Source organism: Microcebus murinus, chromosome 11 (assembly GCF_040939455.1).
Source record: "Microcebus murinus isolate Inina chromosome 11, M.murinus_Inina_mat1.0, whole genome shotgun sequence".
In the NCBI taxonomy this organism is placed as follows: Eukaryota; Metazoa; Chordata; class Mammalia; order Primates; family Cheirogaleidae; genus Microcebus; species Microcebus murinus.
The window spans coordinates 22125087-22269265 of NC_134114.1; the positions used below are offsets into that span (position 1 = coordinate 22125087).

At 33.6% G+C, this 144179-nt stretch overlaps 1 pseudogene; it reads left to right on the forward strand.

The window, feature by feature from the left end:
- The first annotated feature begins 73909 nt into the window (after positions 1-73909).
- LOC105882636 (derlin-1 pseudogene) lies at positions 73910-74360 on the forward strand (annotated as a pseudogene).
- The last annotated feature ends 69819 nt before the right edge of the window (positions 74361-144179 follow it).

Sequence of the window (144179 nt, forward strand, 5' to 3'; positions counted from 1 at the left end):
AAGTCGAAGAAATTAAAATTCAATATTTAGCTTGAATGCCCAGGGGAATTGAGAAAAACTCATAGAGAATAGTGTTACAGAAACTAAGAAAGGTCATTTTGAAGAATGAATTAATAGACCGCAGATTAAATAGTGCAGCAAGGTCAAGTGAGACAGGAACTGAAGAAGATTCATTATATTTTGAAACTAAAAGGTAATTTCCCTCAGTTTGTGAACTGGGGAAAATAGTTTTATTAGAAATGTAAAGGATAGAAGTCTTACCATAGTAGATTGAGGAGCTAATGAGAGGTCAGAAAATGACAATATTTGCAGACTATAGAAGCTTGGCTTTAAAACAAACCATATTAGGTTGTTATAGGAGAATAGAGACATGGGCTGTTTTGTGTTGTTTGTGAATGGTAATGTAGCAACATTTTAGAAAAGGGAAAAATAATTCAGTGGTTCGTAAAACATTAAAGGAGCAGGAAATGATGCAACATCTAGAACATAAGATCACAAGGACATGGACTTTCTATTTGTTTGGTTTGCTTCTGTATCACATGCATAGTAGTTAATCAAAAATATTTGCAGAATGAATGAATAAGTTAGACAAATCAATAAAAATTAAGAGATAACAAACTTCTATGCCCAAAACTGGCTGATGAGAGAAAATGTTCATGATAATTATACAATAAGACCAATTCATCCATGTAAGAGAATGGACAGAAAATTATGTTTGTAGTATTTACCCATTTGCTATATTCTGGTATATTTTCTAATTTAATTTGGTCCTATAAAAATTCCTTTATTTAAATACAATTTTCCCATAATCACAAAATGTAAAACTGAGGTTCAGAGAATTTAACAGATAGGAGAATCCACAAATTTGAATCAAAATCATTCTAATTTCATAATCGTCATACTAGATGATAAATCATAAACTATATGATAGGTTCTATATTGTTTTTCCTTTATTCTTTTGGTTGAAAAAATAGAAAACCTATTGCTCTTGTTAATGAAGTAAGATCAAATACTACTTGTGTCTATATATATTCTGATTTTAAGGATGTAATATGTAATTATTCAGGTATATATTAATATATTCAATAATATTAAGCATCCTGTTACAGATATTGGTCCATCCAGCACTTCCTCAGAGGTGGCTTCTCCAACCTTCACTCTAGGGTAGGTAATTCTCTTACATGGTCCATATCACAAATGTCTTAAAAAATTGTCTTAGATGAAGAAATTAGGCTTCTCTTCCCTTGTGTCTTAGATGCAGTTTCCTTGAATGATGAGCCAAGACAAGGCATAAGTGCAATTGATTTCTTGGGCAGAATGTTTGCCAAACAGAAAGAGTGAGAGATAAAAATGGTGGTGAAGAAAAATGAGAAGCAAATGAACTTGCAAGGACTTCACAACCTGTGGATAGGTTTAGCTAGCAGCTACACAAGAGTTCTCTCTCTCTGTCGGGGGGATATCTTTCCAGAGGCTGTACAAAAATCTGTGTTTCCAAATTGTCCACCATAGAGATTAAAGGGGAAAAATGTGTCTGCTATTTCCTCCCAATCTCCTGTTGGTGAGAGTTTTTCCATGTGGAGTTCACCTCCATCACACACCAGAAAGCATTGCCTGTTCACTTTTCCAGCTTCTGAGGAAGTCAGATTCCATGTATTAAGTGGTATTTTAACCACATTCCAGATCCAAAAGTTTATGCCCTCAAATGGTAGAATCATGTGCATTAGCATAGTGACCTCTGCTTCTTATTCAGGACAGAGAAAGAGAGAGAGAGAGAGTGAGGGATGAGGGAGAAAGAGAGAGAGAAGCAACATGATGCAGGAGATAAATAATGCCCATTGAAAACAAGGAAAGGAAGAACATATGCACAATATAATTTGTCTCACTTGTTTCAGAAAAAGTTCTACTTTTCTTTGTATTTCTCTATGCAGAAGAGAAATACAAGGAAGAGGCACAGGTGAATAGGCTTCTATTCTCCTTGCTGCAAAAGAAAGTATACTTCCAGAGAACAAAAGCACTAAGTAGATGTGATTACTTTATGAGATTTTTATTTATAAATTTGGTGATAACTTCTTTCAAGCTTGCCCATTAAAAAAGAAGAAATGGATCTGTGGGGACATAGGATTACTTACAAATTTTATTCTAAAATAATTTTACTTCACAAAAACAAAATGTGTTACAAATTTTTTTGAATACCATAAAGAGACAGAGGCCCAATCAAGAATTTCTCTTGATGATGATCTTAGATCTAGCCTATCTTTTTTAATGTTCTCTGGACAAAAAGACCTTAGAAGAAAACCAATGCTGCCAGGTCACAATTCATGAGTGAATATTAGATATGCATTCACCCTCAACCACATTTATCTTGAAGGTGAGAATCCTGAGACCATCAGAATATTTTGCCTTGTTAAAAGGATAAAACAATAGGGATAATGAAAAATGAATATCACATCCTTATTTTTAATGGCACCTGATAAATAAGAGTTTTATAAATTTCTTGCTCTTGTGAAATTTAAATGAACCTTAAGGCTGAGTAAGAGATGGTTAAAATAGTATTTTTTAATAACTCTTGCTTATCCAAAGAGTTTCTTGCACAAGATGGCTTTCCACACTTTTCTAATATAGTAGACTCTGTGCTTTCTGATTTGAGGAAAGAGTTATGGGAAACAGAGACTTGACAGCTGTCAAGTTCTTTGTCCAAATTTAATCAGGAATCAGCCAGAGAGGAATGTCCTAATCCATCAACACCTGCTTGGGATAAGTAGTAAACCCACCAGAGACAGAGCCAAGTATAGTGATTTAATTAATTGAAAGGCTTTTGGCAACTTATCAACATGTGGTGCTTCAGAGTAATTTCCAGTATCAACTAATGTGGAACAGAATCTATGTATAAGTATCTCAAAACTCTATGTTTAATTTATTAGAAAGTTATTTTTAAGAATACTAGTTAATTTGAAAGGATTTCAGAGTACCAGGAAAAGATACACAAGAACGTCTTAATTTTTCGTTTTAAATTGGTATTTACTGTTTCCTACAACTCTTAGATGGCAAAATTTCATAAATATTCATAGTCTGATGCAGAACTATACTTCTGTATGAGTGACATTTTATACAGCTAACATGGTGCTGTTTAAATTGATGTGTGGGTGTTCCAAGATGAAGCTATATTTATAGCTATTGTTCCAAAATGCATATGTAATAGCCCAAAGACAGTTATTTCACAATTAGATGGCAAATCAAAGTCATGATTTAGTCTTATTTTTTCCTCACATGGCAACTTGGCCTGTCATGTTAGACAAATCCATGGCTCTCATTTAGTCACTTATTTTACTTACACAATTATTCAAATACTTATTTCATAATTTATTTCCCATACAAACCAGTGTATTAATCTCCCCTCTTCATCCCTGACCTTTGGTCACTGCACTCTTAGTCTAGCCAACATAGATATTGTTAATATGTAACCTTTTTCCAACTCTGTCTCCCCTAGATTCAGTGGATTGCAAATATATATCTTAATATCATATCTTTTGATAGACTATCTGTATGTAAAGATTAATTTAAAACACTTTATTGTCCAAAAAGACTTTGTTAATCTCATCAAACAGAATCTAATGCCTTCTTTTTTTGAAATCCACATAAGAATATGGTCTTCTATCAGACAACTGACTTGTTTGGAAAAAAAAAAAAAAAAAAAAAAGAATATGGTCTTCTCTTTTGGTTTGTGGTTTCCATTTTTGCTTGTTTGTTTCATTTATTTGCTTTTTGTTTTTTATTGGGGGTAGCTGGGTGGACATCTTAAACATATGCGCTTAATGATATTATTTTCCACTATGACATTGTAGTCTTTGAAGAACAAGAATATTTTAGCCTTTTAGGGGGTAGGGGTGGAGGGTTGTTTGTTTGTTTGTTTGTTTTGCTATTCAGCTTTAATTCCCCATAATCTAGTACTGTGTATTGAACTAACCATTTTATTAAGTTATAAAAACCCTTTAAGGCATATGCTTGCAAATTCATTGTTACTTAAAGTGACACAAACTTCAAAACTCTTAAATATTTATCTCTACCTTTAAAAACTGCCTTTCTCTAAATAATATATACATGAGTATTTTGGACATCCAATTTATAGCCACGATGGTTTCCAATACCCCCACCAAACCAACTCAAATTTTTGTTCTTCCAAATTCACCTGTTAATTAAAAAATTTTTACAATCATGCACCTAAAAATCATCCTTCCTGTCCCCTCCTCTGTATAATCAACTTACTCAACATTATTATTTTTTTCTTTTACTATTTCTGTATTTTATATTGCAGGAATGACTATGAACATGTGGAACCCACTCATAAATAAAAATTTAAAGCATATTATCAATCTAATTTCTCCTGCATAATGTCCTTGTTTCCTTTTTCTGCATAGATTTTCACTTATTTAAAAATTCTAATTCTTTCCCCTACCCAGTCAGAAGTCTTCATTCACATCAATAAAAAGAAATGAAACTACACTAAACATTTTACATGTATCTGCTCCACTTGTAGACTTCTTTCTCTTTAAGCCCATTATTACTCCTTATATTGCTTTGAAGAATAATTAGACTTTTAATCCTTTCCAAATTCAGTCATTATTTACCTCTTTTGCTCATCCCCATTTTTCTTACTGTCTCTTCCAGTGTCTTGTTCTCTTGAATGCTTTTCCTTTTACATTGTCAAACATTCCGCAGTCACAGTCATTAGGTCCTTCCTATAAATATAAAAATGCACTCAATTTTTCTAATAAACTTTGCTTTCATTTCTCTTACCAATATGCTATAATCATCTATTTTCTTACTGGTCTTAGAAATCATAGATCATCTCCTCTACTACAGTCTGTTAGAGCCAAGTAACTACTTCAATCTCATATTCAAAGGGAGGTAAATTAGATTCTAACTCTTAAAAATGAGAAGTGTCTGAGAATTTGTATATTAATTTTAAATCCTCCATTATACTTTTTATACCATTTTTGTACATATATTCATTCCATTATATCTAAGTTAATCTAACAGTGTTCTCCAACATCTTCTATTTACCTTCTATTAATTGCACAATTCTGTCAATCAATGTTTCCCAAATCCTGTTATGTTCCCTCATACTCTTTTGTAATGTAGAATGGATCACTGATTATTCGTGTACTTACTATGAATACTTCACTTTGCCATTTATATTTGTCTGTAGGTTTTCCCTCTCAGTTAATGATACTTTTTGTTTGTGCTTAAATTTAATTTCTAACCTGAATTTCTAGTAATTCTATTCCCAAAGAGTTGCTAACTTTATGTAATTTTATTTTGATACACACTTCACTCTTTCTTGGCTGCTTAACCTTTTCCTCTATTCCAATTTTCAATTCTCTCTTTATCATGGTATTTTCTGAAAGACAATTATAAATTAAGATTACAATTTGGGGTTTGGGAATTGTTTAAGTAGGATTTGTATTAGTTATTCTTTGAATACTTGGTACAATTCAGCAGTGAAATCATCAGGTCCTAGGCTTTTCTTTGATGAGAGACTTTATTACTTCTTCTATGTCATTACTTGTTATTGCTTTATTCAGGTTTTGGATTTCTTCTTGATTCAATCTTGGTAGGTTGTACATGTCTGGGAATTCATCAATTTCTTCTAGGTTTTCCAATTTATTGGCATACAGTTACTCATAGTAGTCTCTAATGATTCTTTGGATTTTCTCAGTAGCAGTTGTAATGTCTCCTTTTCCATCTCTGATTTCATTTATCTGAGTCTTCTCCATTTTTTTTAGTCTGTTTAAAAGTGTATGAATTTTATTTATCTTTGCAGAAAAACAACTTTTTGTTTTGTTGATCTTTTGTGAGTTATTTTATGTTTCAGTTTTGCTTATTTCTGCTCTAATCTTCATTAATTCTTTTCTTCAACTAATTTTGCTTTAAGTTTGCTCTTATTTTTCTTGTTCTTTAAGATAAATTTTTAAGTTGTTTAAAGTTTTTCTACTTTTTTGATGTAGGAACTTACTGTTCTAAAATTTACTCATATTATTGTTTTTTTTCTATACCATACGTTTTCATATGTTGTGTTTTCATTTTCACTTGTTTCAATACATTTTTTAATTTCATTCTTAATTTCTCCATTGACACACTGGTCATTCAGAGTCATATTGTTTATTTTCTGTGTGTTTGTATAGTTTACCAGTGTTCCTCTTGTTATTGATTTCTAATTTTTTTCCAGCATATTATGGGGATACAAATACTTAGGTTATATATATTGCCTTTGCCCCATTGTGATCAGAGAAAATATTTGATATAATTTTAATTTTTTTAAATTTTAATACATGTTTTGTAGCTTAACATATGGTCTATCCTTGAGAATGATACATGAGCTGAGGAGAAGAACATGCATTCCATAGCTGTTGGATGAAATGTTCTATAAATATCTATTAGGTCTTTTTGGCCTATAGTGCAGAGTAAGTCCAATGTTTCCTTGTTAATTTTCTGTCTGGATGACCTCTACAATACAGATAGATGAGGGTTGAAGTCTCCAGTGATTATTGTATTGGGGTCTATTTCTGTGTTTAGCTCTGAAAATATTTGTTGTGTATATCCAGGCATTCCAGTGGTGGATGCATATATATTCAGGCACAAATTTTTCTACATTCTGATCAAATTAAATTTGGGCCCCTTTTCATGGGTATTCTTTCAGGCTCGTCTTTGAAGTTTGTTCTGGTCCAAAGAGGGACTATTATCAGCAATCTCTTTCTTTGGTTCTCTCTGGTAAACTTGTAACTTATGTAAAGTTTAGCTCATTAGTTTGAAGTTACCAGCCTATTCTTACATTTTTAGCACCATTGTGTCCTAAAATGGAATTAGGCCTAATCTTTCCCAAACTCTGTTCCAAATAAATATAGTTCTTTGGGGGATAGATTCAGAGGCTCCACCTGGGCAAAAGCATTGTGTTACTTTTTCATACCTGAGCAGAGATAAGTGGCCCAATTCTCTTGGAATGACACCTCTTCTGTACGAGTATGGTACATAGCAAGGGCAGTAGTCCATGGTCTTTTGGACTTTTCTCCAAGAATGGAACCTCAACCCTATGGCAATCTGCACTGAGAGCTATTTGGGTTCCCATACTTTCATCCTGCCATGCCTGAACTGGAACTTCTACCCTACAAGTGGGACTAGGTAGAGGAAGATGGTCCCAGTCTTCTCAGCTGTTCTTGCTTAGTTGAGAAATGTTGCAATATGAAGCAATTGTGTATAATAAATGCTGATGGTCTATTTCTGCTGGAGAGATACCCTAGTCCTTGACTGGTTTCTGGAGGAGTGGGAAGCCCTGTGTTTTTGTTTGCACCTGGAAAAGTAGAAATTTCTTCATACTGAGCTTGTAGGTAGAGAAGTGGGTCACATCTACATGTCAGAACTCACTATTCTTAACAGGATCTGTTTGACTTGCTTTAATAAATGCATTTTTATTTGCTGCACTCTCAGGATAATTTCTAGAGATTTATAAATGGTAGTTATAAATTTATAATTTTCACTAGTTATATAGTTTCACTAGACAGTATGTCTACAGAGATCTATATGTCACCATTCCAGAAATTAGAAATCTCTCATAAGATTTAAAAATGTGTGGAAACATTTTACTTGTGAAGGGCATTTGTTGATTTTCAAAATGTTGTAAAACTAGATTTTCACTTTTCTTTATTGCTGCATCCATACATGAACACCTGGTATTCTCAATTCTGAATAGCACTGGTACCAGATGGAATGTGAGCTATTATATGACTCATCTGGAAAATGGTACCTATCTTCCTGTGTTAACTTTTCCAGCTTTTCTCTTCAGTACTTTGTGAAAAGACAAGTGTAATATTATAGAACCTTTCATACTCCTAGGATGAAGGATGTGAATGGTCTCCAATTAATATAAATAATATTTATGTGATGGGATTTTCATTTCTGACAAATGAAGTAAACAATACTATTTTACTTACTGAGTCTTCTTCTCAACGTATCTAATAATTGACTTTATGGTACTGTTTTCAATCTTTTCAGTATCCCCCAAATCAACATGAAATAATGCGTATTTAGTTTACTAAAATCCTATTTATAAAATGTCATGGCTAACTCTTTGTATCTCCAGTAGAGCAGGGTCATAAGGTGTAAAATTGTGCTATATAAACCTAGAGGACACAAATCTAACCACTTCATCATACAGATTGGTAAACTGAGGTTCACAAAGACTACCTACTTTGTCCGAGGTAATATAAATAGTAAATAACTGAATATATGAGCTCATGAATCTAGGTTATATTTTCTTCCTACTACACGTTTTCTTCCTACTACATTTCTTCCTACCACTTATCTTTCCAAAGAACAAAAATAATTCTATCATTTTTGTCTTTTAAAAAATATATACATGGCATTTGATCTAATTTATGAGCTCCAAAGAATAATCCATCAGTAAAAGAAAAGAACTATGTAGCTTTATGTGACTATACATATAGTGATCAATAGCTACTGGCAACTTTATTTTTTTCACTTTTATTGCCCTGAGTATTACTGAAGAAGTCAAAATATTGTAATTTATTGGAAGCAGAGAAGGGACATTTCATTCTCCATCTCTTGGTAGTTTCTGATGTTACACTATATAACTATGATTGGTGAGCTTGGGGAAAGTTTTAGGAACAATTAAATGTCAGTATGACACTAATTTTCTTTTTAGGGAATCCAGAGGTAAGAATGTGGCTATAGCTATTTTTTTTTTTTGTCATAGATTTATCTATAAAGGGAGGGAGACATAGCCGGAACTCTAGTAAGTGAATGATATTATTAATTATTAAATTAAATCATTTGTTGAAATATTTATATAATTCAGTAAAACACTACCTTCTGTTTCCTTCTTTCTTAATTCTAAGAGTGTAAATCCTAATTTTTAATCAATATTGAATTGAATTTTGGAAAACTAATAATAAAGATTCAATTCCAAATCAGTCTTGCATACTTCAGTCTTTCTCATAGATGTGTTTAGGCTTTTATCTTTCCAATAGCTCACCATTCAACATTTCATCTATTAGATCAATAAAGTATGTGCTCATGGTATACATTGTGTTTAGAATAAATTTCAACATTAAAAATAATTTTTATCACTCTACAATGCATTCATTTAGTAAAATCGTTTTTTGTAACAAGAAGGTCCATACAGAAGATCAAAATATTTCTTGAAATCAGAAGTGAATGTGAACCACATAAACATGTAACACTAAAGCCAAACTGAAAATGTCCTTTAGCCAAAGTCCCCTTATAAATTATAAATTATAAATAAAGTCCCCTTATAAGCCAAAGTCCCCACATAAACTCTTGTGACCATTCTAACAGTATCCAACACGAGGGAAATGTGATTGTGGAAAAAACATGGAGAGAAAGACATAGCAATGTTAGCTAATTGCAGTTAAAATAGGTTATTTTGGAAAATTTATTAAAAAATACATGCTTGGCTCTTCCACAGGACCAGCTTCGCAAGCCTGCTGACATCCACCAGGAAACGGAGGGATACGAGAGTCTACAGCCTAAAGCAAAGGTGAAGCGGTTATTCTTCCACAAAACCCGGGGAATCAGAGATATACATCAGGGAGGAAGCAAGGTGCGGTTTAAGCCGCTGCTGGCTGGCAGTGGCATCAGCCCTACCTGGTGCTGAGAGACACCCCCTCCTACACTGAGCTCCACATCCACATAGGCCAAGAAGGGCCTGAAGTTGGTGGGAAGTGGTAGCACCGGGAAAAGCTGTGTGGAGAGAAGAATAGAGCAGGGAACATTTTGAGTTCTTCAGAGCACACAGCTGAGGCAGTTTCAGGTGGGGGAGGGTCCAAACCCAGCAGCCATTCTCCATGCTGCAGGAACCAGAGCCCACTCTGGCATCTCCCTGCAGAATACTCCCAGGTCCAGGTTAAGAGGAGTATACACAAAAAGAGGCTTTGATATTGGATATAGTTGAGGTTTTGGATAGTGCTGAGTGGACAGAGTGCACAAAGCTAGACTCCTTGATCCATCAGACACCCCTCCCTCTGCTCCTCCAACACCACTCCTTTCTCCCCATTCTGGCAGACTGACTTGGACTCAGTGTCTAGAGGGGAGGTGCAGAGAGAGTGCTGGTACATGCCTCTGCTCCACCAATCTGATATTGGACCATCTCTTCCTGCACAAGTGGCATGCACTCTGTGCTCAAAGAATGGAGCCCACCTGGGAAGGACTGAGCCCTGAAGGAGGCTGCCTTTTGTGGATATAAGGTAGAGAGACTTTGTGACCCACACCCTCCTATGACATGGGGCCAGGCCCTTGGCTCCAAAGCTGAGATGGAGACCGTTCCCCTTTCTGCCACTTATCTCCATTTGTGTAATTAAAGAGGCAGAAGAAGAAGATTGGAGGGTCCAGCTGCCCCACCTGTCAATTTCTGGACAGTCTCTCCCTGCACAAGTCTCCCGCACTGTGTGTCCAGACTGCAGAGCCCACCTGGGCAGGATGAGCTGTGAAGAAGGCCACTTTTTGTACTTATAAGGTGGAGAGACTTTATCACCCACACCCTCCTGTGACTTGGGGCCAGGCCCTTGGCTCCAAAAGTTCTGCACCTGCCTGGGAGCAGAACTGAGATAGAGACTGTTCCCGTTCCTGCCACTTATCTCCATCTGTGTCATTAAAGAGGCAGAAGATGGTGATTGCGGGGTCTGGCTGCCCCGCCTGTCAGTTTCTGGATAGTCTTTCCCTTCACAAGTCTCTCGCGCTCTGTGTCCAGAGAGCAGAGCCCACCTAGGCAAGACCGAGCCACAAAGGAGGATACAAAGGTGGAGAGACTTTACCACCCACACCCTCCTGATGGGGCTGGGCCCTTGACACCAAAGGTTCTGTCCCCACCTTGGGACGGAGTTGAGATAGAGGCTGTTCCCCTTCCTGCCGCTTATCTCCATTTGTGTAATTAAAGAGGCAGAAGACAGAGATTGGTGGGTCCAGCTACCCTGCCTGTCTGTTTATGGACAGAGTAATATCAGACACTATCATAGTGCCTCCCTCTTCAATCTAGGGGTTGAGAGTGAACTCACACTCACAAGAGCTATCTAACCCCTGAGTCTCTGAGCAAGGGGCCTAAACCTATTAATGTCAATAGACATATGGTGAAGATATTAGACCAAAAATTACCCAACAGAATCAAAATCCTCTAAGTCACTATAGGACTGGACCATATACCCCCAGCCCTGCCATAGATTAATCCTTAGGAACACCAGAAGTTAGCCAATAACCCAGCCCCAGCATCTCTGGTCCTTGACAAAACACCCAGATGAGAAAGAACCAGTGGAAGAACACAGGAAACATGAAAAAGCAGAGAGAAAAGTCACCTCCAAAAGATAATACTCGACCTCCAACAAATGACATCAACTTACATGATTGGATTAAACTGATGAAAGAAAATTTCAAATATGGATTGTCAGAAAGCTCAAGGGAATTGAAGAGAAAATAGAATCACAACACAGAGAAACCTCAAGAACAAGAAGGAAATGAATGACAAATTCTCCAAAGAAATTGAAATTATTCGGAAGAACCAAGCAGAAATCTTGGCAATGAAGGAAGCAATCAAGGATTTCCATAATACAGTATAAAGCATCAAGAACAGGATGGACCATGCAGAGGAAAGAATCTCAGAGCTTGAAGATTATGTCTATGTGCTAAACAAATCAGAGGAAGAAAGGGAACACAGAAACAAGAAACAAGACCAAAGCTTACAAGAAGTATGGGATTATGTAAAAAAGCCGAACCTCAGGGTGATCAGGATACCAGAAAAAGACGAGGAACAATCACAAGGGCTGGAAAACTTATGTCATGGAATACTCAAGGAAAACATGCCAGGCCTGGCCGGAAGTCTTGATATCCAAATACAAGAAGCACACAGAACACCTAGGAGACTCAACATGAAAAGGTAATCACCTCATCTCTTGGTCATTAGGTTGACCAAAGTAAATGTGAAAGAAGCAATACTCCATTCAGCAAAACGAAAACAACAATTAACCTATAAAGGAAAACCTATCAGACTAACAGCAGACTTCTCATCTGAAATTACAAGCCAGGAGAGATTGGGTGCCTATTTTTAACCTTCTAAAACAGAACAAAGCCCAACCTAGAATTCTTTATCCGACAAAATTAAGTTTCATCTATGAAGGAGAAATAAAGTCCTTCTAAGACAAGCAATCACTGAAGGAATATGCAAAGTCCAGACCAGCCCTACAGGGAGTTCTCATACCTGAATTTCTAACCAAACAAGGCAATAGACACTCCTCAAAGTAAAAACTTCAAAGAATTAAAGTTTAAATCTCAATCTACGTGATGGCACAAGGAATAAGAAAAAGCAACAAGCCTTCACTCAACAGTATGAATGGTAATCTTCCTCCAATTTCAATCCTTTTTTTTTTTTTTTTTTGAGACAGAGTCTCACTTTGTTGCCCAGGCTAGAGTGAGTGCTGTGGCGTCAGCCTGGCTCACAGCAACCTCAATCTCTGGGGCTCAGTGATCCTACTGCCTCAGCCTCCTGAGTAGCTGGGACTACAGGCATGCGCCACCATGCCCAGCTAATTTTTTTTTTGTATATATATTTTTAGTTGGTCAATTAATTTATTTCTATTTTTGGTAGAGACGGGGTCTCGCTCAGGCTGGTTTTGAACTCCTGACCTTGAGCAATCCGCCCGCCTCGGCCTCCCAGAGTGCTAGGATTACAGGCGTGAGCCACCACGCCCGGCCTTCAATCCTTTTAATAAATGGTTTAAACTATCCTCTGAAGAGGCATAGACTGGCAGAGTGGATAAAACTCCACAAGCCTAGCATCTGCTGTCTATAGGAAACACATCTAACCCACAGAGATGACTTACAGCTGAAGTTCAAGGGATAGAAAGCTATCATCCAGTCAAACGGAAGTCAAAAGAATGCCGGGGTACCTGTACTATTTGCAGATAACATAAGCTTTAAAATAACAAAAGTAAAAAAGGATAAAGAAGGACATTTTATACTGGTGAAAGAGAAGATCCAACAAGAAGATTTAACAATTCTTAATATCTATGCACCCAATGCAGGAGCACTCAATTACATAAAGCAAACCTTGTCTAATCTAAACACCACATTACACAACACTGCTATAGTAGCAGGGGACTTCAACACTCCACTGAATGATCTGGATAGATTCTCCAAACAGAAAATAAGCAAGAAATAATGGACCTCAACAGAGCCCTTGATCAAAAAGGTCTGACAGATCTCTATAAAACATTCCACCCAAATAAATTTGAATTTACATTCTTCTCAGCAGCCCATGGATCCTTCTCCAAAATTGATCACATCCTAGGCCACAAATCAGATCTGAAAAAATTCAAGAAAATATAAATTATACATTGTATCTTTTCTGACCATAATGGTAAGAAATTACAGTTCAATTCCAACAGAAACTCTCAACGCCTCACAAAATCATGAAAACTAAACAATCTATTATTGAAAAACTATTGGGTCAAAGAAGAAATCCAGAGGGAAATCAAGAATTTCATTGACCAAAATGATACTCGTGATACTTGTTACCAAAACCTGTGGGATATAGCAAAAGCTTACCTGAGAGGAAAACTAATAGCAATTAACACTCATATCCAAAAAATGCAAAGCTTAAATACTGACAACCTAATGAATAAGCTCAAGTAACTGGAAAAAGAAGAGCAAACAACTTCCAATTCTAGTACGAGAAAAGAAATAATGAAGATCAAAGCAGAACTGAATAAAATGTAGAACAAGAGAACTATACTAAAGATCAACAAAACCAGAAGCTGGTTTTTTGAAAAGATAAACAAAATTGATAGCCCTCTAGATTGACAAGGAGACGAACGGAAAGGACTCTAATGAACTCAATAAGAAATGAAAAAGGAGAGATCACAACAGACACCATAGGAATACAAAACATTATATTTGATTACCATAAAAAACTACATGCCCAAAAACTACAGAATTAAAATGAAATGGAAAAATTCCTAGATTCATACAACCTCTCTAAGTTCACCCAAGAGGTAACAGATCTCCTGAATAGACCAATCTCAAGTTCAGAATTTGAAGCAGTAATTAAAAACCTCCCCAGCAGAAAAGTCCCTTACTGGATGGTTACACTTCAGAGTTCTACCAAACATACAAAGATGAATTCATACCTATACTACAGAAACTATTCAACACCATTGAGAAAGATGATATCCTTTCTAACTCATTCTATGAAGCCAGTAACACCTTGATACAAAGCCAGGAAAGGATGTAACAAGAAAAGAAAATTATAGACCAATATCCCTCATGAATACAGATGCAAAAATCCTAAATAAAATTTTAGCAAATAGAATTCAGCAGCACTTCAAAAAATAATTCACCATGACCAGGTGGGCTTTATTCCAGGGATGCAAGGCTGGTTTAGCATACACAAGTCTATAAATGAAATTCACTTCATAAATAAAATCAAGAACAAAGACCATATGATTCTGGCAATAGATGCAGAAAAAGCATTTGACAAAGTCCATCACACCTTTATGATAAAAACTCTTAACAGAATAGGCATAGACGGTTCATACCTTAAACTTATCAAATCCATATATGACAAATCCGCTGCTGATATCATTCTAAATGGGGAAAAATTGAAATCATTCCCTCTTCAATCCAGAACTAGACAAGGATTCCCACTGTCTCCTCTTCTATTCAACATAGTGCTCGAAATCCTAGCTATAGCAATCAGACAAGAGAGGGGTTTGAAGGGCATCCAAGTGGGAGCAGATGAGATCAAAATTCGCTCTTTGCAAATAATATGATATTATACCTAGAAAACCCAATGGATTCATCCAAGAGACTCCTAGATTCAATAAATAAATTTGGTAAATTTTCAGGTTATCAAATCAATATACACAAATCAGAAGCATTCATATATGCCAAGAACCATCAAGCAGTAACTCAAATATAAAATGCAATACCCTTTACTATAGCCCCAAGGAAAATTAAATATCTAGGAATATTCTTAATGAAAGATACGAAAGATTTATACAAGGAAAACTACAAAACACTAAAATAAGAAATTGCAGATGATTTGAACAGATGGAAAAATCTACCTTGTTCATGGATTGGCAGAATCAATATTGTTAAAATGTCAATATTACCTAAAGTTATCTACAGAATTAATGCAATCCCCATGAAAATATCACCAACATTCTTTACAGATCTAGAAAAAATAACTCTGCACTTTGTATGGAACCAGAAGAAACCTCGTATAGCCAAAGCAATCTTAAGTAAAAAGAATAAACTGGGAGGCATCAGTCTTCCTGACTTCAAGCTATACTATAAAGCAATAATAGTTAATTCAGCCTGGTACTTGCACAAGAACAGAAGCATTGATATCTGGAATAGATCTGGGATACCAGAGATGAAACCATCAGTATACGGCAACATAATCTTTGATAAAGCAGACAAAAATATACAATGGGGAAAAGAATCTCTCTTCAATAAATGGTGCTGGGAAAACTGGTTACCTACACGCAGAAGATGGAAACAGGATCCCTACCTCTCACATCTCACAAAAATTCACTAAAGATGGATAACTGACTTAAACATAAGGCATGAAAACTTAAGAATCCTAGAAGAAGAAGTTAGGAAAACCCTATCAGACATTGGTCTAGACAAAGAATTTTTGAGGAAAACCCCCAAGGCAATCACAGCTACAGCTGTGTCAAAAATAAACAAATGGAATCTAATCAAATTAAAAAGTTTCTGCACAGCTAAGGAAACCATCATTAGAGCAAATAGACAACCCACAGAGTGGGAGAAAATACTTGTTCTCTACACCTCTGATAAAGGTCTAATAACAAGAATCTATCTGGAACTTAAAAGAATAAACAAGAAAAAATCAAACAACCCCATCAAGAAATGGGCAATGGAAATGAACAGAAACTTTTCCAAAGAAGACATAATAATGTCCTGCAAACATATAAAAAACTTCTCAACATCTGTAATCATCAGAGAAATGCTATTCAAAACCACAATGAGATACCATCTAACACCAGTGAGAATGGCTTGTATCAAGAAATCCCTTCACCATTATATAATAACCCTCTTTGTCTTTCACTACTTTTGTTGCTTTAAAAACTAAATCGTCTGAAATTAGAACTGCCACACCAGCCTTCTTTTGGTTTCCACTTGCTTGGAATACTGATCTCCACCCTTTGATGTTTAGTTTATATGCATCCTTGCAGGTTAGATGTGTTTCCTGAAGACAGTATATACTTGGCCTATATTTTCTTATCCATTAAGCCAGCCTATTTCTCTTGAGTGGAGAGTTTATTGAGAGAATTGATAGGTAAGGTGGATTACTGTTCATTCTGTTGGGTTAGATGTTGTTGCTTTGATTTCTCTCTTGAGCCATTGTAATATCTGGCCTTTAATCTTTGGGTTTTGGTTGTGTTTGTATTCATGGGTTTTTATTTTGGTCTTTCATGTGAAACACTGCTTTGAGTACTTCTTGTAGGGCTGGCCTTGTCTTGGTGAATTCTCTGAGACTTTGCTTGTCTGAGAATGTCTTTATTTCTCCTGCATGGACGAAGCTTAGTTTTGCAGGGAATAAGATTCTGGACTGGCATTGTTTTGTTTCAGAAGAGTGAGAATGGGTCCCAGTCTCTCTTTGCTTATAAAGTCTCAGTAGAGAAGTCTGATGTTATTCAAATTGGCTTTCCCTTATATGTTACTTGCTTCTTTCAACTTACAGCTCTTAGAAGGGCCTCTTTAGTTGATATTTTGGTCAGTCTGATGACTGCATGTTGTGATGTCTTCCTGTTTGCATTGAGTCTCCCAGGGGGTCCTCTGAGCTTCTTGAACATGTATATCGAGCTTTTGACCAAGGCCTAGGAAATTTTCCTCTATTATATCTTCAAATAGCTTGTCCAAAGCTTGAGTGTTGTCTTCTTCCACTTCTGGTAACCCTATGACCCTCAAATTAGATTTCTTCACATAATCTCACATCTCTTGTAGGCTTTGCTCCTTTCTCTTGTGTCTCTGCTCTATCTCTGTGACTGATTTATTTTATTGGAGAGTGTTATATTCAATCTCTGAGATTCTTTCTTCTGTTTGATCTACCCTGTTCTTGAGACTTTCCACTGTATTTTGTAGTTCCCTGAATTGATTCCTCATTTCCAGGAGTTTGGTTAAATTTTTCTTCATTGTGTGTATTTCTTTAGTGAACTTTTGTTCCAGGTCCTGGAGCCTTTTTGTGGTTTCTTTGTGTTGGTTATTGAGTTGTTCTTGCAGGTCGTTGAATTTTCTGATGATCCACATTCAAAATTCTTCTGTCATTTTTGTTGCCTGATTTTGGTTGGTGTCTGTTTCTAGGGGGCTGGTGCTCCTCTTTGGGGGTGTGTTTTCCGTTTGGTTCTTCATATTTCCAGAGTTCCTTCGCTGATTTCTTCCCATGTCGATCAGTTGTTGTTTCTTTCCTTTAGGTTTTCATTTGGGTATTTGCACACCTTGTTTAGTTTCTGAGCTGGTAGGTGGTGTCTGTGGGTCAGATTCTACCACTCCCTGTATAATGACTCAGTAGGTGCATGAAAAGGTTGTGCAAATGCCCTCCCTGTCAGTAGGTGGCGCTTGCTTGGAGGAACAGGCTACACTGTTGTTTTTGTGTCCTGTTATCAGCTCTTGTTCCTGTAGAGAGGCACTCTAGTGCCTCAGTTGGTCCGTGGAGCCCTGGGACTTCCAGGTGTGTCCTTTTCTCCCCCTCAGTGAGAGCTGGTCTAGGAGAGAGTCTGGGCAGAGCTGGGTTGGATAAGCCTGCCCTCAGGCACCACCAATGTAGTTAGCAGGGGTTAAAGTTCCGTTCTCTGTTTCTAGGAGAAGCTGTCAGGAATGGGCCCACTCAGTCAGAAAGTCTGTGTGTGGGGCTGGAGCTGTCTGAGACCTGCAGTCTTAAGCTGGCCTAGCTTCTTTCCACCCTCCCCAACTCTGTGGCTACTCCTGGGTCTCTACCAACAAACCAGACCACACACCACCAGGACTCCCCTGACTGTGATGTCGGGGGGGAGGTTCCCTGCGTAGGAAGGTCACCTGGGCTGGGCACATAGCCTTCCTTTGGGAGAAGGGTAATCTTTCAATAGATCCAGAAAAAGATTTTAACAAAATTCAACACCCTTTCATGATACAAACAATTAATAAAATAGGCATAGAAGGAACATACCTAAAAATGATACAAGCCATATATGACAGACCCATAGCCAATATCATACTGAATGGGGAAAAATTGAAAGCATTCCCACTTACAACTAGAACCAGAAAATGCCACCCACTATCTCCACTTCTAATCAACATAGTGCTGGAAGTCCTGGCTACAGCATTCACACAGGAAAGTGGAATTAAAGGTATCCAAATAAGGGCAGAAGAGATTAAACTTTCACTGTTTGCTGATCATATGATGTTATATTTAGAAAACCCCAAATATTCAACCAAGAAACTCCTGGAACTGATCAATGAATTTAGTAAAGTCTCAGGATACAAAAATCAATACACAAATATCAGAGGCATTCATACACGCCAACAACAATCAAATTGAGAGCCAAATCAAAGGCTCAATTCTCTTCACAATAGCAACAAAGAAATTAAAGTACCTAGGAACATACTTAACCAAGGAGGTAAAAGACATCTACAGGGAGAACTATGAAACACTGAGGAAGGAAATAGCAGAGGATGTCAACAGATGGAAATCCATACCATGCTCATGGATCGGCAGACTCAACATCATTAAAATGTCTATACTACCCAAACTGATCTACAGATTCAATGCAATATCTATTAAGATCCCATCATCATTCGTCACAGATATAGAAAAAATAATTTTATGCTTTGTTTGGAACCAAAGAAGAACCCAAATATCAAAAGCAATTCTAGGCAACAAAAACAAAATGGGAGGTATTAATATGCCAGATATCAAACTATACTACAAAGCTTTAGTATTTAAATCAATATGGTATTGGCACAAAAATAGGAATATTAACCAGTGGAACAGATCTGAGAACCCTGATATAAAGCCATCCTCATATAGCCGCCTAATCTTTGACAAAGCAGACAAAAACATATGCTGGGGAAAAGAATCCGTTTTCAATAAATGGTGCTGGGAAAACTAGATAGCTTGTAGAAGGCTAAAGCAGGACCCACACCTTTCACCTCTCACAAAAATCAACTCACGGTGGATAACAGACTTAAACTCAGGTATGAAACTATTAGAATTCTAGAGGAAAAAGTTGGAAACACTCTCCTAGACATCGGCCTTGGCAAAGAGTTTATGAAGATGTCCCCAAAGGCAATCACAGCAGTAACAAAAATAAATAAATGGAACATGATCAAACTACAAAGCTTCTGCACAGCCAAAGAAACAGTCATGAAAGTAAACAGACAACCTACAGAATGGGAGAAATTTTTTGCATCCTACACATCTGATAAGGGGCTGATAACTAGAATATCATTAGAACTCATAAAAATCAGCAAGAAAAAAATCAAATAACCCTTATTAAAAACTGGGCAAAGGACTTGAAGAGAAACTTTTCTAAAGAAGACAGAAGAATGTCCAAAAACATATGAAAAAATGCTCAACATCTCTAATCATCAGGGAAATGCAAATCAAAACCACAATGAGATATCACTTAACTCCAGTGAGTATGGCCCTTATCAAAAAGTCTCCAAAGAATAAATGCTGGAGTGGATGCAGAGAGAGAGGAACACTCCTAAACTGCTGGTGGGACTGTAAACTAGTTCAACCTCTGTGGAAAGCAATATGGAGATACCTTAAAGCAATACAAGTGAATCTACCATTTGATCCAGCAATCCCATTACTGGGCATCTACCCAAAAGATCCAATGACACTCTACAAAAAAGACACCTGCACTCAACGAATGTTTATAGCAGCACAATTCATAATTGCAAGGCTGTGGAAACAGCCCAAGTGCCCATCAATCCAAGAATGGATTAATAAAATGTGGTATATGTATACCATGGAGTACTATTCAGCTCTAAGAAACAACGGTGATATAGCACATCTTATATTTTCCTGGTTAGAGCTGGAACCCATACTACTAAGTGAAGTATCTCAAGAATGGAAAAACAAACATCACATATGCTCACCAGCAATCTGCTATTAACTGAGTAGCACCTAAGCGGACACATAGGTACTATAGTAATAGGGTATTTGGCAGGTGGGTTGGGAGAGGGGGCAGGTATATATATATACATAATGAATGAGATGTGCACCATCTGGAGGATGGTCATGCTGGAAACTCAGACTTGTGGGGGGAGGGGAGAAAGGGCATTTATTAAAACCTTAAAATCTGTACCCCCATAATATGTCGAAATAAAAAAAAAAAAAAACAACCTTAGAAAAAAATGCTGAGGAAAAAAAAAAAAAAAAGAAATCCCAAAACAACAAATGCCGGCAAGGATGTGAAGAGACAGGAACACTCTTACACTGCTGGTGGGACTGCAAATTAGGGCAACCTTTGTCGAAAAGAATTTGGAGATATCTCAAACAGCTAGATATAGAAATACCATTCAACCTAATGATAGCATTGTTTGGCAACTTCCCCAAAGAGCATAAGACATTATATTATAAAGACATATGCACATGAATGTTTATGGAAGCACAATTCACTATTGCAAGATCATGGAAACAACCCAATTGTCCATCAATTCATGAGTGGATAATTAAAATTTAGTGTATGCTCACAATGGAATACCACTCAATTCTAAGAAATGAAATGACGGTGAGCTAGCACCGTTTATGCTATCCTAGATTAAGCTTAAGCCCGTTATACAAAGTGAGGCGACACAAGATCAAGAAAATGGGCTCCACATCTACTCGCCATCAAATTGGTACTGACTGATTAAAACTATGGTGCTCAAATGGTGGTAGTGTTCACCAGGGTTTGGGGGAGGGGGAGATACACATCTTAGGGTTGTGGCAAGCATTGGGGGGGGGGAGAGAATACTGCAAACCCTTCATAGGGAAAGGCAAAGATATGCAATGTAACCAAAAGGTCAAAAAACAAAACAAAACAAAACAAAACAAAACAAAACAAAAACACTTTTATCAGGTGGTGGGCAGATGAGAGGCGGAAGGAGGGGAAGGATATATCCTTACATAGTAAGTGCCATGAGTACCATCTGGGGGTTGGACACGCTTAATGTTTTGGAAATGCGGAGGGAGGTGGGGAGGGTGGGAGGAATGGCAGGGGCAATATATGTAACCCTAACAATATTTGTACCCCAATAATATGATAGAATGAAAGAAAAAAAAACTTTAAAAACTTATACCAAATGTTGGTGAGGATGTGAATGAATTGGAACTCTCTTATGCTCTATTGTAATGGTACACTTTGGAAAATAGCTTGGCAGTTTCTTCAAAAGTTAAACATATACTTGCTAAATGATCCAGTCATTCTACTTGCAGGTGTCTATCAAAGAGAGAAGGAAATGCATGTCCACATGCAGACATGTATCTGAATGTTCATAGCAGCTTTATTTGTACTAATCCTATGCTGGAAACAACACAGAACTCCAAAAACAGATAAGCAGATGAGCAACTTGTGGTACATTCATGCAATGTCACACTACTCAGCAATAAAAAAGAATCGACTACTGGTTATCCCTACAACATGGGAAAATCTCAAAATGGTTATGCTGAGTGAAAGAATCCAGTTCCCCTGCAGAAGAGTGCATATTGTATGAGTCCCCATACATAAAATTCTAGAAAATGCAAACTAATCTACAGTGACAGCAGAGCAGTGGTTGCTTGAGGGATGAGGGGGTGCCAAGGGGCTGAAGGGATTTCAAAGGGTCAAAGGAAACTGGGGGTGGTGGACATATTCACTATTTTGATTATGGTGATGGTTTCATGGGTGAATCAAAACTTATCAAATTGTTCACTTAAAATGTATGGAGTTTATTGCATGTCAAGTATACCTCGATAAAGCTGTTTTATGAAAAGCAAAAAAAAAAAAAAATACATACTCATGTAAATATATTAAAGTGCCCTCATGGGCTTATGTAAAGAGAGTGGACTGGAAGCTTAATCTTTATTAGCTTCCTGGTAAACTTTCTACTGCTTCTATTCCCTCTGAAAACATCGAAAGAAATGTACTGTGGAAGATGAGTTTACAAAACTCTAGGACTTTATCTTTTTCAATTCTCTACAATATTACCATACTCTTTATTTGTAGGAATCAATCCTATTTTCAAATAACTGTTTTTATATTGTCCATCTTATAATACATATATAATATCTTATTTTATAATTTATTTGCATATACTTTCCAATGCCTTTTATTGATATTGAAATAAATCTAAAGTCCTTATCCTAGTTTACAAAGCCTTCACCTATCAATACATCCAAATTTCCTATCAGTCACATCCCTTATTAAACATTTCAATCACACTAGTCTTATTTAGAGCTCTTGAAAACCTTAGACATGCTCCAATCTCCTTGGGGTTTTTAAATATTTTTTCATCCACCTCCCTTAGAAGCTTTATGCCAGTATTCATGAAAGAGGCTTCTATTTACAGTTGATATTTATGTCTAATGGTCCTCCAAACAGTTTCATATAAACACTTCACTGTCATTACTGTTTATTCATTTATACTAATTAGTATTTATTACAATTTGAGATTATCTACAATTTATTCATTTACTTTTTACATTTTCGTATTTGTGAAGACAAGACATTCTCTCTTGTTGACCACTAAACATTTCCCCAGTACCTGTAACAGTGCCTGGGACTCTGGTGATTTTTAGATGAATAAATTAATAATCAGCTATGGATATTTAGAGGATGGAAGAAGGTGTATCACCTAGATAAATGGTGAAAGAAGAAATTAGCATAGTGGGGAAGACATTAGATTTTATAAGGCAAAGAGAAAGGTAAAAAAAGAGTACAAATAGTAGAGATTGTTAAACAGGTGTGTCAAATTTACTACTTGTTAAAAATAATACAAGAATATCTCAGAGATATTGTGGATTTAGCTCATACAACAGCAATAAAGTAAATATCATAATAAAGTGAGTCAAACAAATATTTTCCCCAGTGCATATAAAATTTATGTTTGTATTTCACTCTAGTATATTAAGTATGGAATAGAATTATGTCTTAAAATATGTACATATCTTAATTAAAAATACTTTATTGCCTAAAAAATACTATGACCTTAACCTTTAATGAGCAATAATTATTTTGCTGATGGAGAGCCTTGCTTTTATGTTGTTGGCTGCTTATTGATCAATTGATTGAAGATTGTGATAGCTTATGAAAATTTCTTAAAATGAGACAAAAAAATGAAGTTTTCTACATCAATTGATTCTTTTTTTCCTGAAATATTTTCCTGCAGCTTGCCGTGCTATTTGATAGCATTTTATACACAGTAGAACTTGCTTCAAAATTGCAGTAAATCCTCTCAAATCTTGCTGTTGCTTTGTCAACCAATTTTATGTAATATCCTAAATCCTTTGTTGTCATTTCAAAAATGTTCACAGCATCTTCACAAGAAGTAGATTCCATCTCAAGAAACCACTTTCTTTTCTCAACCATAATAAGCAACTCCTCATACATTGAAGATTTAACATCAGATTGCACAATTCAGTCACATCTTCAAGCTCCACTTTCTAAATCGAAGTCTCTTGCTGTTTCCACCACATCTACAGTTACTTCCCCCACTGAAATCTTGAACTTCTCATCCATGAGGATTGGAATCAATATCTTCCAAACTCTTGTTCATATTCTTATTGTGATCTCCTCCCATGAATCAGGAATGTTTTAATGGCATCTAGAATAGTGAACCCTTTCCAGAAGATTTCCAATTTTACTTTGTTCAGATCTATTTGAGGAATTCCTATCTATGGCAGCTCTAGCCATAGGAAATGTATTTTTTTTTTCAATAGTAAGACTTGAAAGTCAAAATTCCTCCTCAATCCATGGGCTGCATAATGGATGTTGTTTTAGAAGGCACAAAAACAACATTAATCTCCTTGTGCATCTCCATAGGAGCTCGTGGGTGTCAGGTGCATTGTCAATGAGCAATAATATTTTGAAAGGAATCTTTTTATTCTGAGTAGTAGGCTTCACCAGTAGTCTTAAAATACTCAGTAAACCATGCTGTAAGCAGATGCGTTGTCATCCAGCCTTTGTTGTTCCATTTTTAGAGCATGAGAAAAGTAGATTTAGCATAATTCTTAAAGCCCTAGGATTTTCAGAATTGCAAATGGCATTGGCTTCAACTTAAAGTCACCAGCTGCATTAGCCCCTAACAGGAAAGTCAGCCTATTTCTGGAAGCTTTATTTTCCCCTCAGAATCCAAAAATCTGACTTTTTTTCATGCAGTAATCTTGGCAGCTAAACATAACCTGTTACAAACAAGAATATTTTTTGGTCTAGTTCTTGTGGTTTTGGAGACAGATACATGAGATGAAGCCATCAAGATCATAAATGACAACTTATATGGAAATGGAATTGACATCTTTACCAGCAATGGGGTCACTGCTTGCAAATATTCTTACCCAATGATGACAGTCAAGTTTGTAGCCAGAAATTTTAAGAGATTTTTATAGCCATTTACTATTTCTTAAGAAGAGAGAGTAAATAGTGATCAGTCACTGAAACTTGTTTAAACATTGTCCCTCAGTAAGACAGTATAATCATAGCATCCTCTGTGATATCTGAGATTTAATATTTATTCAGACAACAGAGTATAAAAATTGAATATTAATATTATTTAAAAGGTAGTTTAATTTTATTGGGAATATTAAAAAAATGGAAGAAAATATATGTATGTAGGTAATAGCAAATTTAAAATATCATAAATTTAGGCCATGCATGGTGGTTCGCTCCTGTAATCCTAGCACTCTGGGAGGCCAAGGCAGGAGGATCGTTTGAGCCCAGAAGTTTGAGACCAGCCTGAGCAAGAGTGAGACCCCATCTCTACTAAAAATAGAAAAAAAAATTAGCTAAATGTGGTGGCACATGCCTGTAGTCCCAGCTACTTGGGAGGCTGAGGCAGGAGGATTGCTTAAACTCAGGAGTTTGAGGTTGCTGTGAGCTAGGCTGATGTCACGCCACGCTAGCCTGGGTGACAGAGTGAGAATCTGTCTCTAAATAAATAAATAAACAAATAAATATTGTCCGTCTAATCTGTTGCAATGCTCTATTTCTTCCTAGGAATTAAAAGTTCATGGGATGAGGGGTAAGGTGAAACATGGATATTTAAAATTAATCTCTGACGTCTTTCTACTTCTAAATGGAGAGTTCCTTAGAGTCCTTTACTTACTGTTTGACATGGATTTGTTCTCCTGTAGGTGGGCTGGAATGTTCTCATTTCAGTGTCTTTGTGAATATTCTCATTTATCAGCTTCTGATTTTTCTTTAGGGGAGACACCCATTTCTGTGGCAAACAGGTAATTTTGAGTTAAATTTTTTTTTTCCTTTAAGATACTTTCTGACTATATTCTGAAGCAAGAATTCTGCAAGGAAGGGACTACCAGAAGCATCTGTGGGGGCATGTTTTTCATTAGTGCTTCTCAGAAGATCCTTATGTCAGACTCTGTGATCCTTTTAAAATATTGAGTAACACCAGTTCATGGAAAGAATATGATATTGAAACTTTCTGGATTATGAAGGCTTGATCTTGAACTTATTTTCATGACCAAATTCCTTTGTTTATCCATAGTCAGAAACAGCATAGTCTAGAACCAGAGGCCTAGAATTCTGGCTGTATTTCCTAGGAACAAAATCCTCTATTTTTGCAAAGAGCAATCTTATGACTTTCTTGTTCTGCTCCCAAGTTAATCTCCAATATTCACATTTCTTTGAATACTTGTCAATTTCTAAGTTTCTGTAAAATCCTGTTTCACACTATTTATGCTGTGCTCTCTGCCTTCAATTTTCCTGTTTTGGGATATTCTGTTATCCCTGCACATACTGCTGTCATTTTAAAATTGAAAGCATAATAGATTGTGCTATCTATTTTTAATGTTTTCTATTAAATAGTATCTGTTATTTCACCTCGCACAGAGCAACTAAAAACAAACTTTCCACTTCTTTTCTTTCATCTGTATGTTCTTGGCCATCTTCTTCAATCAATGTATCCACCTGTTTATCCATAACTGCTTGTCAATTTCTATCTGACTCACTTGGTTCTCTATCATTGTTTGTTGTTCAGTTTTAAAACTTTAGTCCCAAACTCTGGTTACATAAGTAAGAGCAGTCTTCCAGCTTACCACCTCTACCTTCTTCTGAAAACTGGATTTGTGATCTCTGCTGGATAATTTGCATAATCCTTTCTTTAACCAAGAGCTCAATGATCTCATTTTGATATAAAAGGAAAGTTTGATTCTCTTCCAACCTACCATAATCTGGGTGTTTGCCCTCTGTAAATCTCATGTTGATATTTGATCCTCAATATTGGAAGTAGTGCCTAATGGCAGGTGTTTGGGTCATGAGGGTAGGTCCCTCAGGAATAGATTAATGCCCTCTGTCAAGGTTCAGGCATGAGTTGTCACTCTATTAGTTCCCACGAGAGTTGGTTATGAAAAACACAATGGCAACCCCACCTGTTGTGCACTCTCTCAACATGTGATCTCTGCACATGCTGGCTCCACTTCACCTTGCCATGAGTAGAGGCAGCCTAAGGACCTTACCAGAAGCCAAACAAATGCCAGAGCCATGCTTCTTGTACACCCTGCAGAAGATTGAGCCAAATGACGAGTTTCTGCAGAGGCCTTGCTGGATGGTTCCATAACTTTAGAGTCTAAATGCTGTTCATTACAGAAACTAATAGTTCAGTTGAAATAAGTACTGATGACTTTTCAAAACAAATGAACCATTGTAGTTTACACAAAACCATATTGTAGAGGTTTGTATTTAGCACTTATTTTTGCATGTTGATGTTGATTAGCTAATAAACTGTAAATGTAAAACATGTTAAAAAAAACTTGTTCTCTTTATAAATAACCCATTCTCAGATGGGTTATAGATAGATACAAAAAAGTGGATTAAGACACAACCTTTGGGAATTTTTTTTTTTTTTTTTTTGGTAGAGTATCAGCTTCCTTGATGTGTTATGCTACAGCTTTCTAGAGATAAACATTCACTTTAAAAACATTTCTTCCAGCATTGCTCAATTGCACAACAGCTTCATGGTGGGCTCTCTCTGCAAGCATTGTTATTATTTTTAAGCTGTTAGTCTAGTTGGTGCTTTTCTTCAAAAATTACCTGCCTTCTGATCTTCCAAGAGTCTCCTGACATTTCTACTCTGTGTTCCTTAAATTCTCCTTCACATCATCTAATTTTTTCTCCAATTTGATTTTTCTCTTCTGTAATTGTTTATTGTTATCACCTCTGTCTGAATCATGCCAATTTATTTGGATTTTTGATGGAACTATCCCTCCAGTTCATTTATTTGCATAGTTTACTTTTGTTCCAATATTTTCTTCTCTTCTTTGGCTTTTTCTTTTGTTTCAATCAGTTATTTCAGTTTGTCAGTTTCCTATAGTTGTTAGCTTTGCACTTGCCTTTCCTTTTGTCCTTTCCCTTCTACAACATCTTGGCTTCTGCAGAGGTCCTGGTCCTGCTGTTCCTTGCCCAGCCACCACTGCCTCTGCAGAGGTCCTGGTCCTGCTGTTCCTTGCCCAGCCACCACTTTCTTAGAGAGAAAGCCAGCATGCCCAGTAGGTAACGTTCTGCTTGTGCCATTCCTGCACACAGAGATCTCCTTTGCCCTTGATGTGGCCCAGGTGTGGGGGTAGGGCAGAAATTACGCTAAATGCAGCATACACACAGTGAGTATGTGAATAGCAGAGGGGCCTGAGTCCTCTCAAGACAGGCCAAGTGGGAAGCCTTGTTTATCCCTTTGAAGCTTTGAAAGTAGGCTTTGACTTCTCCTCTCTAGCTATGAAAGTCCTAGATGGCATATTCTCCCAGTAGAAGGCTCTTTTGTCTACATTGAAAATATGTTGTTTCATGTAGATATTTTCATCGATTATCTTGACTACATCTTCTGGATAACTAGCTGCAGCTTCTACATCAGCACTTGCTGTTTTACCTCGCACTTTCATGTTATGGGGATGGCTGCTTTCCTTAAACCTCATAAACCAACTTCTGCTAGTTTCAAACTTTTCTTCTATAGATTACTCCCCTCACCTGTCTCAGCTTTCATAGAATTGAAGAGAATTAGGGCCTTGTTCTGGATAAGGTTTTGTCTTAGAATGTTGTGGCTGGTTTGAATACTCAAACTTTCTCCATATCAACCATAAGGCTGTTTCATTTTCTTACCATTCATGTGCTCACTGGAATACCACTTTTAATTTTCTTCAAGAACTTTTCATTTACATTCACAACTTGGCATTAAACATGCCTTTCCCAAAATATTTAATCACTTCTAGGTTTTGATTTCAAGTAAGAGACATGTGACTCTTTCTTTCACTTGAACAGTTAAAGGTCATTGTAGAGTTATTAATTGGCTTGATTTCAATATTGCTATATCTCAGGTAATAGAGAGGCCCAATGAAAGGAGAAATATGAGGAAACAGCCAGTCTGTAGAGCAGTCAGAATACACACATTTATCAACTAAGTTTGTCATCTTATACTAGCTACCCCCTTTTCATGTTTTTCTTTCTCCCTGTCAGCCAGAGCAGCTGACTTCAGGACCAGCACTAGATGCCAAAGGATCAAACTTATACAGTTTGATTATACCAGTCTTAAAATTGTGTGAGATCATATCACCATAATAAATTCTTCTTATCACTCATAGTCATTGTATATCTACTTTGACCAAATCATGAATACAATATTTTCCTAAAAGAGAATGACAATGTCATTTTTTAATACAAAAGATGTAATAATTGTTTACTTAATAATAATAAATTCTATTGCAATTCCCAGAATAAACAATTAGAAATCATAGAAAGGGAGAGAGTACAGTAGAAAGATCTAAATCAGGTTGATTTTCTGCATTTGTATGAGGGAAAATGATAGTATAGAAATAAGGACATTAAAAATAATGGTCTAAACCATCAACTACATAAGGTTTCTGAGGAAGTATAATCTATTCTACAAAAAAGAACACGGAGAAGTCTTTGTGGAGTTTGAGCTACACCTTATGTGAGTAGAGAGAACATTTCAATAAGGTGATTTGCATGAGGAAAAAGATGGTTCACTTTGGTTTAGAATGTTACTGTATGATTTTTTCATAGACAGAAATAGGATCCATTGGTTTACGTTGATGGTGTATCCGCAGGAGAGATTTGTTGTGATATGGTAATGCTTTTCATTCGTAACAACTCACCCACTTCTGGTTGACAAAGAAACCTCTGAGCTTCCAGTGCATATATGAAGAAATACTTCCACACATCAAGGGTACATTGGAAATTGAAACATGATTTGCTGTGAAATTTTATAAACTACCTTCCTCCAGTAGAAATGCAATATGCTCAGTAGAGGGAGAAGGAGAATTTTTTGCTATTTGTAGCAGCTTTGAATTTTTCAAATTCATTTAAAAAAAATTAACATATACAATTGTATGTATTTATTATGTACAACATGGTGTTCTGAAGTATATACATTGTGGGATGATTACATGTAGCTAATTATCAAACACATTACCCCCACATAGTTATCATTTTTGTGATGAGAACACTTAATATCCATTCTCTTAGCATTTTTGAAGAATACATCATATCATCATTAACTATCATCATCATGCTGTACAATAGCTCTCTTGAACTTATCCCTCCTATCTCACTCAAATTATGGGTGCTTTGATCAACATCTCCACAGCCATCCTTCCCTTCTAACTACCCCAGCCTCTTATAACTACCATTTTACTCTCTATTTGTATGAGATAAACATCTTCAGATTACACATAAGAATGAGGACATGCAATATTTGTCCTTCTGTGCCTGGCTTATTTTACCTAACATCCTCCAGGTTCATTTATATTGTCTCAAATGTGTTGCTTTGACTTGAAAAGCAATGAGTAATTCATAATGCAAATGACATCATTTCCTGACACTGATTCCTCAATCCAAGTAAAATTTGCATATATATTCCCCAATATGTTTATACTTTTTCAAAAGAGTAAGCCTTAGGAAATATATTTTGCTTACTGTACTGTGTAAATGACATGAAATATTTAAATTTTAAATTTTCATTTATTTCTGTCTTTGAGTTAAATGTGTGTGCATAGTTTCAATTAGAAATGTGATGAGGAATATTTTGGCTGCTGACAGATAAGAGAAGCTCATGCTTAAGTCCTTCTTATAAACTAAGTTGAATTATAAGAATAGAAAGAGGACACACTTGACTACAGATTTCTGTGGGCAAACTAACATAGGACAGAGGAGATTGGAAGAAAATTATTCCAATTAGAGAGTATAAAGAACCAAGCCAGAGAGTTGGGATAAAATGAGTTAAGGGTTTATACACTTAAAAAAGAAATAAAGACACATGAATCCGTGAACAAATCTGCCTCTTAAAATGATTACTGAGCTGCGGTAAGGCTATAGCTATAGTGTTTTGAGATCAAAGTGAAGAGTTTTAGAAAATTCAACATTAATTTGCACTATGTTTGTCAGCTGTAAAATCATATGGGAATCAAAGCTTATGTTAAAAATTTCCCTTTTTTTTTTGGTTAATCACAGAAAGTTAAACATTTTAAAAGTTGCATTAGGCTTTTCGATTGAACAACTTCAATTATGACCACCAAATACATCAAATACATAAAATTTGTATTTTATTAGTACAAATAATAAAACATAGAAAATATCTGGAAGAGTGAATTACATTTTAAACTGTCAAACTATAATTTTTACAAACTTAATAGCATGACTCTTGTACAAGGATGACATGAAAATGTGTCATAGATTTCTTAACTCATTAATGAGGAAACTACTGCATTGATATAGCAGATTCAAAGAGCATTTATAATAACTGGACATCAGCAATCATTTTTACAAAGATAATAATAAAGGATGTTAAAGTAATATGTCTAGGTTAGCTACAAAACAAGTAGGGCAATAAAAACATGAACTCTGTAATTGTGTTCTCTATAGGACAGAAATTTTCATGCTATAATATACTTCACATAGTTTGAGCTCAAATCAAATAATAGTAATACAAATATATTCCCCTAGATAATTAAATAACATTAATTTAGGCTCGTTTAACAATACCTAGTATGGCACTGAAATCATATTGTACACAGTTTTGCTTTATTTTCATATTTCAGATACTTTTTCTTAATAGTTCTTTGACAATAGAAGAAGCTGGGCACACCATGTTAAGTATTGTATTAAATATTTAAAAATTGAGATTAAGACTGAAGTCATATAAGTTATATAGAAGTAATAATGATGCTGTATATGCAAAATTGGATTATAAAATATTAAATACCTAACAATTCAATTTTTATATAAACAAAAAAGTAATACATAGTTGATCTTGATGTGTAACAATGGCCATTCCACCCTTTATGCCATATTCTTTATTTATAGAAATATGGTTGTCAGTATTTTAAAAAAGTAAGTGAATATACATTTTGTAAATGGTCACAGCTTTAATCACTTATTATTAGGATAATAAAGAATGCTTTATATTATTACCTTAATTCTCATTTAAATATTCATTTGCTATTTAAATTTTTTTGTTTTGTTTTAGTTAACTAGTTTTTTAAAATTAATCCATCCTTCATATTATCAAGAAATAAATTAAAAAGTGACAGAGGCAGAAGATAGGTAATGGTCCTACATAAGATAAACTTTTAAGTTTGTAATAATTGGTATGGAAAGATGTCAAATGTTTACTAACCTGCAGTGGAACTCACAGCTACAGTGGTCAATTATTTTACAAACAGATTTTAGACATTCAGTATAGCTTCACTAAAGACAATTTTGTAAGTTAAAGCTTAATATAAAGTTAAATTTTATAGGATTTATTTGGGCAGCTGAGCAGATTCAGCTATAGCATTTGACATCTGCTGCTTAGCAAATAATAACGTTCATAAAGGAATGAGAATTTCATAATGAAGGGAGTGGATGGTCTAGTAAATCACTGGACAACTTTAGTCATAATTGTTTGTTCCCTCAAGGCTAAAGCATTTCTGAAAACAAGAAAAAACAAGAAAATAGGTAAGAAGAGCCTTTCAGGGGAGTAAAACATCCAAATGAAGCAAACTTTACTATCTGGTTTAGAAGACAAATTTTCCAAGTCAGGGAATATTATTCTTGCTTAAACAATAAATTTCAGTTTCTTGTCATTTTAGAGTGGAGTATGATTGTGTCTCTGCAAGTTGATATCCAAAGCTAAAGAGTAATGTCTCCATTTTTTAACTTTAAGTTTTATCTCTCCTGGTTCTAGGGAATGGATACCATAGCAACACCCATGCCTGGGCAAGGAAAAAGTGATAATTACTTTAAGTAATATTGATTGACCAGGATGGAGACACAGAACAGTTTTGAGAATATAGAGGAAAACACACTGAAAGACAACAAAAGAACAAATGTGAGTGAAAAATATCTCCCCATACTCAAACTTCCCGTTCAGAAATCTTAGGAATTTAAATATGAAAACATATTGTTGGAAATTTTTTAACAACCTTTGTATACACAGCCTCCATGCAATGAAAGATTGAGCTAAGAGACCACATTACTGCTATTTGTACTACTTAATTCCTTGTGTATGTTAAATTCATACAAAATGGTTTGAAGATGAGATAGATGCCTCAGCCATTCCAGGGTGCTATAACACAATACCATACACGGGGTAGTTTAAACAATGAACGTTTATTTCTCACAGTTCTGGAGGCTGAGAAGTCCCAAATCAAAATGCTGGTAGATTCAATTTCTGGTGAGGGCTCTCTTCCTGGTTTTCAGTGGCTGTCTTCTTCCTGTGTAATCACGTGGTAGAGAGAGAAAATAATCTCTCTCATGTCTCTTCTTGTAAAGGCACTAATCCTATTCATGAGGGCCCCATTCTCCTGACCTAATTGCCTCCCAAAGGTCCCACCTCCAGATACCATCAGTTTGAGGGTGATGATTTCAACATATGAATTTTGTGAGGGCACAAACATTCGGTCCACCACAATAGATTAACAAGCATTAAAATTTATAGTAATACTCAAAATCACCAAAGGGATATTATAAGATAATAATGATGACATAAAAAAATATGTTTGTAGAGCTGCGTTGGTGTCAGTAAATAAAACCAGGCTTTCGGATTCATGGCCTTCAATTACAATGTTATTCAAAGAAACCAATGTGTCTAGTTCAATAGAAACATGGAAATACAAATCATCATGGCATATAAAATATTTTCTTACACTTGAGAAAAATCTCTAAAGAATCTTAACAATATGTTGCTTATATGAATGGAATTGTATATCCTTACAGAATAAAATGTTAATGGATTTGTTTTTGTTGAACCATGTATAGAATAACAACCACTTTGTTATGTATATATATTTCATGATTCTTCTGTCAATATCAGTAATGTTTTAAAATGCATTATACGAAGCAATAATTAAGATAATTATCTGGAATTAAAAAATTATCTCTACATTAAGAATGCAAATAATTTGTGATAGTGGGAAGCAAATAAGCATGTTTGCTATTTTAATTATTTTCCCCCCACTTTTGTATAAAGTGCTCTCATCTGACCTAAGAAAATCATAATTTTCCTTCAAATAAAACCCATGGGCAGCCATTTAATGTATTTTTTAAATAATAAGAAACATGTTAATTACGTGTTTCTTTCTCTGTCCCTTCTCCTTATCCATTTGTGATGATGGAATGGTTAAGTAGTATGCAGGTAGTCACAGGGAACTCACTTCTATTGCACTTGAATCTACATTTCTCCACAAAATTCACACTACTTATCCATTCTAAATTACCCCTCAGCCCTAGTCAGTTTGAATCAGCTTCTTTAACTGAACAGTGCTTTACATCTGGGCCTGCTATAGAATATTCTTATAGTTAAATATACAGATAAGGATCAAATTGAAAGAAAAGCAGTATTGAAGTCTTTAAAATGATGTATGATTATGTCAGGAAACATGGAAATTGCCAAAGTTCATGAGACTATAAAGTGTCTAAAGATAATTAAAGTTCAGAGTCTCATCCTCTATTTACATGCTGCTCTAAAACTGATCTTTATAAGAATTCATCTGCCAAACCTTTCTCACCTACCCTTTCACAATTGTTCTCTGTCATATATCTCTCACATATTTAGAATCTTACTTGGGAGTAAAAATTCTAGTATAACAAACAAAACAGATATTTCTAGATGTAGTACTTAGCTGATGAAATATCTTTTATCAAATTAAGAGATATATGCAATAAAATTTTATTTGTAATAAGCATTTATCAAAATATAAAATATATACATATAGACATCATTTTGATTATTATATACTAATAATAATTTTATTAAAAATGTCAGTCAAGGAAAAATTATTTAAAACTCAATCACTCAAAAATCAGAAAATTATTAGCAACCTTGAAGCCCTCTTTGTGCCTCTTTGCTGTCACTAACTCCACCTACCACAATATAATCCCTATCTTGACTTTTAGCACCAAAGACGAGATTTTCCTGTCTTGAACTATTAATAGATTCACATAGAACACTTGGGTCTTGCACTTTTATCAACATTTTGCTCATAAGACTTTTCCATATCATTTTATGTAGTTAAAATTTGTTCATTCTAATTGCTAAATAATATTCTAACAGAACCTCATTCTGAAGTGAAACAGTTGGCTAATTTCCAGGGTATTTTTTTTTTTCAGAATATCTTGGGAGTACAAGTGTTTGGATACATGAATTGCTTTTACACAGTTTGAGTCAAAGTTGTAAGTGTGTCTCTCACCCACATAGTGTGCATTGTACGTGTTAGGTGTGAATTTGCCATTCCGCCTTGCCACCTGTTTGATTTCTAATGCATCTTATTTCCAAATGTGCACATAAGGGTTGCTCAATTAGTTCCAATCTAATGGTGAGTATATGTGGTGTTTGTTTTCCACTGTTATGATACTTCACTTAGAAGAATGGTCTCCATTTCCATCCAAGTTAAGAGAAGAGATATTAGTTCACCATTTTTTTTTATAGTTGAGTAGTACTACATGGTACACATATACCACATTTTATTAAGCCACTCATGTATTGATGAGCGCTTAGGTTGTTTCCACATCTTTGCAGTTGTGAATGGTGCTGCTATAAATATTTGGGTGAAGGTGTCTTTTTCATAAAATGTTTTTTTTTCCCCTTTGGGTAAATACCCAGTAGTGAGATTGCTGGATCAAATGGTAGGTCTAACATACATGACTTATTATAAGCATATATTGCAAATCTGTTATGGGAAATGATTTAGTCATAAGATTCCCATATGTTTACTTTTTCAAATTTATTCTACCAATTTCACTGACAGAAGTAGACTATGGTATTTTAAGTAGTTGGAGAGCACCTTAACATTTTGTTCTGTGTCTTTTTGATATGTTAGCCTTTCTGGTAGTTACATAGTAACATTTGTATCCCTTCCTTTCTAAATCATATGCCTTTTATTTTTAAAATGTTCTTATAGTGTTGCATTGTAATGTCTTGCATTGTACTAGTGCTTTGGTGAGGTTTTTCTTGGCCTTTGTTCAGGAGTAGCCCAGTCCAGTGTAGAATGTTTTATAGTACTCACAATATCAGGCATCCTTGTCTCATTCAGAAGTCAGAATTAACTTTTTCAAATTTCACTATCTGTCATCTTTGTATTTTTGTTGTAGGTTTCTGAAATATATATATATATATATATATATATATATATATATATATATGCATATATATATGTTTAGTTTTTACTTCTTTATTGATACATAATAGTTGTACATATTTTGGGGGCACACATATTGCTGGTGATAATCTGGGTGCTGGCTATTTATTTTTGGTTTTAAGTGGTGGAGAGTGAAGCCAGATTGTTTCTACTCTGCCATTTTGGTTATTCTGTTATGTAGATAGGATCTCTGGCTCTTCTCCTCAAAAGGGTTCCCTGCTTTAGTGCTGTCTTGAGCAATTGCTACACCTGGGAAGAAGAATAAGGGTGGGCATTTCACTGTGGTGTTGCCCCATCCTTAAGCCTACCCCTAGCAACTGCTACACCTGGGGGAAGAAATGCTTTACTGATCTGGGAATTACCCAACCCAGGCATGATAGGATTTAGAAAATGACCTAGAGTAACTTAAGCGTAATTATTATGCCACTAGCTTGAATCTGCATTGTGGTTCACACATCTAAAGCCCAGGTGGGCTTTAGGAGAGGGAGCTTGTATACACAGATGGAATTGTGAGGACACCTGTTGATCATTTGATACCATCCCACACTGCCCGAGAGCCTTGCCCCAGACTGGGCTAATAAAATGAAAGAATCTGAGAATCAGTGAGAGAGTGGGTCTGTCAGTTAGTCAGCCTCTATCCACTTGTGGAGACAGGCCTGTTTTGTTCTATAATAAAGAGCTGTTCATGTGAAACTGCTTCCTGCCTGAGGTTATTCCATCACATTGGGCCTGCTGGTGATTTTTCCAAGCAAGGAGTCAGAGGACCAGGATAATGGTCTGGACTTGACACTTGGTGTGTCTGGTCTTCTTCAGCCAAAAGCACACCAAGAACCAAAGACAGCTGCCACCCTGACAACTCCACTGAAGTATTACTCTTTGTTTGAAGGAAAAGATCAACCCCTATTTCTTGCTTACTAAGTGATAATATTATGAATGGAATAATTATTTATTAAGTGATAATATTATGAGGGGAGTAATTATTTATCAAGTGAATTTTCTGTATCTATTGAAATGATATGAGCTCTGATTTCTGTTAATGTTATGAATTATATTGAATGTTTGTAGATGCTAAATTACTTTTATATTTTATGAATTCACCTACTTTTTTGGATGAATTTATCCCTTTCCTTAGTGCCTAATTGCTTTTGTTAATATTTTATTAATGATCATTCAATCTGCCTTCAAAAGATTGATGTGATATCTCTGTATTTTTCTTTCCTTCTAATATATTTATTTGCTGTTGGTATCAGTATTACTGTGTCCTCAAAATAATTGTTATGTGTTCCCTCTTTTTTTATTATCTGGAAAGCTTTGTGTAAAATTGGTATCATTCATTTTTTAAACATTTGGAAGACTGTGAGGAAGCTATATGGGCCTAAGTTTAGGGGTATATTTTGTAGGTTTTTTTAAAAATAGATTTTATTTCTTTAATAGACATCAGACTTTCAGAAAATCTATTGCTTTCTTTATTTGTTTTGGTATGTTGTGTTTTGTAAAATTAGCATTTTCACAAAAATTGTCAAGTTAATTGGCATAAAGTTGTTTCTGATATCTATCTTTCAAAAGTCTCTGCAGAATTCTTCTAGAATTATAAAAATGCCAAAATCATAATGTTAAATAAAAATCTTTTGATAACAAAAACAAATAAAAACAATAAAAATTTTATAAAATATTTTAAGTGAATAGTGTTTTCAAATCCTTACTAATTAGATAATTTGTACATGGAGAAAAGAAGAAAATAGAGTGAGGCACACACATGAAAAGTGCACACACTGAAGTCATAGTAAAGTTATAACACAAAAGTGTCTATAATTTTTTATAGGGTTTTTTCCCTAAAATTTACATGGTTACCATAAATATAAAATGTTTTCACAATGAGAACAAAGTTTCAAATTGAAACAAGAGGCAGTTTTGTCAGAATCAGCTTGAAAAGAAATTTAATTTTCTAAATCAAATTTATAATTATTGCATAAATTAAAGAATTTTATGTATTCAAATGGCCTACAAAATGTACAAATATACAGACTTTTACTTCAAGATTTGTTTTCAGAAGACAACAACAGTATTTCTCTAAATCCTTATCTACTGATTAATTTTTACTTTTATTAGAAAACATTTAACACCATTTATTTATAGTGGTATGGCAAATGGCTATGGTTATGTCTCACAATTATAATGTATTGTCATAAACTATATAGAGTTAGAAAAGATTGTATAAAAAACACTCTTTGTTCTTTATTATGAAATTCTCTACAGATGAAGAAGACATGATAACACAATTGGTTGCAAAATTGGGCTTTAGGGAAGTACCAGGAGATGAAAGTGGTGTAAAAGAGGAGAGCTGTATATACACTTCTGAGTCTATTTCAATCCACCGCGATAATATTAATGTATTATACGAAAGTCCCTAAGACCAGAGCAGGTTCCACGATTCACTAGAAATAATCACAGAACTCAAAAGTTGTTGTACTCAAGGTTATGCCTTACTATAACAACATTAAACAAATCAAAATCAGCAGAGGGAAAGTGAATGGGGCAAAGCCTTAAGGAAACCAGATGTAAGCTTCCAAGAGTCTTCCCACAGAGAAGGCACATAGAACACATTTAATTTTCTTAGCAAAAAGTTGTGACAACATATGTAAAGTGTTGTCTATAGGGAAAGCTCAACTGAGAATCAGTATCCATGGTTTTTTATGGGGGCTGGGATTGTAGGCATTCTATCTGTGAACAACCTACAGACCAGGATAGACTAGCACCCTAAATTTGGTTTGGCTGTCAAGGCTGTTAGTGACACACACACATAAACACACACACACACACACACACACACACACACACACACACCAAAAGAGTATGAAGAGGTTTACACTTACATAATGAGACTCTCTGGAGAAGACAGCAAGGTGGATCCCAAGCAGCTCCTAGAAAGGAGACTGGCTTGGGTTTTTATGACGATTAGGGTTGGGACTGGGGTGAGGGTTTTTATGGTGGGATAAGGGTTGGAGTGAGGATGAGAGTTACCATAGTCAAAGAAGAGGGAGAACCTATGTTTTTTAATTATCTTGCCAGAGGTGGTGCAGAAGGATAAGAAGGAAGGATAAGACTTAAAAACTGTCTGCAGTCAAACATTAAAATATGGAATCAAACTATTGCACCCTGCTGAGCACATATAAAAATTCCAGCCTCCTAGAAAGAAAGCAAATAATTTACATAAACCACAGTGAGCCAGTGTTATCATTGAGGAATATTTTATGTTAGTATGAGGATCTTTTTACCTACCAAGTTCCTAGTCACCAGCCAAAGGCCAACTTTACAAGCAGAACTTTGTTAGGCTAAGTGTCACAAGCTTGAAATATTAACTCTTTTCTTTACATGTGTACACTGAAGTTTACATCTATTACCTGACATCTTGAAAATCACAAGATTTTGTAGCAATGCTTTCACAGGATTTGCTTTCTGGCTTTGTAGTCCTTATGTAAAATGCAGATAATAGGACAAAAAAAAGTAGAGAAAGAAACAAAAATAATACTCAAATAGTATGTCATACACAATATTTTTTCTGTCTTAAATTCTTAGTTTTTATCTGTGTCATCAACTTATTGAACATTTTTTCTAACCTTCTGAGTTGTGTAGTGTGAATGCTGCATCAATTGACAAAGAGTTATTATGGGAAACAGACCTACTTTATTGCCAAGGCATGATGTCTTGACAACTGAACAATGAATGTGCAAAATAGATTTTTCTCTGTTTTCCTCTCTGCCTCGAGTGGTTTGTACCTATAGAGTCTTCATCTATAATCTAATTCTTTTTCATGTCCTCTGCCCAAAGCATTACGATTTATATCTTATTTATTTATTTATATAATATTATTTCCCATATGCTTTATATTTTTGATGAAATATTAACTAATGAAAATTTTAGAGTAAGCCACATCCAATATGAAAATAGAGTTTAGTTAACTTACATCTGTGTTTTTGGTAAGTATGTCAGTATTCTTTTAAGGTTAACACCTTTCCATTTGAATGCTATAGCTTTAAAATTTAATTATGTTTTCATATGGAAAAATCAAGGTTTTTTGTTGGAACATAGTTACAATTCTTTTAATGAATAGGAACTTGAAAATATATGCAAGGTATGGCACATTTATTAAAGTAATTATACTTTGAATACTTAGCTACAAATTTCATACCTCCTAACTGAGGAGTAAAATTGAAATAGCAAACACGCTCTAATGCAATTTACAATATAATTAGCTGTCAGTAGCATTATGTATTTCAAGTAACTCCATTATTAAAACATTTACAATTTACATAATCAGACAAATAATTTAATGAGTTTGAGATAGAAGAGTTTCTTTCCCCCTATGTACGATAAAAGACTATTTACAAGTAGAAGTAATAGCCAGTTTTAAATACAGGGATAGGTTAAGCACCATAAACCAGGTGGAAATGTTCAACCAAAATAAAGTAGAATATTGTATTTTTAACATTAAAATATGCTCTTCTTTTATTCTTACTAGTATGAAAGATTATCAACAAAATGGCAAAATGAAATGTTTTTATGGTTTTACCTTGTGAACTTTAATGCATTTTATATTTATCATGAAATAATATTTAACTTAATAATTAGAGATATCTTACTTAAGTTCTCTTGCTTTTATTCTGTGAGTTTCAAGAATTCAGAATACATTTTATAAATAACTTTTATTACATTTTTACTATATATGTTGCAGGGCTATAACCTAAATCTGGGCTATTATCAATGCTAGGGGCCAGACATTTAGGCACATTGGAAATTAAACTATATAGGCTCAAAAGAAGTCTTTTTATAGATAAATAGAGGACCTCTTAGAAGAAAACTCATTGAAAGGGAAGACTAGACTAGGCTCTAAAATCTAGATTCAGTAAAAGATTCTTCAGCTTTGGATGAGAAAAATTCTGATTATAGCCAGGTGTGTGCCACTAATATACATATGTGTGTATGTGTGTGCATATATATATAATATATATATACATATATATTATAAATATGTATACATATAAATTTTCTGAAACATATTGCGGTCAAATTTGGGCTGAAATTGCTGCATCACTGTAAAACTTATGCAAAACATAAGTTATGTTAAGACATTCTATTCCATTGCCTGGGGAACATTATAATTTAGTAAAACTTCAAGAAGAGTTCACTTAAAATGGCTATTTTAGGGTTTCAAGTCCATGATTATAGAATGAAGCACAATTTGCATGCACACAGGTGGTAAATGGGGGAATTGTAATGGTGTGTTTCTTGTTAAAAGTCCAACTGAAATATTGCAGGTTTCTCAGACAGACAATTATTGAATACTTAATAGAGGTCTGAGCTCTTTCTATGGAGGGGCCAGGAATAAAATGGACTATTGTTGCTTCAGTTTGCTTGATATAACCACTACTGTGTCCTGCAATTGTTATAGTGTACCTACAGTTACAGATATTACAGTTTTATCAATTTAGAGTGATATTCTGTTTCCCTTCTTAGTGTAGCTTTGTTTGATTGCAGGGCTGCCTTAACACTGGGTCAAACTCAGGGTATACTTTATACCATCTCTGTTTTTTCTCAGAATCATTTTTATGGAAAGAAATAAGGTTAAAATCAATAAATGCCTTAAATAAGAGTAAAATCTAGAAGTTGTATGTGTTTTTCTTTTAGGTCCTTTTGAGCCAACACACAGTACTTTGCACACCTCTTCTTGTCGGTATCCTTATTCAAGTATCTCTTTTCTTCCAAATTATTACCTAATGTGCTCATCTACAAACTACATCCTGTAGACCAAATCGGGCCCATGGCCTGTTTTTGTACCCAGGAGCTAAGAATTGCTTTACATTTTTAAAGCATTATTAAAGGAGGAGGAGGAGGAGAAAGCATAAGAGGAAGAGGAGGAGGAGGAGGAGAGGAGGGGGAGGAGGAGAAGAAGAAAGTGAGACTGTACATAGACTACTGAGCCTAAAATATTTACTTCTTAATTCTTTACCAAAAGAAAACTTTGTTCTTTAATCTAGAGCAGTGCTTTCAAAGAACTTCAGCAATGATGAAAATATTTCATGCCAGAGATATCTAATAGAGTATCTACTCTCCACATGAGTATAATTAGCATTTTTAATGTCACAGAAAAACTGAAACTTCAATGTTATTTTATTTTAAACAATGTACACTCAAATGTACAGTAAGTGCTACACGTGACTAGTGGCTACCAAATTGCACAGCACTGAGAAACATAAGCATAGAGTCCTTTGGATACTTTAAAGCAGTGCTTATTAAACTTTAATGTGCATATGAATTACCTGAGATCTTGCTAAAATAATAATTTAAATTTAATAGATTCAGGATGAAACTTGAGATTCTGTGTTTCTTTAGAATTTCCCAGGTAATGTTGCTAATGTTGGTGCTCAGATCATACTTTGAGGAGAAAGGCAGAATATCTCAAGCCTACTGAATAACAAATTGTTGAATAAGTGATTTTAGAAATGTCACTTTCAAGAATTCTTATAAAAGGAATCAGAAAGTGATGACTGTAGGGCATTTATAGTCATATATATCCACTCAGGTCTGTCTTAGCACTGGCTGCCAACTCTTCTGTCACCCTACCATTTGCTTCCTAAAGTTAAGATATCTGAGAGTGTACTGGACTCCAGAGATATTTTCTAGGAATGTAGGAATGATTGTGTGTGGGTGTGTGTGTGTTTATATGTATGTGATTGACAATGGTATAACTGTTCTATTATAATCAACAATCATGATAGCCTATTTCATATGCTATGAGCTCTAAAACTAATTTAAATTAGCACATTCTGTATTTGTAAATACAAGGGATATTTAAACTAATGAAACCTTTCATGAGAAATAGTGATTAAGAGCATGAACTCTAGAACCAGACTGACTGGATGCCAGCCCTGGCACTGCCATTAACATCTTTGTAACATTGATTATATCACTTAACATCTTTGCTGATGCAACATCATCTCTAAAGCAAGGGAATAGTAGTATATATTCACACAAGCTTGTTATGGAAATTACATTAGTTAACACATGAGTACAAAGATTTGAGCCAGTCGGTATTTGCTAGTTATTTTTGGGCAAAAAACATGTATATATTACCGAAGTATATAATTTATCCAATGATTAAAGTAAGATCTGCTTAGATATGAGAATCAATGGTTAGTAATACAGGCAATATGATTATATCTGTGATCCAAATATGTTAGTCTAATACAACATAGAATTGAGAAGATAGCATTTGGTATAAGAGTATTAGATCAAATTAGAATTCTATTTCAGCTTATAGAGAAAAGTGACTTAAAAACATTGTATATTAGTCTTTAATGATTATAGAGGTTAAAATATCTTTTTTGCTATTTGATACTTAGTTTCATGGATGGCAATTTTAGGAATATAGATTTTTAAAAATTTTACACTCTTCTTAATAGTATAATATAGATGGTAGTAAGACTCTTAGAACCAAGGAGTCATAAGTGCATCAAAATGTTTTATTACAGATTTGGAAACTTTTAAGTTTTCAAATTATGCCTAGGTAGATAATTACAGATGCTAATGAAGGAGACTTTTTTTCACAGATTAGGACACAAAGAGAGGTTGCACCTGAATATTCCTTCTTCCTTTCTTTCATAGAATGATTAAAGAAAAATAATTTAGAAAAAAAGTAAAGAAAAATAGAGCTAGGCTAATGGATATGAATCAGAATACTAAGGAAGAGTTGAAATTATCACTTTATGAACAAATGGCAATTTTTCTTGAAGAAGTCATGTAAAAGCTATGATAGTGAATTTTAATATTAGAAACTGTGCCCTGATATTTTTCCCAGGCAATACTGGCATGAAAATATCTACCTTAAAAAATTATGAAAATTGTATGGTAAAATTTGTATAAAATGCATAAGAGAGTACAGATGAATTTTTGCTGTCAGTAAAGTGTTGCCCCTCAACTTGTATTCTTTCACTTTCTCTAATAAAGAAAAACAGCAAAAGGCTTATTTTTAGTGGTTCCACAATTAAGAATAAACTTGCTTAAGTGGAAATTTTAAGAAGAAAATTCCAGGCTTACTATAAAAAACATTTCCTGAAGATATATACGGTCAAAAGTTGGGAAGTAGCTACTCCTGTTTAGATGTTATTAGAGACCAGCTAGCAATTCATCAGTGGTGAAGTTTGGTCTCATGGATTGATTACATGCAAAGATCTCTTCTAGTTCTACTGTGCAGTAAGTAATGTGGAATTGACTGGATCTTAAGATTTAAAATGGATTCATAAAAATAAATATTGACTCAAAGAAAAGTCTCTCAGTTTCTTTAAAATACATTGAGTAAATTTCCAGAAAAAAATACAAAATGACTGTCATAGAAATTACCAGAAAGATCTGGAGTTTCCTTAGACAAGAAGAATGCATTGCTTATCAAATAATGACAAATATTGTATTTTTCCCCATTTATGGCATAATACAGATAAAATTATGTACCCACCACCCAGAAAATGACAGAGATAAAGAGTAGTAAAGTGGTGATCAGTGATAACTTGTTTATAGTTTCTCTAGTATAATTGAATATGTTCAAAAAGGTGGTCTTTCCAGGGTATTCATTTTTCAAAGACAAAATTCTTTCAAGCACATTAGGAGTTTAAAACAATCAAACAATAAAATAACAATAACAGCAGAAAGAAGTCTTATTTAAATAAACAATGGCATCTAATGAAAACACTCTAGAGTACTCAGGACCATTAACTGTAATATATTTCACACACAAAAGCAAAATTCTATTACTCCATGGATTCTTTTTCCTTCAAATTTTATTTTAATTATGTGGGCACAGTAGAAGGATAAAATATTCATTCCTCAATAACTTTAAAACTGGACATCTTTGTGCAACACTAAAAGCATCAAAATAGGGGAAGAAGAAATTGTCTTTGGTGATCAAGGTTTTCAAATGACAAAACACAGCAGAGAGGGAGATTGACCTTTAACTTTGCAGAGAGTTTCAGTAACAAGCAATACTTTTTAAAATATTTCTCTGTATAAAATATTATGAATGGTGCTCAGGTGGATATAAACGGTACAGCACAATGATTTCTGCTGATATATTTACAAAAAACTCAGAATATATCTACTTACTTTATAATTTCCAATTTTATTGTAAACAGATCAGCAGAAATCACTGTACTATATTTATATTAAAGTTAATCCCCTCCAAAATCTCATAAGGCATATATTATTATTCCATTATGAATAGAAAAAAAAAAACCCTGAGATTTAGAGAGGATATTTATCAAATTTCTCAATTAGTAACTACTAGGTTTAGTTCTCAAAATTAAATACATCCTACTCAGTTTTTAAACTCTGAACAGTTTAAAAGTTCTATATGAAGAAAATGATGAGTGCTCTATAAGTGTTGAAAACATTATTGGGATATAGAAAACAGATGACTCTAAATTTGGATGAGCTAGAAAGTTTTCATGTAGAATGAAAGGTATTACTACCTCCTTGAAGCATGAGAATTTAAGTAAGCTGAGAAGAAAAGAAGGGTGGATTTAAAAAAATTTATAAAATTTACTAAAATACAAATATACATTAAAACAATTATCTGTCAGTTCAGTGACAACATTGACATAAGCATGACAACTGATTGGGAAAATCTATTTGGGAAATAGTGTTCCCCTCGCAGACAACACAACTTAAGTGCCCCCATCTCTATGTCCAACAAAACCACCTGAATTCTCATACAGAGATAGAAAATATCTTTAAAGTTTTACCTTTCTCCCTTAGGTATTTATTCTACCTAGAAAAAAAATTTTGTTTATGTTATAAGATAGGATTACAGATTTATTTGTTTTCACATATCATAATGCTGACTATAATTGCTAAGAATGAAGGTAATTATGACTATTCCTACACTAATATAATTTAGCCTTAATTACTATAACTGTATGACAAATCCTGCAGTTAAGTATAGCCCATCAATTCTGTTATTCCTCTTTAATAGTATCATGGCCAGTCTTGGTTCTTTGTATTTCCAAAAGTGTTTTAGAAAACATTCTCAAGTAATGTCAAAAAATGACATTTTTGAAAATGGGATTTTCATTGATATATTCTTAAATCTATAGCCCAATTTGGAGATAACTGACATTTTTACACTTTTAGTTCTTACTTGATATGATTGCAAGATATCTTTTCATTTATTCGAATTTTCATTTTTGACTATGAACTTCACATTTTCCCACAACAATTATTTCTGAAATTATTTGAGAAAAATGACTCCAGCGATGATGGGTATTTGCTTCTCTTGGGCATTTAATTGTTTGTGTATACTCTGTTAAATCTTCATAAAACCTAAAAGGATAGGGTTCGTGGAGTTTCTAGAAGATGACACATCCAGAGAGGACATGAAAGCTCCTTGCCCCTTCCACATGCCTTACCCTATGCATCTCTTCTATCTGGATATTCGTCTGTATTTTTTTAGTAATCTTTATAATAAATGGGTACATGTAAATACATGTAAAGAGTTCTAGGTGCTGCTCTAATAAATTAATCAAATTATAGAAGGATATCTTGAGAACCCCAATTTATAGCTGGCCAGTCAAATGTATAGGCAATAACCTACTACTTGAAATTAGTGTCTGAAGTTGGGGGCAATCTTGTGAGACTGAGCCCTCATTCTGCGGGATCTGACACTATTTCGAGGTTGGTAGTATCAGAATTGAACAAAATTACAGAATATTAAGTTGGTGTCCATTGGAGAATCTAGTATCAGAAGTGTTTTTTAAGTGACTGTGTAAGACAGTAGGAAGGGGAAAGGTATATATTTTTTGCTTTATAATATCATAACTTTTTCTAACTTTTACAAACTATGTGTTTATGAGATTCTTCGTGTTTATATAAAACAAATCTATTATTCCACTATTTATACTTTCTGGAAACAACAATAATTCCTTATAAATTTCTGATATTACTGTTTAATATAAAAGGTTGTGAAAAAATCAGAGAGATATAAGTGACTATGGAGATAAACTGATTTTTAATAATAGAAAAAATATATGCTATATATCTACAAAGGAAGTCTAAAACCAGAAACATAGCAATTATTCATTCACAGTCTAAAGTCTTCATTGTACAAACAAACATACAGAAAAGGAGTCTATTATGCTTTTATTATTTTTAAGGATAAAACTCAGTTGAATCCTCCACATATAAAATTTAAATGTGAGAAAGTAATATAGTGGTTGATAATTAAAGATAAAGTCGCCTCATTTCTTAGAATTTAGAAAGAAATTATGGAGGTTACAAAGTTGGAAAATGAAGAAAATATTCTGGGTTTTAGGAATGTAAGAACAGTTACAGATCTTTCAAATCTTACACTAAGAAACTTAATAAAAGTATATTTTTTGCCAGCTGTTTGCAGCTTTTCTAAATTACAAGTGAGTTTTAAAAGCCATGTGCCAGATGGAGAAAGGCTCATACTTCCTAAAGTGTTAATGAAATTTAGTCATAGCAAGTTAGACACAGGAAAAAAAATATTGGTAAAAGACTGATAATGATTTTGTCAAGCCAGCAGCTGTCACAATGAACTACTCATCTGCCCATATTTGGGCATGTTTCCCATATTAGTTATGATATTTTTTATATAATAAAATACTGAAAAATGTTAGCTTTTGATGCAAGTCAGGTTTAATGGGTGACATTTATTTTATAGATAACAATTCTAATATAATGTGAAATTGTATAACTGCTATAATTCTAAGAATATAGGAATAGTTTCATGGGCAAATTTTTATTTAAATTGATTAAAGAGAATTAGCATTTGAAAAAATGGAAGTATTGAAATGGAAGAGCATACACAAAGAATTTTATTCATTTTTCTAATTTCAATATATTTTTAAAAATATTTATGATAATATACAAACATTTGAGCAATGAAAGAAGTTGTTATTACACAAAAGTAGAAAATCAGCCAATAACAATATTGATAAATCCTGGAGCTCAAATAACTACTCATTTTAATGTCACAAAATGTTGCCTTCACAAACATGGTATCTCCTCGTCTTAAAAATCAGTAGGCAAAAATGTCCTCCTGAAACATAAAATTATTTCCAGTGAAATATGGCAACCTCTTGACTTCCATATATTGTATCAATCAAATACATGAGAGTATTTTCCAAGAGTAAGAGTAAGATGAGCAACAATGTTGTCAAAGCCTGGCACACTTACCAGAATATTGTTAAAATGTGTGTGATATTTAAGTGGGATGCTCTTCTCTTTCTCAAATGTTAAGGGAAAGGATAGTATCCAAATTGGCTCCATATCCTCTTTTAGTTAGACATGTTAAATAGAAATTTTAGAATTATTTAACTCACTGCTATGCTTAATTTAAAATAATATTGGTTCCTTGTGGAATATCCAGAAATTTCAGCTTTAAATCATGATATATTAGATTCAGGTGTAAGAGTACATATGCATTTATTGTATAATAGTCCAGTAGTATTTGTGAGAAAAGTTAGTGGATCCTGCAGCTCACCTATAGGCCATAAAGTACTGAATAATGTGGTACCTACAACAGTCTCCGCTGTGCCTGATATGGTGTTAACAATTGATATTGTAAAGGAACATTATTATTTTGTGAAGTATTTAATTAATACTTCCTTTTTAATTTCTATTTCAAAAAAGAGCCAATTTCCATTGATGTGAGAGGAAAAGAAATAGGCATTTATTGTTCTTCCACAGGGACATTTAAATTCATGTGGTTATTGATACCCCTGGTGAGAAGAAACAAGATTGATTTAACTGAAAATAATATTTTTATTTATTATGTTGATAATATAATGCTGAAATATATCTTAACCTGAAGATTAATTTAATAGTGAAATAAACGTTGCACTTATTTATATAACTACCAGAGGGAGTAGTTATATTACTGATTATGTTGATTAACCTGAATGAAGTACAGGACCCAGGACAAACAGTGATATTCCTATTCATTACTTGGACCAGAGCAACAAAATATATTCTTCAATCAAACTAAATTGAATTATTGTTTTTTTACAGTTTCAAAATCAAAAGAAGATGCAGAAAGATTGATCCAGTTGTCTGGTTTCTGGGGAAATTATGCACCCTATCTGGGTATTGTCTTAGTTCCTATTCACAAAGTTGTGAAATATCTGGGTTTGAGTGGCAACCTAAACAACGCTAGGCTCTCTTGAACTTCAGAGAGCCATTAACTCATTGAACATTAGGTAACTGTAGCAGGTATATTTTAATCTGTTCCCCAATGGACTCTATCTCCTGGTATTCTCTAGTGACTTGCTTCTTATCAATACATACTTATGTTGATGGGGACCATTGACAAAGACCTATGTAAACCACTTAGTGATTGCTGGGATTTTAAGCTAGAAAATAATCTGAGGCTGCCTCCACGTGAATTCCCTTTGAAAGGAAAATTATGGCCCAATAGGACTTTAATAGAGACTGAAAAACTCAGGATTTACGTCATAACAGCATTCCAATAGGGAGAAAATGGCACAGAGGAATCCCCTCTAGTGCAAATGGTATTTTTAAAAATACATGTCAGAAGTGACCACTAGTGTTATTGATAGCATCTGTGGACAGGGAGCTCATAAGTCTTTGGGCCCTACACTAAATTCCTTTTAGATGCTACCTAACCCTATAATTAAAAGAAGTTTAAAATTCTTTTTGTGCAATCAGTTATTAGAGGACTCCCAACAGGCAGCATTGCTCAGGATGGAGTTCTCACATTCAGTCTGGAAGGCAGCTACATTTTGACCTGTGATAGCTGCATTTGACTAAAAAAGAGAAATATATATCCTCAAATGAGTGGAATTATGAGTGATATTTCCATTGCATTAGAGGAAATACATAATAACAATAATAGTAAAATATAGGTTTATACAAATTTATAGGCAGTAGCTAACAGATATTGGCAATATGGTCAGAGAAATGAGCCTTAGATGACTGGAGGATAAAAGAAATTCTGTAGTGATGGTTAATTTTAAGTGTCAACTTGACTGGATTTGGGGATACACAGATAGTCAGCAAAACATTGTTTCTGAGTATAATTATATGAGAGTTTCTGGAAGAGATTTGCATTTGAGACAGTGGACTGAGTAAGGAAGATTTGTCCCCCAATGAAGATGGGCACCATCTATCTAATCAGCTGAGGACCAAGTCAAATAAAAAGACAGTGGAAATGGGAATTCACTCTCACCTGAAGCTGAGATACCCTTCTTATGCCCTTGCCCATCAGAATTCCAGGTTCTCTGGCCTTTGGACTCCAGGACTTGCACCAGCAGTACCCTGGGATCTCAGGCCTTTGGCCTTGCACTGAACATTATACATTGGCTTCCCTGGTTCCGGGGTTTTGGGACTTGGACTGAGCAAAGCTACCAATATCCCTGGGCCTCCAGCTGCAGACAGCCTATCATGGTACTTCTGAACCTCCATAGTCATGGCAGCCAATTTCCCTAAAATATCCCCTCATCCATATCTATCTATCTATCTATCTATCTATCTATCTATCTATCTATCTATCTAATCTATCATCTATCTATCTATCTATCTAATCTATCATCTATCTATCTATCTATCTATCTATCTATCTATCTATCTATCTATCTATCTAATTAACTATCTTATTGTCTTTTCCTCTGCAGAAACTTGACTAATACAACTATTTTGGATACTGTGTTATGGAGGGAGAATTTCAAAGTAGGACATACTAGTTTTCATCAAAACAAAACCCTTACAAATTCAGTGGCAGCCAGGAACAAACAAGTGGATGCCGTTATTCACTAATTGGAAGTGGCCTCTTAGCTAAATCAAATAAGCAGTTATGGAGGCATTCAAGCAATGCAAAGAGGGGGAAAAGAAGCGGCCCTTTGTCAACCTCACTATCAAGCATGCACTCTGTGGAACAATTGCTGAACTATGAATAACTGCACACCAGTGGTAATAGCTAGAGATTTATTATTCCTAAACATATATATATATATATATTCTTTTTTAGTGTCTTTTAATTAAAACCAGTGTTTCTCTGTCTTAAAAGGCAAATTTTTAGATTTTTAATTTGGAGTAAAAATTATCTTACATAGTTTAAATGGGAAAAGCAGGCTAAAAGTTCTACCAATATCACTGTTACTACAACTATCACTAACAGCTTACATTACTTAAATATTTGCTGAGTCAGATATTGTTTAATCACTTTCTTGAATTCTTTTAAGAATTTTCTGAGAGAGTATCATTAATATCAACGTGCTACGTTAATTGGCTTTCCCGAGGCACACAGTTGGTAAGTGAGAAAGTATTTAAACCCAGGCAGGCTGCCTTCAGAAAAGGCACTCTAAAGCACTTTGTTATATTGTATTTTACAATATCTGGACATAATTTCTCTGCAGGTGGGTCAGAGATAATGAAACATACATTAATGTAAGCTGTTCAAGTATATAAACTGTGATTTTGCTTCTAATTTGCTTTGTAGGCAAATGTAGAAATCATTCTTTTTAGAATTCAATGGCCCCTGTGGTCAATCCTGAATACATCTCTCGCCCTAAACATACACAGTCCTAACTCATGATTAAAAATACATTTTGAAGTATCACTATTTTCAATACCTGCTGTGGTATGAAATCCTGGGAGCAAATATTCTATTTTTTTCTTTTTCTATAAGAATATATACAAAAATATTTCCAGGAACAATTCTATCTTTACCAGCAGGTAGTGTTGAGCCAATTTTTCTGTGGTGCTTGGGGTGGATAACTATCTCAGTGAGAACATTGATTTTGTTTCTCAATTTTTATAGTAAAATGTCATTTGTATTATATAAAATGTCTTTAACTCATTTTGGTTATGATTAAGCAGTTGTGTGATAAAGAATTTGGTTGACCTTTCCAGTTCCTTAGAGATATCCTCTAAATATTTGGAATTTCTTTAGTGACAGAAGCGTCTTTTTTTATTCACAGTACACACTTTTGCCCACATCTGATGGTTTCTACTGAGATGACCTCAGAGGGGGCGCCTAGATATATGCTAAGGAGATGACTCAGGATTGGGACTGGCCATGCCAGAAAGACCAACCATGTAAGGTTTAGGGCTTTGAGCCCACTGTCAGCACCTGGACTTCTAGGGAGTGACAGGGAGCTGAGCATGAGTTCCATACTGTGGCCAGTGATTTAGTCTATCATCCTTACCTAATAAAACTCCAAAAAAAAACTCTAGACATTAAAGCTGGGTGAGCTTTCCTGGTTGTCAACTCTGCATATTGTCACACATTCAGGTGCTGAGAGTCTGATGTACCCTGACTTCATGGGGAGGAAACAACAGAAGCTTTGTATTTGGAATTCTACCAGAAAGTGACCTATGTGTCCCTCCCTTTAGCTGGTTCTTATTTGCGTCTTTGCTATAATAAAATTGTAATCATAGCTCTTTCTAGATTCTGTGTATTGTTCTAGCAAATTATCAAACCTTAGGAGGTAGTGAAAACTCAGAATTCAGAGCCAGCTGGTCAGAAATGAGGATGGCGTTGGGACACGCTAACTTGCAGTGGTTTCTGAGATGAGAGCAGTTTTTTGGAGAACTACTTCTTCCTTAGGTGTAGACATGTGAAGTTATCCAGATGTCTATTTTCTTCAAATCCTTATATCATTTAGTTTGACTGTCATTTTGAATAGAGTCTGTGTATCCAAAGGAAGAGAAGTTGGGGTTGGCAAAATATCTCTTTATTAACTCTTGCATGTGTACCCTGACATTTCAAAATAGCACTTAATTCTGTGTGAAATGCTAGTTAGTTGCTGCAAAAATATTTGTAGTAGTGCTTCAGTTTCAAAGTCTTTGAAAGACATCTCTGTAGCATGGGTGCTGAGTAATTTGCATAAAGTTTATGTTGTGAGTGCCCTCTTTTCTGGGCACTGGCATAAGTCCAAGTTTATCACTATAGTGAGCTGACTTTGCAGCTATGCAAGGGTAGAAAGATGTCTTTGAGCCTGGGTGAGGTTTTTTATACACAGATTTCAATTTGGGGGATCTCCTGAACTACAATCCCTAGAATCATCTTTTTACCTGGTGCCTGAGACAACTTACTGTCCCTTTACCAGTGGGTACCTCAGCATCATTAATACTCATTCTTATGTATCCCGTGTCCTGCTTCATGCCATCCCTTCCTCAATTAGCATTAAGAGATTCATGGCTTGGGAAAGTCAATCTGTTCATTAAGCAAACGTGGATTAGGTCCTCATCACCAATATTGGGACTTATAGTCTATTGGTCATGTAGTGAATGTACAGAAAATAGAATAAGTAGAACCGTGTATGCTGCATTGAAAATAAAAAGGTTTATAAGGGAAAAAAATAAAATATTCTCATCAGTTTTTCTCAAGCAACAGTGTATATATAATTGAAAAATAAGGTACTACTTTTGCTAACTTATATTAGTGAAGGAAATATAATGCCACCTTAAAACAATAGGTATAGGTCATAGTGTGAGATTTAGTTATTGAAAATATGTTTTCTTTTGAGCTTCAACAGTATGTAACCTCAGGGTCTACTCTTATTGTCTACAGTCTTATATTTTACTTATTCTTACAATTTATAGGGTAAGTTATATGTGGTTTAATACCATTAAGTGATCACTTTTACTTTCAACAGAATTTCATAAATATATTTATTGGCAAAGAAAGTAAAACCTAGAACTATGCTAATTTTTTTTTGTTTCACCAAAAGAGATGGAGGGAGACCATTTATAATACAAAGAGGTTTTGTTCTTAACTTCTGTTGGGTAAACTATGAGAAGAAGTTAAGCTTTTACACATAAAACAGAAATAACTTCAGAGATTTCAAAGTTAGAATTCATTCTAGAGTTCAAAAAAAATGAGAAGGTAGTTATCCTTTTTCTATTCCCAATAGAGAGGAATAACAGCCATTGATGCTTTTAAATTTTGCTGGTGCAGTTTTCCTGTAAGTCAAAAAGCATAAATGATTCAAGAAGTTACCAGAATAAGAAATTCATTTCTTCTTTCAAGATTATTTATATATTTCTATTAGCTAGAACTTTTTTTGGGATTTCAAGTAACAGAAAATAAATGAAGTGAAATTAAGCAAAATGGATAAAGGGTCCCCTCTCAAGCTGGGGACAGGAGAACTATATGCTTATAGACATCTCTAAGCATCTCTGGGAAGCTGAGCATCAGTGTTTCTCTTTCTCGTTTCTTGTGGGTCACCTGCTCCATTATTCTTGCTCTGGATGGGTAACTGAATTCATATGGAAAATGAGCTTATTCAGATCTCACGAATTTACAAATTAAACATCCAAAGGAAATGAGAAAACTGCTTCTAAGATCATTAATTAAAAATTCCTTGGGAAAAAGTTCTTATTGTTGTAGCTTGGGATGTTCATCTACTCTTTATCCAGTTAGGTGTAACTGACAGGTGAGTAGAATCTCTGGAACTAAAGTATTCTGATCCTACCACCACAGGAGTGTTAAAGGCTGCACTCATACCCACACTTTGAGTGACTTTCTGGCTGTTACATATTAGAATTTTATTAATACATTTATATAATTGGTAAATAAATAAATATTATTTCATTATAAATAGAGTCAAGTGATTAATTGTATTTTCTGCTTTTCATATTTTTAGCTATGCTGCTTCCAACCACCAATGAGTGATAACAAACTAAGTGGATTTAAAGTTAATTTCATATAATCATAGATTTCTATGGGGAAGCTAGTGTTCTGCATGTTCTTCTTGTAATATGATTTCATTGAACTCTTTCTTACTTATTTATAGCTTATTCTCTTCACATAGTTCCCATCTGCATTACCAGCTTGTTTTCTTTCCCTTAGGATTAAGGATTGTTTTAATAATAGGCTCCCAGATTCCCACAGCAACACACATGATAAAATAAAGAGAAAAGAGGAGGTGAAGTAATCCCTAATGAAATAAAACATGTTTTCCTGCTTACCTTTTCATTCCACAATGTGTTAATAGGCTGGGTGAATAAAAATGAGTATGTTGGGTGTGGAGGTGCCTGTTTTTAAGGCAGTTTTCTATATATTAATAGTCAACATTTAATTTTATTCCATTTTTTAAAAATGTATAAAAATCTATAATTGATGTGCATGTTAATATGTTAGATTTCACTTTATAGGTCTTTTTTAGGACACTAATTTGTAAAAGTAGTCAATAGCATTCATATGATCCCTGGGATACTGAACAATTTAAAAAGTATTCATGTATCAATACATAAAGGAATTCTGAATTTCTTTTCTGTAGTGAGGGTATATATCCATAAGGTAAAGAGTGTAACTAAATAAACCTCCAAATTTCAGTGGCTTAATAGAACAGAAATTTATTTCTCACTCATTTAACTGGCTTCCGTGGGTATTACTGTCTAATGTGACATTGTTTTCTCTAAATGGATCTAGGGACCAAGTTTTTTCTAGACTATGGCTCTGTGGTCCCCCAGACATTGAGAACTCTCTGCCTTAGGTCCTCAAAAGGGAAAAGAGAGAATAAGGAGACAACTTTTCAGTCAACCTTACTGGAAATAATCCATATCACTTCTGCTTACTTTGTTGGAAAGAAATCATGTCACCATCAAATAGAAGGAGTCAAAGGAATATCGTCCCTAGCTGAAAATCCACTTCCTAATAACAACAGTATAACGTAAAAGAGAAACATATTTTCATTGGAGAATGAATCATCTATATCACATTTTCTATAAAAAATACTCAGGAAAGTTAAACATTACACCTTGGACAGAGTTACTCTATTTCAGTTATATATAAAACTTAGCATTTACTAAGTCTGAAATCTGGCTTTACATTCTCTTAGGTAAAGTTGCAGTACAGTGAAAGCCCAATAATACACAGTAGTGTTAAAGTAAAGGTTTGCTTACTTGTGTGTTCTGGTCTATAAACCTTTTACATACACATATGCACATTATTGATACATATATCTTCATTTTGCTATTTTTTGTGCCAAACTAATGTAAGATTTACTGTAGAAGTACAGTAATATACTAGCAATATACTAACCCATCAATATAGTTAATATAATACTATATTGATTGTAAAAAAAAAAGTACTACTTATAAATTACTGTGTATTCACCAAAGCCATAGAATTTGCAAATGAAGTAATGTATCACATAATAGGCAGCTTGTGAAACTAAGATAGTTTTTAACTGCACGTTTATTAAAACTTTGTTTAAACAGATACCAATTCATGTACAGTAACAATTATTATACAGATGTTCTTTGCTCAATTCTACATGAACACATTTCTACTTTGGCTTTACCATTTTAATGTTCAGATATTTTTTATATTTATATCTTTATATATTTGTTCTTATATCTCATCTTGTGATTACCATTTCTGCTATTGATTGAATTCATCAAATATTTTGGCTGGCCTGATTTCAGTAGAAATACATTGAGTTAATTGCAATCCACTAGGATTTTGGCTTCTAAACTACAGTATGGAAAATGGTAAATAGATTGTGAAGGAGTGACATAGCAAAAACTCATTAAAAACGCTAATTAGCAAGCTGAATCATTTAGACATATCCACTTCACTAATCTGCTAGCTAAATACATCATAAAATTGGGACTGTACTGCAAGTGAGCAAATATCCAGAAGGCCTTTTTGAATTTCCAGATTACTTTCAATTAACTGGATTCAAAATAGTCTAGAATATGAAAGACTGTGTTTTTAAATTTTATTATAAATCCCTAAAATCCTTAGAGTCTAGTCATACTGTTGCCTTAACTTATGTAGGGCATTCTTGACTGTTCCTATGCTCATTCTCCCTCTTTCCCTTCCCCCTTCTTACCACTGAACCATTTTTATAAATTCTGATAGTTTCATTGCATAATTTTCCACATTCTGTCTTTGTTACATCTACATTTATACAAATATTATCTCTTCTACTGTACAGAAAGTTCTATGAAGTCAGGGATTAAATGTTTTCTTCTTTCTTACCCATTAATGACCTGTTTTAGAAAGTGTTGAGTTTGTATAGATGCTTTGCTAGGACTTTGAAAACCTGTCCAGGAGGTCAAAGATAGTATCTGGCTGATAATAGTATCTGGCTGGTAACAGTCTAGTTGAACATGTGTTTCCTTTTATTTTTACTACTAGTGTATGTATGTGTGTGTGCATGTGTGTATGCAAGTATATTCTTCTAAAATACAATGCATAGACTTTTTATATTCCATTTCTTTAAAAATTGATACAAAGTGGAGATTATGTATTCCTTAAAAGCTAATTTTTTGTTGTTGTTGTTTTTTGAAACAGAGTCTCATTCTGTTGCCTGGGCTCAGGCAATCCTCCTGCCTCAGCCTCCTGAGTAGCTGGGAATATAAGCATGCACCACCATGCCCAGCTATTTTTTCTATATATTTTTAGCTGTCCAGCTACTTTCTTTCCATTTTTTTAGTAGAAATGGGGTCTCGCTCTTGTTCAGGCTGGTTTTAAACCCCTGAGCTCAAACGATCCGCCCACATCAGCCTCCCCGAGTGCTAGGATTACAGGCGTGAGCCACCGTGCCTGGTGAAGGCTAGTCTTAATAAATCTGAAGGACTCATTGGTCCTAGTTTCTTTTTATGTGTTAACACTTTAAATTATCAATACATTGTTATAAAAACAAATTCTTGATGTTTTCTATTTCTTCCTGAAATGGAAATCTCAATTTCTATTTTTTTCATAGACATATGAAACTCTCTTAGGTTTTCACAATTTTGGCATAAATTTTTCCTAGTGTTCTCTAATGACCGTTTTGATCTTTATTCTCTGCACTTTAATTCCCCTTTGTATCCACATGCACTTACATAATTTTCTTATTTCGAACTTTGTTGATTTATAACTTCTGCCTTTCTTTTATTCTCTTAGAACTTTTAAGAAGTTTTTCTATTTTGTTGGTTTTTCCTCCTAAAACTTCAATTTCAGCTTGCATGTTTATTCTAGCTTCCTCTCTCCCCTGCTTTATATTCCTATTTATATATTTATTACCTTCTTCTTTACAATATATTTTGGTTTATGTTGCCATTTTGACTATTTTTATATATTTATTTCTAAATAAATGCTTTAAAACCTAAAACATTATACCAAATATTTATTGGTTTGCTGCTTTTCACAGGTTATTATTTGTATTATAGTACTTTAGGTCTAAATATCTTATAATTTTAATTTGTTGGATGGGTAACATTTCTCCTGTGTTTAAGATTTCACAGGGAACATCTTACATGATAGTAAAAATTCACAAAACTTCCCCCTGCCACTTGCCCTTATTCGTTCCTCCCTTCTAGGCTGAATGTGTTAATTGATTGCTGTCTGACATCTATTGGTCCATTTTTTCTGATTGTGAGTATTAATCTAGAAAAAGCCTGAAAGTACTAGAGATTTTCCTTTTCTGTGTTTATTTTCTCCTAAATAGGTATGAAGTAATAATCTTAGTTAGGCAAGAGTGTTCTACTCTCTTCAATTAGAAATGTATTTACTCATAATTGACTTAAAATATCTATCTAAATATTTTTGTTTCATAATTTCTGTCTATACATTTTAGGATAAATAATTTTATCTCTATGAATATCTTCAGTATTCTTACTTAGCATCTTTTTCAGGGTAAGTAACATATTTTCCTGTTGTGAATTTATATTTTAATTATGGAATTCATTAGCTATTTTTGTTAGATTTATCTCTTATTTTTACACTTTTGGGAGATTATTTTAGATTGCTTTCTTCTTTGCATGTACATGTGTGCTTGCACTCTCTTTCTTCCTCTCTTTCTCTCTCTCTCTCTCTCACCTTCCTTCCTACCTTTCATCCCTCTCTCCTACCCTTTGATTCTATTCTCATTCTTAAATTTGACCAGAAAAGCTGGATCCAGTTTCACATCTATATGTAGTGGGTTTAATTCGTGTTATGCTGGCGAGCCAAAGTTATGCCCATGATTGCCTATGGAACCGAAGTACCTTTAGATGATAGCATGTTTGTTCACTATTCTTTAATTGTTACTTTCTTTTTGTTTTATTTATTTTGATTAGTGGTGGTTTTATTCTTTTAGTTGTAGATTTTAATCTTTCTTATGAGCCTGGTTTTGTAACTTTTGTTTCACATGCTGTCAATCACTGTATTTGCAGCAAATATGATTACCAATGTGTAAATTCACTACACCACCTTGGCTGTATAAAACATCCCTCTATTGTTTAACTATAGTCTTCCAAGAAGCTCAACACAGATTTTGTGTTAGGAAATAGTGTAAAGATATGTGTGTGTGTGTGTTTGTATGTGTGTGTGTATGTATACGTATAGGTGTGTGTGTGTATATATAACATATATAGTTGTCATAATATATGTGTATGTGACAATCATAGAGCCTAAACATAATGCTATAATGTTATAGAAAGGTCAAGGATCATGGAAAAGCAGACTAAATAAATGCTGATTACACAATATGTTTGCTCTTCTTCCTAACTTTCTCTTCTCTATGGCAATATGCAGGAGAATATGTGCAAAAGACGCTAGTTAACCTTTTTAACTTCTATTAGCCTTTTGACTCAATGCTACTACCCAGTGTCTCCTGGATAATTTAAGAAACTTCTGCTTAATCATTATAGTGGAATTGGCTTTTTAATTTCCTGAGGCTTCCATTAGGTGGAGGCAGCAATTTAGGAACTCTTGTGGATAATTTACAAAACAGCTAATGCTGGTGTAAGATATTAAAACAAAAAAGGGCTTAAACTTAAAAAAGGCTTTAAAGCAAAGAGAATATTGGTAGGTTTTCAAGTTTATGTTCACATAGTTAGTGACAGGGCTTGTCTCCTCACTTCTATCAAATTTTCTTTCAAATTTCCTTTAACACGTAGCCCCGAAATTTGAGCAAAAAGCCCTCTACTATTTGATCATAATGTCCTAAACTTTGTAACTTAAACATTTGAGAGATTTTTAATGGACTTTAGACCCCAGAAAGAGATTGAAAACCACAGAGTTACTTTGTTTTAAACCAGTAGGTTATTCTTTTTGGTTCTCTGAAACATGGCTTTAAGACAGCATTTGAATGAATGTCCAGAAGAAGCTAGGCAGCTGTTCTGAAAGTATCTGATTTTGCTTTCGGCATTCTTTCTGCTTTTGTTTTGCTTGTTTAGTGCCCATGAGGTCTGTGTGACAACGATCCAGACTTTCCTAAACTAGTAAAACAAATCCATTTCTTATAATGAGAAAACCTGCTTCTACCTAGGATTGCTAAAATCCTATTGCCTGTTTTAAGATGTGTCTTTGTTGAATCAAAGCTTTATGTGTCAACATATCATCTGTAAACACAGCAGTAGTGAGGGCAAAGACAACACTTATTCAGAATCACAGCTAGGATGAAAGGAATTCTTTTTACAATAGATGGACTTGAAGCTTAAGTAAGTACATTAGAAAAGAGATGGCATTAACTCTACATAATGGTTTCTAATCAAAGGTGACCAGATGTTCTACTTTGACTGATTAATTTGTTCATTTAATTAAATACTCTTGTAACTTGATTGTTTCTAAATATTTACAGATATTCTTACTTTTTTCTATTATCCATAGAAAAGTATATATCTGAGATGAACTATTTTTAGTTACTATATTCTAGCTTATATTAAAATATTTTTCTTTTCCACATGCTATTTATCTGGTGATCACTATGAAATCAAAAAGATTTTTGTAAGTGGGATGGTTCTAAAATATTAATAAATTATGTTTTCTGATAGTATTTACTAGGATAAGTTCAAAATTTAGAACCATATATCTCTTTACAGATAAATTCTTCTTTTTACTCCCCAAATCTGTCTAATCTCATGTAGCAGAACTTTCAGGTAATATTTTGTTAGCTCAGACTGTGAGCAAACAAACACATACATAGACACGCGCGCACACACACACAGAGGATAGAAAAGTTGACACTGAAATTGTTAAACTGATGATGGAGATCATCAAATTGTTAAACTGATGATGAATTTAATTTACTTATTTTGTTTTAATCAAAAGATATGTCTCTCCTATTTAAAAAAAAGCAATACAAAAAGTGCATATTTATGTGCATGTTAATGAAATGTATATATTTTAAAATAAGTAACATCAATGGTCTTGGAAAATTAAAGCAACTAAAATATATACCTCATCTTTTGGCAAGGTCAAGTTTCCATGTTATTTCAACAGTAAATGTTACTATTTTAAATTAAGGAATATCTATCAAATGGAGCCTTAAGTAGTCATAAAACTGACAATTTGGATTTATAATTATTGTTCTATAATAATAATAAACTGATACATACAAAGGCACACATGTATTAAAAGTGTACAATATATGATTCCAAATTTAAGAAAAAAAAGACTAAAGACAAACTATGAAGCACACAGATCAAGCACACATTTTATTCCATATTCCTTAGCATAGTTCTTATGTTTCAAAATTTTATATTATTTTTGTCATAGTAATAAAACCATACTTTATTGAACCATAGTGAAATAAAACAAATAGAAATAATTCAAGTAGTAAGACAAATACATATTTAGACTGGGTGTAGTGGTTTATGGGTTTATGCTTATAATCCCAGCAGTTTGGGAGGCTGAGGCAGGAGAATCACTTGAGGCCAAGAGTTTGTGACCAGGCCAGGCAACATAGTGAGACTCCATCTCTACAAAATAATAATAATAATAATAAATTAACTAGGTGTTGTGCTACATTCTGATAGTCCTAGATACTGGGGAGACTGAGGCAGGAAGATTACTTGAGCTCAGGAGTTTTAAGCTGCAGGGAGCTAGGAAATATTACTTAATATAATCCATTGATTTCCACATACCATATCACCATATGTTGGCCTATACCATTAATAAATAGTGAGTAAGGCAAAGGAAATAAACTGGGAATGGAGTATCATTATGTGAAAGGTTTTCTTTTGGGAGTGGGAATGCTAGGTATTTTTTGCCATTTTATTTTTACTTACCTAGAATATCTGTTGTTTATATAAATTATGTATCACTTTTATAATTTAAAGTGTAAAAGGGACAGCTTTGTAAAAATGAATGGGAAACTATCTAATCCTGCAATTTTCTAGTCACAGTTAAAGATCAATCCCATAAATTCCCTAACAGGCATTCTACAGGAGTTCTGTTTTGCACAACTTTGAAAATTGCTGAATAGACAGAAAAAAAAAGATGTAAATCTTTTTCTTTCAAAATCTCCATTGAGAATCTGCTTTTTGATAGTCTGAAAATTCCCTGAGCAAATAGCAGGATGTGAGCTTCAGGCCTCAGCCGTATTTCAATGGCAGAGTTATATCTCCTGCAATAATCCCAATCCTGTCTCCAAGGAAAGGCAGGGGAGTCAACACTTGGACTCTGACATACTGCCACAGTTTCTGTTATCATCCTGCACTCAGAAGAAAGAACAGAACAGATGTGGCAGTACTCTATTAATTTGGCTGTAGCCATAAATGTTCTTCAGCCCCTTAATAAAAGCTTGAATACCTGGTTTTCTCTGCCAACATTCTCCACCTCCTTCACTTCAGTGTTGGTCCTTTTTTCCACCTAGGAAAAAGTAAATAAACTTATCTTTATCCTAATCTTTGTCTGCAGAAATCTTCTCAAAACATGCATGACTAGCTCTCACACTCTAACAAAGGGGTTATTTCTATTTTGGAAGAGAAAGAGAGAAAATAGTTTTAGTCTTATAATCTGTTCATTAAATGCCTTGATCTAATCCAAATAGATCTGTGCAAAATATACCTAATACTAATTTTGAAAGCAGTTGGAAAGAATTATTTAACAATAGGAGACATATAATCAAAAATTTAGGTCTATTTTTAGATGTTTTCTAAATTTTAAGTTATGAGTCAAATTTTGACAAACTATGTCTTATTCTTGATTTTCATTACCATTTAAGAGTTGCTTTCTCTTAATTTCTTCCTATAAAGTTGGCAATAGATATTAACATTTTAACTCTTTCTCTTTGAGGTTTCCTTCTTTATCTTACTCACTACTTCTTCTTTGTAATACATAGCATGTATCCCTCTTCAAGGGGTGAGAACTTTACTTAGCAGTTCAAACAGAAATGTTATATTGCCCCAATATAAAATATCTGGAAGCATGTGGCTCCTACTGTTTGATCAGGGATTCAGAGCTAAGAGAGGGCAACATTTCTTGAGATTTCTGTGGCCTTTTCTGTAAGATCTGCCCTGCAACTTCAGTCATCCTAACCATATTCACCAGAGGAAGAAAGGAGAAAGAGATAGTACCAGAAAAAATCACTCCCTTGTATCAGGAAAGTAAAAGCTTTCCTTGAAGTTGTGCAGCAGAGCCACCCTTCGTTTTCTTTGGTAAGAATTGTTTTAATGGTCATTATTGACAGCAATGGGGATTGGGGAAGCAAATATTTGGCTTCTCCATCTCTGGAATGAAGTTGTAAAATTAGAAGTCATTTGGAAAAGGGTACTGCTAGCCAATTATATTTCTCTTTCTGAAATTATGCTTGACTCTAATTTTTGTTTATCAGTTCTCATGTAATGTAATACTCTTATATGCTCTCATCCACCTAAATGTTACCTTTTCCCAAAACTACATCCATGTTTCTACTCTAAGTTCCATATTCATATGCGCATGCACTACCGACCAAACTTCTTCCTATAAATATAGTATATATTAGATATATTAAACAACTCGATGTATACTGTTCTGAATGCCTGCCAACAAACTCCCAATCCCTGACTCCCAACATGCACGTACACAACAACAATCCACCCCCAGACACTAGATCCAAACTGTGTGAATTTTTAAGCAAAATCAGTGTTGGAAATTCAGGCCTTGGCCTTGACTCTCTCTTGCCTCTGCCCTCTCATCATGACATACTCTCAAGCTATTATTTGATTCTCTCCTCTGTTCCCTGCTATGAATATAATTACATTAGTGTAAGTCTTAATTTTCTGGCCCTTACACTATTGCAAAATCTGCCGGGCTCCAAGACTTCAATATCTTTATTCCTGAACCTCTTTGAATAATATCACACACGTTATTTTCCAAGTATAAAGGTGTGATAATGCTATTCCCTAGTTAATAGACTTTAAATGAGTCTTTGTACACCTCATTGTGGCACTTACTACCCCTCTTCTCCTTTATCCTCTTCATTTTCTAGTCATACTGAACTATCTGCAATTATATGCAAGTTTGTGCAAATTGTAATACACAGCTGAGCATATACTTTTATCATGCATCTGCCTATTTACTGCCTTACTCTGTAAGACTATCCCTGCTGATATTATGATTGTATTGGAATTTTCTCCATAAAGGTCCTAACCATATTCCTTACTTGTTTAAAAGTTTACATTGCCACGCTTTTATTATAGAACTGAATCATTTATTTACCATATTTCGCTCATGCTAGAATGCAAGCACCTTGAAGGCAGTAAATTTTGTTTCTCTCTGAATCTTCAAGACCTAGAGCTTTACATAGCATGCAGTGTATACACTTTATAGAATGTTCACTCAATATTGAGAGTTAGTACATATTTAGTTTTCCCATTTAGTGCAGCAGAAAAGACCTGAATATTATAATAGACATGATAACTTGTAAAGACTTATAAACTTATAAGCCATTATTTTTCTGTTAGGAAACGAAGGGCATTTCAAAATTTTTACACTTGGAAATCACAGTGTGATCTATGCACAATCTTCCAGAATATAAATTTGGCTTATTGAAAAAAATTTGAAAATATATTGCTTTTGGTTTCCCTGTGAGGAGTGACTTTTGGAATTTTAATGGCTTGCAGTATAATATTGCCACCAAATTAAAAAAAAAAAAAGTCTACCATTTAACCCATTTTAATGTATCAATGGTTTTAAAAAGACAAGAATTTATGCCCCAGTCAATGTTCTGGTAAGGTCAGAAGACTACTATGCCATCGTTGAAGCAAAGTGTATTCAAGGTATCTGTGACCTTCCCCAAGCCCATCACTGAAATTATGTGTGTGTCATGGTTGGGGCAATATTGTAAGGGTACAAATAAATGTTGGCAATAGCTGAAGATTTGTAGCTTTTATTCTGTGTATTGAATAAAGACAGTAAGATTAGTATGTATCTTAACATGATAAAATTCTGCCTCAGAACTTACTTTTACATTTTCAATATCAAGTCTAGTCCAAAGAAGGATGTCACCTCTAACTATGAAAGGAAGATTAAACATAAGACTAGCTTTTGCCAGACAAAATCCACTTCATTGTTTCCATGTAGTCCTTGACTCTGTGGCCATACTGTCCAACTTTTGAGGAAGAGACATCAAAGCCTTCTCTCCTCTCTCTCTCTCTCTCTCTCTCCCTCTCTCTTTCTCTCTTTCTCTCTCTCTCTCTCAGTCTCGCTCTCTCCCTGTCCCCCATGTCTGAGCACAGAGAAGAGGCCATGTGAACACACAGGGAGAAGACCACCATCTGCAAACAGAGGAGAGAGGCCTCCCCCAAAACCAACCCTGCTGGCACTTTGATCTTGAACTTCTAGTCTCCAAAACACTGAAAAAATAAATTTCTGTTGTTTAATCCACCCAGATTGTATGACTTTGCTATGACAGTGTAAGCAGACTATGAATCAATTGTCTATTTAACTTTGCTTGATTAAACAGTACATTCTACTTTTCCATAAGAATTGAATGCATAACAATTGTAACATAAAGAAATTAGCATTGCATTTATGTGGCAGTTCTAGTGAATCATCATGTTACGGGGTAAAAATTACTGGATGTGAATAATTTAATTCATGATTCTAGTTAGAATCTACATCAGGAGACAGTAATAAAAACTTAATTCCCTGAATCTTTTTTTTTTAATTTTGTTTTCCCTAAGTTTACTTTCTCATGCAAAGAATACAGAAAGACTAAATATATCAGTCATTTTTTTTTCATAGTCTAAAGTCTTTTCTTTTGTGGAATGCAGATTGATAATATGTGTTATGTAAATTAACTTTAAGGTAAATTTTAATAGGCTTGATTAATTATTAAAATAGTATTTTGTATAATCATAAACCTAAATTAATCTCTATATAAAATGATTCACAAAATAAATATTTTCCTATCTGTATTGGCTTTTCCCCTCATTTATAGTATAGTATATTTTAATTATATTGATTGACAAAAACACAGACATGATGAATAGAACAAGTTAAAAATCCCCAGCAAATCCACACACTAAAATAATAAGGGAATTAAAAAAATTATACTGAGAAAAGAAAAGAAGATTAAGAATTTGCAACATTTTTATCTATGTGGAAATTACTTTAGGTACATTTTTATGGTTATTATTATTGCTTGAAAATAAAAAGACTTAAAGAAATATGACAATTAGAATGGGTGCTAGAATTTTATTCAATTTCCTACCATTGAATCTAGGTGTTATCTCTTTTGTTTTATGGTTTTGGGCAATTTATTTAACCTCTCTGAACTTCAATTTCTTCTATTATAAAAAAGAAATAAATATGGGACTCACCTTCGAAGGCTGATGTAAAAATTGCATAAGATAGCATATGTAAAATGCTAGGCCTAGTGCCTGGCACTTAATAAAATACCAATGCAAGTTGGCAATCTAATAATAATATAAGAAGATATTTATAATCCATTTTGTATTTGATAGTCAAAATGAATTTAACATGTTTAGATTGGACAAATAAGAGCTATACTTATTTGACATAAATAGATTTCAAGGACAAGTCTAGTTCATTCAGACACTCATGATAACATGGGAGTTTAAACTTTTGACCACTAACAAACAGCATTTTACCTGTAAAAATAAGGGTATGCAGCACCTTTTCTGATATACTGTATTAGAACAAAGAGTTAGTTTATGTTTCACCAAGATGACAAATACTTCCAAGACACACAATTTCTATGCAATAGTCATTGAAGTAATCTAACAATTATCAGGTTATCTTGGTACCAATTTATTTTCACATACACATATACTCTCTCACATACAACTAAAACTAAGCATCCCCCCAAATAAGTAGGTGAAGAATCACATAGCAGCTTAAAAATTATTACAAGATACATATAACCACATGTGATTAATGGGAAAGCTCAAGTGAAAATGCCATTTGTACTCCAATAAAATACTTACTTTGTTTTTTAATATATACAAACATTTTCTAATTTGACAAAATAATATGCCTTTGTTGATCTTAGATGTTTTGGAATTAATAATAAAAAAAGAGGTGTCTTAGGAAATAATATGCATGGAAACTTCTAGCTTTTTAAAAATAATACATGAAGGCTTTCGTTAAGAGCTGGAAAAAAAAAGGACAAGCATAGTAGTGAGGAGAAGATAGTATCATTAATTACTTTTCAAGGTTGTCTGCTGCCTGTAGATTTGTTAGCTCCGTCATGGAATATGTCACAAGGGAGGTACTTCTGAAGGAGTACCAGAAGTGTGTGAAAAACCTCAATATGATGCATGAGTGTAATCTCCTCTTTGCAGATGTTAATTCCCTGCATGCTGCATCTAGAAACCAGGTGCCAACATATCTATGAATATTCCTTCCTGCTGGACAGCATAAAGGCAAGCTGGAAAGGAATTCTGTAACAAGCTAGATGCCATGCATATGAGATAAGGCTTAGTAGTTCAAAAGATTTTCCAAGTGCATGAGTATTTTTAGATGATATTTATCCCCCTTTAAATTGAAAGATGAAATACAGCAATTGAGGCTGAGTATGTACTCTGATGTTGGCGGTGAGATAATTCCCCATCAGATGTTGTGTCTCTGATGAACTCTTAACAAATGCAAAATAAAGGAAGCTATCAAACTCCTTCAAAAATGAATTTAGTGTCTCAGAGAAAATGTTGCCCTTTTTCACAGAGCACTTTCTCAATGAAAAAAAAAAAATCATGATAGTGAGAGAAGAACTGAAGAGACATTTTCAACTTTCAAGGTCACATAGGATAACTGAAAATCGAGGTTCATAGAAATGAATTAAATGAATCTGAAGAAACATAAAAGCTAGGATCAGGAAAAAAAATCATAAAAAGATTGTCAACAAACAGAGAGACCCGTTAAAAAAACATATTTATTTATAAATAGAGCATTGTCATGGAAATATGTGTGTGATAGTAACTTTGTGGGTATTCAAGGAGGTAAACAAAGACAAAGGTTTTTTGGGGGTTTTGTTTTTAAAAAAACTTCATTTATATGACAATGTAAGTAATTCTAGCACAGGGGTCCCAATCATGCAGAGGGGTCAGAGGCACTGGATCAAGGAAATATGCACCTACATGACTAGAGCAAAGTGCTTGGATCTTTTCTTGTCAGGAAACAGTAGGGAAAGCTGGGATATTCTTTTTCCTCCTGGCTACATCATTCTATTTAGTTTCACCAAAAGAGAGAAAAGAACCAATGTCATCACTGAAAGATAAATTCTTGAAAATACTAATTCCAGGAAAGAAACAAAACATCTTCCCAGAAAACAAGGGCTAAACAGTGTCCTTGATATTGTTATTCTTCATCTTGGTCATGGAGTGAAATGAAAAGTCTTGTTTTGTCTTTGTTGTTTAATGGGCTGGAGGATTGGAGGTTAAGGGAGGAGAGATACTGAAGTCTTCTCACCCCCATGAATAAATGGAAGGCTGTATACCTACATAAGATACTTTGAACCCTATACACATAATGCATATATATTATCAAAATTTCATGATAATATTTTATAAGAGAATTTGAAATCATTCAATTTACATAGTACCTAAATAGTAATAGAATGTGAAAAAGGTTCAATAAACTGTTGTAATCCCATAGAACAAAGCTGTATCCAAAAAGGGTAATGCTATTGTAACAGAGGGAATGGCCTAAAAGAAACATGGGAAAAAAATATTTTCTCTCTCTTTGAAAATTCCTTTGTTCTTTTTGAGAATTAAAGCCCTGCATCCCTGCCTCACGCCAGTGTTTGGGAGGGGCAGGGTAAGACTTTTGTTTATTTATGCAACAGGAGATGGCCCAGACCCAACCCTGTAAAGGAAAGTCAGGAGACTGTCTTCAATGGAGATGGGATGATCAGAATCATCAACCGTGGTTGAACAGTAATTGCCAGAAGCTAAGAACCCAACCTTTAACACCTTGACTGCCACACACACACACACACACACACACACACACACATACAAAATCAGAAACTTTTCCTTGGGGCCACAGTGTTTTATTACAAAAATAGAATAAAAACTTCAAGTGTAATTGAAAGGTAAACATAAATAGAAAACAAAATTTATTGACTTCTGTTCATTTAATCCACATTTTTAGAATTGAAATGTCGATATTAATTGTAACAATAAGACCATCAACAAGTAAGATTTTATATATGCTTTACGTGGCACTGGGGTCAAAACTAGAGTGAGTTAAACATAACTCTCATGACAGTTAATGTGTTAAAAGCTCTGTTTTTCTGCTAAGGTTCAGGAAATTTGGATTTTGAGATGAAAAGGTCCACCATTTTTCCTCCTTTGCAGGTAAAGTAATAAAACTTCTCTTTCCTCTTCCCCAAACTACTTGTCTTCATTCTTCTGATTTGACCTCCTGGACAAGTACCAAGTTTTTGGTAACTCTATTGTTGTATGTTATCCAACTCCAAAGAAAGATAAAATAAACCCTTGAATCACAAGCATTTGTCTGTTGAACAATTCAACAATAATCAGCCCTTAAATGGAGCATCTTTTCTATGTTATTTGTAAATATTAATAATTTGAACCTTATTTCGATCTCTGAGATTCAGCTTTGTCTTCTTTAAAGTAGAAGTAAAAATAAATGGCCTGTACATCTACATGTATGGTAAATATCAAATTACATAACATATATGAATAATAAAAACATAACACATTTATATTCAAATAAAAATTAAATTCTTTAGGACAAGTAGTCTATATACATGAGGTTTCCTGTGTTAAACATTACCTACAATAAATCAGGAACACAAAATGAAACTCAGTTAATAAAAACTTCAAAGAACTTTTTAAAAGTATGACTATTATTTCATCAAATAAAATGCTACCAGCTGCCTGTTTTATAGAGTTGACTATTTTTATATAAATTGATCATTTCAGTACATTGGATGATCAGTACATTTTTATCAAAATATTTAATATGTAAATATTAAAATACACATATGTATATCAATGTATGTATTTATAGCTGACTTGGCTATTATGTACTTGTTCTTTTAGTATCGTTCACTAGCCTCTACTCACTATTTCCACACCCCTTTCAACTCTTATTGTCAGCTCTTGAGAGAGCAGTGAAATATATTATAGTTTGGACAACAGGAATACAAGTGGTGGTGCTATGAACAAAGAATAACTCTTTTATTTTTTTGTCTGGAGCAAGTGGAAGGAAAATGATAAGATGTAGCACTGAGAATAAATGGGAAAAAGAAAACATGCAAGATATTCTCTATATTTAGCAAACTTTCACAAGTGTTTAGAGCTTAGGGAAAACAATAATATGCTTAGCTCCTGAGTTTTTGTCTTAGTGAAATGTAGGTATGTATTTTTATTTCTAAAGTAAAAAAAAAAATCCCACTCTCAAGCGTGTTTGTACTTTTGAATAGGTAAATTCAGATGCAGGATAGGCAAGGGGGAGAAATTCTTTTCAAAATCAATGTTCAATCCTTTCTAGGATTTCTAGAACACTGTTCTAGTGACAGAAATGTGTTCCATAAATGTACATAAGTATAATTTTAATGGAATTTTTTGCACAATCTGAAATTATAATGCTTTGGCTTATGAAAGCATTATAATCATTTATAAGTCTAAAAAGTTATCTGGAAATCTTTCACATAATTAAACACAAATTAGGATATCGGAGAATTATGACTTATTAAGAAAATTGCCTTTCAGTATATGGATAAATGACAGTCTTAACAGATAGGCAAATAATGAAACATCCTTCAAAACATTGTAAGACAGATGTATTCATTTCTCAATGACAGTAATGTGTTTACTATAATCATTTATTCATTAATTCAAAATGATTGTATTTAATATTTAGTCTCTGTTATGCTCTGTATTTAAAACTTTAAAATACATTAAAGATGAGAAAGACATATAGAAATTATTACAAAACAAATTAGGGTGTCATGAATTCTAAAAATAATAAAGTGAGGAAAAAACTCTATTCAGGATTACACAAAAAGGGAAAGCCCCAGTCCCAAAAAGCTTAAGTTCCTCAATTTATTTATTCTCAAGTATATGATTTCAAATGTACACCACATACTATGTAAGTGACGGAGGATAAAACAGTGAATAAATTAGAGATAATTCTTGCATCAATGGTATTAAAGTTCATAAGAAAATTATAGACATATATGTATCTGTGTGTTTGTGAATGTGTATTTGCATGTGTATGATTACAAGTGATGTAAGTAGTATAGTGGAAAAAATGCCAAACTCTGCTCAAAATGAGGTTGAATGGATAATTTAGTCTTTATGATTAAGTAAGCATATTATAAGTGAGGGCCTATAAAGTCAGGAAAAAAGAAAGAAGGAAAACAAGGTGTGCAGGGGATGGGAAGAAACAAAGAATTCAGTTTTGGAAAGGGTACATGAGACAGCCTTGTGAGACATCATAGAAATGTCAAAAGATAATAAGAAATGCTAGACTGGGATAAAAGAATGGAATGAAGTTGCTATTCTTTTTCTATAGTGATATTCTTTAAAACCAGGGTTAAAAAATAAGATTGCATATTTGAAAAATTATATTTCACAGTCACTTATATTGTACTTAATAAATGTCAAGCACTTGAAACTTAATTGCATTACTGCACTATGCTACCTATGGAAAGACTGGGAACAAAAAAGGTTCCAGCTTGAATCTCAAGTGCCTTCAAAACTGCAAGTCTGTTACAGGGGAGAAAATGGTAAAGGACACCAAGAAAGAAGAAACATGTTAGTACAAGAGGAAAAAATAAAATAAAACAGGAAAGACAGAGAAGGATTGAGAAAAGGAGAAGAAAAAAATACACGTGGAACTGTAACATATAGGGAAAAATAATATTTCTAAAGGAAAGAAATAAATGCTGCTATGAAATCTAATGATGTATGATAAAATGAAATGTATTAAATTTCCCTTGGCTATAGAGTCATGGAAATCAGTGGTGACTATAGGAGCTTGGGTTTACTGGTGGCAGCAGTCGCCTGCTAGAAATGGGTGTAACAAAATGTATCAGAGAGTAACAAAATAGTGGCTTTATATGAAAGCAACTCTACAGTAGTGTGTCTGTGAAGATGGTAGAAAACAGGGCAGTAGCTCTAGGCGTTATGTGTCACCAAAGGACATAAATGGTATGGTATCTAAACCACTTATTCCCCAACAACAATAGACCTAATCTAAACAACATACTGCTTTAGCAATAAAATGTTATGCATTTCAGAATTCATTTATTGATATATGTTATCTGTCAAACATTGTACTTAATTATGAATTAATGTTGTGGCTTGACTAATATATAGTAACTATTGTGCATTATTTTAATGAGAAATAGAATTATGTAAAATAACTCTTAATGCAATTAAATTCCTCCCCTATATTATATGAATAACATTCAAATCTTATAATCTTCCATTCAATATGCCCCTTCAATTTATAGACCAATATGTGAAAACACAGGAATAGCTTTATATACTTTAGTTTTCAAAGGAGTAAGCAAAGATTATTAGAGAAATGGAAAATTCTAAATACAAGTTATTAATAGATTAGAGAAAAGAAAAACGAATCAATGTTTTATTATGGAACAGATATTCTCAATATATTGTATGATTGTTATTTTTATTAAAATCCAGTTCACTTTTTTGCATTGGATTTCAAACATATAATTATATGCTTGTTAAATGACTGAATAACATCTTGATAATAATTCTATTATAGTATGCATTAATTATAAGCCATTTTTATACAAACAACCTGTCTCTATGTGGTGGTAACTGTTATTTGTCTTGAGCATTTTTCTAAAGTTTTATATGATCACTTATTTAAAATATCCTTCTCAATTAGATAAATGTTCGCGGTTTCCTGAACCAAAGGATTTTGTTAGTATTTCTAATATGGCAATAGTTTGTGCAATTAATCATGTTGTAAAACATATTCACCCAGCTATATCACCCCAGCAATAACTATCACAAATGGTAAGGTAGTCAAAGTGTAAAATCAAAGCCTTGTTGGGTGAAAGCAAATACAGCACATAAACAGCTGGTAATTTAAATAAAACATAGAACATACTTAAGCCCTGAAAATCTTGTAGCAGATTTAAATATAGTCTTAACATACATTTTTCCATATTCTCCATAAAAGTCGAATCAATGCAACAAATATTTATATTGCATTTAAACAAAAGACAGGACTAGCTCTACACATAAAACGTTAAGAATTGTTAGAAATGTTGATTAATCGTAAGATAAGCAAAATTATCTAATTGTAAATTTTTCAATTATATGTATACCTTCTCTTAGACCCTGAGTAATGATTCTGAAAGTTAATTTTAGTCCCAATTTGGTGGCGTCACATCCGCGGGTCTCCGCCTTCTGCACGCTGGTGTTGGCAGCTTCCCCTTTGGCACCTGCTCCTTGCAGAGCCCACTGCGTCCTGAGGGTCCAGCACCGGGAGACGCCGCGCATCCTGGCAACCGGGGAGGTGAAGATGTCGTGCACGGGGACTGGGTGAGTGACATCCCGGCCATAACGCCCTACTGGCTCGATGCCACCATCACGGTGCCCTTGATCAGCAAACTCGGCCTCATCAGCCCAGCCTCCCTCCTCCTCTGGCCCAAACCCTCCTCCCATTGCTTCCATATTTGGAGGCCAATCACTGTCACCTTTTATTTCCCTGTGGGTCCAGTAACTGGATTTCTTTATTTGGTCAATTTGTGTTTCTTTTATAACTATTCTACACAACTTGAAACAGGAGCTTTTGATGGGAGGGCAGCGGACGATTGATCCATGCTCCTGTTTAACTAGATTCGCATCATCATCGCTGGCTTAGCAACGGGTAGGCAGTTGTGGGTGATTCCTCTGATCCTGCCAGTACTTCATGTCTGGCCCCGGCTGGATCGACACGATTGTATCATTTTGGTTTGGAACATGATGTAAGACCTGTTATTTGTCCTGAGTTATACTTGGCTTCAACTATATCATCAGACGCTAGGTAATCAATGAGCTTGTTGGAAATCTTGTTGGACATGTTTATTTTTTCCTAATGTTCAGATACCCAAAGGACTTGGGAGGAAGAATGTTCTAGCCACACCTCAGCTTTTGTACCGCTGGCTGCCCAGCAGGAGAGGAGGGTGTCAGGATGTGGCATGCGCCCTGCTGGCGTGGAGCGAGCTGCTGATCAGAGTGGCGAGGTGGGAGACGAAACCGGGTCCAGGGCATTCGACTTGGAGCAGAGTGAAGGAGTGGCCTCCGCCTGCCCTCCAGCCGCTTCTCTCAGACCACCTTTCCTCCCAGTGCTGGGTGCGCTAAACAGCCAAGTTCTAGCTAATGCTGTTGGACCTGAACCCCACCGGATGTAGTCTTTCAGTATGAGACACAATTTTTTAAATCTTGGACAAAAATATGTGTTCATGTTTTCATTCTCATTCAAGTCCTTACTGCTGTGAAGAACAACTATAAACTGTGCAAACTTCAAAACTGACCATATTTTTTCTTGTCTTCTCTTTTTCCCTTTTCTTCTGAATAATGGATTTTAGCAGATCCTGATCTATTAGCCCTGAGCTGGGTATCTGGGGTTGGGTAACATGCCCGGCTTCCGCTTTTCCCAGCCCCCAGTTTTGCAGCTCGGTAGGTTGTCCATGAAATGGTTCTGCTTTTGATGTGCTCTCTTATTCATTGACTTTTGCAAAGGCTTGGTCACAAAGAACTTGTTCACATAATTTTTCCCCCTTTGGTGGCAAAACCGTTAACAATAGGGGAGAAGATGGAAGCAGTGGATGAAGAGCTTTCTCAGCTTTTGTAATAGCTTTGACCTGACATCAGTTGTATTAATAACTATTTGCCACTTCTTCAGATGTTTTTATAAAGAAGCACCGCTGAATAAGTGAATAGGGCATGGATAGTATCAATGAGGTATGACAGTTGTTGCTGAACATTTTTTCTCTGAGTTAAGTGATCAAAACTGTAGTGGAGTTGCATCTAACATGTGCTAGGTTTAAACTCTGGTGAACATAATAATCTCTTTGGGCTTCATCTGTAGGGCATCCTGGCTTTATGACCCCAGAGCATTGTTAGGAGGTTCCAAATCACACTGGCTACAGGGAGATGCTCTCTTTGTGAGGCTCCTTGCTATTGACTCCATTTCATCCTCAATCTGGATAAATGTTCATTGAATAAGGTGGAGGAGGGAACTTCATACACTATTTAAATTGTCTTTTTTTTTTTTTTTGCACCACCATCTCCTTGGTTTTTGGTGAAGTCTTTCAGTTAATTGTGAGGAATATCATTTTTTAAAGGTAATAAAAGCACATCAAAATGAATCACATAATTTTGCGGTATAATGGCGTTGAATCATTTGTGTTTCAGGGCCTTTATTATTTTGAGTCATGAATGTACAAATTATGTGTATCAGACCAGCTTAAATACCCATAACTCCTTTTTCATAGGTGGGCTTTTTCCATAGGAGCTTGGCTCATCACCAAAGTTTTTTGAAGGCTATAGTGTTTCACAGTTATTTTATTTTATGTTTTTTCTTCATTTTTTTTATTTCATCATATTATGGGGGTACAAATATTGTTAAGGTTACATATATTGCCCTTGCCACACACCCCCATCAGAGCTTCTAGTGTGTCCATCTCCGAGGTGGTGAGCATTGCACTCGTTAAGTAAGTATACACCCATCCCCTCCTCCCTCCTCCCACCTGCCCTGCCCACCACCCGATAAATGTTTCTTTTTTTTTTTTTTTTGACATTTTGGTTAAATTTTATATTTTATGTTTTTATGCTGAAGGCAGACCGCTAGGAGCAGTGTTGAGTGGCTGCCATACTTTGAGTCAACTAACTTTGAACATTTTGATCAGTTTCTTTTCAGGAAAGGTGCTCTAGCAGTATGACTCTTCTTTCCCCCACTCATAAACAGTGATGTGTGTTGTCCTAGGAACCAGGAGTTTGAAAACAGCTCCTCGTTTTTAATAAAGTTTATTGTGTGTACCTCTCTGTATTTAATTTATATGATAAATTAGGTCGGGAGAGTCTGAACCTTAACTATCTTATGGTCTGCTGTTGACCTGCGGTCACAATAAAATTTACTTACATAAAAAGGAATAAAAATAAATGTTAATTTTTATACACATACAATATTATAATAGAATAATTTTAACCCAATACACAATATTCTGTGTAAGTGATTAGAATAACCCCAAGGAGCTAAAAATGTTCATTTTAAGATGCAATTTGATATCAATTACTTTAATAAAAGTCAAGTTATAGAATATAATTCCTTTTTTTACAGGAGACATTTAAAAGGCTACTTTGAGTCTCTATATAGCTATTTCTTAACTTCTGATCCATAATTTTTAATACTCTTCATAGGATTTCCCATCAAATGGGTAATCTGTCAATGTACAACATAATGGGAAAACCAACAGGGTCTTTCAATAAGTGAAAACCAGTGTGTCCAAATATATTTTGGAATTATACAATGCTATTGTGACCAGCTGCAATTCTGAAAATGTCATTGAATGGAAGATTTATATTGGAAGGTGGAAATACATAAATTGAATATAACTTGAAATAAAATGGTCTTTTTAAACATACTGAGTCAATATAAAGTAAGCCCCCCTTCACTTCCACAGTGGCCCCAAACTTCTTTTTATCCTGTGACTCAAAACTCTGTGGTATGAACGGAGAAACACCTCTTCCTTCCTTCCAATATTACCCAGCTCTCTTGTGCATGTTAACTCATGAAAAAATGAAGAGACTTGCCATGGCTTTTGAATTAGCTTGATTGTAATGAGAGTTCTGACATATTATCAAATTCATTTTTTACAAGACCCTATCAAAATTTATTTTGTATTTGTATTTTCTTTTTTATAGGCAATTCTCACTTCCATTCCTCTCCACTTACTTTGCATGTGCTATATATGGATATGTATGTATCATTACATAATATGTAGATTGTTCTGGGTATACACCTAATTTATATAAATGCTATTATGTTATTGATCCCATTCTATTATTAATGTTTTAAAATTTGACATTGTCTTTAATCTCTGTCTATATTGTTTCTAACTGCTCCATAATATTCCATAGTACATGACTACATAATATTTATTTGCAGAATAATAAACATAACATTACCTCTAAATCTCCACTACAAACCATAACCTATCTATCTATCTATCTATATCTATCTATCTATCTATCTATCTATCTATCTATCTATCTATCTATCTGCCTTTTTAACATATAAAAAATTTCTGAGATACATTCCCAAGAATGTGATTGAAGAATTATAGGGTATGAAAAATACTTAATTTAATTATGTTCTTTAAAATTTCTTGTCATAATGCTTATTTCAGTTTATAGTGCTCTTGGTATATATAGTTTTCCACTGTGCCACAAACTTATCAACACTAGGTATTATCTACCTTTATGAAATTTGACAAGCTGACTTTTATAAATTAGTATCGTCTATTTTTATGGAGCATTTTTCTAATTTCTAATAAATATGATCATCTCTTCATTTATTTGTTGGATTTTCAGTTTTCACCAATTGCCTGTTTTATTCTTAGTTATTTGTCTTCTTAGTTTACTTCTCATAGTTTTATTTGTTTCAGATATCAATATTTTTCTTTCAGAATTAAATATCAGATAATAGTTTTAGCTTACTGTGAGAGAAAAATTATGTCAATAAGAGTAATTTTCCTTCCTCTGGTGATAAAGGGCAATGTATTGAAGAAAGATATTTTTAGATATATTAATCCCTTCTGAATTTGTATAAGACCAACACGTATTGTTTGCTTATTTGTTTGTTTTGTCATTTTGGGATTATGAATGTTATGAAATTACTTTAGTAGTTGAATATAAGTCCTGGAAATCTGTTTATTACATATTTATGGTAATATCAAAATATAAGCAGATTTTTTTTTTATTTCGGCATATTATGGGGGTAAAGATTTTAAGGTTTCAATAAATGCCCTTTCCCCCCCTCCCCCCACAAGTCTGAGTTTCCAGCATGACCATCCCCCAGATGGTGCACATCTCACTCATTATGTATAAATATACTGCCCCCCTCCCCCCTGCCCAATACCCTATTACTGTAGTACCTATGTGGCCACTTAGGTGCTACTCAGTTAATACCAGTTTGCTGGTGAATATATGTGGTGCTTGTTTCTCCATTCTTGGGATACTTCACTTAGTAGTATGGGTTCCAGCTCTAACCAGGAAAATATAAGATGTGCTATATCACCATTGTTTCTTAGAGCTGAATAGTAAAATGTGGTATATGTATACTTGGAGTACTATTCAGATATAAGCAGATTTGTAACTGCAGAGATTGAAACTAGGAGTCAGAGACTTAAAACATTAATTAATTCTAAGGAATTCAGTATCAATAAGGACATAAAAAGTGACTAGATTAAAAGTGATTTGTAGAGAAACTTAAGGATAATGAAATTGAAAACAAGCAAGAATTATGGAAGATTACAACAACCAAAACAACTGTAATTCGGGTATCTATGAATACTTGAAACTATCTGCTATTTTGAATTATTTTCTTATCCTTAATGGTAACCCTACTTTGGAGATCTTTTTTCATAGAAAAATATTTGTGTATGTATGTGTGCGTGTGTGTATGTATATATATATATATATATATATATATATATATATAATAATGGCCACTATCTTTTTCTCCTAGGATTACACAAAGCTAATCAGAAGAAATGCAGGTAGATGTATCATAACTTGTTTCTCCTTTGACAGCCAGAATTACTTGCTAGTGAGTTTTGATATAGAAAATCCAGATATGTTGTTGTAGTAGAAAACACAGATTTAATTACTTTAGCTATAGTTGTGAACCTCAAGATTCTTATAATTCATTTGTACAATTACAGAATTCATACATTAGATTTCAATAGAAAGTAGATATCCTGTAGATAATTAATTAATATATTCATTAATGATGTACAAATATGACTATATGTCTCTAACAACTCACATTCTGGCAAGAACAAGAGAATTTGAATAAAAAACTGAAGTAATTTCAAAAATATATCAATATTCTTGGCTTTGGGAGTGGAAAACAATGTATACATACCTAATTTGTCTTGAGTGAGGTCTGGGAAATAATTGAAAATATTTCCTGAAGGAGGCTGTAACTGAGGTTACTCTTAGATGAATAATTAGGCCAGGAAAGAAATTGGAAAGAAAATTTTAATATAAAGGTAAAGTTCATATAAAAGGCAGAAAGTGTCCTTTTGAGGACTTAATCTGTGAAGCAGAAAGAATTAGGAAATGAATCTAGAGAATGATTCAAGTGCTACCATACGAATGACCCTATATACAGTTTTGAAATTTGGTGTAATTTGCTTTATGGCCTAGCACATGGCCATATATGAGACATATTCCCAGTGGACTTTAAAATATTATATTAAATATAATGATATCAGTGTGTCACTTAAGTCATATTCATTATCTTTTTTCATATTTCTTTATCTTCTTTTGATTGTTTTACTTCATTTTGTTTTCTTCATTGTCATAGTCCATTCAGGCTATTACAATAAAATACCTTAGACTGGGTAATTTATAAACAACAGAAATTTATTGCTCACAATTTTGGAGACTGGAATCTCCATGATGAAAGCACTGCAGATTTGCTGTCTGGTAAGGGCTATGTCTTCCCCATAGATGGTGCCTTTGCTGCATCCTCGTGTGGTGCAAAGGGAAAATGATCTCCCTTTGACTTATTTTATCAAGGCACTAATCTCATTCATGAAGGCCCTGCCCTCATGTTCTAATCACCTCCTAAAGGCCTTTCTTTTTAATAATATAATTTGGGCTTCAACATATGAATTGGGTGTTACAAAAACATTCAGACCATAGTATGCTTTTTATTATAATATGCTATTATATACATAGGTATACATAATATAATATACATTTTCGAGTTTCTGGTTCAATGTCTTTCATAATTTTTAGAAAATATTTAGAGCTTGTATTACTTCTAACATTAATTCTATACCTTTTAAAATTAAATCTGTATTCTTTCTGCTCATTCAACGGCACATATTTTCAACATTTGCACTTTGCACTAGACGTCTCTAACATTTTTTAAAGGTTTTCTTCCTTCTTTCCTCCTCCCTCTCTCATTTTCTTCCTTCCTTTCTTTTTTCCTTTCTTATTATCTTCCACCATCCTCTCCTCTCTTTTTTTGATCATACATCATCAGTATCCTGAGTACTATCTAATGTTCTATTTTCCAGTTCACTAATTCCATATTCTGATTTGTCTAATATAATGGTAAACCATCTATTGAGTGCCTTCTGTTACTAGTACTTTATCTTGCTTATTATACTCTTCATTTTTAGCATATCATTTTGATATTTATTTCTAGATTCCATATTATGAGTAGGAATAGTCAAATATGTATATTTTTAAAATTTTCTTTTCATATTGTTCATAGCTTTCAAAGTTTATTTTGTCTAATTCCAACACCAACATTGTAAGTTTTCTTCCTATTGATTTTCATGCATTTGTTCTTGTATCTTGGCATGTTCAGTGTTGGTTAATTCATTACTTTGTTATTCCTCAGAATCCTGGTCATTGGATATACAACAATGCTTATGAATAATAGCTTTTTTTTTTCAATTAAGGTTTACCATATGTTGTGTTAGGCAGTTGTATAAAGTCAGGCCATTTTAATCTAAACAGAAAGTGAAAATATTTAAGGCTTAGAGTAAGCCTTTGTGAGGGATGGCCCATTGTCAATTTTCACTAGTTTCTAGAGCATAGCACTTCCTGGATCATAACTGCAACCCTAAGATTTCACCCTTTCTCATGGCAATCCATAAATTTCAATATTTGTCTTCTCATCTCCATAAGACTACAGATTCTCTGCTTGGCTTCTTGGTTTCTTTAGCCTTTCCCCATGAGCCACTTATGAACTGGAAATACCTAAGATACAGATCATTGTTGCATGAGTTTTAGCTCACGTAATTTAGCTTTCCTTCCTTTTCTTTCTGATTAAGATTTTGTCCCCCTTAAATCTTGGCTAACTTGGCTGCTTTAATATTGCTTCATATACATATACATGTTTGAGTGTGTAGTAATCTGTGTCTTACTTTTTTAGTTATTTTTAATATTTTCTTTGGATGTGTTGGTCTATGATAAACTAATCACTTACAAGAGGGAAATTGTATTTATTTCTACCTCATTCAATTCCTTCAACTCAAATATAAAGCAATGTATTTCAATAAGATCCCAAATCTCCTTCTTAATATATATTACATCAGCAAAAATAAGTATACCCCAAAACACACAAGTACACACACAAATACACACATATACAAGTTGGTTTATCTTTTTTCTTTATTTGCTATAATTTCAGCTCTTGTTCAAAGCATAGAAAAATAAACATGTCCAGATAATACATCAAGATATACAGAAGCTACTGGTTATAAAACAAATGTCTTTCATAATTTTTAGAAAATTATTAATATAAGGAATACTCTAACTTAGTGTTGTCCAATTGATACATGAGCCATACATACTTTATTTTAATTTTCTAGCAGTCACATTAAAAAATTAAAAGAAGTTACATCTATTTTTATAATATATTTGGTTTAAACTTATGTATCTGAAGTGTTGTGTCAACATATAATCAATATTTGAAAAGAATAAGATGTATTACATGTTTTTTCTCACTCTAACTCTTCAAAATGAAGTGTGCATGTTGTATATTCAGCACCCTAGTATGTCTCAATCCAGATTATCCACATTTCAACTTCTCATTAGTCATGTGAGGGTAACAGCCACTATATTAAAAAGTACAGTTCTAACTCCATTTTAATATTATTTTTATTACTAATTAATAAGCATTATAATTAATACAATATGTATATCACTTTAATATAATCAGAATAATATTTATAAAGTACTTGATGAGGAAATAACATACAGATCAAAAGAGAGAACATTCTTATTAATGTCAAGATATAGTATATATAGCTTTTTTATCTTATTCTCATCTGTGCTATGTATCTTTATTAGAATTAAGATAGATTGGTAATTCTCACTATTTCCTATTTATTAAATCTAGACTTATTGTAGATCATTTTCTTTTCTGTTAAAATGTGTTTCTTTTATTAAATTAAACAGCCAGCAAAGGAATTGAGAATTATAATGCAATTGTACATTAGTAGTTTAAATCAAGCCCCTCATTTTGCCAAAGCGATGTTGTTTTTTGTTGTTGTTGTTTTTTTGAGACAGAGTCTAGCTTTGTTGCCCAGGCTAGAGTGAGTGCCATGGCGTCAGCCTAGCTCACAGCAACCTCAAACTACTGAGCTCAAGCAATCCTCCTGCCTCAGCTTCCTGAGTAGCTGGAACTACAGGCATGCGCCACCATGCCCAGCTAATTTTTTCTATATATATTAGTTGGCCAATTAATTTATTTCTATTTATAGTAGAGATGGGGTCTCGCTCTTGCTCAGGCTGGTTTCGAACTCCCTGACCTCAAGCAATCCGCCCGCCTCGGCCTCCCAGAGTGCTAGGATTACAGGCGTGAGCCACCGCACCCAGCCCAAAGCAATAAGTTTCTAAACCGCATAATTCTAGAAAATATTGTTAAACTTGGAGGAGCATGGACCATATTTATCTCTTTATTTCAAAGACATTTATAAGATTGTCTTGAAAGAGGAGACTATTTATTATTATGAAAATTAAAATGGTTATTTTTTCAAGTTATCTGTATGCAATGTTTTCATCAATATTTTCTAGTAAAGTTTTATTTATTAATTTTTTTGACTAGGTGCTAATGGACAATTTCTGATCTGGTGTCTGCATTTGGAGAGATTCTACAGCACATGCATGGATGGTAATAATCTTTTATTATAGAATGATTTCAAAAATGATCAGAGAAAGCAATAAAATTCTAATTTAATTCCAAAAATATCATTTGTTTTGGTACATTTGAATCATATAATCTATGTTTTATTTTAGGCAGTGCCAGCAACAGCTTCCACTAAACTACATAATCATTTTTTTCCCAAGACATTCAGCTCTTCTGAACCAGTACATTTTATGAGAGGTGGGGTTTGGGGAAGAGTGGAAGATAAGGGTTTGAAAAATATTAAAACATGAATTCCTTTGATTTACAATGCCATGAATGATTGCCAAGGGTCATAGTACCAGGTGTATTACCTTTGAAATACAGATTAATCATTTGTAAAATTAGAAGCAAGTTATGGAACATACAAGTGATTGCAACACCCACCAATGTTGAAATGCAAAGCTAAAACTGCTCTTGCTTGTGGGTTTCTAATTTTATTAAATCATAGAAATGAGTTTTATGAACAATCTTCCAGATGGGAAAATGCTCACATGTCACACAACGTTTCACATATTTATTTGAAAAGCAATCTGTAACCATATGCATATCATAAATGAGAAAATGAATCTTCAAATATGTATGGGCTGCTCTTAGGTACACAGCTGTATAAATTTGATGTTTTTCTGCCAGTGGGTTTACCTGATGCCACCTAACTTTTTGTAGTGAGGGTGATTAATAGTGCCAACCTTAATAAGAAATAGAGAGAGACTCTTTAAGATTAAAATATATTTATCTGGGACTAGAACATTGTAATGGGAATACATGTGCTATAGTAAACCATGTGCATATTCTGACATGTAAAAGAAAATGCACATTTTTAAAAGAAAAAATGAGAATGATATAGATGTTTTGAAGTAATTATCTTTGGCTACAAAAATTAGTAATAAGGGTAATAATAATAATGCCAGTCTGAAATTAGACAGGCAGTTGCTGGGAAGAAGTATTTCTGTGTAGTGTACTTTGTGTGATGGCCTTTGTGCCAGGTTGTGGTTTTTGCATAGTAAGAGTAAAGGTCTCTTCATAGTCTTCTCAGACTCTATTTATCAGTTCCTTTTTAGATTATAAACTGCATTTTGATCCCCAAAACTTTCACAATAGTGATTAACCTTTAAAAGAAATTAAATTACTGGACATAAAGATTTTTTAATTGATAGTATGTAAGATTAACTTATATATTTATTGTTTAACCAAAAATGAAACACTACTCAATCCTTACTTGATATGTATGTCAAATATATTTCTTAATAATCATATTTAAATTTCCTTTATTTTCTGGACATATGACAAGAAAAGATGTGCAACAAATTCATTATAAATCTTAACCCTTTCTACTGAATAAAGATTTTTTAAGGAACAAATTGAACCCTCAAATTAAACAACTTATCAAAACTTAAAAACGATGTTTTAAATGTGATTTTAATGTAACAGCTGCATATCATGAACTTTTAAGTTACCATCACTATTTGAAATATCAACTGGTTTAGTCCAATGGTGTGCATAAAAATAATGTTTGGAAGTGACTTAAAGCTTTAGGCGATCATAACTCAGAAACTAGGAAAAGTTAAGATGTTTATATCTACTAAGTAAGTAGCTGTAATAATGACATTTACTAACATTTTCAGAGTTTTTTCTTAGAATGAAGGACTTTCTAAAAACTTCACATTTTTTTCAAAGACAAATTTTATGAAACAAACAGGGAATCACTGATCCATTTTTTCTTATGTTAATTTCTAGAGAGTATTTCCATCTAGTACTTACTATCTCATTCAAAAGCCATTCCCTCATGAAGCTTCTGATAATTTTTGTCATTCAAAAAAGCTAAGTTAATATACTTACCTTCTGTTATGACAACTATGGCTAGGAGCAACAATAACGATTTCATATGAGAAGGAAATAATAACAATAAGGGCAGTAAACACACACACAACACATATATATGTATATATATATATATATATATATATATATATACACACACACACACACATGTAAGGCATTTATACATATTTTCTCGGCATCACTGAAGGTTCTGTACTTTCCTTAAGAAGTTATCATTTCAGATTTTAGCTAGTGTCCTTACTGAAAGTCACATTAGGTATTACCCTGATTTTCTCTTCATTATATTATAGACTTATTAAAACAAGTTCAAGAAATGATATTTCTCATTGAACTTTAAAATATTAGTTTCCATTTGCCTCAGAATAAGATGTTTTATTCATTGGCAAAATTCCCAGCCCAATAATATAAAGGGAATAAATTATGTACATTTGGATGGCACTTTAGTGGATTCTTAATTAAGAAATGGTAACCATCATCTAAGGGGACACATTTTATTTAGCAAGTAAAAGAACAGATCCATTAACCCTCATACATTTTAAGATTTAGCACTAGGGATGAATTTAAAACTACCGTTAATATTTTTCATTGTGTAAAAAATATAACCTTAGGATATTGATTAAGAATAAGAAATGAATGAATTCTCCTAGCTTTATAGGTTTAACAAACATTTTGAATATTTAAATATAAAATGTGAAATGTGAACATAATGATTATTTAGAATATTTTGTTATTAAAGAAATACTGGATTTCTAACATTTTAAAGCAATTTAACATACTGTAATGTTAGCATTACAGAGATACTTTTGAACAGGGAAACCATTTCTTTTTGTTCAGGTAACACAGAGAACCATTCAATATATTAGCTTTTGTATGTTTTTTTTTGGAGGGGGAATAATTTTTTAAAGAACATCTGCATTTTTATAATCATAGGCCAGGTATTTTATTGGATATGCTCTGGTTATAAGGGAATCCCTTAAAATCAGTGGAATATATTAAAAATTTACCCCATACAAAATTTCTAAAATTGGTATAGGTATGTTTCTGAACAGAGAGAAAACAAAGAAGCAAAAAGGTACAGTCTTGAATGGTAAATGAAGGAAGGAAGCAGTTAAGAAAATATTTTGCGTATGTTATGTATCAAGATGAAATTAAACTAGAGTATTGGGTTCACATATTTATGTGTTGAAAAACATATGTATAAAAACTTATGAATAATGGCAAGCATTTCTGGAAATTTTAGAGGAAATGGTTCTTTACAAGAAATATTTTCAAATTAAAAAGCAACTCATTTATATATCCTTCAGCGTGATGTGCACCATCTACGGGATGGATAAGGTTGAAGCTTTTACTTGGAGGGGCAAGGGAAAGGCAACATATGTAACCTAAACAGTTTTACTCCCATAATATGCTGAAATAAAAAAATAAAGCAACTGATGCTCAAGCCAATATGTGAAGTATTTATTGACTTGTGAAATTCTGGAACAAGTGATTTGCTTGTAGTTGTGATAGAGTTCATCAGCTTCTTATCCTGTTTCTAAAGATGTGATACATATTCATTCTTTTAAGAAACTGATGGTTTTAGGACTAGAAGCATGATGTATTTAACACATATGGCCTAGGACTGATAAGCAGAGATGACTAAATATTGACGATCTAATGACGATCCTACCCATCACTATCAGGACAAAAGTTAAGGAAATGCTAATAAAAATCTACTGTATGTGATTTTTGTCGTATTAATAAAAGATATATTAGCGTATAGAGACAACGTGTACTTAAAATATAATGAGAAAAATACAGTTACCCCTGGGTATCCGTGGAGAATTGGTTTGAGGACCCATGCTGATACCCAAATCTGCAGATGCTCAAGTCCCTTATGTAAAATGGCTTAGTATTTGCAGCATATGACCTATGCAGTCTCCTTATGCTTTAAATCATCTCTAGACTGCTTATAATACGTGATGTGGTGCTTGCATATCACTTCATTTGTATGAATTAAATATAGTACTCAGCATGGGAAAGTTGAAGTTTTGCTTTTTTGGAACTTTGCTGACTTTTGTAAAAAATATTTTTGATAGTGAGGAGTGATTGAATCCAAAGATGTGGAACCCATGGATTCAGAAAGCAGACTGAATTCCCAAACCAACTTAAATAGATGATATTTGTCTCATGGCATAAATATTTGGCTAGTTACAATATTGAGAGAGACAGAGATTTGTTTCAAATTAATTTTTATATTTGCTACATGATGATTTCTTTATCTCCCAGAAATCATATTGACTCCTAAGAAATATTTGAATAAGTTTAAACTATCTTCCCAATTATTTCAGAAAATAACATTCTCATAATCTCAAAGTTAAACTTTAAAAATAATTGGGGTAGTTATTTGCACAATATAAAGATTTCATAAAATACTAATAAAATGCAGGTTTCCAACTTTATGTACATGTTTAAATTTACATAGTTTGTAACAATTCCTCATGTTATTTTAATGACTGAATAGCATATTATTGTATGATACAGTTGTATGCATGCACATATTCAATTGGTAGTAAAATATGGTTTTTGTACTCTTGGAATATCTTTATTTCACTAATTCAACAATCTTGAGTGATAGTTTAGCCTATGATAGATTTGGGAAAAGTCCTCAATATTTATTAGCTACAGCTTTTTTCTCTACTATTTTCCTAATCATCTATATCTAAAATAATCATTAAGAACATATTGATATCTCCTAAAATTGAACACATGCTTCTTAACAGCTTTTTTTAAATATTTTTCATCTTTTGATTCTCTCTGTGAAGTTCTCATAGAGTCCTTAGTCATAAATTCTGATTGATTGAAATGCCCTAAAAAACTGTCCAGTTTAAACTGTATAATATCTAGTTTGTTTTTACTTCAGCAATTATATATCTTATCTTCTATATTTTTAATTTTTTGATATGTATTTTTTATTTCATCTTACATTTTATATTATATGCTTTGGTGAATTATATGAAAGTTATATAGATACTATTACTTTACTTATGTCTGAGGTAAATAAACATGCTTCTTTTATTTATTTGTCTGGAGGGAATGAATCTCCTGCTTTCTGAGTTTATCTACAAATTATTATTATGTTGTAGGGTAATACTAGCTATTCCAATAAATGTACTCTCAATTATAGGAGTTCAAAGGCAACAAGAATTTATTTATATATAACAGTACAAAATATTTAATAGCTGTTTTGTTGATAGATAACCTAGCTTCCTTCATTCTTATAGTACCTGGCAATACAAAAGCCTCATCATTTTCTATATCCAGAAGGTAGAAAGGGAAAGATATCATGTTGGAAAACCACATTCACATTTTAGAATCCTTACTTTGTAAGGGAAAGGGATCTCCTCTCTTCACATTTCGGTTGGGACAAGTCGTGTGGCCACACACATAGATGCACAGGAGTCTGGGAAGGGGAACCCGGGCTCGGCAGCTGCTTTCTGGTAACGGTTGCAGGTCTCTACCATGGAAAAGAAAGTAAGAGCCCGCGGGAGGGCTGGCTATTCTGACAACACACAGTTTTTGTAGTTGTTCTTAATTTTTTAAATCTAAATTCTTTTTCTTTTCTTTTTGGTTTTTCAGCAGAGGATTGAGTTCAAAACACAGTTTTTTCGCTTTTTTTTTTTCCTTCATGCACTCTGGATTTCCAGTTTGTAGGCACACCCTGATTCTTTCTCACTCCTTTTCTCCAAACCTCCTCCCTCTATTTATTTCCCTCTTTAATTGGTTTTGTGATCATTTTATTCAGATACTCAGACCCCCTAATCAAAAATACTGCCTACATTCACAACTCAGATATTCACAGCTCAGTTGTCCTTCATGATGTAGATTTTGTAGGTAGTACACTGATTTAGCTGCTCTAAATGGTACACTGTAAATGGTACTGGCTGTGAGGCTGAGTGTACTTCCTCTCAGTCCCTGACTGTGAAATTTTAACATAAACTATGGCTTTATGTATACTGTACCATATGTAGTGTGTAGCCTTAAACCATCTCAAATTTAAAAAGTGAAACTGGTCTTGGTTCCCAGCTTAGACTACTGATACTGCCCCAGTTACTCTATAGACTTGAAATTTCCGTCTCTTTATCCATTTGCCAACCAGAAGTCTAGGGTGCTAGCAAGATCAGCCCCACTTTTTTACTTAGAAAATTTCTGTTTTTTGATTTCTGGCTTATAAAGGCACCATTTTTTTGTTTTTGTTTTTATTTTTCTGTTTTTGTTTTTATTTTTGTTTTGGGAAGGCGTGTCCTAGTGGCATTTAAATCTTTTTTTGTTGTTATTGTATTCTGAGCAGAATGGAGAGTTAAATATGACTGATAGAAGTTTTCCATATTGCTAGATCATCTTTCTATAAGTATATTTTCATAATACATTTTGTGAATTTTATTTTTTCACATACCTTATAACTTACCAATTATAGTTTTTTCATTCTACATCATCATTTAGTTTGTATATTTACTAAGGTATTAAAAGTGTGCCATATTTGGTAGGAATATTTCCAGTTGGTTTAGTGCAGCCAATTATTTCTAATGTTTATGTGGAAAAGTAAGTAGATAGAAGCACACCATTACCAATTTGCTTATTTCTATGATTCATTTCATGCAAGTTCTTTATGCCCTTATCTTTTCATTTCCGTTTGCTATGTATTTTTACAGCTAGTATTCCCCACATTTTATATGACCTGAAAGTTTCTGTAGGGATGGAAACTAGGAAACTACCAAACCTGTAGAACAGGCAGGGAAGAATGATCTAGGAAAAAATTACATAATTATTACAATTATAACCTCCAGATATTTTGGAGTCAAGCAGACCTTATCTTTTAAAAAACAAAGTTAAAGCAATCTGTGGCATTTTCTGAACGTCTAGGAGACATTGCACTATAGTTAGTAAATTGATCTATGAGTCCTTTGTTTCACAGGGCCAGAGAAGTCACAGAGCTTAGTCTTGCCTTGGGGATAGATTTGGTCTCATTTCTCCTCTTTCCTAAAACACAGTGAGTGATAATGACAGACATTGCTCCCATGCCTATCTCCAAAATGTCCTTAAGGTACATGTCAAAAAAAAAAAATATGTATTCCAATTCTGATTTAAACTCAGTGTCACCTAAAGATTTCAAGTCATTCATGAAATTTAAGCAGTTGCTATTTTCTGAAGTTTAAAGTTAAAATTGTAAGATAATAAAAATAATCCTTAGAAAAACCCTATCCAAACAGCTCTAGTCTACAAAATAATTTTCACTTTTGCACATACTTTTCGCATATTTGCATAACTGAACTTTTTAAAAAATAATGTTAAAAAATATGTGGAAAAAACCACTTCCCATCACAACTATGTCCTACATATCCATAATAAAGTTTAAGTGTATCCTTGGATTCCTAATTTTTTTTTTTAATTTATTAAAGGCTGGATCTCACTTTGTTGCCCAGGCTGGAGTGCAGTGGGCTCAAGCAATCCTCCTCCTCAGCCTTAGGAGGAGCTAGGACTCCAGGCATGTATCATCACACCTAACTATTTTTGTAGCAAAGGAGTCTTGCTATGATGCCCTGACTGGTTTCAAACAAACCTCCTGACTTTAAGGAATCCTCCTGCCTCATCCTGCCAAGGTGCTGGGATTACTGGTTTGAGCCACTGGGCCTGGCCAGATTCCTAATTTCTGTGGGCAGATTTTATGCTATGATGACCATCAGACTTAGAGTCCCATGTGAGTTTGCATGTACCTATGTTTTCGCTCAAAATGACTCAGATTGTCATTCTGTATTTCACTTGTCTTTGTAAAAATTTAAAATCAAATATCTACTGCTGAAATTGGTGTAAGTTTAAGAAGACTTTTGTTTATAATCTTACAAAAGTCTCCATATTCCCAGAGGGGAACAATTAGAATAAATTTAAGTTGTCAAACTCATGAAGCTCATACTTTTTTTCTGCAAAATAAATGTAAATGTTCATTCTGGGTCTTAAAATATACAGATATAAGTCATTTCTTTTTTCACTATTATCTAAGTTAAATACACTTTACGTGTAATATGTCTACTCAATGTTTGGGCAATTTTTTTATCTAATAAATATATCTAATAAATTATTATTTAGTGTCTTTAAATTATATGCTTCAGAGTACAACATTCTTGCTAACAATAACCAAATTTTAATGAGTAAAATTTGTGGTTACTAAATATTTTTGATATGCATAAAAATGAAATATTATTTTGCTGATTGAATATTTTCTGTTTACCTGACTGATAAATAAATATGTATACATATACTTTTATATGTACATATATATATTTCCATTTCATTTTATGTATTAGAACAATTCAATAAATAAAATTTTTAAAAAGCTGTACTGACAATATTGTTCAAACTTACTTTTGACTTTGTAGTGTCCAATTATTGACTGATTTATTTTTAAATTTTGTTTGTTTCCTTTAGTTGTGTGTTAAGGAAGGTTTAATTGTGTCACCCACTCCCACCATAAAGTTAACTGCAATTTAATTGGGGTGATCTAAATTCACTCTGTAGAAGAAAAAACATTCGCTACCAATGCCAACATATAAAGATGATGAATAGGGGTTCTTAAAAATAATGTGTTTTTTCTGATAATGAAATCATACACTATAATGCTAGAAAACTGGCAACTAGAGAAAAGTCTAAAAATGATATAATCTATAAATCGATTTCAGACAATGAGCATTTTTAAGCTTCCTTATAGGTTATTTTATATTTACATATTAATAAATATATAACAGAATCATTAGTTTCTATATTTGTATAACCTATATTTTCCTTCATTTTATGAATTTGTGTATCATCCCAATATATTGAGACCCATAATTTATGTGACCAATCTCTTTCAGTTTCTAAATTGCAGTTTTTGAATATAACTTTGGAAATTACTGATTTCCAAATAATTGCTTCCTTATATAGAATAAATTTAAAGATTTTTATTAACTCAAAATATATATTTTATGCACTTTGAAAATACATTGCCAAATTATGCTTCAGAACTTTTGTGTAAATTTATGTTGCAAAAATATAGATCAGAACCAACGTGCTGCTTTTTTACTAACACAATTTTAAAAACGCTAGCTAAATCACATATTATTTGCATTGACATGTTTTTCATCAGTCATAGGAATGGTGGCAGATAAACAATATAAAATTTCCTAGAAACCATTCATTTAAGAGAAGCAGTCTGAGGGGAGTCGTAGGTATCATAAGGAGAGTCACCAAACAACCCTCTCAGACCAAAGGTCTTCCCAAACTGTAGTGAATGCCCTGGTATACTCTTCTTCACTCCCTCTCTTATCCTTTTGGCCTAAAACACTCATTCTCCCAGTTGCTAAAAGTGTGGGCAGACAATAGTTCTCAGCTGAGTCACTCCCATGAGCTGATGAGAGCTGTTTGCTCAATGTCATTACCTTCTTCTAGGGCTAACCCAGGTCGTATGACCAGTTCACTTGACAGTATAAACTGCCAGACCCCTTGTTCCAATATGATACAGCTCTGAGAGCACCACGCAGCTTCAGTGTCCCTGTTAAGAATGGGTGAGATTTTTGTTATAGTTCAATTTCTTCTACTAACAAACTGTATGTTTTTATTTCTATAAGGATGTTGTGTTTTGAAATATTTACTAATAAAATTTCTGCAGGTAAATTTCCATCCAGAGTCTTCTGAGAGAAACCAGCCTTCAATACCTATTGTAATCATGACACACCAATAAAGCAGAAGAAAGAAATATTATTTTTTTCCTTTTCCGTATGTAATGTTTGAGAAAAAGATTGATTAATCCTGAAACAACCTTATTCTTCAATATCAATGGTGTTTCTAGAAATAGGATATTGAAAAGGAAATAATTTAGGAGGAAATAGTTGGTCTGTGGCTCCAGGATAAAGAAAAATAGACACTGCACACTCATTGAAGTTTTCTTCCTTTACTATGGATTAGCAATTCCAGGACCAACACTTGAAGATTTAACTATATATTTCTTCATTTTTCTGAAATTGGGTATCTGCTGAGGAAATTGGAATAAGGAGTGAACTCATTAGGACTGGCTATCTCTGAAAAGCAAAGTTCCTGGGGTCAATTTGAGTAGAATAAACTATTCAAAAGCTTGAGATATCCTAAATGAGAATAAAATATGCTGGTAATTGAAGCGATTTGAGAACTTTATCCTAAATACATTTTTAAAGATCAAAGACTAAATCTACCAACAGGCAACCGCAAAGCACAGAGACTAGACTTCTGCAAATTCAGCCATCAGGCTTAATCTCTGCAGAGAAGAAAACCAATCTTAGACAAAGTGCATATGAAGCCAGGGAGAATTGTTCGATATTTTATATCTAGTTCCAGTAGAGCTACTCATTTTAAAAATTAGTAAGATAGAAAAATTACATAATAAAGATTATGGAGGAAATAAAAAAGGAACAATGAAAATCATTACTTTCCAAAGTTTAAAGACACACAAACTTATAAGATTATGAACTTTAATGCCAATAAAAAGAAATTTAATATACAAAATGCCAGAATAAGATAAAGAGAAAATGCAGAACGAATCAAGGTGAGAACAAAAGTAAAATTATTATAGAACCAATATATGAGTAATAAAAAAGTATAACAGCAGAATTCATTTATATTAGTATCTAAATCAATAAACTGGAAGAGAGAATTGGATAATCACTGAGAAAATCAGAGGAAAAAATGGTAACATCAACTAGAAGAAATATAATCACTAGAGAAAGTATGTAACTATGTTACATGGTCCCACTTTACTTATGCACACAAATTTCCAATGGGTGCTACTACATTTCTCTATTAACTTCTAAATTCCAATCTCCAATATAGCTAATTTTACCTCCTATCTTCCTGTTTAAAACTCCAACACTTGTATCTGCCCTACACATTCAGCAGAAAACTTTTTCCTAATATTCCATTTGAAAAATGAAGTTATCCAGAGAAACTACCTCATACTTCTGCCCCCAGGTCTGCCAATGACCCTTCATGTGACCACTTATATTCTGACCTCATTCATATTACAAATAAAGAAATGTCCCTATTTATATATAAGACCTTTCATTTGTGATCTACATGCCATTCTCCTCCATCGACTCAAGGATTTCAGCATTGAAGTTTTCCTCTCTTGTCCTGCATCATCAATAATTCTTTCTCTTTTAAGTCACTTATGGAGTTATGAAAAAAAAAAATACATGTGAAAAAAAAATCCCTTGATCCAACATCTCCTTCTAGAAACTTCCTAATTCCCTATGCCCATTGAAAAAATAGTAATCTAAGAAAGTTGTTTATGTTTATGTTCCTTACTACTTCCCTACCAATTCTTTTCAAGTCATTTCATATAGACTTTTATATCCAGTTAGTAAAAAAAAAAAAACAGAATTAAAAAGGGATTTTATAAGATGGATGGATGGATATTAATATGCATTAAACAACCAATGCTTGGAGTTATGTATATATTGGACTATGTCATGAGGATTGTTAGAGGTTTACTACTCTGGAACTCTCAATTAGAGAATAGAGAGATTCTTAAGAATACAAATGAGAAATGAAAAATCTGTAATTGGCTATCTCCATTCTTAATCTTCATTGATATAAAAAGGAGGCATAAAACATTCAAAGAGAGTGTCAGTAACCAAGTGCTTATGCATGGAGTTTAACTGTCTCTGCCCTACCATTCCCTCTAAGTACGTAAAATGAAACAGGTGGTTGGGCACATTGATTCCCCATTTTGGTTCTTGCAATTAGTCTTGCAATAAACATGGGAATGCAGAGATATCTTCAACATGCTTATTTCCTTTCTTTCGGATATATACCCAGCAGTGGGATTGCTGGGTCATATGATAGTTCTATTTTCAGGTTTTTGAGGAATCTCCATACATTTTTTTCATAGTGGAATCAACCTAAGTGTCCGTCAACAGATAAATGGATGAAGAAAATATGGCACACATGAAATCCTATCATTTTCAACAATATGGATGGAGCTAGAGGACATTATGTTGAGTGAAATAAGCCAGGCACAGAAAGACAAATATCACATGTTCTCACTCAATTGTGGAAGCTAAAAAAAAATTGATCTCATGGAGATAGAAAGTAGAATGATGGTTACCAGAGGCTGGAAGGGTAGTAGGGAGGGGAGGATAAAGAGGGGTTGATTAATGGTTACAAAAATACAGTTAGATAGAAGGAATATGATCTAGTATTCAATAGCACAATAGGATGACTATAGTTACAGTAATTTATCGTATATTTCAAAATAGCTAGAGAAGTGGAATTGGAATGTTCCCAACATAAAGAAATGATAAATGTTAGAGGTTATGAATATTTCAGTTATCCTAATTTGATGATCACACATTATGTGCTTGTATCAAATTATCACATATACCTCATAAATATGTGTAACTATTATATGTCCTTAAGAATTAAAAAAAATTTAAAAATTAAGCAGGTAGAATTGAAGGAGTTTCAATTTTCTCTCAAACATTTCAATGAGATGAAGCAGAGACCTTATGTTCAATAGGCTGAGAATGCTATGCAGATATTAGCTAAATATGAGAAAAACCCATATAGATATTAGCAGTTATTTTTGATATTACATATATGTTTGATACTATGTTGTGGCACATAAAGGGACTAGTTAAAAAAGAATCTTCTGATTGATGCTTGTATTTGAAGTCTGAAGCTTTCATTCACTAGAAAAAATGGATTGATAGGTCTATTAATTGTGTCTTGACACTGAAAAGTATTTATTTCCTGATTTTTGCCCAATAATTTTCCTATATGAGTAATTTTACATAACCACAATAGAACATACTTAAATCTTCTTCAAACATAAATTTAAAAGCCAGAAGTAAATGGTTGACTTTGTACATATGTGTATATATATGAAGTAATATATATTTGTATATATGATGTATACATAGTTAAAGCAAAAATTATACAATAATATTTTTATCGTACAGTAAAAAAGATCTTATTCAGGATCTTTGTAGTAGGTATGGGGACCACTGCAACACAGTCTTAAAATGGAAGAAAAATTGGGCTCAACTCCGAGTACAGCATGAGCAAGTAGGAATTTATAGCCAAGAAGCCAGATGGGGGTCAGTGGACAGAAAATTACTAAGAGGTTGGCCAGGCACGGTGGCTCATACTTGTAATCCTAGCACTCTGGGAGGCTGAGGCAGGTGGATTGCTCAAGGTCAGGAGTTTGAAACCAGTCTGAGCAAGAGTGAGACCTTGTCTCTACTATAAATAGAAAGAAATTAATTGGCCAACTAATATATATAGAAAAAATTAGCCGGGCATGGTGGCACATGCCTGTAGTCCCAGCTACTTGGGAGGCTGAGGCAGCAGGATTGCTTGAGCCCAGGAGTTTGAGGTTGCTGTGAGCTAGGCTGACGCCATGGCACTCACTCTAGCCTGGGCAACAAAGCGAGACTCTGTCTCAAAAAAAAGAAAGAAAAGAAAAAGAAAGAAAATTACTAAGAGGCAACATCAGAGGCAAGGAGGATTCTGATTAGACTGACCTAAGATTCTTGCTGAAGACAGGCCAGAGTGATCAGACATTACCCGGGAGGTGCTGGAGAATGAGGAACCTCATCCGATATCAAGAGTGATCAGATATTAAGAGTAGGGGGTGTTAAAGTTTATGAGAGGCCACTGTTGTAGGCTAGCTTCCTGCACTAGGCCCCAGAGGACCAGACCAAACTAAAATGGAATCACATATGCTAACTGCCACATAATCAAATGAAACTTTAAAGAAGTAAGCTGATACCTAAACAGACCAGTTTTCCCTAAAAACAGAAGATTACAGTTTATCTGAGTCAGTTTAATAAGAAATCCCCTCTGCTTTAACCGTTATAAGCAAAGTCATCTGATGTAATCTAATAATAACTAGTTAGCTTTTTCTTTCTTTCCATTTTTCTGTTTCCTTGTTCCCACCTTGTAAAACTCACTATTCTGCTATTGCCCTGTGGGAGCTCTCATTATATTTTGTAGAATGAAGGCTGCCTCAATTCATGGATTATAAATAAAACCAATTAGATCTTTAAACTAAATTTGTTGTAATTTTGTCTTTTGACAGGGCTCTTGCTAAACTAATTTAGCAAGGTTCTTTGACAAAACTAGATTTTATAAGAAAGTAGAGATGGACCTAGGAGAAAAGTTTAGGAACCTGACAAAGTTTTTGTCAAGCAGATTATCTTTGTCTATAAGTTTTATATATAAATATATATGTATTTATTGTATACATATATATATAATCAATACAAATTATGATTATAGGGAAAAATACTAAAATTTTAAAAAGTGATTAAAGAAGTTCAGATAATTATTTCAGAATTATCTCCCCTGAAAATAAGAGTCCTGGTCCAAGAAATTTCACAGCCAAATTGTTTAAAATATATTAAGAAAACAATTCTGATTTAAAGTATTATAGAACATGATTAATAAGGAAAAGTTTCTAATATCGTTTTTTGAGAAGCTAGGGCAACACTGACTAAAGAGAACTGTCAAAGATAATACAGATAAAGGAAACAACAGACCAATTACACTTTTGAACATCTACGTGACATTAATTGTACTATTCACAAATGGGACTCAGTAGCACTATAAGGAATTATATCCCACAGCTGTATTTCTTCCTAGAAATATGACATGATTTAATATAAGGATATAAGAATAGCCTTTTCCACAAATAACAAAATATTAAAAAAAAAAAAGAAAGGCCATTTCTTTTTGAGACTTTTAACTCTCCTTCATCTTCTCAATAATTTTATCTTGGCCACCTCACCTGAATTTGCCACCTTCCCTCCTATTCACTCCACATTCCTTTTCCCCTAAATCACTTCATGTGATTTATTTTGTCCTTAGCAGTAAACACAACTCACCGTGATATATATTCTAACTGTTCATTATTTTTCATTTTTATGGTTTTCTCACCCTAGTAGAATGTAATGTCCATGAAAACAAGGAATTTTGCCTGTTTTTTGTTGTTATTTCCTCCCCACAGGTGTAATGTCAGTGCCTGAGTGGCATTCAGTTGGTCCTTAACACATACTGGTTGAATAAATAAATGCATGAATCATCCCAATAAATTTTTAAAAACACATTTAACAGAATGTAACTATTCTTTATAAAAATCTTCAACAGATATAGTCATCTTATGTCTTGATATAGAAGCTATTTAATACCTACATAGAAAGTACTAAAAATAGAGTTCGTGTGTGAGAGAAAGCAAGAGATAGATAAGATAGATGTTAAATAATAATAAAATATAAGAAGAATTTTTATCCTAGTCCAACATTTGAAAGAAAAGCTTTTAGTAATTTTCTTTATCTCTTTTGAATGAGGAGAGGAAACAGCTGGAAGAGAAGTGTGACATTGGGAAATGAACAGATTGACCTCAAGGGGAGATTGTATTATTGACACTAATTTTTTGCCCCTTTAGGTATCCAGGCTTCTCTACATATAATTTTGTGGTCCTTCTCACTAATGGCCAATCTACACATTTGATCCTTAACTTGGTGCTTGGCCAAGAGGCTTATTTTGACCAGTGATATATGTATGGAAGTGCCAGTGTGCTGATTTTGCACTTAGGCCTATAGGGACTTCACATGTTTCTGTTTACCCTCTTGCAGCTAGTGGAGAATAACACGCTCCACTTTGGTTATGATCAGAGACCTAGCACAGCATGGATCAGCTCGCCCTCAGGTGCCTGATAGAACCATGAGTAAGTCTGCCCAAGATAAACAGACTGCTCAGCAGAGGCAGTGTGTGTCAGCTGATACCAAGCCAACCTACGGACGCATGTGCAATATTATTCTTGTTTAAAGTCACTTACTTTTGTGGTGGATTCTGTGTGTCAATAAAATATAGGCAGATTTATAATAATTAGATTGAACACTCTTTTGGAGATCTAAAGATAGAAGAGATCACCATATGAGAATAGAGTACACATCTAAAAAAAGTATGAGAAAGAATATTTAATAATAACTATGAAAAAGATTGACTTTTCCTGCCTGTGCCAATGAAGGTTGCATTCAGCCCCTTCTGAACTGCATTTATCTCATGCCTGAAAAAAAAAAAAAAAAAAAATTATGAGGCAAAATACCAAGCCTTTTACCTGTGGAATCTCTAGAAGAAGACAAATAGTTTTCATATTGTTTGGGAAATATAAGAAAAATTCACTGACAAGCTCACTATCAATATTTTTATAAACACAATATCATACTCTAGGGTAGTTGAGAATACAAAGAAATAGTCAGAAATATGAGAATCAACATGAAGATATTTTCTTACATACAGCCAATTTTCTTACAACCAGACATGCTATAGCTTTCAAGGAACAAATGTTTTACAACTTGGGCAAATAGTAAATAATATAATATTGCTTCACTTCTTGACCATTAGATCCCCACACTGCTCTCTGTTCCCAAAGCATGGTTGCTACAATTTTTATTTCACATAATTCAAGTGGCATATAGGGTAGATGAAGGATGAGGAGAGAAATCAATCTCTTGGTAGCAAAGCTCATATTTAGCTTTGCTAAATTATAAGTTGAATCTACAGAAAGATGCCCTGGTGAGTAGAACTATGGGTGTTCTGAATACTTCAAAAGGACTATGCCAGGGTGAGATCTTTCAAAGATGTAAATATTGCTGTAAATAAGTGGCATTCAGGCTGGGATGTTTTCTTAAATAGTATTAAAAAAAGAGATATTTGATATCTATACATTGCTAATGGTTTTTCCAAAGGTATGTTATGCCATATATCACCCAGATAATATTTCGTTCTCTCTCAACCATGTCTTCTCTCTATTGACTGCAATTATTTATCTAATTCAAGTGAAAAATTCAACAGTTTTTACACATCATTCAACCAACTCCTAAACCACACTAAATTGTCTTGTTCTCACTGATGAGATTTGAAAATTAAGGAAGCCAGGTGATACCATAAACTAAACTCACCAAGAGTCCCTAGTTTATTTGTTAAATTGTACTTAAAATTTTTTACATATACTTACGTTTTGTGTCCTCATGGACTTTCACACAAATTTCAACATTTAAAGCCCTGAATATGATCCACATGGAACAACAACAACAAAAATACTAGATTTGCATGTTTCAAAGCTATTAATGTATAATGAAGTGAACAGGAAGAGAAATAAATACAGGGGATATTTCCACTTTGTTGATCTATTGTTATGTTGACAGGCTGGTAATGTTTAGAGCATGTGATCACTTAAAAATCTTCAATCAACTCATAAAGAAAATATTCCAATATTTATACATTTTTTTCAGAGCAGAAAAAAATGAGGGCTTTTTAAAACTATAACCTTCAAGGAGATAAAGGAGTATTATATTAATAATATAACCAGCTGTTGTTCATTTCCACTGAGAGTAGAAGACATTGAATATGTTTAATTCACAGCAGGAATGGTTTAGATTGGACAACAGGAAGACATGCTTGACAGAAATTCATACTGGACCCTAAAAGAGATTACCAAGGGACATTTGTGGACTCTTTTTCCATTTAGGTTTTTGTGATAAATTAGATTCTACAACTACTCTGGTGACTGTGAATTTTTGTAAGTAGGTCAAGGAGGTGAGCAATGGGATACTAAAGCAATAAAAAGTCTTTTTTATTCTAAACGAGGTCTCACTCATTCCCCTTTAAAATATATGTTTTTTCCCCTCCTCCTCATAAGTCAATAATAAGTAAGTTCGGTGTAAACTGGACATTTCTCTGTTCCCACCTTGGTGTTCTATTATGAGCAATAAAATCCCACACTACAATGGAAGATATAGAAACAGATAAAGTGGTGCAATTTTTTTTATTGATTGAATTTATCTTATATTTCTTTCTATTTATTTATTTGAGACAGAGTCTCTGGAAAAACAAATACCATCAAATTGATATTAACTGACCAACATTTAAGTGTGCATATGGTAGCAACATTCATTGGGTGTCAGGCAGGTGGGAGAAGGAGCTCTTTCTTCATTTCTATACACATAACCTAGGTTATGTTTTTCCAACTAGTATGGCATGCCTAGTAGGAAAGAAATGTTTGCTTCATAGCTAAATTATTGATGGGGTTCAGGATGCATTGCCCCAAAATATGACTATTGGAGTCCAGAATGCACCACTCTAAAATATTCCTCTTTGGCAGGTTGATTATTTTGAGCTGCATATTTTGAGAAACTGCAGACACAGGAGTAACTCTGAAAAGTTATCCTCTTGTATCTATTTTTTTACAAAATCTTTTGTATCTACCTTTTGTATCTACAAAAAGTCTCCATTTGTAGGGGTATCTCCCCATCTGCACCTGTAAGAAAAGAACTAAATCACCAGAGACCAGTGAAGTAGGCTTAGAGTTAAATCTGCATAACAAACATTACCTTTGTAAGATGCTTTTCCTGGCCATCTTGTCTTAATTAGGTCTTTCTCTTTCCATAATTTGCTTTCACCACCCTTTAGAGGTCTCAAACCCCTATTCCTTTCTGTAACTCAGGATGATGTGCATATCTGACTATAAACCTCAATCATCTGGTCACCTGTTTGAGCCTCATATTTTTGTAGACCCACCCATATACATGTGTAATTAAAGATTTTCTTCTGTTAATTTATCTTAATGTCAATCTAATTCATAGACCAGCCAAAGAACCTAAAAAGGTAGAAGAAAGTATTTTTCTTCCCCTGAGATAGCTACCTGTATTCTTTTTGCATTAGAGGTTGAGGTTGATTTAGAGGAGATAGAGGGAAAATGGCCCCAATAACTTCTCCTATCCCTATGTCTATGTGTTTTGCCATCTCTTTGCCATTCCTCCTATCAAGAAATAAAGTCTATTTCCTCATCTCTTGAATCTGGACTGTATATATGACTGTCCTTGGCCAGTAGAATTGTGCACAAATGACATTTTAAGAGTTCAAAAGATAGCTCCTCAAAAAACCCAGTAACTCTTCTTTTCCTCTAGAAACAGCCATGAGGCCACTATATAAAGAAATAAAGTCACTGGAAGATGTATAACCACATGCAGAAGAAATGAGGAGCCAGAGTCCACATATAGCACCCAAGAGCCACACACATGTGAGTGAAGACATCTGGGACCATTCAGATGCTTCTCTTGACTGTTGCCACATGAGCATTCCTCAGGGAGCCACTCAAAAAAGCTGCTTATTTGACCCCAGCTCAAATTTCCAACTCATAGTATCATGAGCAAATAAAGTGGTGTTGTTTTAAGGCACTATATTTTGGTGTGGTTTGTTGAGCAGCAAATAGGCAATATGCACCTCATAATGAAAGCATAAACACTGTCGATTCATGGTTTACAGACCAAAGAGATTTTAACATGTAATATGCATTTTACTCATGTGAAAAGAATATTCTCTACCAGATAGTACAGTACTAAAGCCATTACGGGTCTATGAAAATATCATAATAAAAGATAATAAAAAGGAGAAGAAAGACATTCAGAGGGGAAAAAATAGAGATGAAAAAGAAAAAATAGAACCATACAAACAATTTGATAAATGTTTCAAATTGATGGGGACTATTTCATATATATATCATCTGGATGACTAGGTAGATGATAGTACTATTAATAAATCTTTGGATATTGTTAACATAGAGTCTTTTTAAGTCTCTCATTTTAGGTTTCCAAAGTGCTGCTTTCTCCATGTTCTCATCATACTATTTTAATTGTCCTTTCTTATCCTTCTTCATTAGTCCTTGCTTCCTTGCTGAATCTATCAAAGGCATAAGTAGATATTATTCAATGAGATACACAGGAGTCAGGAAAGCAAATTAACCAAAAGTGGCAGAATGGAGCTGCCTGGAAGCCCAAGTCCTGAAGCACACTAAGCATGTACAGTATCATGTAGCCATGGAAGCAGCAATGCTAGCTTAAGCTGATTTTTCCTGCGGAAGGATGTTGGCTGTGCTTTGTCATCCTTAATACTTGTCTGGCTATGCGTGGTGCTCGGTAGAGAAACTGATAAGCAAATTCTTGTCTTTCATCCCCTGAAAAATAGTCTCATGGAAAACATCTTTGGGGGCATGTAAGTGGCCACTTTTATGAAGCAAATAAAAAATTTAGAATATTTAATCTCTTAATAATTTTAGTGATAACTTACTGCTCAATAAGTAACCACTACTGATATTAATATATTACTTCCATTCCTCGTGGCATAGCACTTATAAATTTTTTCACTTTATTAAAAAAAAAACACAACTTATTTTAAAGAATAATTTTGATTTTTATCTGCAGACTCCCTAAGAAAATTCCCATGTAAATAAAAATTGACCATTCATCTAGGTGAGTTTTTGGAAAGTTTCATAAGATCTTCACAGACTTGCTTCCTAATCATACTGCCTGATAACAGAAACATATACTGCTCTTTTCAATCAACAATGTGCATTTCGGTGAATTCTTAAGAAGCTCAGTTGTAGAATATTTATATTTGACAGAAGACAAAAGTGCAATTAAAAAGAGTGATTATCAAGATAGTTTTAAATATACATTGATTTTGTAACTTGAAACTTCACTGAATTTGTTTATCAATTCCAGTAGTCTCATGGCAGAATCTTTGAGATTTTCTAGATATAAAATTATATCATAAGCAAAGAGCGACAGTTGACCTGTTCTGCCCCCATTTTGAATATCCTTCTCTTGTCTGATTGTTCTGGCTAGTACTTCCAGCACTGTGCTGAATAGAAGTGGTGATAGAGGGCAACCTTGTCTGGTTCCAGTTCTAAGTGGGAATGTGTTCAATTTTTCCCTGATCAGTATAATGTTTACTGTGGGTTTGTCATATATGGCTTTTATCATTTTTAGGTAAGTCCCATCTAGATCTATTTTGTTAAGCATTCTTATGATAAAAGGTGCTGAATTTTGTTGAATGCTTTTTCTGTGTCTATTGAGAGGATCAAATGGTCTTTGTTTTTGCTTCTTTTATATGGTGAATTACATTTATAGATTTACATATGTTGAACCATCCCTGCATCTCTGGGATGAAGCCCACTTGGTCGTGATGGATTATTTTTTGGTTTGCAAGGATTGTACTGAGAATTTTTGCATCTATATTCATAAGGGATATTGGTCTATAGTTTTATTTTTTTCTTGAGTCCTTTCCTTGTTTTGGTATCAGGATGATGTTGGCTTCCTAAATGTGTAGGGAACGATTCCTTCCTTCTCAATGTTGTGGAATAATTTCTGCAGTATAGACACCAGTTCTTTGTAAGTCTGGTAAAATATGAGTCTGAAATCATCTGGTCCACGGCTTTTTTTTTCAGGTAGGATTTTTTTATTGCTGCTTCAATTTCAGTACTTGATATTGGTCTGTTCAGGAATTCTATTTCTTCCTGATTGAGCCTAGGGAGGCTGTGTGTCTCTTAGAATTTGTAAGATTCACTAATAAAGCTCATAAATAAGTTATAAGTTATAAGTTTTCTTATAAGTTTTATATATGTTTTCTTATATAAATTTTCTTATAATAAGTGTTCTTTTTTTCTATTCTTTTTTATTTATTTCAGCATATTATGGGGGTACAGATTTTAAGGTTTCAATAAATGCCCTTACCCCCTCACCCCAAACGAGTCTGAGTCTCCAGAATGACCATCCCTCATATGGTGCACATCTCACTCATTATGTATGTATATATCCTCCCCTACCCCCTCCCACCTGCCCAATACCCTATTACTGTAGTACCTATGTGTCCACTTAGGTGCTGTTCAGTTAATACCAGTTTTCTGGTGAGTACATGTGGTGCTTGTTTTTCCATTCTTGGGATACTTCACTTAGTAGTATGGGTTCCAGCTCTAACCAGCAAAATATAAGATGTGCTATATCACCATTGTTTCTTAGAGCTGAATAGTACTCCATGGTATACATATACCACATTTTATTAATCCATTCTTGGATTGATGGACACTTGGGCTGTTTCCACAGCCTTGCAATTATGAATTTTGCTGCTATAAACATTCGAGTGCAGGTGTCTTTTTTGTAGAGTGTCATTGGATCTTTTGGGTAGATGCCCAGCAATGGGATTGCTGGATCAAATGGTAGATTCACTTGTATCGCTTTAAGGTATCTCCATATTGCTTTCGACAGAGGTTGAACTAGTTTGCAGTCCCACCAGCAGTGTAGGAGTGTTCACCTCTCTCCGCATCCACACCAGCATCTATTGTTTGGAGACTTTTTGATAAAGTCCATTCTCACTGGAGTTAAGTGATAGCTCATTGTGGTTTTGATTTGCATTTCCCTGATGATTAAAGATGTTGAGCATTTTTTCATATGTTTGTTGGCCATTCTTCTGTCTTCTCTAGAAAAGTTTCTGTTCAAGCCCTTTGCCCACTTTTTAATAGGGTTATTTGGTTTTTTCTTCCTGATTTTTGTGAGTTCTAAGTATATTCTAGTTATCAGTCCCTTATCAGATGGGTCAAATGCAAAAATTTTCTCCCATTCTGTAGGTTGTCTGTTTATTTTCATGACTATTTCTTTGGCTGTGCAGAAGCTTTTTAGTTTGATCATATTCCATTTATTCATTTTTGTTACTGCTGTGATTGACTTTGGGGACTTCTTCATAAACTCTTTGCCTAGGCCAATGTCTAGGAGAGTGTTTCCAACATTTTCCTCTAGAGTTCTAATAGTTTCATACCTTAGGTTTAAGTCTGTTATCCAGCGTGAGTTGATTTTTGTGAGAGGTGAAAGGTGTGAGTCCTGCTTTAGACTTCTACAAGTGGCTATCCAGTTTTCCCAGCACCATTTATTGAAAAGGAATTCTTTTCCCCAGCGTATGTATTTGTCTGCTTTGTCAAAGATTACATGGCTATATGAGGATGGTTTTATATAAGGATTCTCACATCTGTTCCACTGGTCAATATTCCTATTTTTGTGCCAATACTAGATTGATTTAATTACTACAGCTTTGTAGTATAGTTTGATATCTGGCATATTAATACCTCCCATTTCGTTTTTGTTGCCTAGAATTGCTTTAGATATTCAGGGTCTTCTTTGGTTCCATACGAAGCGTAAAATTATTTTTTCTATATCTGTGAAGAATGCTGATGGGATTTTAATAGGTATTGCATTAAATCTGTAGATCAGTTTGGGTAGTATAGACATTTTAATGATGTTGAGTCTGCCGTTCCACAGTATGGATTTCCATGTGTTTACATCCTCTGCTATTTCCTTCCTCAGTGTTTCATAGTTTTCCCTGTAGAGGTCTTTTACATCCTTGGTTAAGTATATTCCTAGGTACTCTAATTTCTTTGTTGCTATTATGAAGGGAATTGAGTCTTTGATTTGATTCTCAATTAGATTGTTGTTGGCGTGTATGAATGCCTCTGATTTCTGTGTATTGATTTTGTATCCTGAGACTTTACTAAATTCATCCATCAGTTCCAGGAGTTTCTTGGTTGAATCTTTGTGGTTTTGTAAATATAATATCATATCATCAGCAAACAGTGAAAGTTTGATCTCTTCTGCCCCTATTTGGATACCTTTAATTCCACTTTCCTGTGTGAATGCTATAGCCAGGACTTCCAGCACTATGTTGAATAGAAGTGGAGATAGTGGTAAGCCTTGTCTGGTTCCAGTTTTAAGTGGGAATGATTTCAATTTTTCCCCATTTAGTATGATGTTGGCTATGGGTCTGTCATATATGGCTTGTATCATTTTTAGGTATGTTCCTTCTATGTCTATTTTAGGAAGTGTTCATATCATAAAGGGTGTTGAATTTTGTCAAAACCTTTTTCTGCATCAATTGAAAGAATCATGTGGTCTTTGTTTTTGCTTCTGTTTATGTGGTGAATTGCATTTATAGATTGATGTATGTTGAACCATCTCTGCATCCCTGGGATGAAGCCCACTTGCTTGACATGGATTATTTTTTGAAAAGCGTCTGGATTCGGTTAGCTAAGATTTTGTTGAAAATTTTTGCATCTATATTCATTAGGGATATTGGTCTGCAGTTTTCTTTTTTGGTTGCATCCATTCCTGGTTTTGGTATCAGAGTAATATTTGCTTCATAAAAGGTGTCGGGGAGGTTTCCGTTCTTCTCAATGTTGTGGAACAGTTTCTGCAAGATAGGTACTAGTTCTTCTTTGTAAGTGTGGTAAAATTCAGGTGTGAAACCATCTGGACCGGAACTTTTCTCTTTAGGGAGATTTTTAATTGTTGTTTCTATTTCAGCTCTTGAGATTGGTCTGTTCAGGAAATCTATTTCTTCCTGTTTGAGTCTAGGGAGGCTGTGTGTTTCTAGAAATTTGTCCATTTCCTCCACATTTTCCAGTTTGTGTGCATAAAGATTTCTGTAGTATTCATAAATTGTATCTTGTATCTCTTTGGGATCAGTTGTGATATCTCCTTTTATGTTCCTGATGGAGCTTATCAGAGATTTCTCTTTTCTGCTTTTCATTAGCTTAGCCAATGGTGTGTCAATTTTGTCTATTTTTTCAAGGAACCAACTTTTGTTTTATTAATCTCCTGAATAGCTTCCCTGTTTTCAATTTCGTTTAGTTCTGATTTGATCTTGTTGATTTCACTTCTTCTGCTGGGTTTGGAGTTGGTCTGTTCTTCTTTTTCCAGCTCTTTGAGTCTTTTCATTAGATTGTCTATTTGTGATCTTTTTGACTTTTGGTTATAGGCATTTATGGAGATAAACTTTCTTCTCAGAACTGCTTTAGCTGTGTCCCAGAGGAGTTGATAACTTGTCTCTCCATTGTCATTTTCTTCATAGAATTTTTTTAATTTCCATCTTGATTTCTTCATTTATGAAGTAATCATTTAGTAGGAGGTTGTTTAATTTCCACGTTTTTGTGTAGAAATGTGAGTTTCTCTTAGGGGAGATTTCTACTTTTGTTCCAAGTGATCTTAGAAGATACATGGTATAATTTCTATTTTTTTAAATTTCTTGAGGTTTACTTTGTGTGCTAGGCCATGGTCAATATAAGAGAATGTCCAGTGAGCTGATAAGAAGAATGTATATTCAGTGGATTTTGGGTACAATGTCCTGTAAATGTCAGTCAGACCCAATTGTTCTAGAGTTTTGTTTAAGTCCATTATTTCTTTATTAATTTTCTGTTTTGAGGATCTGTCTTGTGCCGTCAGTGGGGTGTTGAAATTTCCGGTGATTATGGAGTTGCTATTAATCCATTTGCTTAGATCCAGTAAGGTTTGCTTTATGAATCTGGGTGCACCTAAGTTGGGTGCATATATATTTAAAATTGTTATCTCTTTTTGTTGAACTGTGCCCTTCACCATTATATAATGACCCTCTTTGTCTTTCACTACTTTTGTTGGTTTAAAAACTAAATCGTCTGAAATTAGAAATGCCATGCCAGCCTTCTTTTGGTTTCCACTTGCTTGGAATACTGATCTCCACCCTTTTACTTTTAGTCTATATGCATCCTTGCAGGTTAGATGTGTTTCCTGAAGACAGCATATACTTGCCTTGTATTTTCTTATCCATTCAGCCAGCCTATGTCTCTTGAGTGGAGAGTTTAAGCCATTCACATTTATTGAGAGAACTGATAGGTAAGGTAGATTACTGTTCATTCAGTTGGGTTGGATGTTCTTGCTTTGATTTCTCTCTTGAGCCATTGTAATATCTGGCTTTTAATCTTTTGGTTTTGGTTGTTTTTATATTCGTAAGTTTTTATTATGGTGTTCCATGTGTAACACTGTTTTGAGTACTTCTTGTAGGGCTGGTCTTGTCTTGGTGAATTCTCTGAGACTTTGCTTATCTTAGAATGTCTTTATTTCTTCTTCATATACGAAGATTAGTTTTGCAGGGAATAAGATTCTAGGTTGGGCATTGTTTTGTTTCAGAAAAGGGAGAATGGGGCCCCAGTCTCTTCTTGCTTGTAAAGTCTCATTAGAGAAATTTGGTGTTATTCAAATTGGCTTTCTTTTGTATGTTACTTGCTTCTTTCATCGTACAGCTCTTAGACGGGCCTCTTTAATTGATATTTTGGTCAATCTGATGACTGCACGTTGTGATTTGTTCCTGTTTGCATTGAATCTCTTGGGGGTCTTCTGAGTTTCCTGAACTTGTATATCGAGATTTTGAGGAAGGCCTGGGAAATTTTCCTCAATTATGTCTTCAAATAGCTTGTACAACCCTTGAGTGTTGTATTCTTCCCCTTCTGGTAATCCTATGACCCTCACATTAGGTTTCTTCACATAATCTCATATCTCTTGTAGGCTTTGCTCTTTTCTCTTGTTTCTCTGCTCTATCTCTGTGACTGATTTATTTAATTGGAGGGTGTTATCTTTAATCTCTGAGATTCTTTCTTCTGTTTGATCTATCCTGTTCTTGAGTCTTTCCACTGTATTTTGTAGTTCCCTGAATTGATTCTTCATTTCTAGGAGTTCGGTTAAACTTTTCTTCATTGTGTTGATTTCTTTAGTGAACTTTTGTTCCAGGTCCTGGAGGCTCTTTTTGGTTTCTTTGTGTTGGTTATTGAGTTGTTCATGCAGGTCGTTGAATTTTCTTATGATTCACATTCAAAATTCCTCTTCTGTCATTTTGGTTGCCTGATTTTGGTTGGTGTCTGTTTCTAGGGGGCTGGTGCTCCTCTTTGGGGGTGTGTTTTCCATTTGGTTCTTCATATTTCCTGAGTTCCTTCACTGATTTCTTCCCATGTCGATCAGTTGTTGTTTCTTTCCTTTAGGTTTTTGTTTGGGTAATCACATGCCTTGTTTAGTTTCTAAGCCGGTAGATGGTGTCTGTGGTTGAGTTTTGACCATTCCCTGTATAATGAGTCAGTAGGTGCCGTGAAAAGGCTGTTAAGGATGTCCTCCCTGTCAGTAGGTGGCGCTTGCTTGGAGGAACACGCTACATTGTTGTTTTTGTGTCCTGTTATCAGCTCTTGTTCCTGTAGAGAGGCACTGTAGTGTCTCAGGTGGTCAGTGGGGCCCTGTGACTTCCAGGTATGTTCTTTTCTCCCCCTTGGTGAGGACTGGTCTAGGAGAGAGTCTGGGCAGAGCTGGGTTGGGTAAGCCTGCCCTCAGGCACCACCAATGACCTTAGCAGGGGTCAAAGTTCTGTTCTCTGCTTCCAGGAGATGCTGTCAGGGAGGGGCTGGAATGGCCCGCTGAATCAGAGAGTCTGTGTGTGGGGGTGGGGCTGTCTGAGACCCGCTGTATGGAGCCTGTCTAGCTTCTTTCTACCCTCCCCAACTCCATAGCTATTCCTGGGCTTCTGCCAGCCAGCCACACTACACGTCACCGGGCCTCCCCTGCCTGTGATGCTGGCCGGGAGGTTCCCTGTGCAGGAACGCCAACTGGGCTGAGCACACAGCCTCCTTTTGGGAGAAGGGTTGCTCTCTCAGACGCTGATCTGCCCCTGAAGGCACACACACCTCAGTAGGCTGTTCACGTATATCCCTTATGTGCCCCAGGCAATGTTAGATCTCGGTGAACGGAACGGGATCTGGTCGGCAGGTCTGACCTCTGGGCCCCAGAGTTCAAACTATATCCCCACCAGCGAGAGTAGTGCCAGTCCCAATTCACCCACAGGGATCCCAAGCTGGGCCTGTCTCTCAGCCTCAGGGCCTGCCCCGTTCTCCTGGGATCACCATGCCAGCAGCACCTGGGAGGGCTGGCAGGTAGGGAGCTCATGTTCTGAGTTCCCCTCAGTCAGCTGTGGGGCCCCAAAAGGGAAGGTCCTGTTCCCTGGAGGTCCTCCAGCTGGTGGCTATATGTCTCTCTGGGCAGCCACAGGTAGGGTTGGCGGAGGGGAGAATGAGGCAATATGGCGCCTGCCACACAACTTGGTTCTGTGCACAGGGAGGTTCCCTGAGGGATTTGGGAGCCTGATGCCACGTCCACTACTGGCTTACCGCTCACTGGCAGCGGCCATCTCTGGGCTGGTGTCCGCAGGTCTCTCCACCTGCTGGGGAGCCCACCAGCAGTCCCAGATGCAGGGGGGTGGAAAGTTAACCAAGCCACCTACCCTTCCTGCTGGTCTCTGGGCTGCTCCGGGGGTCTCAGCTTCCAGTTCTCCTCCACAACCTCCTCCGGTGGAGTCTCCCGTGGTCTCAGGTACCCCTCCTTCTGACCTTCGTCCGCTGTATGCTCATCTTCTTGCTTCTTTCTTCTAATTTCTGCTAGAATCTGTCTTTTCTGCAGAGACACTCTGTCTGGTGGTGTTTCCCGTCTGCCATCTTGATTCCTCTCCCCAATAAGTTTTCTTATAATAAGTTTTCTTATAAGAAAGTTTTAAGTTTTCTTATAATAATTTAGAACCACAAAATAGAATCTTTAAAAAGAAAAAAATTTGCAAATATATTTTGAATTATTACTTGAAAAGATAATATAGGAATCCCTTATTTGAAATTCAAAGAGTTGCTGAAGATGCTATTGATATGCCAACACTTTTTGCCTTTCTCTTTTACAACACACACATGCACACTCACACACATGATTACATTGTAAAATCTCCAAATATTTTAAATGTCTTTATTATCTGGAGAGATAAGTTTAAATAAATAATTTTTGTGATAGTGTTTTATATTTGGAAACAAATAACTGTGTTGGAGCCATATTATTGGTAATAAATATTTCTCTTATTAGAAATTTAAATAATAAAAGACATTAAATTAACTCTCCATTATAAGTTTCTGTGGTATATGTATATTTATTCTTACTTTATTTTGTTACTTTTGAAAATAATTATTCATCTTAGTCAAAGCACTGTTTTCAAATTCTCAATTGTTTGGCCTCATCAAATTTAGGAAACACAAATTTAATTATCAATTTTGAAGTCTCATTTTTATCAGATACAGAAGGGAAATATATTTTCTAATATAAATTCTGCTTTCAGCTACACAAATCTTTGACAGCATGATTGAGTAGTTTTTTTTTTTTTTTACTCATCCCATACCTTGAAAAATAACCTTTATAATCTTCTTCAGCTTTGCGATAACAAGATCTTTCTGCAACACAGACACTAAGGAAATAATCACAGTGGCTCACTCTGCCTTGTTCACTTCGTTTTATCAGCTCTCTGCTCTCTGTGTCCTTGCTGACCTCCAGAGTTGAGGCTGAAGAGCATCTTAAGGCTTTTCTCAGCATTGATTAGAAAATAAGCAAAAGATTAGCACAAAAATTAAAGCCTGAATATGTACTTTCATATATATATATGTGTGTGTGTGTGTGTGTGTGTGTGTATATGTTTAGGGCATACTTATTAATTGAATTTAATACAAGTATGAATGCAATTATAGGTAATTTACTTGACATTTGTGTCCTTGGAGCATTTTAAATTATAGAACAAAAAGTCAACACAAGGAAGGAATGCTATTAAGAAATAGAGGTAGCTGTAGAGAAGTGTACTTGGTAGTTGATAGAACATACACATTTTAAACTTTAATGGACACTATTAAAAAATGTGGCCTTTAAAAAATAATAAGCTCACTACATAAGAGGTCTTATCAATTTCTCTCACAATATATGTTACGCTATTTATGAATTGGTTTTTAAAATATTCCAGAACTTGATTACTTTGTAATTACTCAATCAAAAAGAATGAGGGTGAAAGGAAATTAGATATAAATCATTTTTGGAAATATGAATATTTAATTTAATTTATCAATGTCTTTTTAAATGGATAAGGTAATTGTGAATCTCAAAGTTACTCAAAGTAGAATTAAATACAAGAATGCATCCAATATACATCTGGTAAACACAGATATATTTAAATGGCAATTCTTAATATATTTTCATTAATTACTAAAACTGACTTTAAAGTTTAAGTCAGACTACAACTAAAGTTGTAGTCTGCAAAATAAAATGAGTATTTTTATTCAAATAAATACTGCGTTTATGACATAAATGTTTTAAAATAGAAATTACTCTTAAGGTATGTTAATAATTACACAGACAAAAGATTCAGAAAAATCTTAAATGAAATCACAAGAATAAGAATGGTGTGAAAAGCAAACCTTCTGAACCTACCCCTGTCTTTTTCATCCCAGTTCAGGTCTAAGTCATTGCTTAGGCCGAAATCTAAGTTTATGCCTGTGTTATCTCTTCCTATCATACCCACTATGCACATTATGAAAAAGAGCTTCCAGAAAAAATAACTTCTTTCATTTAACAAGCCTTTACATTTTTATAACATAACTTCCACCTTCTTTAATACATCTTACTAGAGAAACTATATTCTTCTGCTTTCCTATTAAATTGGTACAGTTAAAATGATATTACCAGTTACTGATACAATGGATGTGTATGAGCAGAATGTCAAAATAATAAAGGTCACTGTATTGTAGATAATGACAGAGAACAAGAGAGTCAACACTGGCAAGAATGAAAATGGTAAATTTCTGTCGTAATCTTTGTAAATAATTTTAAACTGCTTTTCATTCCCCTAACAGGATTTAAGAAGAAAATCAGTACATAAATCAGTAAGATATTCACCAAATGCCAGGACTAGTGTTGACCTGTCCCTGCAGAAATACAATGGTATGTCTGTGGTGTTCCACTATCATCTGCCATGATTACCCTGTTTTGGCATAATGCTGACTGGAGCTATGATTATGGCCACGTCTGTTTCAGCCTTCAGATCTTTGGTGTTGCTGATAATCCCTGCAATTCCTCATCTCATTCCTACCTTGGCTGGAAGGACAGTTGAGGAGCATTTGACCTTTCCTACCATCAAAGACCTTTTAATTCCCAGGTTAGAAGATTCAACATAAATTTTAATTCAAAGGCTGAATATGCCATTTTAATTATGTATTTGTGAACTAGGAAAATAATAAAACAGTGGTTCCAGAAATCCATGGGACTCACTAAGAGGTGGACCTCAGCTCCATTTATTATCTGAAATTTATGAACCCCAATTCTAGTGAGAGGTTTCTGATGGCTTGTTGAATTCCTTGGTTTCAATTTCAGCTCAGATATATAGCTCATTATATGAAAGGCATCCTGTAAGATGACACCCAATGGTTTCCACTTCTTGACAGTTACACATTTGTGTAATCTCCTCTCCTTGAGTTGGGCTGAGCTTAGTTACTCATTTCTAATGGAAAGAATATGGCAAAATTGATGTGATTCACTTTCGAAATTAGATAGCAAAGAATTTGAGGCTTCCATCCTAGATGCCTGCTGATATTCTCTTGTTTGCTCACTCTAAAGTGAACAAGTTGCCACATTTTCTAGTTGCCTTATGAAAAGACCTACATCAAAGGAACTAAGATAAGCCTCTGGAAAACAGTCTGCAAGGAAATGAGTTCCTCAGTGCAAAAGCCTACAAGAAATAAAATCCTGTCAACAACCACATGTGTGAAGTTGGAGGTAGGTTTGTATTCCTTTGACTATTTGTTTGCTGTTTTATTAAATATTTAAGAACCAGAATTGTGAATGTAGCTCAGAAATGAATTTTATTTGATATTTTTATTGGTATTTTGGTTATGTTAACAAATAAGACAAAAGTAAAACAACAAAGATAGATGTTAGATCTTCCTGTTTTCATCAGTAATATTTTTGCTAAACTTGACAATAATTTTAAAATATTTGAAGAATATTACTTCAAATATTTTTAGGCTACTTATAATGTAACAAATACTAATAAGACACTTTTGGAATTTAATATTCATTAACATTTTTCTTTATTACTTAAGTGTAGACAATGAACATAATAACAAATCAAGCCATAATTTTTATCATTTGTGTTATCCTTTCCCTCTGGCTGATTTCAAGTTACCAATATATTATCATTGATCATGGAGTTGGAAAGTTCTGTTCAGTACCACAATATTTTTTAGCATTTCTGCTGAACAAATACAATAGATATAAGCAATCTTTAAAGATAATATCAAAATGTAATAAATTATTAGGAAGTATGAGTTTTGAATCTTTGTTATCTTTTTGGTTGATACTGTTTAGATGTGGGTTTATATAATTTAACTTTGACTATTATTTCAGTATTACAATTGTCTCACATCATTTCTGAATTTTTATGTTGCCGTCCATCCACATAGGCAAGATGAACCCTCAGCCAAAAGGCTAATGATGTCACACAAGTACCAAGAGGTTATGAAAAAGTTTATTACCCACATAATGAGGCTTTCTGGGAGGAGCAGGGCAGATTCCCAAGTAGATATGACACTGGCTTGAGAGAGCAGGGAAAAATTAGCTTGGCTGACTTCTGTGGTTGGGGGTTGGGTGTAGGGTGAAGATTTCCTTATATTGCCTGAATTACTTTCCAGTGCCAAAGCAGAAAGCATCCAGATTTTTTTCTTGGCTTGCCCAGATGTGGGGCAGAAAATGAAGGGTAGTTGCTGAGGCTTGAAAGCTATTAAGAATGAAACATCAAAATAATGGCAGATTCTTGATAATCAGCTTCTATGGGCTATTATGAGCCAGCTCCAGCACACCACAGTTTGTGTGTGAATTGGCAAGGCTGTGCAGATGATCTCAAATCAAAGACATGTTTTGAATCTATTTAACTATCATTAAAACTTTTGTTACATGTGCTGAATTTCATACTAATTTTTCAACTACCTAAGATTCAATTAACTATTTTATTACTTTTTGCAACTAAAACAGCATTTTTTTTGTTATTTTTTTCAACAGAAACTAATTTTTCTATAAATTCCTCAATCATATAAAGTGACTTTTGCATTCTGGGGTACAGAACATTTTCTAGCAGTATCAGGATCATGATTCAATAATAGTTTTCACATTTATATTTTTTATTTTCATAAGCCTAGACTAGTATTAAAAAAATCAAATGAAACTGAATTCCTTTGTTTACTATTAAAGCTATTAATTTATTCAAGTGTTTTAAGCATGATGCTTGGTTCATATATGGTAAATTAAAATGTAAATTAAACTTGAATCTAAAAATACAAATTTTGTATTTCTTATGTGACAGATAGTTAAAGTAAATGATCTTGACCAAATTTAACTTACATAAATATTATTCAAATATATTTTCCAAAAAGTATTGAATATATGCAATCTATTTTAACCTGATTTTTATGATACAGAGAAGATACATTTAGTTACTTCAACAACTTATTAGAGCACAGGTCAGATTCATATTATTTCTTAAAGGATAACCTATGATATTAAATAAAAAAGATTTGGATTATGGTAATTAAATTATGTGAGCTGTGCTGATTGAAACAAATCTCAATATGACATTAATTATACAGACAATTAAAGTAGAAAGAGTCACAGTAAAATATTTCATTGAAGGAATTATCTTTTAAGGAAGACAATATTTATCATAATTCTAAAGAAACATGAAAAAATAGGGTTTGGAGTAGTTAAGAACAATATTTTTCCAAGAAGTGTTTAATATCTATCTTCTAAAATTAAGTTAGTAAAATCATTGTCTTTTAAGATTTTATTCAAAAAAGACTTAGAGACATATGGGAGTTGACAGATTTGGGTACAAGGAAAAGCATATAAACTTACTCAATATTTAATGAATATAATAAAATGTTATTCTTAATTTCAGAAATACATTTTATTGCGTTCTCTTAATCTAAAACATATGCCTATTTGGCTGTTAGTAATAATATTTTAAATAATGTTAGCATATTCATTTATTTCTTGATTAAGAAATTATTTCAAACATTTCCTTCAAAATAATATCTAAGTTCCTAATCAATTCGAGACCTCTAAGGTATTGTTGACATGCGTTTAGAAACCATTTGCTAATTATAACATACTTACATTCCCTTTATAAATTATATTTAGATGGATATGATATTTTTTCCTGTCATTGTCAAGTAAGGATTAATAATACCTTGAAAATTAATTAAAGTCATAATATTGGTGAATGTCAGTGCAGGCCATGAATTTCCAGAGATGTAATATATTTTTCTATATGTATCTTATATAATATATATATTTATGTAAATATATTACATCCCTGGAAATAAGATACATATATAGATATCATCTTAACATTTAGCACATATATCTTAATACATAATATAGATTATATATAACTTTAAAAAATGTTTATATTATACTACTTAAGATTATCATATAATACCAATAACAAATATTTATGGTATATCTGTTGATACTTATGAATAATTTGATTTATATTCAGAAGAATATCTAATAATTTTCTTTTTCTTAGTATAATGCCAGCAAAAATTCCACAATATTAACTAAATATTATATAAATATGCATCATTATGCATGAATTCCACACATGTAAATAATACTTAAGATTTGAGCTTTATTAAGTTTAGTAACTTAGATATTTTATTACTTTTCAAACTGGAAAATATTAGAGTATTTGAATACTTTTATTTAAAATACATGGGAAATATAAAAATATTACTTTGGTGAGTAAGCTCATGGATTACAATATATAGAATAATTTCATGTTATATAACCTGCAGGCATCTACAAACCAATGATATTTACTTGTAAATAATTGGGAATTGGAACAATTTAAGTAAATCATGGCACTGTTCTAAGGCTTTATGCAAGGAGAGAAATCTTTATTTCTGTGGTAAATCATCTTTCCTGCTGCCAATAAAATTATCAAGTGTGAACAGAACCAACATTATGTTTGAATATATTAAAAAATTCAGATAGACAAAATTAAATGTCTTGAATATGTCTAAATTATTGTTAAGAAAGTCAGTATGTAAATGCAGAAGAGTGAGAAATACTTCCTCTTATGCAGAAAAAAATATTTCCTTTTGAAATTTATCTCATTTAAATTCTACTAGATTAAAAGGTGGTTTAAATCAAACATGTATAAATGTGTAATCAAATCTCTTTTAACTCCCCATATTCCTTATATATTTTCAAGTGATTTAGTCAATACTTGGCTAAGTGACAGATGTTAGCGTAAATGGACCATACAGTTTTATAATAATAGTATCTGTAAATAGACAACAGAATAATAAAAATGCCATACTGATCACCAATTTCTTAAATTCTAACTTTCAAGATGATTGCTGTCTTTGAAGATAAGTTATTAAAGGTAACATTGTTTTTTAAAATTCACTATACAAAGAGTTCAGTTTTATATAGCATTCTTATTTTTAAAATATGTATAAGCAGTCATAATAAAACATGTGGAGGATTTAATCCCCCATGGTTATAATCATATTCGATGACAAATATTTACCCCAATAATCTGAAATCTATTATGATATAAATATATCTTGAATACTTTTATGTTTCCTTAATGTACTTAGTAAAAGAACTTTAACAGAATCAACTTTTTTAGAGCTGTAGAACATCTGATGTTAGCATAGTACCTTGGTAAGGAGAACTACAACCCTGAGGAAATTACAAGGACACATGAAGAGTTTATTCTCTTACTTATTGTTCCTGTCATGACAGTAATCACTGGGATCCAAATAGGAAAATATTTCTGGAAAAGATGTCCTTGTGTATGTGACCTATTTTATAAGTATGGACTGTTCAATAAAGGACAGGATATGATTTATTTTTCCCTTAAGCAAAATAGCCCTTAAATTTTTTATAAATTTGAAACTTCCACAAATGTAAGTCCATGTCCTAGAGCACAATCTTCATTCTAAACATTGCCATAAATCAAATTTAATAAATCATATTTTCCTTTCCTACCAAATTGGAAGAAATTGGAGACACGAATAACTTGATTTTGTTTCCAGTGAACTTTGAAAGCTAACTGGAGAGAAAAAAATAGGCTTTGTGCTCTTTTTCTGGAATTGAAATGTTTTCTATGTGCTGCTTATACTCCATCTATCCATATAAAATTGATTTACTATCTAAAATTTTCTTCTGCAAAGTACTTTAAAATTTTGTCTTCAGCTCTAAGACATAATGATAGGTCTAGGGTGTTTTAAGATTTGTCCTGGTCCACATGAAAGACTTCCATGTAACACACTCAGAGAACCAATATAGCCACCATATAAAGAGCTTACAACCCAAGGACCTGACTTAATATGATCCAAAATAAGAGAATTATAAACCCAAAGCTGTTGTATTTATTTTTTGTAACATTTTAATTAAATTGATTCAAGTGTGATGCTTTAAATATTAAAAATCCAGAGATGTTGAAAGGAGATATATATGACATTTAGTTATATAGCCTAAATGTAATCATGTTAACATATTGAGATATTTTTTAGTATTTAATGAATAAAGTATAATTTTGCTTAAAAACAGTATAATCCTATTTAGTTATATTTCTCATTGTGTTTTAAACCCTTTCAGGAGAGATTTTCCATTACCTTCTATTTATATATTAAATTAAATTAAAGCACAGTGAATTTGTTCTTGTTAAGATTTAACCAATGGCCTTTATGAGAGGGCAATCTAGTCATGTCACTTTGTTTTGATGGGGTTCAGGATATGCTACTCAACAAAAATGGTACCTTCAGTATTTGAGAGAACAGCAGAAGCAGGGAGGTAATTCTCTGACCTTCTCCTGCCTGAAGCAGGTCATAGAATAATTTGCTACCCTCCCTCCAAAATTGGTCACAAGATTTTCAATGAGAGGACCTTCCCTGTACTGAAGGACAGGAACATCTTTATCCTCAAAGATAGAGAGATACCAAGAAGAATCTGAAATAACAGGTCTTGCTAAGTTCCCCTTTTGCCCTCTAATCATACTTCTGAACAACTGTCCACAAAAATATACAGTTTTTCCTTCTTCTTTGAGTCTTTGCTTCTGAAAGCTCTCATGTCACATAAAAAATTTATTAAATAAACTTGTATGTTTTTGTCTTGTTAACCTGTCTTTTGCTATAAGTGCCATAGCTATAAACCGAGTGATAGGTAAGAAATCTTTTCTCCTCTATATGTTATGTGATCATTTGTACATCCAGTTTAATAAATGGTTTTCTGAGAAAATGACTGTACAAATCTTGGAAACATTACAAATTATTTATGTTGATAATCTCTTACATAATCTACCAGCTATTTTATATTATATCTTTCCCATTCCCATACTTTTTTCATTTCAGTTAACTTTTTATTAGTTTATTGGGTGTCCAAGAAATACTTTTAAGAGATTTGTATGTGTCATATCTGCTTCCCCAAGGCATGTCATAGAAACCAGAACTTTTTTTTTCTTTAACCAAAGCCAGCCATAAAACTTAAAAATATTACTTTAATTTTCCCTATGCCTTTCTTTGTAAAAATTAGTCATAAAAAATTATCTGATCTACCTAGTTTGCCTGTAGGTCATAAGACACTCATTCCAGAAAAGGTCCTGCCCCACACCCAGAAGGAAGGAATAAATGTTCAGAGAGGGTAAGAAGAATCTAGACAGACAGGCCCTGCTGGCTTTCCCCACTCTGTCTGTTAACATTAGGTCATACTCTTTTTGTCCAATCATACTTCCCCACGGCTGTCCATACTTTGTTGAACCTAAGTATAAAAGTGGGCAATTTCCCCTATATCATTAGGTCTTCATTCTGAAGTCTCCCATGTACACACATTAAATAAATCTTTATGCCTCTTCTTCTATGAATCTGCCTCATTTTCCATGAAACTTTAGAGGACTAAGGGGAATGTTTCCCTTGACTACTATACAGGATGGTTTATGTCTATATCCAGAGATTGTTGGCATCACCATATCTCAGAATGTGGACTAAACTATTGAAAACTTTTTTTGCAATGGTTTTCTGAAAATTTAATAATAGCATCAGTTTTCTGTTGGTAAAGACTCTTGCTGAACGAGAAAAGGTACAGTATGATGAAGGATAAGTGGTTTACCTCTCTATAGGAAGATGATCAAGAATAGGAAAATAATTGTGTTTATTGATTTAATTTCATCAGTTTGAGCAAGTCTTGTAATTTCATCTTAGTTTCACCATTTGCTGTTGAATGTTTTAATAGTTTACATGAGTATTTTCATGTAAGTTGTAAATACATCTATACTAAAGTTTGTTATCAGATAAAAAGGATGGCCTTGCTAGTGAAATAACAGAAAAAGTATCTAGTTTCTGAGTAAGGGCTAAGATAATAACATGAGCTCTCTTGCTAGCAGGCACCCCACAGAGTTCTGTTTTCACAACATCTGAGCAGAGCAGACACAGAGGAAATGTAAATTCTTCTCCTTTACATTTGGCAGACCTATTTGCTTTACTGCCTTAAAGAGTTCCTGAGCTCCAGCTGGGGGTACAGCTTCCGGCCTCAGTTCCTGCCCCAAACCTATCTCAAGGGCAAGATCTCAGACAAGATCTTTCATATCCCACAGCTGCTTCTGTTATCAGCCCATTGCTAAGAAAAAAGAGAAGAAGCAGATGCATCTGTACCCAGCTAATTGGGTTACAGCCATAAATCATCTCCACTCCCTTTACAACCCCTAAATAAAAATCCTGAGTAACCAGTCTTCTACACCCAGCACACTCTCTCTCTCTTTCACTTCAGTGTTGGCCTTTTTTCTATCTGGAAAAAGTAAAATAAACGTTTCTTCTTTCGATGCTAATCTTTGTGTGAGAAATCTTTCTTAAAACTCATGTGCACTAGCTCACGCCCTAACATGTTGTACCAAGTAAGTTTTCCACACTAGCACAACTGCCATTTAAAATAGAATTTTTGAATATCATTCTAATCAGAAAATGCAGCTTCCAAAATTACCAAATTTTTAAACCCTTGGACAAGTACATTATCTTCTCAAGCTCATATACTTTGGAATCTAAACAAACAGACAAAAAAAAAATCAGAATATTGCTTAGTGATGAGAACTGTGGAACTTTCTACACTGATTCCATCTAAACTCCTACATGAAGAGATGACCAAACTCTATCATAGCTTCTAACAGCTTAAGGTTATGACTCCTTAAAGTGCTTGGCTAAGATAGCTCTGTGCTGCCAGGAGAATTTATTGTTTGTTCCAGTCAAAACTTGCTGAGAGCCCAATGAGTACTTGGACTTTCTCTTAGAGAAATTCCTGTAGAGAGTTTGCAATTATAAATCCTTTGCCCTTTGAAATATAAATCTACTACCCAGAACTGATTCCTTGAGGACATGTGAAATGTCTCTTTGAGATACAAACATTCAGGGAGAAAATTCTCTGTCTCCAGTTTATTTAAGAGGACAGGGCCTAACTTCAGTGGACTTCGTGCTCATTCTTACACCACTGCGTCTTGGGATAAAAAGAGAGAAGTTCTCTCATGGACAAGTGCTGCTTAGCAAACCAAGATGGCCTGTTCACATCACCACCAAACCCCCCTTTTGCCCCTGGTATCTTTCCCCTACCACACCCCATCCTTTTAAAAAGTGTCTTTACTTTGGTTATGAAGTTGAATTAAGCTCATGCTAGAATTTCTTTCCAATTACACTGGGTATCACTGAATAAGATCTGTCCCTAAGGCTTTAACTAGTGTCCAGCTGTGTTTATCTTTGACAGTGAACACAAATTTAATTATAGGAAAGTAAGTGATCTTGGTAGACTCCATTATAGGTATGTATCTGTCGGTATACATTAAAGAATCAAGGGTAGAAGGACTACATTTTCACTAAAGAACTACAGTAATGCTGTTCTTTACCCACACTTTTTCCTAAAATATGTTAATGATTCTTTTCTTAGAAATGCAAATAAAGCTTTACTTGTATTTTGGGAGCACAAACCAAAATATCTTCTTAACCCAACAGCTCTGAATTTATAATTTACTTCTTAGGTTGGAAAATTAGAAATAGACTGACTTTGTTTTGATTTATTTGATTTAATTCTCAGAGTTCTATGCTGCCCTAGTATGTTCTTTTTGAATCTCTCCTATTGATGGAAAAACCTAAGTGATAGAAGTTAAAATATTAGGTGTAATTTGCCTTGTTTTTACTTTATCCTTAATATAGCCTACAAATGCATGGCATTATATAGTTTCATACATTTGTTGACCTAAAGAAAGAAACTGAGGCAAAATTAACATAAGTAGAGTTTATTTGGGCCAAGGTTGAAGACTACATCCCAGGAGTAATAGATTCCAATAGCCCTGAATATGTATGCTCTGATTAGCAGCAGTCACAACTGGGTTTTTAAATGAAAAATGAAGTTAGGGGGCAGCTTCTAAGTTGTTTACCAAGAGTTTTCATTGGTTTATTAAAATAACATGAGCTATTGATTAGCTATACTTTATTCTTTGTATCACAAATTTCAGGAACATGAAGATAATGGGTTAGTGTCACATTGTGCAACTTGTGGTAATATTTTAGATAATTTATCAGGTAGTCTGAAACTACAAAGAAGGAAAGAAAAAGAAAAATTCATTTAAACAAGTACCCCTGGGCATGGGTGAAGGGAAAGTGACTGAAGACTCATGCTCATGACTCTGTAGGCCTGATAAATATTGCTTACCTCCCATTCCTCAGACAGTTCTAAGCCACTTTTCTTTCTCACATTAAACAAGGCCACCAGTGTAAACACATGGAGCAAAAAGGCTGAAATGTGTATGACAGGCATTGAAATACAGTGGAATGGCCTTCTGCCTCAAAATCAAATGATGAAACACATACACGCACATATACACAACCTCTCTTTTCTTCCTTTATTTTCCTTATTGTATATAAAGGTTATTGAAATGTATTGTTTGAGATTCATTTCCTTAGTTATTATAGCTGTTCATCTTAAAATATGATGCTTTTATTAAAAAACATCTCATCTAAAGCCGAGTTAATGTGAAAAAAATATTTGTGAAATAGAAAAGTAATCAAGAATTGGGAAAAGAGATATAACAAAATTTGGCAAATGGAATACATTGTTTTGTTTTTTTTTTCTAGTGGGGTATGATGACAGACGTTGGCAAGAAATTATATCTCCTTGTTTAAGGATTAACTATTAAAGAATAATTAAGTTGTTACACCAGAAATGTTACATACCTTAAAATGTATTAAGCAAAGAAATGGACAAGTTCTTTTTTGATTTTACATCTTAAATTCCAATAAAGATGTGTACAGGACTATCTTGTGAGTTACAGCTTTAATGTTTATATAGAAAATAGACATAAATATAAAAATTGACTTCTGGCACATATAAATGTCAAACACTGTCATCACCATTTTTAGCAAAGGGCTTTTTGGGATTATATAGTAACTATATTTTTGTCTAGTATTGGAAACATGAGGAAAAAAATGCGGGGAGAAGTTATTATACATTTTTACATATTAACTATTTTAAATTCTTTATTAGATGATTTTATTGAAAAGTACTTGGGAATTATCTAATTTCTCCCATTGTTATCATCATTGAAAATTCTAAGTTTTGAAGTTTTATAAGATTTCTAAGCACTAAGGAAACAAAATATTATACTATGGTAGCAAGTCAAATAAACTGCAGCTCCATTTAGAATTTTGTTCCTATTAATATTTTAATTGTTTTATTAGTATAATATTAAGAACATTTACAGATGGTAATTTTGCTTCTATGTTTTATAATTACTAGGATAATGGAGAAACTCATAATCTTTTATACCTTCTCACTTTGATCAACTTTATTAGCATGTTTGATATTTTATCATTTTGATGGTATTATACAAAAATGTATCAGTGAATTTGCATTAATTGCTTTCAGATAAATAAATCTGTATATTAATAATAATAACAAAGATAGTACTTTTTTGAGAATTTTGTGTTTCCAAGATAATACTTTAAAAACAAAATAACATACATTTATATTTTTTAAATCTACACCTATGATAAAATAACTTTTTTGTATTGCATTTTCATTATTTCTTCTAAAAACCTCAAAAGAGAGCCTTAGTACATAATGTTATGTGTATTTATCAGATTTTTTTTCTAACCTCATTTTCAGAATTTTCTTTTGCTGCCCACATTTTTCAACTGGCTTAACTAACTACAGTAGATATAGACTACTGACAAAAAGACACAAACAGTAGGTAAACAGCCATAATTGGAGTCCCACTATTTTGGAAAGAGTAAGGCAGTACAGTGAAAGAAAAATATATCCAAGGGCTAACACTATAAACAAGGACCATGCATATTATTTATATAGAGAGAGATGAATTTCTGTTCCATCACAGTTTATAGAATATTAATATTAGAAATTAAAACAGAGCTTTGGAAATATTATATTGGTTGAAGTCATAAAAGATATTTTAGCATAGCTTATGTAGTTAGGTCTCAGTTTAAATTAATTTCAACACAGAAAAAAAATAATAGCTGCTTTTGTGTCAACCTCATCTAAATTATTCAGAGGAATTTAACCTTCAAAATGATTGATTGTGACCTAGTTTGAAAAAAGAGTAGATGGCTGTAGATGCTTTTTATGTAAAATTAACTAGTCCGAAGCTCTCCAATGTAGCTTCAATGAAGGAAGCTAAGTAAACCTCTGAAGAGAATGAGTGAAAATGTTGCTGTATTTGCAATTTAAGAATAAGACCAAAAGAAGCTGCTATTTGCAGGGGCAAGCAGGTTAGTGTCATCACTTAGTTTAATGTTGAGCAACCATTAATAAAAAAAGATTTTAGACAGCTAGAAGTATCCTGTTCTACCAGAGAAAGCAACATTGGAAATATAAATATCACTGAGTGAATCCAACCTGCCTTGACCCTCTCTGGACAGCCCTTGTGTTATAAATTTTTAAGACAAAGGTCCCTTGGCATCCTTTCGGCCTTTCTATTTCAGATAGTGAAGAATATATGAGGTTTTAGAATTGAATTGAACAAACTTTAAATCTCTGCCTAATATGGTATTTTTCTCTTTCTCAGAGAATACATTAAGCTCCTTAAAAAAAAGCGAGTGGAATAAGAAGTACAGTGAATTGGATATGGCCAGTTTGTTCCCACTAAAACTTAGGTTGAAATTTGATCCTCAATGTGGCCCTGTTGGGAGGTGGGCCCTAGTAGAAAGCATCTGGGGCATGGAGGTGGATCCCTCATGAATGATTTGGTGCCTATGTTATGGAGTAAGTGAGTTCTCACTCTCAGTAGACTAGGTTGGTTCTCATGAGAATCGATTAATTCCTACAAAAGCAGGTTGTTAAAAATGAGGTTCCTCCTTCTGTTGGGTTCTCTCTCTTAACACTTGTTTGCTTCTCCATTGACCTTCTCTGCCACGGTCTGACACAGCATGAAAGCCCTCTCCAGAAGCCAGGGACAGGACCTTGGACTTTCCAACCTGCAGAATCATGAGCTAAATAAATCCCTTCTCTTTATGAATTACCTAGTCTCAAGTCTTCTGTCATAACAACACAAAATGGACTAAGACAATGAAAATAAAGCCTTTTAGTTCCAATCAACATCTCTCTGTTTTAGAAAATAGACAGCATTTTTGCTGTCTTCATCAAAGCAGAAAATCACTGACAGTGTTACAAAGAAGATAGCAGGTATTTTTCATAAGAAATAAGGGTAAATAAGTGGAAGAGGTGGCCAGGTTGGATGGAACCCAAAGGAGGTGAAATTATACCTCCTGCCTATCAGTGTTTAAACCCAAGATGCAAGAGAAATAATGTTATCTGGAAACACATACTGCAGGGAAGTCTAAGACCTGCTGCTGTTTGTCTTGATGCTTTTTCTATGAAGTCAGACTTGCTCATAAATAGTCTCCAGCTGCAGCTTGTATTAACTCAGGGTATCTCCACCTCCATCACTGAAGGACCTGGCTCAGAACAGATATCCTGTTTGTACTTTACAAATAAAGAGACCACAATGTTTGTTCTAATGTCCCCATTGCTCTCTAACAGCAAATACCATCTGTAACCTTCTAAGCCTTTGATATTCCTCTCAGAGCTATAAATTATTTTTCTCTGAGCTGTAAATTTATTTTCAGATGTTGCAAAACAACAATATATATCAAAATAACCTTTCTTTTAAAAAACAAAATATAACAGAACAGAACAAAATAAAACGAAATATACACACCTACTAACTCCACAAAATCTGCAGGTTCTTGAAGACAGCTCTGTGGGCTACATAAAGATGATAATAACAGATATCATTTTCCTGATTAATTGAATTGTACACCACCCATCATCAGTAAAAATGGAATGTGAAAAAGGCCTGGAACAAGAGAATGGTAGGATCTAAGAGTTCAATCCTGTCATCATCCCTCCAGTCTTGTCCTTCCCACACATTTTATCAATTTTTTTCCCATATTTTCCATTGCTTTTTCTGGTAAAAAAACTTGAAACAAATTCTAGCATGTATAGGTGTTTAAAATTCATCTTGATTTTATTTTCTGATAAGTTCAGTTTAAAATACATTTTAAAACAGAAATCAATAACAAAAGCAATAGCAATAGCAACATTTTCCATAAAGGTCACACATAACTATACAAATAAAACATTATGAAAATATCAACTGATTATAAGAGTGCACAAGTCATTAATACTATAAAATTAACCACACATGTATGTTAATGAGCCTTCATGTTATAATAGAGGCACCATATTAAGTTTATTTCAAATATAGCATTATTTTGTGGCTATTAATAAATATATTTTCATTTTGAGAAACAAAAGGGATATTTATTTTTTAATTTACATGTTTGAAAATTGGTCACACAATGAGTTAAAGATTGAATAATTGTGATAATTGATATTTCTGAAAAATTATGGTCTTTCTATGACAACAATTTGCTGCATTGGATTAAAAAATTTACTTAGGTGGCCTTTGTGGAATATAAATTTTCAGGGAAAGTAAGCTTTTAATTAAAACAAAGAAATTAAAGGAATTTCTTGAGTTGGAGTGAAGGTGTTTTTAGACATTAGAGAATAATTCATAGGAGACATTGTAAAATGATTTGTGTATAAAGGCAAAGTGGGTAGTAATTTGTCAAATGAGAGTAAAGTAAAATATAGTGTGGGATGAGAGTCCAGTATAGCTGTCTGGATGCTTGAATTTTTCAGATTACTCTGATTTACCAACATAGCAAACATAAGACGTGCCCAGTTGGTTCAAATTAAGGTTAGGGATCAGACCTACTCCTATTAAATTAAATACTGTCCTCTACATATATGGCAGTAATTAATTAAAGGGTTGCCATCTAAATTCAGTGATATGTAATAATGCCCTGCCTCAGTATATCATAAAACATTATTTTATAAATAAATTTTCATGATATAAAAAATTATTAAATGGTTTCCTTTACTATCTGTTGTTTTCTTCCATGAATGTTAGTTTTTAAACAAAAGCAAAAACCCCCAAACATTTATAATTGAGAGTAGAAGAAATGAAATGTTGCCCTAAAAGTGTGTTCTAACACTGTTTTATTGTCAGATTTTGCAAATCCTAAATGATTACAGTTTACAGATATAACAGTAACTATAAAAGCTGTTCAATCTGAAGTCAACTGTCATAGATTAATTTGATGACAATGGGGGAAAAATATGCCCAGATAGAATGTAAATAATATTATTTACATTATTATGGTTTTTTTTATAATACAAAATTATGGGTTTTTTACTCACTTTTCAAATAAATTGTCTTTGAAGATTACATTCACATACTTATCAGTTCACCTATATACTCAAACATCTTCAATGTACTAGACGGTATGTGGCAAGTCTTATAAATGGCATAGTAAAGAAAAAGAAAAACACAGACCTTGGTATTAATTCTAACTAGACAATAATATTCAACTTAAAAGTTAATGTTATGCTGCCATGGCAAGTGTACAAATCTTGGGATTTACTATTTTTAGATTTAGAACACAATTTCACATAAAAATTAAGAACATATATTAACATTCTTAAATGTTAATAATTTAATGGAGTGAGAACTTTCCAACAAATGGGGTTTTATTTTTTATTGGAATTTGCATTTTCTATTTACTGGTAAGATTGTATAGTGTTTAGCTAGTGAGATTTGTCTTTCATACAATTGCCTGTTCACATCCTTTGCTGAGCTTTCACTTTTGCACTTTTTTTTATTGATTTGAAGTTATATTTTAGGTATTGTTAAAGAAAACTATTACTATAACTTGTGAAATGTGGTAAGGCAGACTTATGTAAGGGGCCATGGTGATAGGCAGAGGGAGCACTGCTATGGCACCTTGCATTGGGAGTGACAAATTGAACTCAACTCTTATGACAACAAGGACAAGGGATTAGATGACATTAATTGAATTCATTCTAAGAAATAAGGCATACATACTTTAGTAATTGACATTTTATATATAAACACTTAAATCTAACTATTAAGACCATGCTAGCCTAAATAGAAACTTCTTCTATTTAACCTCTGAATTTCTATATTTAATTTCTAATCCTTGTCAATAGACCATTGGTGAAGACCTTATCCATGAATTGTCTTCTTACTTTTTGGTTATCATGGTTTTGTGCCTCATAAATGAATTTTATTTATCACTCTAAATGGTTCTCTTCTTCTTTTCATAGTGTTAATAATATCACCAAGTTTACACATTTCCTACTTTTTTCTTTTGCACTTCTCTGAAAAATAAGCTATTAATACTATAGTAAGAAAAATAACAAGTCTATTTTCTTTCTGTATCTCCTGATGTAATATTTTACATAGAAAATACTTTCATAGTTATTTACATGTCTCCAACAGATTTACTGGTTCTTATTCTTAAATACTAACATTCCTATCATCACTGGTATTGCATTTGTGAATTGTTGACTTCCCAAAAAAATGCTGTTAAGTGGAGTATTGATATTGCAAAAATGTATTCTATTCTACAAAATGAAGGAATTTGGATTCTTGATTTATGGACAATCACCTCAATGAGGCACATAGGTTAGTTAATACCTGTGGTATTTATAGTATAGATGGCAATAATATGGGAGAATTCCAAATATATTTGGTTTTTTTTTTTTTTTTTTTTGAGACAGAGTCTCACTTTGTTGTCCAGGCTAGAGTGAGTGCCGTGGCGTCAGCCTAGCTCACAGCAACCTCAAACTCCTGGGCTCAAGCGATCTTCCTGCCTCAGCCTCCCGAGTAGCTGGGACTACAGGCATGCGCCACCATGCCCGGCTAATTTTGGCCAATTAATTTCTTTCTATTTATAGTAGAGACGAGGTCTCGCTCTTGCTCAGGCTGGTTTTGAACTCCTGACCTTGAGCAATCCGCCCGCCTCGGCCTCCCAAGAGCTAGGATTACAGGCGTGAGCCACAGCGCCCGGCCCCAAATATATTTGGAAGGTGAGATTCAAAGCAATTTGTAATCAGATTTTAGTAAATATAGGACAGAAAGTCATTCACTAATATCGAATGCATGAAAAAAATAATGTGGGATGATGTTCTGGAGTTATGGAAGTGGCATTATGAATCTGTAGTATGTTATGCTCTAGAAGCTAATGGGATCTCAAAATGTAAATGCTTTGTAGGATTTGTGCATGTTTGTACGTGTGTCTATAGTGTTAGTACTTGTTCAGAGAGAGAAAATATATATAGAGAGAAAGGAAAAAATATTAATTCTAGATAAATTTGAGGTGGAGAAGAATAAACATTTGTGGAGAATAGAAGACTTCAGTGCTTTCAGACTAACCTATACGAATGAAATGAACATTACCATCTCTCTTAACCCTTTTTTCTGTCGTTTCAACATTACTCATACACATATTTCAGAAATTAGCTTAAAAGTTGTTTTCACAAAATGTATTTTCTACCTAAACTATTTCTACCTACTCTAGTCCATGATATTTTATTATACAAGTAATTAATGGAGGAAGTCACTTTGGAGCAACAAGGGCAAATGTTAATCAGTTTTCTCTGTTTGAATTTCAGCTTAGTAGAATTTGTTTTTTCTGAAATATTATGGCGTTATGTTTTATCGGTTGCAAATATATCCAAAGTTTCTCATTCGATTACTAAATAGTCTCTACCCTTCTCCACGTAGACAAGTAGTATTCAGTACAATCCATCAGGTAATACAGCCAATGTGAGAAACAAGATTATATTGCATACCTGATAATAGTATGTCAGTCCAAATGGAAAAGAGTGTACCTATCACTACAATATGGCCTTGAAGTCTGACATTATAAAAATAATGCACTTTTGAGCAGAGAAATTAAATCTGTGATACAGAAATGTATCAAGTTAGGAAGGAAATATTTATGTAAACATTGTTATATGTAAACATGTCTCAGTGTTGAACCCAGTTTTAAACTTTCTTTCCAGTTCTATGAAAAGTTGGTTTATATTAGTTGAAGAAAGTGGCCAGATACCTTGCTTGATAGTGAAAGTTTGTTTCTTATTGTATGTCACCTTTTACACCAACACGGTTCCCAGTTCTACTAAAACTGAAGGGATGAGGGTGATTTGTATTATTTGCCAAACTCGGTATAGTTTAGAATACTCTGCCTTCTGTAAAATATTGGCAAGAAATAAGGATATATTCAAGAGCAAAATTAATAAAATAAGCTTTTATATGCTGCTTTCTTTTGTCTTTCAGCTTTACTGAATATGCTGCACTGTATTTTTATGCTTTCAACCTTTTTATATTATCCTGCATGTCGTCACAGGAGAGACCATAAACAAAGCAGTGTTTCTGAAATATTATAAATGTGATGAAGTGAACTGAAATGGGCATTTCAAATTACACTGTCTAGAGATAAGTGAAAGTCCCTTTCCACATAGCTCTAATGGTAATTGGATCACTAACCCTTGGGAAAATGCATGTTCTAAATCTCCCTCTGATATTATTTTCTGTTCTTCATATGGTTTGGGTCTAAATCACAGCTCACACATCTGTGCTTTTAAGAGTCTGTTGAGAGGTCATTAAGCCTTTCTGTACCATGTAGTAGTCCTCAGAGCTTTGTTTTCTTTGTGTGTATTATTTAGAGTTTGTATGAGTGCTGAACAACCTAAATAACTTGAGTCTGAAGCAAACATATTTTTCGGTGGCCAACTAGGTATGGAGCAAATCCTTGACCTTTTCTTCTCTTTCACTGAAGCAAATCAAAGTGTATTTCAAATAGTGCTGTCTTGAGTCATTCTCAGTGTCAAGTTACAGCATAAAAGTAGTTCACCCCTGAATGTCTTAAGCTAGTGATTCTACTCTTGACTCAAAAGAGTAAATAAAAAAAAAAAAGAAGAAGAAAGAAATGCTGTGGATGGCAGTATTCTTTAATAAAATCTGAAGTCCTTGCTCAGATAGCTGTCCCATTTTATGTGCATAGAGTGACAGCTTATAAGCCATGAAATTGAGACAAGAAGAAAATAACTCCAGAAGATACCATACTCTGAAATTTTAGAAATTTAATGCTATTTTTGGACATAGTTAATTGGAACTTGCTTAAGTACAGGAAGTATCAGATGTGAAGGAAAATTGTCTAGAAAATAAGTAAAAGGTGGCATTTTCCCTCAGGTCATTTAGCTTTATCTGTTGTCTCATCATGGAAACTTTTATGTAAAAGCACTTTATTGTAGATGTCAATTGAAATAAGGACCAAAGTTACTGGCTGTGTTAATCATATTGATGGTAAAAATCATATCCAAGTAAACTGAAAGTGAGTTAAGTTTCTAAGATTCAGGATAAGTATTGACATAAAGCATATGGATAGCATCCACATTACTTACTTCAACAAAGCCTTAATACTTGCCATATAAACACATTTTTATGTTCTATTAAAACCTTATAGTAAGATAAATACACTTTTCTTTGTTAATAATTTAAATACAGTATTAACTTTAATCCAGAGTAGAAATACTATATTTATTAAATTATACTATAATTATTATTTTAAGCTTTTAATCCTTCATTAGTAATTTCCAATATTTGCTTAAGTACAATATTCATTTCTGAAAATTACTGTGAAACATAAGGTTTAAAATTGAAATTCATACATACTGTGCCCAGTTAAACTTATCCAACCTCAAAACAAATATTAAAACTGCTTCCTGTTAAATACCTGAACACTAAAAATTATCAACTTATTCACCATCAAAATTTTAGTAAATAATCTGTTCTGTTTAAGAAGTCCAGTTACTTATGTGTGAGAAATATTTTCTTTGTATAAACATAAAAATGTCAGCATATTTACAATGCAGATTACCAGAGACTAATCTTGTGATGGATCACACTAATGGCTCTGATTGCTCCTCCCTGCTTCTGCTTATGTCTATTAGCATGTGACTTTGTGCCTCTCTCCACTCACACGTGGGAGGGGGAGGTATTTATTTCTCCATCTCTTGAGTTTGGGTTTGGCATATAACTTGATTAGGTCAATTAAATAAGATGAAAGGGTTACCATGCTCCTTCTGAGCCAGTGCATAAAAGGTGGTACATTTTTTTTTTTGCTTCCTGTCTGCTATCATCATGAAAGGAACATCTTCCTGATCCAATTTAGAGACGAGTCAAGCAGAGCCTCACCAGTACAGCTAAATCACAGAGACCCAGCCTAGATCAGTGAAACACCTGCCAACCCATAGGTAATGAATAAGTTCAATCTATGCAAAGTAGTTGTGACTGAATCTAGACCAAACAGAAAAATGACCTGAAGAAATTACTAACTGTTATATGGCAATAAGATTTTAGCTTTGCTTGATATGTTGAATTACTGTGACAATAGCTATGTGATACAGAGTCTAAATTTCAGAAATTTTAGAAAGATACAGGATGAAAACAATAAACAACTGTCTTGAAAATAATGGTTCAGTATAATTAACAATAAATAATATTTTATTTACTTTTTAATAGATCACAAATACTATTGAATGTGATGAAAAGATATCCCATTCCTCAAAACCATGAGTACCTTCAACACAAATTTGAGATACATAGCTCCCATGAAGGCCTATTTAAAGACTACTTTGGAATCATTGAAAAAGCTACATTTATAATAAGTTATGAAGTATCAGTATATTCTTGTCTTGTGTATACTCTGGCAAAGTCATTTATCTTTGCTTTAATTTCTGTCAAGGGTACTTATCTAAATGGGACCTTATCAAGCACAAGAATAAGCTCTAAAAATAAAATAAATCTTATAGGATGCCCTCTACAGATGTACTTGCAAGTTTACATACTATATTAAAGGAGCTGTGAAAGAAAATGCAAGAATATCACATTATAAATTTAGAAGCAGTGCAAAAAGCCATGGAAAATTCAGGCTTTATGTCTACCTCTGAAGATAATCAGATCTGATTAACTGACAATCGTAGTGTGGAAATGCAGGATGAAAATACTATACAGAAGAACATTGAGCAATTATTTCATAAAACATTAATAATTTAGAAAATAAGCATCACCCATCTAATATGCACTGTAGGTATCCTAGAAAGAAGAGATTTTTTTAAAAGATAAAGCTTTGTCTCCATTAAATCTGGATAATATTTGATCAATAGTCTCATATTTCTTAGTGGCAAGACTATTCAAAAAATTGCCAAGGTAGTTATGAGTAGTTATGAGTAGGTAGTAGATTTACCCTTTCAAGTGCCTACATTTTGATGCTAGATAAATACTGAGAAAAAGGAGAACAAGTATTACAAAAATCTATTTAATTTATTTTAATGGGAATGTTTCAAATAGAGGTTCTCAAGTAATATACATTTGGCCCTCTGTATCTGCAGGAAATTGGTTCCAGGATCTCCCAAGGATACCAAAATCTGTAAATGATCAAGTCTATCATGTAAAATGGCATAGCGCAATCATCCTTTTCCATCCACAGGTTCCACATCTATGTATCCACCCACCACAGATGGAAAATACATATAGTCAGTCCTCTGTATCTGTGGGTTTCCATCATCAATTGTTTGCATTTACAGATGTTAAACCCATAGACTTGAAGGGCCAACTGCATCTATAATTTACTGTCTTAGACCTTTTGGGTTTCTCTAACAAAATGCCTTAGAGTGAATGGCTTGTTAAAAATATAGAAATTTATATATTATTTATGGAGGCTCAAAAATCCAAGCTCAAGTCTAAGATCAAAGTGCCAGCAAGTTCAATGTGTGGTGAGTACCTGCTTTCTAGCTCATAAAACGCATCTTCTCTCTGTGCCCTCATATGGAGGAAGGGACAAACAAGCTTCCTTGGACCTATTTTATAAGACTATAATCCCCTTCATGAAGATTTCACGTTCGTGATCTAATTATCTCCTAAAGTCCCACTTTCTTATACCTTCACCTAGGGGTTAGGATTTAAATATAGGAATTTTACAAGGACAAAACATTTATACCATAGTACTTAACAATTATTCATTTGCATTTCTAAGTATTCAGTATTCCACTATTTATAAAAAACATGGAAACTGAATTTCAACCAAGCACATTTATTAAAATTTTATTTAAACAAACCATGTACTTTCATCTAAAGAACGTTTATAGGCTGTCTCATGTCATATATTCTCAATAGTATATATTTGCTTCAGATTCCATCATGTTTATGGAAATTTCTGGAAACATCTAATTGCAGTGTGTCCTCACTTTTTCCATTACAAGTATTTTGAGAATATCCCATGTGCATTTTGCATTTTCGTATCTTTAATGGCTGCCACATTTATAGCTATTCCCAATGTATATTTATAAATGATGATAATGATGAAATTATAGCAACAGCAAAGACTCTTGAGTTTAAAATGCTAAGTCTAAAATAAAGTAACATTCTGTAGTAGTTGAAGTTTGTTAAAAGAATTCTTTGGGTTTCTTTTTAGCTGCTTCAGAATAATCTATCATATTTTTTATCCTATCTTCCAGAAAACCAATTCTTCTCACTATGTGCTTCAACCTTGTCCTCCTTTCCCCCACAGGATGGATAGTTTCCAGAAGGCATCAACTAATACTTCTTCTTGAAATATAGACCCTCCATAAACTAACCATTCTGCCATTCATACCATTATGTGGTATGCAGTTTCCTCTCCATTTAATTTGAGCTGGACTCTTGTAACTAAAACAATATGGAGAAAATTGGTATTGAAATTAATTGCAACTATTATGTAGTAATGAAGAGTCAACAACGCTGTCACCAGTACTCTCATATAAAAACAAGAGAGAACATAAAAGATGAACCGATAGATTTTGATAAAAATTTTTTCAGAAAGAATGTTAAAAGTGCCAGCTACATATAATAGTAATGTAGGATATATAACATATAATGCATAATGCAATATAAGAGGTAATATAAAATATATCATACTTCATATGTAAAATATTCATACACATATGCATTTATTTACATGTGTGTTATATATATATATGTACACATACAAGAAATATATACACACATACCCAGAAAGTAGTACTCTAATCCTCAACTTATAATAATAAGAAAAATAACTGTCCATTTGCATAATCTTTTCTTAAGTTTTCTGTCATTTGCAGCTAAGCTAAGTTCTACATGATAAAATTGCAAAAGGAGATAACCTAAATTCTTTGGTGTGGTAAATGAGAGCTTTCATAAGTTTACTATTACATATATCTCTAGCCTTGGGTTTAGAAATCTCCCAACTGGTTTTCTTTGCTTTATATTTATATTTATATTCTCCAAATTGTATAACAATAGAAAATCAGGATGTTCTTTTAAACACTATTTTGTTTAAATTATTTGGAAAATTCTATTATTTTTATATTCTTCTTGAAATTCAGAATAAATATTGGTATGTAGGTTCTGGAAAGTTTTTCGGTAAAGAAATCAATCTGTTTGACTGCTTTAATCTTAATGTTTTCTGAATGCATTTGATCACACAGTTCTTATTAAACTAATACCTTTTAATAATACTCAGTCTAAGCATTCTAGGAGAAATGCATTTTGAAATGTGTCTAGGCACATGAAATTTCGCATAATGTCCTAAACATTCTTGTCCACTTCAAGATTTTGTTAAAAGTATTATTGTTGCTTCATCTGAATGTCTATTTTTATTTTTCTTTACTTGGAACACTGCTCCTCATTACACATAAACTCCTGACTTGTGTGGCAAAGGTACAGAACTGATCCTGTCCTCAAAGCCAAGCCTAATTTTAAAAATAATCTTGGAATTGTGTCAGAAATGGATCCTTTTGCATGACACTACGTAAAATACATAAAGTCTGGTTGCACTTCAACATTTCTAAATCCACACAAGGCTAAACAATAAATTAAATATTTACCTAAAGCCATGGCTTACATTATAAATCTTCCATGAGAATAAGGCACATATATACAGAGTTAAGTATTGATTTAAACATTTTTTCATACATTCACTCATCCTCAGTCAAGTGTATATATATATATTTCTTTTTTTAAATCTAGCAGTAATTTGGACACCTACATCTTTGTACAATTAGAGTATATATGTTCCACTGTAGGCTAAATGCTGACATCAGATGATTATTCAGCATTTCTTGATAGTAAAATGGTCTTTCTTGTATTTATTTCATATAAAAATATTACTTATATATTTGATTTTCAGCTTGAGGTAGGCTGATACAACTAAATGCACTACAGCCTTTTTAAGCAGAAACTTATTATTGAAATGCAGTGACCAAAATAAGAATTATTTTATAGTCTTTACAGTACATTACACTATGACTAAGTATGAGAAATAAGATAAATATCCTAATTAAATATATTATATTTATTTATTCATTAAATATATTATATTTTCTATATAATAAACATATTATATAGAAAATAAATTATAGACTTCCTTTACATAAGAAATCAGTTGATATATTTGAAGGTACTTCTTTCAACACCCCAGAGAATTGACACTGCTAGGACCCTTAATTTACTTGTTGTTTGAAAAGGGAAGAAGAACATCCTTCTTGTCCTCCCTGAACTAACTAATAGGTTTTGCCTCTTTCGCACTATGCTTCTTGATATCACAGAAATCAAAGGTGCCCTGATTATTCAGTTATGCTATTAATGCTTCTTATAAATTTCCCGGTATTTGCAAATTTTCCAACAAAGACATTTGGACATTTTTGCTCTGTATATCTTCTGACATATATTGGTCAAGGCTTGCTGGATCATTTTTTCAATTTGTTTAACTTATGTTCACATGTAAGACATCTTGTTTATAAGTCCACAGATTGTAACACACAAATATACTCATAAGCCGGTGAGCTCACGTGAGAGCTGATCACTTTAAAGTGATCAGTCTAAATAGAGAACAAAGTATACTTAGAATCAGGCTATGAAACATTGTTGCTTGTTTTATCTGATCCTTACCTCATACTGAACATACTTTTACAATCGCTGGTGGTGAGTTTTCTGATTCTAGATATTAAATCTGATTTATTCATAACATTGGACCCATTTTTGATATTTATAGAAAGATAATTAATAAATTATTCATATAACTGGAAAACATGTTATTTAGCTGTGGAATCAACTGATTATATCATTCTATATTCTATAATGTGTTGATATTTATTTATATCCTCATGTTCTGACAGTATTATCATTGCAATTTACAAAGGAACTATCTGAATTCCAGAAAGATTGTGTATTGTGTTAAAAATTATATAGCTAATAAGTCTGGATTTATTAAGAACTACATTTATGCTATAAATTCAATCTATTACAATCTTTTAAAAACTAATTTATTTTTATTGATATGTATATATAAAATAGCTATAATATTATTGCAGTACATGTGATAATTTGATACATTCATATAATCAAATCAGGATAATTGCAATATCCATCTCTGTAAATATTTATATTTTCTCTGTGTTAGGAACATTCAGATTATTTTCTTCTATCTCTTTTGAAATGTATAATCGATTAATGTTAACTATAATCACCTTACTTATCTATTGAACACCAGGTCTTATGAGCTGTCACACAAAAAAATATATTAGAATTAATACCATATTATTAATAATTATAACAATTACTATTGACCACTTATCCTGTTAAGATAGTGCATGAAGTAATTTAGATCCAGTATCTACAATTTATATATTGGCCTTATTCAGAGGGCCAAAAGGTGGTATGAAGTAGAATTGGGTTAAGCTCTGGTGTTTCTGGTCTTTGTTCTATTTCAAATTAATTTTTATTTTGTAGTAATTTTCTTTTTCATTTATTGTAGAAAAGGAATAAATGTTTAGTTCTACTGACATAGGCAAAATGAGTTTTATTAACATGCTAATTCTTTGTGTTCCTATTAATAATTCAGCTCACATTTCCCCAATGTAAATTTGGTATCTGCAACAGAGGACAATTTTCTTGTAGGTTTGTGCATTTCTAGTTTTCTTAACCTTTCCAGTTGCTTTGTGTTTCCAATATATTTGCTACTATTTCATATCTCTTTCAGTTTAACTCTTGCTGTGATTTTCCTGTTCTTATCTTCTTATTATCCTCTTCATATTCTCTGTTTTTCTTTTATTTCTACATTAAACTTTTACATTTTTGTGTGACTACTTCTCAACATGGGCAACTTAGTATACACTATCACTTGACATCACAGTCATGACATGGAGAAACACAACACAACCTAAAGACTGCAGTTTTGTCTCACTTCTCATATCAACACATGCATCTTAGGAAAGAGGGTTACATAAGTAATAGTAAAAGTAGGATTGTAGGTCTGTTTTCCTCCAGTCCAAAATCCAGAAAACTCTCAGAGACTATTAAGCCTGAAAGTAAACTAAAATGCAAAAATCAACAAGCAGGAACAGAGGAAAGGAAGTAGAGGACAGGCAAGGAAGGTAAAGAGACTTTATTCTTTGAGAAATCTGGGTTACTACTGAATTAATGGCCAGTGCAGACAAAAATTTGATGTGGGGCAGCTAATGTCTGGATCATTTCTATTCGGTAGGCAAATTCCTCAAGGTTTCCGAGTACATTACAGCCCACTCCAAATGCTGGACAAACCACTTATCACCATTGATCAAAGCTGACTTTGAGGATGTCCTTCAGGTGCCTCTGAGAGCGATTTGAAACAAGTGCCACTTCCTGTTCCCTTGTGTTTCTTATGACTACTAGTGAACATCAATAATATGAATTCCATTTTAATTTTTCTGTAAGGGATCTTATTTATAGGGCAATTTCCAGTGCAGTGTCTTGTCTCTATGAAATGATTGCCAACTCAGGCAGCCGTTAAAGTTTACTGCTTAGGCCTTCCGTCAAGGTACAATATGGATATTACTTTCAAAAGTAATTTGGAATACAGACTGAGAGGAGTGTGTTAACTCTTTGCAAGCATGCTAACTTTGACAAGGAAATTCTTGCCTTTTGAATTGATGCTGTGCTTTACTAAGGTAACATAAAATGCAGCATTAAAACTTACTTTTTACTGCTCTTATTTATAAATTAATGATGTCTCCCTTTCAAGTGAGCATTACCTCACAGAATTTCAGTTATTAATTGGAGGAAATGATCATTTTATTTTATTTCAGCTTATGTGCCAAGACTGTCACCCTCACCCACACACTGTGATAAACTACATAAGCTGTCACATTTTTATGTGCTCTTTCTTCTTGGGCAGAGGCTTATATCCACTCAGCAGCCTGTCTCCAAACGCCTACACAAAATTAAATAATGACATTCCTTAGCTGTAACCTAGTTAGTAAAAGGTTCTTCTCACAATGGAAACTGATATTTCAAAGTTCATACTTGTTCATTTAAAAGCTGCAGGGAGTATTTGGCCATATCAAAATATTTCCTACACCACAAACACAATTTCCCACTGTCAGTTACATTGCTGCTCTCTAAACATTGCTTTTTGTTCTTATTGCAAAAATGTGACCTGGAATGCAGTTTATTGTTAGAATGACTAAAGAAATCTAGCATGACCCCCCCTTGTAGATGCAGAAAGGACTTCTCTTACCATTCTGACTAAGGGAAGACACTTCATTGGGAGACCAATTTCATTATGGGCTCATAAAGAGAAGGTTCCAATCTTTGTTTTATTAAACTGAATGCCCCCTTCTGTCAATCTTGCATTCTCTGGTGCTTGTTCTGATCTCTCCAGTTGCAGAGACTAGGTGAAATTTTTATTTTATATCATAGTCCTTAAAAATATGTCTGGGCTATGACAAAAATCTCTTAATTGTGTCTGACCAGGTATCTCATTTGTTCAGTAATTTCTCATGTAGTGTTCAGGCTACTCTCAATGTGTGTGTTCTCTTCTAGATATTTTATTTTTTAAACATGCATTCTACAATTCATTGCCCTTACTCTAGAATTGTATCCCAGATGGGGTCAGTTATAGCTATTTCAGATAATGCTAATGTCAATGGCTTACAGAAAGGATTCTTTTTTAAATACCAAGACTCTATTTACCCTTCAAAGTACTTTTAACACAATAGTGTAGATTCAAGTTGAACCTGTGATTTTTCTGAATCTGCTAGTTTCTTTTCACTTATTCACTCCTGTTATATTTAATCTTGTCGGACTCAAGACAATCTTCTTCCTCTTTGATGCCAATTTGGCTATTTTGTATTATTTATTATATTAAAATTAATTCTAATTAGCTGTCATCTACGTTTGGTAGCATTTTTTTAATCTACTTTCAAAGAATTGAAAGTAATTTAGAATATGACAAAGCAAGATCTTCACAAGTCAGCCAGAATCACTTAAGATGCTAAGATAGTGAACACAGGCTAAAAGCTCAAATAGTATGTTTGTTATTCAGTGTCATTTCTTCATCTTATTTGCAAGGATAATGTAACACATTGAATTCAGATTATTAATTAAGCATGAGAAATTCTTATAGATACATAAATGTTGATCTATAGGAAAAATTCACCAAATTATGAATTTTTATATTATTTTCAAAATGCTATTTATATTATTCTCTTTCTCAAGATATAAACATTATACAACAAGCAAGAAGGGTTCTCTGGGTCAGGAGGCAGCATTTAGTGCTATGGGCAGTACAAACAATTTCTTCAAAAAAATATTCTGAGGGGAGACGTTGATTATTTTTTTAAACCATGTGAAAATCACCCTCACCAGCAATTATCTGAACTATCAAAATGTTCTTAACAAAGTCTTTTTCTTCTCATTTTTATCCACATGTGGATTCCCTCATTTTCACTCAGCAATTGTTACTGATACACACAAATGTAGACTGAAATTTGATTATTTGCACTATTCATGTTTATAACAATAATCTCAGTAGTCTCTGTGAAGAGGAGAGACAATTAGAATGGGTGAAGAAAAAGAATGAGAATTACTAACATGAAAATAAAAATTATAACTATAGACAAATATTTCAGTTCCTGTGAAAGGAAATATAAACACGGAGAAAAACCAGGAATGGAATCAATGGAGGATGATATTTTGTCGTTTTTGTTTCTCTATGGTGCTAATTGAAATAAAGTTGAGCAACATGTTGATGCAAGAAAAAGGGACTACTTGTAAAGATTTTTTAAATGGTGAAGAGATGAGATGCAGAACAAAAATTAATGTATTGATTGTAAAAGGTGTGCAGGCAATTCTTTCTGTCACTAAAGATAAAGAAATAGGATTAAATGGGTTAGTGAATGTTATGGTAACTGAGGTAATTTTCTTCTGATTTCACACATTTTCTCTGTGAAGTATTTAGCATGCTCATTGCCTAAAATGGAAGAAGAACTAGATATTAGGAAGAATATTAGATGACAAAAGTTGGAAAATATCTTTAATAGAAAAATTAATTTATTAAAGAAGTAGGACTCATTTTCATGTATATTCTGTTATTCTAAATCATGTTTTTTGTTTGTTTGTTTGTTTTTGTTTTCAAATAAACATACCCACTACTTCACAAGGTTTGCACAATTATCTCAAGGAAATTCCCTTGGAATGAACTCACCTTTCCTTTCTGATTAAAAAAAAAAAACAGTTAATTTATTACCAAATTATCATTGCTATATCATCTCCCACTTAGTGAAATCTTTATTGAATCAATATGGAACTACTATATAAAGCAACATGGGAGATATAAAAATAAAGAAACAAATTATGTTGGAGAGATAATACAAAATTCAGAAATATGAGTTTAAATAATTCTAAAATTCCACCTTTTGGAATAGGAATGTGTCCTGAAAAGAGAAGCACATAATAATAGATAGGCTGAAAATGATTTCCCATTGTAATAAATGGTATACTCTCCCCATTTTTTGCAACTAAACTTATTTTGTTAGGTCCTGATACATTTCACTATCATCCTTACAATAAAACACTGAAAAAGCAATTTAATTGGATTTATGCAGGTTGCTTAATTGTAAATATGAACTAGTACATTGATTGATTTTGTAAGTTGGCAGCTAGTTTATGAATGAACATCATTTACTGCTTCACTTCCTAAAATATAATCCTTAAATTCAGCTATTTTTATAATGCATATGTTTTTTTCAAGTTTCTAAAATACATATAAAAGAATCCAACACATTTCAGGTGAGTGTGTGTAAAGAGGTATTTTCTGGCAGTACAGTTTGTGCTGCAGTTATTTTCCATGTGCTAGTGAGTAGAGTGTGTCAGAAAACCCTCATTCTTACTTCTCTAATGATGACATGAGGAGAAAAAGAAACATCTTGTACCAAAACACTGTGATTGCATAGAATAGCTTCTGAAAGTTGTGGTCCAGGCAGAGTAAAGCACTTTTATCTTTTTCAAAAGTCATGCTATTTCTTCTTTGAGAAGTGAAATAGCATAACATTGAATATTATATTCACAACCTAAAATTGAGGAGACACTTGACACTTTAGAAGATCTTGTCATCTGCAAATTACTTCTAATGGTTCTCTCTAACTTTTGTATGTGCACCACAAATTTGGATAATTTCTATTGCAGACACATACAGTTTTCTTAGAATCAGAATAAATGATGAAAAAGGATAAAAACAAATTGCAAAAGAACTTCAACCTTGGTACATTGAAGACATCTTCAATTGCATTCATTTTGATTAAAAATGAGCAAGATGTGGTAATATACATTTAAAATATAAAGCAAAAATAAGTTACCATTTAAGCAATTGGAGAGGTGCTGGTCATGCTTGAAGTCTGCATATTTCAAGTGCATTTTGAAGAAAGAGAAAAATAAAGCAACTACACAGTGGCTGTGTAGTTAAAATACTTTCATAAAGAGAAAAGTTTTAATCATCTTAAAGTAACAAATATAATTGGCTGAGTTAGACTGACAAGTATAAGAAACAATGGTCAACTATTAAAATCTAAGTTTATGTCTATATGAAAATCTTAAGACTTTTTAAAGAATAGATTGGAATAAACCTTAAAAAGTAAGTATATGTATTTTTTAATAGGATTATATATTTTGACCTTATATTTCTTAAAGATAAAAGCATTGTGTTTCATTATAATTTGATTGAAAAAATATATAAATGTATGTGTATATTTTACGTGTCAAATATTCAATTCAGTAATGTATTTAAGTTAAATATTTATGCTATTATTAAAATATCCTCAAAACTAGACGTGTGTGGCCGGCAATCTTAACTTAATTTGTTGACAAATTTTTAAGTTTTTAGATTCTTTTTATTTTGTTCTTACTTCTCAGTGCTTTGGTACTCTTTTCTACGACATGTAA